The following is a 144,179-nucleotide window of genomic DNA, read 5'->3' on the forward strand; positions in this document are numbered from 1 at the left end:
GGGAGCCTGGTTTCTGTTTAACTCCCATATAGAAGCTCTTCATGTAGAGTTTTTAAATCACAGCAAAGGGCTATAATGATTTCCAAAATAGCATAACTGTTGCAAATTACAGTAAGAGCATAATTTACATAGCCAGAAAGTTAGGGGCATAGCTAGACAGCAACCAGAAATACTCACTCGAAAATATTGGTAAGGCTAGAATATTTATTTATTTATTTATTTCCAGTATTTATATCCCGCCCTTCTCACCCAAAGGGACTCAGGGCGGCTTACAACAATGGCAACAATTCAATGCCTACATAAAGTTGATATCAAACAATACATAAAATCAGTTAAGACTATTAAATACAATATAAAATACAATGTATAAATTTAAAAATATATGATCAGATCATATATTATTATGATAGAATAAAGTGAAAGTATTGCCGAAGGCTTTCATGGCCGGAATCACAGGTTGCTGTGAGTCTTTCAGACTGTATGGCCATGTTCCAGAACTGAAGACTGAAAGGGTTTTTTTTATCATGTCAGAAGCGACTTGAGAATGTACTGCAAGTTGCTTCTGGTGTGAGAGAACTGGCCATCTACAGAGACGTCGCCCAGGGGACGCCTTGATGTGTTAGCCAGGAGGTTTCTCTGGTGTCCCAGTAAGCTAGAGCTCATCCCATCTCGCAGATTCAAGCAGGTAAGCAACTCAACCTTCAGGTCAGCAGTTCAGCCTGCACAAGAGTTTCACCCATTGCTCTGCCGTGGCTCTGACTGAAAGGTGAAGGTTGTCTTTGAGACCCTCTCCTTCTGTCGGAAAGTTGCCTTTAAGAATAAAATCTTAGCTTTTCTGCCCAACAACAGTGGTCTTGCTATGTGGTAGTGAAGAAGCCACATTGACCAGGCGGAAGAGGATTTCTCAAACAAGCTGGAAAAGGAAGTGCGGAACTTCAGTTTCAAGAGTGAAACCTTCTAGGCTGGATCTACACTGCCCTATTTGGGCAGGATTTGATCTCAGATTATCTGCTTTGAACTGGATTATATGAGTCTACACTGCCAGATAATCTGGGATAAGCAGATAATCTGGGATCAGATCCTGGGATATAGGGCACTATAAATCCAGCCGTAGAGGAGGGAGGAAAAGGGTAAGTTAAAGGAGAGGTGACTGGAGGAGGATCAAGACAAGGAAAAGGATAAATATATCCCTTCCTGCCTTCTTTCTTTTTCCTGTAAATCTGTATGGAGACATCATGCTTCCTGACATCTACCGATATGCAAAGGAAAATGCAAAATGCCCATTGCCCCACAGCTCTGAACTTCCGAAGAAAGGGTGTAGGCAATAGTAGAGTAATTGTTGTGAAATTGTCTACAATGGTATTGAACAATCCTTGCTCAGCTGATTTCCCTTCCTGCCAAATTCCCCTGCTGCTGACTTTCCTGAGGACTTAAGATTGCTCCCTTCAATACATATTTTAATACATATATTACATATTCATGTTATGCATATAAATGTGTATTTGAATACTTTATACAAATGTAAGTTAATTGTAAGTTAAATGTAAACTCCATTCAGTCATGACCTTGGAGGTGTCTACGGACAACGCTGGCTCTTTGGCTTATTTATTTATTTATTTATTTACAGTATTTATATTCCGCCCTTCTCACCCCGAAGTGGACTCAGGGCAGATTACAATGAACACATATATGGCAAACATTCAATGCCAACAGACAAACAACATACATTAGACAGACTCAGAGGCATTTTTAACATTTTTCCAGCTTCACGATTCCGGCCACAGGTGGAGCTGTTGTTTCACCGTCCAGTAGTGACTGTACTTCCTCATTCCTTTCCTCGTGTTTTGCTGGCAGTTTTATGGTGTTGTAAATTAGCCTCCCGCATAAAGCGTCCCTAAATTTCCCTAATTGACAGGTGCAACTGTCTTTCGGGGCTGCATAGGTCAACAGCAAGCCGGGGCTATTAATGGTCGGAGGCTTAACCCGACCTGGGCTTCGAACTCATGACCTCTCGGTCAGTAGTGATTTATAGCAGCTGGTTACTAGCCAGCTGCGCCACAGCCCGGCTCCGACTTAGTAATGGATATGAGCACCAACCCCTAGAGTCGGACACAACTAGACTTAATGTCGGGGGAAAGCCTTTACCTTTACCTAAGTCAATTGTGGATGGGATAGAACTGATTGGTATTAAGTGGAGAAGGTATGCAATTGTGATATGAACAAAAACTGACAGGTTAGCCCTTTCAAAGGGAGACGAAAACATCAAGTTTGTCCAACACACCTAAATTTAAGTCTGTGTAACAGCACATCATTTTTTAGAAATAGGATTTAAACATATTTTTGAACTATGAACAGAACGTGTATCAAGTCATCCCCATTCCTACCACCAGGTGGTGTACAGACAACACCTTCTTATACCTTATTTATCATGTCAGAAGCGAACCGAGGGTACAAATTGTAAAGTATTTGAAAACACAAACAAAGATTAAAAAAACTTGACATTATACTAAATGTCCTTTGACCCATAGATGGTCACTTGGAGCGCCTCTAGTGTTGCTATAGGAAGGTCCTCCATTGTGCAGGTGGCAAGGCTCAGACTGCATTGTAGTACATTGGTCTGTGGTTTGCTCTTCTCCACACTCGCATGTCGTGGACTCCACTTTGTAGCCCCATTTCTTAATGTTCGCTCTGCATCTCATGGTGCCAGAGCACAGTCCATTCAGCGCCTTCCAAGTTGCCCAGTCTTCTCTCCCATAAAAGTGAATAAGACTTCAAGCTCAGCCATCTACATTTTACTTGGAATCAGGGAATAAGGCAATTGAGTGGAGGAAGGATAACATATTCTTTAAGGAAATCTCAAAGAAAGAGATAAAACAAATTGGAAATATATCATTAAGAAATATAATGGAAATATGGAATAAATATAAAGGACAATTAATTAATAAGAATTCAGTTTTAACGCCAATAATAATGGAAAAAGATTTCCCAAAGGAACTAAAAGGAACGCTAGATAAAGAATTAGAAAAAAGGGAACTAAAAAGGGTAGGAAATTGGATAGAACAAAAAATGGAAAAGGTAAAAATGAGAGAAGAATTGAGAGGAATAAATATTTCTTGGATTCATTGGATTCAATTAGAAAAATGGAATGAAAACTGGTGGGCCCGAAATAAAACTGGAAAACAAATAACGCAATTTGAGGAATTAATAATAAAAGCATTAAAAAGAGGAAATAGTGAGCCATTAAAAGGAACAACAAGTAAAATATATAAAATACTAATTAAAGACATAGAAAAAAAGAAAAGACTAACATTAAGAGAATCATGGGAGGAGGAATTAGGAACAAAGATAACGGAAAAAGAATGGGAGGAGATATGGAAAACAAGACAATTAAAAAACATGTCAATTAGAATAAAAGAAAATTATTACAAACTAATTTGGAAGTGGTATTTAACACCAAGAAGGTTAAATATTATGAATAAGAATAATAATGAAAAATGCTGGCGAGGGTGCCAGGAAATTGGAACCTACATGCATATGTGGTGGGATTGTAAACATGTAAAAGGTTTTTGGGAATTGATCATAAGGGAAATATAAAATATTATGAATAAAAAATTAGAAGGAATCCAGTGGAAATATTACTTTTAATTAAAAAAGAGGATGAGAAAGATAAGAGGGAAAAAATTTTAATAGACATGCTATTAACAGCAGCTAGATTATTAATTGCAAAATATTGGAAAGGAGAAATGAAAATACAAATTAATGAATGGTATAAAGAAGTTTGGCGAATGGCACTGAATGACAAGCTAACATCAAATTTAAAAGTAAAGAAGGGATTATGGGAAAAAAATGATTTTTAAAGTATTTGGAGAAAATTTCTAGAAAAATTATTGGAAAAAGAAGATGGGAATTTACCTCCAAATGAAGAATTGAACTTTTGGTGGGACTACAGAAGAAGAGATGGCTCTGGGGAAGGGGAGCACAGGGGTGAATGTAAATAAAAGAGGGGGAAATGTATAGAATATGTTTATATAATTGTAACTTTTTCTCAATAATAACAATAAAAAATATTTAAAAAAAAAGAAGTTTATTCCATTGGTTTCCTTGGATCCTATTGACAAGAGACTGCATTCAATTGTGACATATAATTTGGCATAGATCTTGTCCAGGGTAACAATATATACATTTAGGCAATGTACCGTATATACTCGAGTATAAACCGACCAGAATATAAGCCGAGACACCTAATTTTACCACAAAAAACTGGGAAAACTTATTGACTCGAGTATCAGATGATTGTGGGGAATGCAGTAGCTACTGATAAATTTAAAAAATAAAAATAGATACAGTAGAGTCTCACTTATCCAACATAAACGGGCCGGCAGAACGTTGGATAAGCGAATATGTTGGATAATAAGGAGGCATTAAGGAAAAGCCTATTAAACATCAAATTAGGTTATGATTTATAAAATGAAGCACCAGAGCATCATGTTAGACAACAAATTTGGCAGAAAAAGTAGTTCAATATGCAGTAATGCTATGTAGTAATTACTGTATTTATGAATTTAGCACCAAAATATCACGATATATTGAAAACATTGACTACAAAAATGCGTTGGATAATCCAGAACATTGGATAAGCGAGTGTTGGATAAGTGAGACTCTACTGTACCAATAAAATTATATTGAGACATCAGTAGGTTAAATGTTTTTGAATATTTACATAAAACTGTAATTTAAGAAAATAATAAGACTTTAATAAGATAAGACTATCCAACTCTTATTACCTATATATTCGAGCATAAGCTGACCTGAATATAAACCATCCAGGACCCTCACTTGTGTATAAGCCGAGGGGGGGGGGGGGCTTTTTCAGCCCTTAAAAAGGGCTGAATATTTGGCTTATACAGTATTCCTCCTACAACATGAGTGCCAGTAGACCCATTCTAAAGTTTTATTTACTTATTACACTTTGTGTCTATTCCAAGGTTTCATACCACTTGCAGAATATTTTATTGATTTGAAATAAAACAGTATCTTGATAAAACAGGCTGTGATTTGCACCCTAGTTTTGAACAAATGGACAGGAACACAAATGCAATGAGATGTAATTATATAGAATACTATGACTAAGGTATGGTATGAGCCATGTCTTGACATCTTTCTTCGTGTGTTTCAGAAAAAGGATGTTTGCATTTCTCTTACTCTTGTTATTATTGTTGGTCATTCCAACTTCAACTTTCAAACAGATTTTCTGCAATTTTTCTTTAATTCTGTAGGATTGCAGGAGCAGAATGAGTTTTATAAATTTTCAGACAGAACTTATTGTGCATTAACTGAGCAATTTCTGGTGCAAGCAAACAACAGGCTTCTGCACTTTCCCTTCCCTACCGTCTCACTATATCCATCCATTGCAATTTGTCCTCTTAGCTCTTTCTGCCTCCGTTTTTCCTCCCCTGCCCCTTCGTTCTATCTAATGATGCAATTTTCTACTTACTTTCCTCTGGAGCTTTGCCTCATCATTAGGCCACTTCCCCAGTTCAATTAAAGCGATATTAAAATCATAGACTTCTGTACTATTGGGTAACTTTCATGCCTTTTACAAAAGGGATGTTTTTCCTAACTGAGGGGCACAAAAAGAAGAAAGCAGAGGAGGAGGAGAAAAAGAAGATAAACTTGCACAAAGGAACAGCAAAAAGATAATAAGGAATCCAAGGAAGTATTTTGAGAACTATATTGTTCGACTGACTATGGGACGAGAGCAGGATTAAGAGAGCACTGAAGGAGATAAGGAAATTGTGGAGAATGTGAATTTTCATCTGTCTTTGCGGTAGCGCAGCAGGGTTAGACCACTAGCTGCACAAAATCTGTTGACCAGAGGGTTGGCAATTGGAAGTCATGAGTCATGGTGAGCTCCCAACTGTCAGCCCTAGCTTCTGCCAACCAAGCAGTTTGAAAGCATGCAATGCAAGTAGATCAATAGCTACTGTCTTGGCAGAAAGATAAAAGAGCACCCCATGCAGATATACATACATGCCAGCAGCGCGATCAGAGAGGTCTACAGACAACAGGTTCCTTGGCATGGAAAAATGAAATAAGAGCACCTTCCCATGGCCGGAGTTGAACATTGCTTCCAAAAGCCAGAGATGAAAAGGGGAAGGCCTTTACCTTTGTCTGTGTATTGTATGTCGTTGTTCTCTCTGTAAAATTCATTGAATGTTTGCCTCATATGTGTAGACAGTAATATGCTCTAAGTGCCTCTGGGGAGATAAAGCAGAATATAAATAAAGTGAATTATTATTATTATTATTATTATTATTATTATTATTATTATTATTATTATTGAAGATGTAGGGCAGATACTCATCTGACACCTTTATAAAGGGATTCTGAGGAACTCAGGCAAATAATGCTGGCAGAAGAAGATGACATTTAGATGGCCATATGTATCCTGTGATATCCCTAAATGCAACCTATGAAGATTCATTGAAGCCCCGCCATAGGCCAAGATCTCCGCAAATCTTTTTAAGGCTATTTGGAAGGGGGCATTTTATGCCAGAAACCACCCAAAAATCCCCAAACAAGTTGCACAGTTTGTTTTTCTCAGTATTCCAGAACTCCCAACTCTTCCCAAAATTGGCTGAAAATTGACCAAAATTGTGGCCAAATGTTCATTTCTTTGTGTGGGGTGATCCCTGGGGTGATCCAATCGGTGGGTATGAGAAGGGAAATGGCCCCCAGGTTTCTGCATTTCTTCATCCAGATACTATGCCTTATTGACTTGATAAAACCACTTGGTCCAAATGGAACCCATATGAGAACCATTAAGGAACTGAAATGTGGACTTGCTGATCCTGTGATAAAATCTGCACCATATCCCTAAAGATAGGACTCTTTTCCATAAAATTAAAAGTTGGTCAATATAACACCAATTTTTAAAAGTTGTTTTCAAGCGTTCCAGAAACTGCAAGCTTGTAAATGTAATGCCTTTTCTATAGACATGGGTGGAAAATGTTATTAGAGATGAAATTGTCAAGCATATAGGAAATCATCTCCAGCTAAAAAAAAATAAACAGCTTCTGCAAAGGTAAGTCCTATCTCAGGAACACAGCTGTGATCTCGTAGTCATTACCTACTTGAATTTCCAAAAAGCTTTCGACAAAGTCTCTCACCAAAGACTCTTGAAAAAAATGTACGAGTTACGGGATGAAAACAGAAATCCTCTTATGGATTGGTGACGGGTTAAAGAACAGATAGCAGAGAGCAGAAATAAACAGTCCTCACAGATGAGGGAAGTAAACACTTGGGCACCAAAGGATCTGTGCTGAGTTTGATGCTCTTTAACTTCCTCATAAATGTTCTGGAGTTGGGTGTGCTCAGTAAGGTGTACGAGTGGATAAAAGGCAATAATTTAAAGCAGTTAGAACAAAACCTGATTGCAAAGAGTACCAGAAGTATTTCTCCAAATGCAGGGCACCGGCAATAAAAATCCCAAGTTCACACACACACTGGCAAGAGTTGATCTGGGGGTGTCTACCCATAAAGGAGACTTTGGCTCAATAGCTTAGTCAAGGTTTAGTTTCAGCTGATGTAAACAAGTCAGAATTCATGCAGAGCAGATAAGAAAGGGTACTGAAAATAAAAGTGCAGATGTTGTTGTTGTGTACTTTCAAGTCATTTCTGATCTATGGCGACCCTTAGGCGAACCTATCATGGGGTTTTCCTGGCAACACTGTCCTTATGTAAATCTAGAGTGTTAACTGCATTTGGGACATTGTGTACAGCCGTCTCTTTCTCTAATCTCCCTTTGAAATTTCTTCCTTCCTTAAAGGAATTGTAATAAAGCAAAGAAATTTCAAAGGGAGATTAGAGGGAAAGAGAGCGAGCTATTGAATTATAATCCATTAGGACATTCTAGTCTCTCTTGAGTGGTTTGAATTTGGAAAACGAAGTCTTATACTTTTACTTGGGCTATAAATGATGAAAGCTCATATTGGAACAGCAATATTCCATGGCTACTGAGCATACGCCAAACTTTACTTTTTTATTGTAAGAAAAGGTTGACAATTCCTTTAAAACTTTTTGGGTACTGCACCTCCATGTTGATATATCTGTTTCTAGTTGCTTGGTGGTTTTGCTTTAGCTAAGAGAAATTGTCTCTCTGGAAATGACTTTGGCATTAGAAGAAGCAGAAAATGTATTGACTTGTTCCTTTGAAAAAGAATGTAGTATGAACTGTAGTTCAGCCCAGGGCATTAATGCAGTAATTAGGTCATCTGTGGCTGAGAACACACTGAGAGCTCCTTCCAATGCTCCCTACACATGGGATGACAGCTAATTTGGTGGCAAATGGAGATGCTTCAGATGATGTTGACTACATGATTCCTTGACAACACATGCAGATTTTCTATCCATGCACAATTGCATTGTGTATTAAATGGTACTTGAGTTGCTATGTTGTTGTCATAGGCTTCTGATCTTGGAGCACAACTCAATTACGTAGCTATTTTTATTTATTTGTTTATTTACAGTATTTATATTCCATCCTTCTCACCCTGAAGGGAACTCAGGGTAGATTACAGAACATATATACGGCAAACATTCAATGCTGATTATACACTGACAAGACAGACAACAGATAGAGGTATATATAGGCTTTCCCATCTTTTGGCATCTTTGGAGGTTGTGCTGAGTTCTGGCCACCAAGGGTTGGGGCGTTGTTGTAACTTCATTTCTCTTCCAAAGAGCTTTCTCTGTTCGTAAACTTCTTCCTTTTTCTGATTGAAATTCTGAACCTAAATATCTCCCCACTTTAATGTGGTTCCTATTTGTCTACTCACATTTGTTTTCAAACTGCTAGGTAGGCAGAAGCTGGGCTAAAGGTCAGAAGCTCACCCTGACCCGGGCTTCAAACTCTCAACCTTCCAGTTGGCAAGATTTATTGCAGCTTGGTGATTAACCTGCTGTGCTAAAGCCCAGCCTGGCTTATGGTCTGAAGATTCATATGTGTATTGTATAATAGTAATAGTAATAGAAATAATAATAATTTTACAGTCCCTCTAGATGATTAGGTTAAATTGGGCAGAATTAATGAATTAGTGATGTTTGGGTTAACTAGAACAGAATTACAAAGACATAGATTTTCTTCTTTGAGAAGAAGCAAAGAGAAAGATATGGGGATGTCATAGGACAGTGGCCCAGTTTTGTGTGACAATGGTGTAGCACTAGAAAATGTCCATTTCCGCTACCCGTGGTTTAGGGGGTTCAGAGAAGTGTGTTGGGGCCTGCCTACTGTCTTATTACTCCTATTTGCAGGGACTAAGCAACATGATTATTGAATTCTCCAAACATGAGAACTTTCTGTTGCCTAATTTCTCTCTCTCTCAGTTTTTGTTTAAGGTTTCTTTCTCTGGTTCACTTTCCAGCCCTAATGCAAAACACCCAATCCTCTGAACAAGGAAGTCTTTCATCCTGACTTCTGATTTCATAACAGGTATTGGCATTTTATCCTCAATTGAATGAAAGTGCTCTGGACAATAAGTAGTAAACGAATGAATGAAAGAAAGGGATAAAGTAAAGCAATAGCTTACCAAGAGGTGGTTCCTGGATGTTTCACTGGCACACCTCTCAATCTACACATGTGGACCAGTCTCCTCCTACTTAATCTGTCTTCCTACATGAAGTTTTATCTCAAGACTGGAATACTTGTTCAAGCTGTTTCTATCATAGAACCACTTCCCGGAAGGATTCTCCTAACACTTCGCTGAGGAGAGATCAGCTCTTTCTGATTCTAGATTGTATTGAGTCCTTTCTGGCTGCCGGTATGTTTTTCAACATTTCATTCCTTCAAATAGCTTTAATAAGGTGAACTCCAATAACTTTCCTGGGCCCAATGTTTTATTATACACAGTATAATTATAAGTAGGAAAGTCAACATAGGAGCCAAGGAGAATGTTAAGACTGCTTCAGCTAATATGAGTGCTTCTGTTTAAAGCAATTTATATATTAGATCTCCAAGATTTTGAAGGGTGGTTTCAGTTCATATCACTGGATGTTCAACTTCAACATGGAGAGTATGCATGTGATGACAGAAGAAAGACAGTTTCTTCTGGAGTGCTCTTTACTCCAGAAAGGTTGGGGGGAGCCACAGAATTGGGAGGAATGATCTGAATAATTCCCAAAACTGCAAATAGCTTCATAATTCTATTTCATAACAGGTAGACAGACATTATTTCTTGTGGCCATTTTTCTATTTTAGCCCCTCTGCCACGGCTTCCTGAAGCCTTGGCAGAGTTCTTTCAAATGTGGTTATATAGTATTGATATTTGATATTCAGACATGGAAATCAGGCTGGATTTAATTTCAAGTTATTGTAAAGGTGTTTAGCATTTGAGCACTTCTGTATGGCTTTTTTATTGCCAAGAATCCACACAAATCTGTCTCCTTTGGATGAAGTCAATTTATTAATTTTTGCTTTGCTATAATCCTTCCTATTTTCTATTAACTTATTGCATTGGCAAGTAACATAAAGATTACATCCCCCTATTACATAAATGTATCTTTATATACAGTCAGTGCTTGGTATCCACTGAGATTTAGTTTGTGGACCCCTGTGGATACCAAAATCTGTGGATATTCAAGTCCTGTCTATACATGAAACAGTAAAATGGCATTTCTTATAAAAATGACAAAATCAAGTTGTGCATTTTGGACTTTTTAAAAGCACATTTTAAGCTATGGTTGGTTGAATTTGTGCATATAGAGAGCTGGCTGTACTCCCACTTATACTACAGATCTCAAGACTAGAACATATTTTCTTGAGTTCATTAGAAACAGGAAAGAAATGCTGAACCACTGATTAAGTCTAGTTGAGACAGGAATCTCACCTTGTTTTCAACCCGAAAAACCACAAAAGACAAAAAGTAAGGAACAAGAAGCATGCCATAAGTTTGTAAGATAAATATATTTGTGATCCGAATGACTAGACGGAAGGCGAACAAGGATTAAACTAGAAAGGCAATACAGTAGAGTCTCCCTTATCCAATGTTCTGGATTATCCAATGCATTTTTGTAGTCAATGTTTTCAGTATATCGTGATATTTTGGTGCTAGATTCATAAATACAGTAATTACTACATAGCATTACTGCGTATTGAACTACTTTTTCTGTCAGATTTGTTGATTAACATAATGTTTTGGTGCTTAATTTGTAAAATCATAACCTAATTTGATGTTTAATAGGCTTTTCCTTAATCTTTCCTTATTATCCAACATATTAGCTTATCCAACGTTCTGCCGGCCCGTTTACGTTGGATAAGCGAGACTCTACTGTATATGTGATGATTCTGGGAATGAGAAAGTGCAGCTATCTATGTGCTAGCAAAGACACCTGCCATACAAACTTCTATACAGCTATAATGTTTTATTTTCTTACACCCTTTTTTTAACTGAAGTTTCATATGCTTCACCCCTTCAATATTTGGGACGCAAAAACCATGTTGTCCTAGTACAGCTCTAGAAAGACTGGCAATCCATTTGCAGAATGTGGAAGTTGATAAAAGCGGCATTCTAGATAGGTATCCAGTCCAACTGAATTAATGATTTTAGATTTTGTTCCCATGTTCCTCCCAAATTTGGGAGCCCTGAACCCCATTCTTGGTAGAAATGTGGGATCAAAAAGTAATAGGCAGGTGATTCAGGTACACATTGGACAGGAGAAAACACTGGGGATTGGTTTGTCATAGGTTTTGCCTTTCAATAGATGAAATAAGTAAAATAATCATCTAATCAGGACTAGACCAATATATTTAGCAGTCTGAGGGCAAGATAGCGTTCTCTTCATCCATGCACTGAAGCTAAGGGCACTTGAGTTAGAATCTAAGTTCAACCCTAGCGGTGGAACAGGATCCTGTATCCCTACTGAAGGTAACAGACTGGTTTAAGAAGTGGCAGAAAGGGCTATATGACGCAAACAGCTCTGTCGCCCACCCTTGCTGCACGATGGCAGAGCTGTTAGTATCATGTAGCCCTTTCGCTATATTTTTGCCCATATCCTGCATCAGGAATAGGCAACTGCTGAAGAGGTCAAGTTCAATGTTTGCCCGTCTTCATCTGTCACAGTCATTTTGTTATTATGATACCTCAAAACTAGTCAAAACTAATCAGAAAGGTCTGATTTGACCTAACAGCAGTTTTGTATCCTTGGCTCCAATATATATTTTTGAGTCCTTCCACACAGCCATATAACTCAGAATATCAAGGCAGATAATCCACAATATCTCCTTTGAACTGGATTATCTGAGTCCACACTGCCATACAACTCAGTTCAAAGCAGAAAATGTGGGATTTTATACAGCTGTGTGGAAGGGTCCACAATCTCTGAGGATGCCTGCCATAGATGTGGGTGAAACCTCAGGAGAGAATACTTCTGGAACATGGCCATACAGCCTGGAAAACATACAACAACCCAGGGTCCTAAGTTATTGACCATGTCTTTGTTTCCCAAAAGTTAAAGAGAAGGAAGTCCTGAGAATATAGCTCACAATAGTAAGTGAGTAAATATCCACAATAATAAAAGAAAGTGACATCTGGCAATATTTCAAACTCACTTTATTTGCATTTGTGATTACAACTAAGGAGTTTGAAACAAACACTGCTGTAATTTATATCATGTTTATTTAAGGAGAAATGAGGAAAAGCCTTACATGTCTATCATGAAGAAATGTTTGTCATTTTCTGTAATGCCTTCTCCAGATCATGGAAAGTACTTCCATATAATTGTTATGTTGTTGTCTTAAACAGGAAAATGGAGATAATAATTATGATAACTCTATGATAAATTTTAGAAGCAAAATACTGAGATGTTACAGGAGTTATTGGTTTCACTTTCTTGAGTGTCAGGTATAGTCCACATATGATTTAGATCAGTGGTTCTCAACCTGTGGGTCCCCAGGTGTTTGGGCTTACACTCCCAGAAATCCAAGCCAGTTCACCAGCTGTTAGGTTTCTGGGAGTTGAAGGCTGAAACATCTGAGGACCCAAAGTTTTAGAACCACTGATTTATATCATGGTTCTCGAACTGTGCTTCTCCAGGTGTTTTGGCTTACAACTCCCAGAAATCCAAGCCAGTTCACCAGCTGTTAGGTTTCTGGGAGTTGAAGGCTGAAACATCTGAGGACCCAAAGTTTTAGAACCACTGATTTATATCATGGTTCTTAAACTGTGCTTCTCCAGATATTTTGGACTTCAGCTCCCACAATTCCCAACAGCTGGTAAACTGGCTGGGATTTCTGGGAGATGAAGTTCAAAACACCTGGGAGAGCACAGTTTGAGCAACACCGATTTAGATACATGAAGCAAGAAGTCAACCAAAGGATATTGCCATCTTCATATAGACTCATAGAATAATAGAGTTGAGGAGACCAAACAAGCCATCTAGTCCAACCTCCTGCCATGCAAGAAAAGCACATTCAAGGTATCCCTGACAGATGGCTATCCAGCCTCTGTTTAAAAGTTTCCAAGGAAGGAGCTTCCACACACTCATATGCTATTTGCTTCTGCTTCCTACCTTTCCTTTAGATCTGACAATTGTCCTAATTACTGACTAGCTTTCAGGTTCTTATTTTTCAGAATTATCTCAGATAGCTGCACAGTGCACATGGTTCAACTTTCTGTAATTAAAATTTCCAGATCATTCTTAGAACAGAAGAAGTAAACAGCTGCATAAAGTAAGCACAGCTGTAGATAAGTTAGAAAGCATTACTTTTTTCGCTTATATTTCAGAAACCCCAGGTAGAATGGTTGCCATACTAGATACGAAAATTTGGAAGCTGCAGTCAATGTGAAAAATCCTCATTTTCTGAGTTTTTTTGCTACAGTCTCATGTGCAAGAACTTAATCAAAGACACCCCCCCCACACACACACACAACATATAGAAATGTGTTTCTGCTCCAAGGCTCACAGCAGCCATGAAATAGAATACAAAGTACATATGGTCTTCTTCTACTGCCATGGTTTTCTTTCCAAGTAATGCATTTGGCATCAGAGTGTTGAATATGATGCTTGACTCATTGCTAGCCTTCTGGATTTTTCACTGCCCACCAGAAAATACTTGCCAGATGCCCCACGTGGTTAACCCCCTAAGCCCAGCCGGTCGTTCAGACTTTGGTGCTGCTCGTTTGCTCCCAAATGCTTTAATGACTCACTGACCTTCATGCACCTCCTCCTTGTGTGAAAGCAGGTGGCAGAAAAGCAATCCTCTACAAGCTGAAACATAAACAATTATGTTAATAGTTTTGCCTACACTGCCTTCTATAATTTTTCCCCTTTTGGAGGAAGTTGGATGATCCAGTCATTTACTGTAGCCTAAGAGCTCAAGAGTATTTTGCTCCAAAGTCATGAGGGGATGCAGAACAAGGTGGCATAAGGGCCCTTTATATTCTCTTCATGCTGGAGAAAAGCTATTTAGGCAAATGGGAAAATAAAAGTCTTAAAGTATATATTGTGGTCTTTCAATCCTTGCCATAGTGACAGCACTGAGTACAAAGAATAGTGGATACAAAAGCAAGGCCTTGTTTTAAACAGAGTTCTTTGAAACATAAAACTCCTCTCCCATGTGGTCATTGCAGCTGTTTTAAACAGAGCTGGCATCCAGTCCTAAATACCTGTAAAAGGCAAAGCATATATTTAAAGGATTGAAATAAATACCACTTTTAGCTATAAGCAGTGGGAAGTATTGCTATGGAGTATAAGGGAATAGAGGATTGTGCTATTTCTTCCTCATTTGATTTGATGCTATGTATACTTCTTCTTAGGATTCTGACTAGGTGGCAGGTCATTCCTGTTGGTTTATTTCAAATAGGTAGCTGTGCCTTATAGCTCACTAAGGAGCCCCGGTGGCGAAGTGCGTTAAAGCGCTGAGCTGCTGAACTTGCAGACCGGAAGGTCCCAGGTTCAAATCCCAGGAACGGCTTGAGCGCCCGCTGTTAGCTCCAGCTCCTGCCAACCTAGCAGTTTGAAAACATGCAAATGTGAGTAGATCAATAGGTACCGCTCCGGCGGGAAGGTAACGGCGCTCCATGCAGTCATGCTGGCCACATGACTGTGTCTACGGACAACACCGGCTCTTCGGCTTAGAAATGGAGATGAGCACCAACCCCCAGAGTCAGACATGACTGGACTTAACGTCAGGAGAAACCTTTACCTTTACCTATACTTCTTCTTAGGATTCTGAATAGGTGGCAGGTCATTCCTGTTGGTTTATTTCAAATAGGTAGCTGTGTCTTAAAGCTCACTGTGATAGAAGACCTTATCACAAAGGCCTATGGATTTGCCACTCCATGCCCCGCATCGCCTGACTTACCTCTGCTCCCATCCCATGGTGGGGAAGTGTTGCCACTCGGCTTCCCTCTTTGCTCCAAAGGCAACACGGGAAGCCTCCCATACTGCTGCTGTGGCATATGTTGCTTCCTCGTGCCTTTTGCCACAGAGCCCAACTGGAATGAGCTCTGTGCAAAAGGGAAAAGGAAGCGGTGTACGATGGGTAAATCAGCCCATCTGATGAGGTCGTAAGTCAGAATTCTAGTCCGAGGGGCTTCACAGCATGTCAGGCTCCTTCTCCTCAGCTACTGTATAGATTTGGAAGTAGTTTAGCAACCCTCTGGTTGTAAAATAAATAGAAGAATGTTTATATATTGGGAAGGGTTGACTGTTTTTGCGCTAAAAACAGAGTCCTGCAAGCCCAGAACATTGTATCTTAGACAAGCCTAAAACATGGTCTCTTAGTATGCCTGTTTCAGAGATTTAGAAAGTTACTTTTTTGAAAACTAAATCAAGAACCCTACCCCCATCCCCCCACCTCCAATATACAGTTATGTTGGTTTGGCTAGAGTATTTTTTGATCTGTTGTCGAAAAAGTAACTTTTTTCAGGCTCCTGCCTGGGGTTGGTAAAATTTCAAAAAAAATGTGTTCCCTGGAACTACAAAGACAAGTATCTACTATTACAGTAATAAAGAAATCATTAAACCTAAATTTAGTCCAATACATCAATATGAAAACAGATACAAAAGGCGTGGCTAAACAATCAAACAAAGGTCTGTTACATTCACAGTAAAAACAATGTTTTTCTCTTGAAGGATGAATTTACAACTCTTCTCATAAACAATAAATGTTCTTTAGTTCTTTAATTGTTCCACATACACAAATTGAGTCCTCTTCTTATATATAATGATTGTTCTTGTTTCTTTATTATGGATAGTAGACTCCAAAACCACAACTGGTTTCAACTCGAAAGAGTCTTCATCAGGTGGATTGCAGTCCTTTTTTTTCAGTTGGTTTTTTTTTTAGTTGTTTTTAAAAAGTAAATGATATATGTGGTTGTGAAAGCTGGAAAGTGAAGAAATTTGATAAAGGAAATCAACACCTTTGGAATGTGATACTGTGCAAGGGTTCTATAGATACCATCTACCGCTAAAGCCACAAATAAATGAGTATGAAAGCAACAAAGCTGAATTCCTCCTAGAAGCCAAGATGACTAAACTGAGACTGCTCTATTTCGGCATATTATAAGATAATAATGCTTCATAACATAGAAGGCAGTAGGAATAGAAAACTGCATTACAGATGCACAGCCGTGCATTTGCATGACCTGTGCAGGACTGCTGATGATCGTGTGACTTGAGGGTATGACATTCATAGGGTTGCCACAAGTCAATGTCAACTGGATGACAGTTAGCAACAGTAAGGATCAATCCCATGAGAAAACACATCAAAGGAGTAGCAGCTGATGAGAATAGATACCGAAGCCTCCATGACAGTCCCCTCCGTTTGAAGGTCATGCTATTTAATGCCAGATCCGTCAATGGTAAATCAGCTATCATCCAGGATTTGATCCTGGATGAAGCGGCGGATCTGGCTTGCATCACCGAGACCTGGTTGGATGAGCCCGGCGGGGTAAATCTCGCCCAGCTGTGTCCTCCAGGTTTCGGGGTGCAACAGCAGGCCAGAGCCAGGGGGCGGGGAGGTGGGGTTGCGGTGGTCTTTCGGCAGACAATCTCCCTGGTCAGGTGCGCCATCCCGCAATCTGCAGGTTTTGAGTGTGTCCATCTTAAGGTGGGTACCCGGGACAGTTTGGGGATTCTGCTGGTGTACCGTCCACCCCGCGACACGGCAGTCTCCCTGCCCAAGCTGGCAGAGGTGATCTCTGGTGCGGCGTTGGTCTCTCAGCAGCTGGTAGTGCTGGGGGACTTTAACATTCATGCCGAGGCCACATTAACTGGTGCAGCTGAAGACTTCATGGCCGCCATGACGACCATGGGACTGTCCCAAGTGATATCTGGTCCCACTCATCAAGCTGGACACACGCTTGACCTGGTTTTTGTTGCGGCAGATGGTGAGGTTGGAGTGGAAGAGCAAAATATTCTTCCGTTGTCATGGTCCGATCACCACCTGATCAGTTTAAGACTCACTGTGACTTCAAACCTCCGCAGGGGTGGTGGACCCATTAAGATGGTCCGCCCCAGGAGACTGATGGATCCAGATGGATTCTTGAGGTCTCTTGGGGATCTTCCTGTCATGGAGGCTGACGATCCTGTCGATGCCTTGGTAGATCGCTACAATAGCGAGATGTCCAGGGCAATTGACATGATCGCCCCCGAACGTCCTCTCTCATTGCGAAGAGTCACTTCGGCTCCCTGGTTCACGGAGGAGCTGGCAGTGATGAAGCGCTCGTGGAGGGGACTAGAGTGCCACTGGCGGAAAACTTGTAGCGTTTCTGACCGAGCACGGGCTAGAGCCGCTATTAGGGCCTACTCCGCGGCTTTGCGGGCAGCCAGGAAGACCTTCACGACTGCCCGCATAGCGTCTGCAACTAACAGACCATCGGAGTTGTTCCGGGTCGTAGGGGAGCTCCTTCACCCTCCTGAGGGGGGAGGGACACCCGAAGACTCTGCAACTCGGTGCAGCGAGTTCGCGCACCACTTTGCAGACAAAGTCGCTCAGATTCGCTTCGACTTGGATGCTAGTTTTGTTGCAATGCCAAAAGAGGTAACTGAGGCACCTGTCTGTTCGAACTTGTGGGATTTGTTTCAGCTTGTTCGCCCGGATGACGTGGAAGGGATCCTTGGGGCGGTGAGAGCGACCACTTGCTCTGCAGACCCTTGCCCCTCGTGGCTAATTAAATCGGCCAGAGGAGGGTTGGTAGAGTGGTTTGTGATGATAATTAATGCCTCTTTGGATCAAGGCAAATTTCCATCTGTCCTCAAACAGGCCATAGTGAGGCCTATATTGAAGAAGGCCTCCCTTGATTCGGCCATTCTAAACAACTACAGACCAATCTCGAACCTCCCTTTCTTGGGCAAGGTCCTGGAGCGGGTGGTTGCCTCGCAGCTCCAGGGTTTCCTGGATGACACCGATTTTCTGGACCCATCGCAGTCTGGCTTTAGACCTGGTCACAGTACTGAGACGGCTTTGGTCGCCTTGGTGGATGACCTCCGCAGGGAGCTGGACAGGGGGAGTGTGACCCTGCTGGTTCTCTTGGACATCTCAGCGGCTTTCGATACCATCGACCATGGTATCCTTCTGGGTAGGCTCTCCGGGATGGGCCTTGGGGGCATGGCTCTGTCGTGGCTTCAGTCCTTCCTGGAGGGCCGTTCCCAGTTGGTGAAGCTGGGGAACACCTGCTCGGACCCCTGGCCTTTGACCTGTGGGGTCCCGCAAGGTTCCATTCTGTCCCCCATGCTTTTTAACATCTACATGAAACCGCTGGGAGAGGTCATCCGGAGTTTTGGAGTTCGGTGCCATCTCTACGCAGATGACACTCAACTCTACTACTCCTTTCCACCGAACTCCAAGGAAGCCCCCCAGATACTGAACCAGTGCTTGGCAGCTGTGATGGGCTGGATGAGGGCGAATAAGCTGAAGCTTAATCCCGACAAGACAGAGGTCCTCCAGGTCAGTCGTATGTCCGATCGGGGTATTGGGTGGCTACCTGTGCTTGACGGGGTCGCACTCCCCCTGAAGGCGCAGGTCCGCAGTTTGGGGGTCCTCCTGGACTCAGCACTGACGCTTGATGCTCAGGTGTCGGCGGTGGCCGGGAGGGCCTTTGCACAATTAAAACTTGTGCGCCAACTGCGACCTTACCTCGTGAAGTCTGATCTGGCCACGGTGGTCCATGCCTTAGTTGCCTCTAGACTGGACTATTGCAGTGCACTCTACGTGGGGCTGCCCTTGAAGACGGCCCGGAAACTCCAACTAGTTCAACGTTCGGCAGCCTTGCTTCTAACTGGAGCAAATTATAGGGAGCGGTCAACCCTCCTGCTTAAGGAGCTCCACTGGCTGCCGTTCACCTTCCGGACCCAATTCAAGGTGCACGTGATCACCTACAAAGCCCTGAACGGTTTGGGACCCTCCTACCTTAGTGATCGCCTCTCCCCCTACGAACCTGCACGATCTCTTCGTTCGTCGGGGGAGGCCCTCCTCTCGCTCCCACCTCCGTCACAAGCACGGTTGGTGGGGACGAGAGAGAGAGCCTTCTCCGTGGTGGCCCCCCGGCTCTGGAACTCGCTCCCCAGGGAAATCAGGCAAGCCCCCACCCTGGTAGCATTCAGAAAGAGCTTGAAAACCTGGCTCTTTACTCAAGCCTTTAGATAAAGATTGCTAATCCAGAAGCAATCTGTATCTGTGACCATTCTTGTACCGGTTTGCACTTTTTACCTTTGTCAACTCGATATAGACACAGGGTCTATTCCCATCCCAATTTGCACTTCCCAGAATTTGCAGCACTTTATCAGTCACCTCGTGTTTACAATATTTATATGGTGCACCTTACCCAGTCTACTTTTACAATCTCTCAGTTTTAATCCGTGTTTTTATTAGTTCTTGTTTTTTATTGGCTAATGTTTAATTTTTTATTATTATTATTGTGCAAGTTGTTGTCTATTGCTGTGTTTTATACTGCTACTGTTTTTATTCGGGCTTGGCCCCATGTAAGCCGCCCTGAGTCCCCTCCGGGGAGATAGAGGCGGGGTATAAAAATAAAGTTATTATTATTATTATTATTATTATTATTATTATTATTATTATTATTAACCTCAGCTCCCATATCAGTACCTACTCTTTGTTCTTATTATGACATAGATGTGCCAGAAAGTCTATTGCCTTTTCAGGGCTTGGAAAGGTAGCAAGAGCAAGCATTTTCAATAGAGGATAACTCTTTTGTTGGGTATTGAAAAATAATTTGACTGCTGCTCCGACAGCAGAGACAGTTTCTCCGTCATAAAAGTTATTTAAGGTTCATGTGGTGTGTCAAATCTTTCTTTGCTGTTGGGTTGTTGTATGTTTTTCAGGCTGTATGGCCATGTTCCAGAAGTATTCTCTCCTGACATTTTGCCCACATCTATGGCAAGCATCCTCAGAGGATGCCTGCTATAGCTGTGGGTGAAACACCAGGAGAGAATACTTCTGGAACATGGCCATACATCCCGGAAAACATACAACCACCCTGTGATCCCGGCCATGAAAGCCTTCGACAACACATTTTTTTGCTGTTCTTTGCTATTCATTCAGCTTTGACATATGATTATCATATATCTAAGAGACTTCCCAAACCTTGGTCATCAGCATGATTGATGGTTCAGGTCTTCCATGCCTGATGTAGTCTTCTTCTTTTCCTGCTATCTTCCACTTTACAAAGGGCCTCATCATAAAGGCTAGATGAAGTGTCCCACTTTGCCGGACATTCAGGAGAAAAGAGAGAGAGAGAGTTTGTCACCCCACATGCAGCTCCCTCTCAGCGATGCTTTCCCCATCACATAGGGAAAACATCACCCTCTTGTTGAGGCCCCATGCTGGCTCCATTGCAGCCAGCACAACATGGCAAGCCTACCGTCTCGGGGGGAAGTGTCCAGTGATGCCTCCACTAGAAGTCACACAATGTTGTATTATGTCTAACGTGGAGCTCCATCCATTAAATGGGGTGAAAGCATCCTAGGATGCTAAATGCACCCCGTCTGATGAGGTCACAAGTATTATCCAGTTTTTCAATTATTTGTGTTGTGTCTTGCTATGTCCATAGTACAATAGTCTCATTTAGTCATTTTGACCTGTAGTGAGTGTTCAAGTTTGATTAGTTCTCAGACCCGTTTATTTATCTTTTTGGCAGTCCACAGTATTCCTAGAACGCTCCTCCAGTGGCCCATTTCAAATGAATGGACCTTCATATCAGTTTTCTTCGCTGTACAGCTTTCCCAATCATATATAGAGAACAGAATTATTTGGCATACATAATTTTGACTCTGATAGTTAATAATATCTGTTTACACTGGAGAGTCTTATCTACTTCCTTCATAGTTGACTTTCCAAGTCTTAGATTTCTGATTTCCTGACTACAATTTCCATTTTGATTAATGGGTGAGCCAAGGTCTCTACAATTTAATATGGTGCAGGGAAAAGCGGAATTAAGCTGTTATAACATAAACAAGTCATAAAGTCCACTTTATGTACCACCACACTTTATGAATAAGCAAGACCTGGCAGAGTCTATACAACTGTTCCAATCAAAAATGACTACATTCTTATACAGCACATTTGGTTTTATTAAACATTCAAAGTACACTTTAGTCATGGACATTGCACCATGTGGTGTTTAAACTTTTACATTTTCATTTGATGCACATCTGTTTCTAAATCTGCAGGCAGGTGTTTGGTAAAGACAGGTTCAGAATCATTCTGTCAATTCATAAAAACTGAAAGTAAATCTCTCAGACAGTTTGCTGGATTGATTGTCTTGCCTCTTTGATTTGCTGCCAGTTTCAAGAAAGCTATGCCTGGGAAACATCTCCAATAGTTAAAATGCATAACAAGTTATTCAGAATTGTGTCTTTGAGTGTTGTTTGTTTTCCATTACCCATAATAGTAGGATTAGGATCACGCAGGCACCCAAATGAAGATCAATTTTGTGGGGGGGTTTTTGCTATTTGCTTCTGATTTCCAGCGTGTGCAGTAACCTTCTGAGGCTGAATGAATGAAAAAGGAATGCAATTCAGATCAGCCTATGATGAAAACTCTACAGGGTCCAGAGATCAATCTTCTTCTAACCATGATTGCTACAATCTGAAATTGTCAGTGGACAAACATGCTGATATTTTCAGAAATAATTCTAGAATCTCACAGAGCATGTATGCCCATACTTCAGGTGGTAGAAACACCTTTTACACTGATCTCTTTAAATCAGGATAGGCAATCTGTGCTTTCCCCCTGAAGATATTGTTGGCTGGGAAAAAACAATTCTTTGCCATTACCTATACTGGTTGGGGATGATGAGAGCTGCAGAACTAGTGACCTCATCACAAAGGATAGATTTTGATGGCATACTCCTGTTCCTCCCTACACTTACTTAGGCGATCCCTCGTAGGTCGAGGACGATGGTCTTCCAGTTGTGGGGTCTTGGGGGTGTGTCCATAGATTGCTGAAGAGACCTATACTTGATCTGCATGTTCTCCCGCAGTGAGGACATTGGTTTCCAGGTGGAAGGCGGTCCCGGTCAGGGTTGTCTTGACACACCTTCCTCTTGGCACATTTCTCCCTTAATCCCTCCATTTGTGCCTCTTCGAACTCCGCAGCACTGCTGTTCACAGCTGACCTCCAGTTAGAGCACTCAAGGGCCAGGGCTTCCCAGTTCTCAGTGTCTATGCCACAGTTTCTAAGGTTGGCTTTAACCCATTTTTAAATCTCTTTTCCTGACCACCAACATTATGTTTCCCGTTCTTGAGTTCAGAGTAGAGTAACTGCTTTGGGAGACGGTGATCGGGCATTCGGACAACGTGGCCAGTCCAATGGAGTTGATGGCGTAGGAACATCGCTTCAATGCTGGTGGTCTTTGCTTCTTCCAGCACGCTGGCATTTGTCCGCCTGTCTTCCCAAGAGATTTGCAGGATTTTTCTGAGGCAGCGCTGATGGAAACGCTCCAGGAGTTGAGTGTGACGTTTGTAGACTGTCCATGTTTCGCAGGTGTAGAGCAGGGTTGGGAGGACAATGGCTTTATAAACAAGCACCTTGGTATCTCTACGGATGTCCTGATCATCAAACACTCTCTGCTTCATTCAGGAAAATGCTGCACTCACAGAGCTCAAGCAGTGTTGTATTTCAGTGTCGATGTTGACTTTTGTAGAGAAGTGGCTGCCAAAGTAGCAGAAATGGTCAACATTTTCTAATGTTACACCATTAAGCTGTATTCCTGGCATTGCAGAGGGGTTAGCTGGTGCCTCCCTACAACACAAACAGAGCTCGCCAGCTCCCATCAAACAATGCCGGCGCACCTCCATGGGTGATGTAGGGTGGAGCTGGTGCATGATATTGCTGCAGCAACACAGAAGCTTTATGTGTTGTCATAAGAAGCAATGGAGGGAAGCCACATGGTTCATGCTTCCCCCCATGGGATCATCAAATTCTGGGTTCCCCATGCTCCCCGACAACGCAAGGCGATTCTAGCGGCTGTGTGACAAGGTCGTAAGAATATCTGAGAGTCCACAAATTTCCAGCTTCTTGTTTCTAAGCTTTTTTCATGCTACGTGTGTTCAATCTGCCTGTCAATTTATAGTGGCTTCATAAATTTCATAGGGGTTTCATAAGCAAGGAATATTCAAAGGCATTCTTGCCAGTTGCTTTTCTGAAATATATGCTACAGTACCTGGTATTCATCATTGGCACTCTCCCATCTTAATACTACTAACAGAGCTGATTCTCCTCAGTTTCCAAAAACAGTTGGGTTCTGGTATCTTTAGGGTTTTTAGGTTGATCATTATTCTTTAATCTAACCCTGAAGGTAGGGGATTATGGTTGCTGAGGGTTCCTATTCATACATTAAGGATTTCCTAGCCTAGGGTATAGTTATCTTTGCTTTGCACATTTATTAGTCAAATTCTTTCCCTTTTTCCCTGTAATGCTTCTGCTAGCTGCCAGGAAAGCTCCTTTTAGTGTCACATCCTGGACCATTAACACATTGCCAATCAATTATCTCGAACTACATCAGAATTAAGAGCATCAAAATGCATTTTAACTTCTGCTAAAGGGTTCTATTGCTTATTTTATCTCTGTTTGACGAAAGCTCTAGTTAACACCCTTACCGCATGTTGTCTATCCAGCAAAGTTTAATCCTGTTTGCTACTGCTTCACTTTCATTAAAGCATACTGTTGCTATTTTATCAGATGTGTCCTTTGACATGGCACTCCCATTGTTACTGCTTTGCCCCATTTAAGTATGGATATACTGGCATATTAACAGTGCAATTCTATATATAGTAGAATCTCACTTATCCAAGCTAAACGGGCCGGCAGAAGCTTGGATAAGCGAATATCTTGGATAATAAGGAGGGATTAAGGAAAAGCCTATTAAACATCAAATTAGGTTATGATTTTACAAATTAAGCACCAAAACATCATGTTATACAACAAAATTGACAGAAAAAGTAGTACAATATGCAATAATGTTATGTTGTAATTACTGTATTTACGAATTTAGCACCAAAATATCACGATATATTGAAAACATTGACTACAAAAATGGCTTGGATAATCCAGAGGCTTGGATAAGCGAGGCTTGGATAAGTGAGACTCTACTGTATTTCTGCTCAGGCAAGGATAGCCAACAAGGTTTAGTTGTTTGAATGCTGAACTGCAGCTTTGGAGAACAAGGTTTGATTCCCTGCTTGGCCACAGAAACTTGCTGGGTGACTCGACATAAACATACCTTAAAAACACAAATATAGAATTAAGTCTTTCTAACAGTTATGTCCATGTTTACTCAAATAATCTATGACTGAATAACATTCTAAATTCAATCCCAAGACTTGTTTTCATGTACGCTTGATCATACAACACACACATAAATATAGTATTGTACTGCCAGACAGGCCAAACAGGTCAGCCTTTATGCAACATCATAATAGTATAAATGGACAAAAGTACTAACTGACAATTTTAGAAATATGGAAATGTTATGCTTCCTCGTGTCATTACAGTACAATAAAAAAGTTTCAAAGATTGTGAGGTTGCCTCTTGTGTGAAGCCACAAAACTGGAACTCATGCATACATTTGAAATTAACATTAAGAAAAGCCTGCTGTTAACACTCCTAAAACAATTCACTTTAATTGATGTGATATTTATCTTGATAGTGGCTATTTTCCACTAGCTGTGAGTAGATTACACAGGTTTCAGATGGAAATTGTATTCAATTTCCTGTTATGTCTTGGATTCCTTGAATTCTTGTTTATTTTGTTGTCATTATTGATAGGAGTAGACCAACAGAGTATATATTCTCAGAAGCAAGTTCTGTTGGGTTTAATAAGATTTCCAACTTTAACATATCTAACATATCCCAGTTGTATTCCTGTTGAGATTTTCGGAAAAAGATAGATAAAGGAGAACAAATTTGGGAGGCTAAAAGAGAGGGCAGCAGAAGAATGCAAGCAGAAGAAGAAAAAAGATGACGGGAGAGAGGGAGGGAGAAGAAGAAAATGAAAGATAGATATAGCCAGGAGACTTGAGGGAGGGTAAAGAGATAAGGAATGAGAAAGGAAAAGTGGAGCCCTGGAAAGAGGGCAAAGATAAATTTGACTAGAAGAGGACAGTGAGAGATGGAGAAAGAGAGGAGAGAGAAGGAAGGTGAGGATAGTGCTTAGTGCTGAAGCTGTGAATGGAAGATGGAGGAAGAGAGAAGGAAAGAAAGGATAAGATATTAATCCAGGAATTGGGCAGGAAAAAAGAAAAGAAAATGTGAGTCTGTGTTTGATGTATGTTGTTAGGGATTCCTCTTCTTCAGAAGAGGAAGGGGAGCAGGAAAGAGTTAATGAATCTGAGGGTGAGTTGGAATCTGAGGAAATTTTTCAAGTACCCACTTTTCAGGAAAGGCAAAAGGAAACAGAGCAGAGATGTCATTCAGTTAGATAAGCTGCCAGAGATGCAGCTGAGTAATTAGGAACTTCCCTAGCAGCTGTGTGGGGACTCAGAGCTATAAAGCAGAAGCAGGTGCAGCCAACTCTTGCTGGTAACAAACTGACACTAATGCCTTCACTCTCTGTGTGCCTGATCCGAGACTTCACCTGGATTTATTGCTATTTCTTTGTCTGAAGTAAGACTGCTATTTGATTTGGGACTGTATCAGAGACTAAGAACTGCATTTGCCCGAAGACTTCCTTGCTTTCTTTTGCATTATTACACTGAGTGTGTTGTACTTTATGTTTTGCTGAAGTAAAGCAGTTTTCATTTACTCACCACAGTGTCTTAAGGCTGTTCTTGCAAGACAAGGCAGGACAATTTCTGAGGAAAAAATGGTGGGAAAAAGAGAAATAAATTAAAAGAATTAAAAAAGAGAGATATCAATTGCTATTAAAAAGACAATGAAGAAAGATATTGAGGAAGTTTAGAAGAAAACTGTTGAAGAAAATCCACCAAGTACCGTGTTTCCCCGAAAATAAGATATACCCATAAAATAAGCCATAGCAGGATTTCTAAGCATTTGCGCAATATAAGCCATACTCTGAAAATAAGAGGGTTAGGCGTGGCAATGCAGTGTACAAGGTTGGCTCCCCTTGTCAGGTCCTGGTTGTTCTGTGCATGCTGCAAGACCATTTGCATATGGAAATTAATAACTACATTGAAAATAAAATGACAAGAAATCAGTGTGGAAACTTTGTAAAACCTAGCCTGCAAGAGACCGTGATTTGGGTCAAGAATTCATGGGGAAAAAATGACTGACAGTGTTGTTGCCAATGCACTCCAAGCAGGTTACATGGATAACAGCTGCTCATTTAATAAGAGCTCTATTGCTCGACATGAAAAATTGGGGCCAATGGTTCTAAAGGAAATGGAGCTGTGAGAAATTCAGAATGGAATTCCAGGTTTGGAGAGTTATGGCGATTTTCCAGAAGACTTAACTATATTTGAATGAATGCAGATTGTTGTACCATGCTTAATAAAAAATAAGACATTCCCTGAAAATAAACCATAGTGTGTCTTCTTGAGGAAAAATAAATATAAGACAGTGTCTTATTTTCGGGGAAATACAGTAGCAGCACATCACATTCAATGACTCCCGAAGCAGCAAATAAGTCAGCTCAGTATGTTTATTCACTGACTGCTCCACAGGTAAAAAAGAGAGCCAGGGCATAAGGAGGCCATGCAGAGTCTGAAGCAGCCTAAATCTTTCTTTTGTGTGTGTGTTTCTGTGTGTGTGTGTCGGGGGGGGGGGGGGGAGGACGACCAGGCCATTAGAAATAAACTCTTTTCAGCTCAGCATGCTTGCCTTGAGATTTCTCCTTTTGCCCTGAGGCTGGGAGATAGCATCCACACCATAGGACCCAGATTTCCCATCCAAACAAACTCCCTTTCATACTTAACACCAGCCACAGTATTTCTCCACTTCCATAGCATATGTTGAACATTTCCATCCACATATATATTGTATATACAAAATAAAGAGGAGCTCTTTATCCTTTTTGAAGACAACTCTGGGTGTCTAGTTTCTATGACAGCTTACAAGAAGACAAAATCCTGGCCCTATTTTCATATTTCTGAGGAAGGAAAGGCTTCATTAAGATGGATCATTTTCAAATGGTGGGAGACTTGGAATTTGCATGGCTAAATTATCTCTTCCAGAACAATTATTGAGCTAATTAAAATTCCAGCACCGAAACAATAAACATATCAGATGAAAGCTAGATCGGGACCTTACTTATATATGGTAAAATTGTATTTCTATCTAGAAGCATTGAGAAATGTGGTAAAATCTGAAACGCAGATTTTCAAGCCACACTTCAAGGATAAGGCAGAACTGTGGGCAGCTATTTTGATTCCTATCAACAAACTAGTTTTAGAAGTGTTTTTTTTTTCTTCCCCACTTGAAATCAAGCCATATACTTGGCATACATTTCGCAGATAAAAGTTGAAAAAATTGTTTTCAATCAACATCAGATTGTGATCAAGATGGCAAAGGTTCTTAATAAAGAATAGACAAGCTATCAGAGATTACAGTAGCTTGCTTTTATGAATTCTATTGGGAAGTGCAAGATTCTGCCTTTCCTCTCCCCCTGCTACGTGCAAACTACTTTTTCATTTGGAACTCAGTTTGCAGCAGTGGAAGTAAGATGAAGACAAACAGAGAATGCGAGAGAAGGAGAAATAAAAGGGACAACTTGAAAACAGTTGAAAAAAATGGGATAACAAATTAATCAGTGACCCTACCCAGTTTTGGTTCAGGTGCAATTCCTTATTTTAGCAGTGTCTCCTAAAGCATGCAAGCTTTTATGGAGATGGTCTCCCTCAAAGAACTCATTCCTAGACAAAAGAAGAGTCTTATTCTATTTTTGGTATATTAAATGTACAATCCTTGGTGGGTGGGGGAAATAAAAGTAATCACAATCACATAATATAGAGGTACTGTATAAATATACCTGCTTTGAGGATTGAGCACTGTGGGAATAGCCTTCCACCAATGGAGTCATCACACTATAATAATAGTAATAATAATAATAATAATAATAATAATAATAATAATAATAATAATAAATCGCACAGACAGACTACAAACAGAGGCACAACCATGTGGCCCAAATAATCCATTGGAACTTATGCCTCAAGTACCACCTCCCAGCAGTAAAGAACTGGTGGGATCACAAACCTGCAAAAGTATTTGAAAATGAGCACGCAAAGATACTGTGGGACTTCCAAACCCAGACTGACGAAGTTCTGGAACACAACACACCAGACATCACAGTTGTGGAAAAGAAAAAGGTTTGGATCATTGATGTCACCATCCCAGGTGACAGTCGCATTGACGAAAAACAACAGGAAAAATTCAGCAGCTATCAGGACCTCAAGATTGAACTTCAGACTCTGACAAAAACCAGTGCAGGTGGTCCCGGTGGTGATCGGCACATTGGGTGCCATGCCAAAAGATCTCAGCCGGCATTTGGAAAAAACAGACATTGACAAAATCACGATCTGCCAGCTGCAAAAGGCCACCCTACTGGGATCTGCACGCATCATCCGAAAATACATCACACAGTCCTAGACACTTGGGAAGTGTTCGACTTGTGATTTTGTGATACGAAATCCAGCATATCTATCTTGTTTGCTGTGTCATAATAAAATAATAATAATAATACACTTTTAGTTATATTCCACTTTATCTCCTGGAGAGACTCAGAGCGGATTACAGTATAAACGTATAAGACAAACATTCAGTGCCTTTTTACACAGTTAACAATGACATACAACACACAAACAAAGGTAAAGGCCTTCCTCTTTATCATCTCCAGTACCTAGAGGCGATGCTCAACTCCGACCCTGGGGCTGTGCTCTTGTTCCATTTTTCCATGCCAATGAGCCTTTTGTCCATAGACATCTCAGATCCTGTTGCCGGCATGTCTGCATATTTGCATGGGGCACTGTTTTATCTTTTTGCCAACGCAGTACCGATTGATCTACTTGCATTTCATGCTTCCACTTTATCTCCTGGAGAGACTCGGAGCGGATTACAGTATAAACGTATAAGACAAACATTCAGTGCCTTTTTACACAGTTAACAATGACATACAACACACAAACAAAGGTAAAGGCCTTCCTCTTTATCATCTCCAGTACCTAGAGGCGATGCTCAACTCCGACCCTGGGGCTGTGCTCTTGTTCCATTTTTCCATGCCAATGAGCCTTTTGTCCATAGACATCTCAGATCCTGTTGCCGGCATGTCTGCATATTTGCATGGGGCACTGTTTTATCTTTTTGCCAACGCAGTACCGATTGATCTACTTGCATTTCATGCTTTCAAACTTTCATCATGGCCCCACTATGGCAGGTCATAGGCAAGCGTTTTATCACCTGTGTCACCCTGGATGTGAAATCTCCCGTTTTAGAAATACAATTGGCATCTGTGCTAGTTTTCAGGAGCAAATACAAGCACCTGCTTTAATGTAATACAGTTTTGAGTTTCAAAAACCTTTTTAAAAACTGTGGGGAACATCTGAACTTGACAAATTGTTTAGTATGCTGTTGCTGTTGTGTGCCTTCAAGATGTTTCTGACGTATGATGATCTTGAAATAAACTGGTCACAGGGTTTTTTTTTTTTTTTTGGGGGGGGGGGGGGTTGCAAGAATTGTTCAGAGGGGGTTTGCTTTGCCTCCCCCTGAAGCTGAAAAACTATGACTTTCCCAGGCTCTCCCAGTTTTCTATGGCTGAGCAGAGATTTGAGCCATGGTCTCCAGAGCTATAGTCCAATGCTCAAATCAGTTACACCACAGGTCTGTCAAAATTATTTTTATTCTTTCACGCACTTATGCATTGCCCTGAGTTCTTATGATACAGTGTGAAATATAAATATTTTACTAAGCAATAAATAATAAATATAACTTGTGCTTCATATCCAGAGCAATTGCACTTTTCCTAACCTCATAGTAGGATCTTGACCCTGTTGCTGCCGATGGTGGTTCCTCATATTCTTCTGTAAGTTTCTGGTTGATAACTTTCAAAGCCTCAAACAGCTTGGGACATAAATTTCCAAGTTAACACCTCTCCCTATCTCAATCTGCCCAGATATGAAGATCTGCTGAAAGGGTTGTTCTCTCTTCTATTCCTGGGAACACTACACTATATTGCAAGGAGACAGAAAAGACCTTCATAGACGTATACCTTGGAGGCCTTATTGGCAACAATACTGACCGCATTTCAGCACCAAGTTAAATTCTGCTGTTTGCCCATATGTTTTGGGTCAAATGGTCACAACTTTGGTTGGGATGGGCATCTCTTACATTGTAGGTTTGATTTTATTGGGTAAATCAATCAGTGTCTTATCTGTCTGATCTGTAATAAAGTTTATTTATCATGTCAATATTTATCGTGTCAGTGTAATAAAACGGACTAATAATTATAAATTTGATCACTGATTGCTTTTATTGCATTATTTTAAATTGCTTTAAATTGTCATACAGTGGTATTGTTTGCTTTACTCTGCCTGTTCAGATGCAGGGCAGAATGGAAATATAATTAACAAATAAACATAAATAACTTAGCCTTCTCTACAGTAGTAGCATTGAACCTAGAGGTATTGAGAAGATCCGTTTTTTTTTTCCTGCTCTCAAATTTGGGACTGCGGCCAAAATAAAGTCTGTTATAGTGTCATGAGTCTTAGTTATTGTTAGGATATTTGTTTGTTCGTTTTACAAGTTCTACTGTGTTGATTTCCTATAGTCATGTTTTATATCTGGTATTTCTTGTAACTGATGTACTTTTTTATTTTAGACACGTATTTGAGAGAGAGAGAAAGAGAGGAGCAGAGATTGTATAATGCATAATTAGCTAAAGGCATATGGTTGATAAAGAGATTTGGCTGTGATCTTCTAAACTGGGGCAATTTGAATGTGTTCAAAGCAGAACAACTGGAAGTCAAGACCTGCCACACAATATGACAAAACTTTTAAAATAGGCGTGGTTTCCAGGAAGAAAAAAAAACATAATTAGAGAGGTCAATATAATTCCAAATTAGTTTCAGTTCTCTTGAATACAGATACTTGTTATCAGTGATTTGGTGCTTGTTTTGTTTACTTAATCCTTTTAGACTGCCTGATAACCACATCACTTTGAATAATGCATAGGCACATTAGAAATGAGAAATGCAAAGAAAAAGAGTGGAAATAAAACAATACATAATGAAAATACCAGCAGAAAGCAGGAATAAAACCACCAGCAGCACAGACCATATGCAGAAGAAGGGAAAAAAGAACAGGCAGGAGGTTGCCCAGAAGTTTGTATCCCATGCTTGTTCTGGGAAGTGAGTCATATGGAAACCTATATATTTGCATCCCATCCCTGATTGGATGGCCGAGATTGCCAGTTTCACTGCCATTGTTCATGGGTGAATAATGATTGCAAAAGCCATGTGATGCAAAAACTAGGGTTCCTGATTGTGTCTGCACAACTGCACATGCAGATTTTACTGCTCAAAGTGAAAGTAAGATGTAGAATCATTGAATCATAGAATCATAGAATAGTAGAGTTGGAAGAGACCTCATGGGCCATCCAGTCCAACCCTCTGCTAAGAAGCAGGAAATTGCATTCAAAGCACCCCCGACAGATGGCCATCCAGCCTCTGCTTAAAAGCCTCCAAAGAAAGAGCCTCCACCACAGTCCGGGGCAGAGAGTTCCACTGTCGAACAGCCCTCACAGTGAGGAAGTTCTTCCTGATGTTCAGGTGGAATCTCCTTTCCTGTAGTTTGAAGCCATTGTTCCGGGTCCTAGTCTGCAGGGCAGCAGAAAACAAGCTTGCTCCCTCCTCCCTGTGACTTCCCTTCATGTATTTGTACATGGCTATCATGTCTCCTCTCAGCCTTCTCTTCTGCAGGCTAAACATGCCCAGCTCTTTAAGCCGTTCCTCATAGGGCTTGTTCTCCAGACCCTTAATCATTTTAGTCGCCCTCCTCTGGACGCTTTCCAGCTTGTCAACATCTCCCTTCAACTGCGGTGCCCAAAATTGGACACAGTATTCCAGGTGTGGTCACCATCTTTATTCCATTTACTGAAGCTGCTGGGCCTGGCAGTTGGAACCTCAGCAGCGAAAGAAACCCAACTTCAAATCACAAGAGAGACAATGCTAGTTTAGGAGACTCATGAGAGATTGTGTGGTATACTCCTTCCACCAGCAGAAGACAAAGGCAGGAAGTCAGTAGTGACCTCATCAAATGGGAGCAGAATAGGCGACATGCTCCACTTCATCTTACCTTTAAGCATGGAGCCTGCTGGCTCCTATTATATTTCCCACAGGTACAGGAAAGGCAAAGTGGAGTTCACCGCCACTGCAGCAACATGGGAGGTTCCCCGTGTTCTGTCAGGAACAATGGGGGGAAGCCAGGTAGTTACGTTTCCCCATGGGTTTGTGACTTGAGTGAGTTGGGTGATGTGGGGCATGGGGCAACTGTTTCCCCATGCTCCAAATGTGCACTGCCAGAATCGCCACACTTTGTGGCAATTTCAGTTATCTTTGTTATGACCCCTCCCTAGTATGAACTGCCTAAGGCAATTTTCTCACTCTATTCATGATTGAATCACATGAGGTGTAGCATAAGATCATTTATTTGAGTGAATACACAAAGATCAGGTACATCGAGACTGAGACTATGATCTTTGCTTGCACAGGCATCATTTAACCTTAGTCCTAGGATGCAACATGTCTGCAGTATGATACCCATGTCAGAACCAATCTATGAAATCTTTATTTGCAACCTTTTGCACAGTTCCCCCTTTTTATTCCTTGGTTGTAGTCCCCATGATCACAGATCATATAATAATAAATAATCCTCCCCAGGTTTCAAGGACTGAGACACAGTAAAGAAAGGAATCCATTTGTTTTCCTTCCCATGTTGACATTCCAAATGAATAGTACTATATCAAAATTATGCAGAGAGGCCTGTTATACAATATAGTGCTGAGTTCATTTATTTTGACAGCAAGTAAAAACAGCTCTACAGGGAGGAAGGGTGCAGCATGAACAAAAACACCATCTCTGATTTGTATAAGCAAGATTTTCCCCTTTCACTGCTTACTCGTTTGCACAATAGCTTGAATTGTAACAGACAGCCCATTAGATTTTTCATATCACCAGTCTAATAGGAATCTAACTTTAGAAGCAAACCTAAAATCTCATGGGGCAGAAGCATTGTTTAGTGCTTCAGTGAAGATATTTTCATTACCTGTTGGTAACTTTTGGTACCCAGAGGATAAGTCTGATGATTTAATAAAATTAGTTTGAAGTCAATGATGTCTTTATTTTCAGATATTTTGTTCACCTGACTGCATGTACAAAATGATACAGTTTAGGACAAATATTCTTCTCTTGGAACACTAGAATACTAGCCTGAATTCTAGTGTGAGTAGAGTACCAGTGGGATTTGTTTACATGTTGATTTAAAGTCAACAACTGAACTGATGATGAGTCAGCTTAATTGGAACTAACCAAGAGAAGGATAGAATTTTCAATGGTTACTAGTTATAAAGGCTAGTGCTCAGTGAAATATGAATGGAAATGGGCCTCTGAATCAGAGCTTGGGAAAATCACTTGTTTGGACCACCACTCCCCAACTCCTTCAGCCAACATGGCCTAGCTTTGTTCTGAATAAGAGTCATTGTAGAAAGTTGATATTATTCTAATAATCCTGCCAAGTGGATCTTCCCATCTTGTTGGCCACTGTGTGAATAGAATGCTGGAATAAGGAGATAAATCAGATCCTCACAAACAACACTTGCAAACATTAAGTATTGAATTTACTCAAGAATAATGTGCCATCAAATGTAATGCACACCTTAATTATCAAGGTGGACATTGCAAACAATGGATTTCCCCTCAAATGCAATGCACCCAATTGCACAAACATAACATGTCAAGGAGGCAGACAGCATAAATGAGATCATTGGAGAAATCACATCCTTCCATCAGACCGAGGTTGGCAAACTTGTCAGCCTTGCATGATTCCCAACTTGCCTCACTCATGAGGCCTTCAAAACTGAGGTTAGCACATGAGGAAGCCATATCATGAGGAAAGGGGCGATGTGGGGAATGGAGCAACGGTTTCCTCCGCTGCCCCACGGATTCCCCCACTGTCACCCGGCTTTAGGACCTCAATGTGATAAAGTCCTAATAGAGGAAAATGGCATAGCTCACACAAGCAACAATTGTTTTAAGAGGTATCAATTTTCAAGGTCTTCTTGAATGCCTTGGGGGCCAAGCAAATCTTGATTTGTTCCACATTTGAGTGGCTACTACTGAGAAAACATGTTTCCTGCTTTCCAAACTAAATAATATGACTTGTAGGCTCAAAAGCAGAGTTTCAAATTTTGCAGGGAAGCTATGGTGGCTTAGCAGACTAGCTTCTGCAAATATTTGCCCTCCAACATGTGTCTTCTGGTAAGGCAACAAAGAGATTGAAGTCAGCAAACATTTCCCTGATTCCCCCTCACACTATTCTAAGTGGACAAAGAGAAGAATGATTTACAATGTTATATTAGTATTGTTATACTTATATTCAAATAAAATAATGAACCAAGTGATCATCACCTGTGCTATTGGTATGAAATATTCAGTAACTATCTGGCTCATGTTTGAATATTCAGAGAACATCTGGAGAGTGCCTAATGTTCTAATTCACAGCTGAGAGAATTTTGGAAAGAAGATTAATTACAACTATTGGTAGGGAAATCAGTCTGTGAGACATGACTATAAGTGTCATATCAGCTCCAGAAAGTCAAGGTGCCACCCCATATCCTACAATCCCCCACAACATTTCTATGACAACCTCCGATTTGTTCAAATCTGAAAGTGGCCTTTAGAACTATTCTGTTTATGAAAGATGCCGACTGAGGTTCTAAATACATGAAAATGTTATTTGAGGAGCTTTAAAACGAAGACCTATTCCTTGAGAAGGATACTAGGGACACAATTTTCTATTTTATGAACTATATTTATGGGTGGTGATGGGGGCTTGGGAAGTATAGGGAGCTTGGGAGCTGAACCAAGAGAAATAGCGATCCACAGAGCTGCCCAATTGCCCACATCAATCTCATTTTCAAGCTGTGAAGACCCATCTCTTCTAATTGGCCTTCAAAACTGTTTTGATGCTTATTAATTAGTAGATGTTGACAGTTTTATTATTTAAATTATTTTGATGATCTTTTGAATTATCTGTATTGCTAAGTTTGTAGTGCCTTGAGTGCCTTTTTAAAATATGTATATATCTATAAATGGGATAGAAATGCAATACAAGTACAACTAAATAGTTCTGCCATAAAATGAATCTTTGGGTATGACTTGTGATACAGTTCTTGGGCTTTTGTATATTGCTTATCTGTGCAGACATAAAACTCAACAATATATATATAGAGTCTCACTTATCCAACGTTCTGGATTATCCAACGCATTTTTGTAATCAATGTTTTCAATACATCATGATATTTTGGTGCTAAATTAGCAAATACAGTAATTACTACATAGCATTACTGTGTATTGAACTACTTTTTCTGTCAAATTTGTTGTATAACATGATGTTTTGGTGCTTAATTTGTAAAATCATAACCTAATTTAATGTTTAATAGGCTTTTCCTTAATCTCTTCTTATTATTGAACATATTCACTTATCCAACGTTCTGCCGGCCCGGATAAGCGAGACACTACTGTGTGTGTGTGTGTGTGTGCGTGTGCGTGTGCGTGTGTGTGTGCGTGTGTGTGTGTGTGTGTATATATATATATATATATATATATATATATATATATATATATATCCACACACACACACACTTTAAACCCCATTAAGAATTTGGGATGAGTAAAAAGATAGTTACAGATGTATTGTGAAATGTTGATTTTTGTCCTTGATTATTCAATGCCAATCAGGTCAACAACATTTTTTTTATTAATCTTACAGACACTGGCGGAAAGGGGAACTATTGCATTGCAGGTAAATGGTCATACTGGATGAAATGGTCAATTAATCCGATTAATTAATTCTTTTTTAAAACCCACTGTTTCATAGTCCCTCAGTGGAGTACATTTTCTTCTCAGAGATGAGGAGCATGGGACGTTCAGCAGTAAACAAGAGAATTATGGCAGCTGCTATGGCTGGCAAAGAGCAACAGGCACCTGGGTCAATGAGGGTACATGGCTGTAGAGTAATTAAAATCTGAGTTACTGGCAGGCTGAGCCAAAGTTTGATGACTGCAACAAAGCTGATTCTGCAATATATGATCGCAGTGAGGAGAATTGCTCAAACAAGAAACACAGACTGGCAAGCTGAAGCAAGCTAACTCAGTAGGGTGGCATTTGAAAACAACTTTCAGTTCTTCAAGATTTGCCAGTTCGGGTTTAAAGGTTGCTGGGAAATTTACATGTAATATGAGGTCAGGCACAGTTTTTGCACATGGAATTTCTAAGGTGTGTCCTCTTCTCTCCACTTCCTGAAACTCCTCCTGCACTTTCAGAGGAGAGGCCGGAACTGAAATGGAAAATCAATATTCTATTGGTCAGAATAACTATGCTATGCTGGTACAGGGAGTTGTAACAATGTGAAGAGAAAAATTGCAGCAGGCATAGTAGTAACAAGGAAGAATGCTGGGGAAGCTATAGCAGTAAAGGTGTTGCTAAATGCTCATGACATGGTGGGACATATGTTTCTCCTGAAGGAAATAATTTACTCCGGGGCCAAATAAATCAGTGCAGGGGGAAATGGACTCTATATTATCCATATGATGCTCAGGGTCCATTCACCTCATTGAGACCTTGACTTGCATTTTAAAAAGTTGTGGTCTACTTTGTGACAGTGTGAACGTTTGTGCTGCTTTATATTCAGAAGTGTCCACTGCTGTTCACATAGCAATCCAACTTTCCCTGTGCTTGGGCAGCCCAGGGACAGGGGATGGCACTTACCCTCTCCTTGTCATCCTGGGCTTAGTGATGACCATTGGACATGAAACTGGCAGTGGGCATTGTTTGTTGCACATAGTGATGCTAAGTCAAAGAATGAAGCAATCAGAGAAGGGAGCAGGGAAAGCAAGGAGCAATTCCTCCTTTTCCCAATCCCTTGTCTCTCATTGCTTCATTGCTTCAGCTAGCAACACTACATGCAATGAGCAACCACCACTACCAGTTTTGTGCTTGATGGTAATAATAATAATAATAATAATAATAATAATAATAATAATAATAATAATAATAATAACAACAACTTCTTTATTTTTCTATCCTGCCACCATCTCCCCGAAGGGACTCGGGGAGGCTAACATGGGGCGATGCCCAAAACAAAACAGAATAAAGCAATTACAACGAATATCAAAACAAAAACAGTAATAAACATTTATAAACATAAATCAAATAAAATAAACAATTTAAACATTTTAAAAATACAATAAAACACATAAAATCAGAACAAATGAGTAATAATACAGCATCAGCCACTGGAGATAAAAGTGGTTGGGCATATAAAACACAATATCCAAAACTTTAATAAAGTGCATAAACAAGTGTCAGAGAGTCAACTGGGATAATATGGGATAAGGTAAGGTAGGAAGGGATTAAAGTGCTAAGAAGTAATGTCTCGATGAAAGGATCTATCATATTGGCGAACTAATCAAACGCACACTGAAATAGCCATGTCTTCAGCTGTTTCACAATGGCAGACAGGGTAAGCCAAGAATGATAGAAGGAAGGTAATGGTGAAGTCTGGTAGTGCCAAATAGCTCCAGTACCATTGTGCTGTGTGAATGTCATCCAGTTACCAACCCAGCTCACTGCCATGCAGTATGGAAACCCACCAGCCCAGCAAACTGCAGCAGCATGAATCTAGAGTACCCCACTTTGGATCAGCACTGCCGTTTTTGGCACATGATACCCCCCCCCCCCCAGGACCTTTTCACCTTAAGTGATGGATTCAACATGCATCGTGGCAAATCGATTGGGTCCCGGTGGGGGGACAGAGCCCCATACCCTGCATTGCCTGACTTACTACTGGCCTCATCCCATGGGGGAAGCATCTGCCACTTGCTGTCCTCCCATTCTAGCAAAGGCAACACAGAAAGCTTCCTGTGTTGCCACTGTGGTGGCATACACCACTAGCACTCCCCTTTCACCATGGAACCTGGCCAGAAGTAGATGTGCATCATGGTCTCCATGGCAAAAGGAGAGAGTAAGAGATGTACGACAGGCAAATTTGCCCTGTCTGATGAGGTCACCCGTCTCATCCCCAGAACTGCTACGATTCAGAAAATAAAGACTGCTCTAGTATAAAGCAGTACTTCTTAAACTGTGGGTCCCAACTCCAAATGGGGTCCTCTTAGCTTAATGTTGGGGTCACAAAACATTGGCAACAGTAAAATATTTCTGAACACCTCCCATTTACACAAATCTGTTAACAACAACATGAAGTGTTTACAGTGGACCTTACATAAAATGCTTCAGCTGTACTCCATAACAAAGAAAATCAGCTTGTTTAGCAATCTTTGCAAATAATGATTTATTATCAGTAATGTTTGTTTTTATACCTATTATTTATACCTCTGGTCAAGTAAAAAAATCTTAGTCTAAAAGGGGTTATAAGTGGAAAGGTTCACCCTATAAAAATGGCTAGTTACTCTGCTGGCTGGCAGATTCTGGGGGCTCTGGCATCCGAAAGTAACTTTTCCAAACTTTGCAGATGAATCAACATTGCAATCATTTCAGGAAGGAGACCCAAGTGGAAGAATATTCTCATCCTTTACAAACAAAAACTGATTACACAGTTACCCTTTAGAATTATGCCTGCTTTCCAAGTGAGCATTTTTAGAAATCAGCTCTGGCAAACATGGTTGGCATGTTTCACATTCCCTGCACAGTAAACAGATCAGGTTAGAAAAGTGAATTATAGACGTTATTGGTACCTCTGGACTTTCTCAGCCTATGCCTGAAACTCTAGAACAAATTATTATGGAAAGCCTAAGGACCTTAAAATCCATTAGGTTAGGGACTTGGACAGTGTTTAAGAATTTAGCAGATAAAGGGTTTCCACTTAGAAATGCTGAATGTGCTTGTATAGTTGAATAGTCTTCTCAGCAGTGTAGAAATGAGCATAGAAAATTCATTTTTCATGGTTTCCAGAACAGCTTCTCTCAAGCCTCTCTCTTAAGACTTGTTTACACCGTTCTAGCTCTGCATAGGCATTTCTGTCCCACTTGTGTGCAGAACTGGACTGATGTGGCATAGGAATGCAATGATGTTTCCTTAAATTATTTAAAACTGTTCTAAACTTAATTTTCTTTTCTTTTCTTTGTCTTATTTTTGATTGATTCTCCTTATTAGGCAGTTACTCTTTCTGTGTCAGTTTGTCTTGAAAACAAAACAAGCTCCCCTTCTATAAAACAGATTTCAAGGTTTAAGAGATTATTTTTCAAGTGTGTATGGGTGGCTGGGTTTCTTTTTTTGCTGAGGGGAGAACACCAGAGGACATTCTGAAAAAATGTGATTAAAACCATATGAAATTGAATTTCTAGCAGCCTAGGCACAGAGATGTGTATGACTGAGTGGCAGAGCGGTTTCATAGTATCATACACAACTCACCGAAACTACAGCTGCCGTTGGCTATCTTGACAGTTATGTCCAGCATAGCTGTCAAGATAGCCAACAACAGTTTTAGATCAGATTGTGTATGATACACAAGTCAGCCAAATACAGTAGTTACTTTCAATTTATTGTTGAAATTTAATAGACCTTTCCTGATCTTGTTTTTCCCCATGTAGAAATAGAACCATCAATTGATTCTAAACACACACACAAGATCTCTTAAAGTACAACGGGTCAGTCATGACCATATTATTTTCAATCAACCCAAATGTTGGCTGCTAACTTCCATGCTAAAGCCTAACATGTGTTTAAATATTACTGCTACTACTACTACACATAATGATTCTGCACAAATACTATGCTAGACAAGTGGATAACAGAAATCCTTTGGATAAAACTGTCCATAATGTAATTTTAAGAAAACAACCTTTGACTTAGGGCCAGCTTAGGGCATTGCTGCTTCATACTGACTTGAAGATGTTCAAGAGTGACGTCTAAACCAATACATGGCCCATGTAGACTTGTCCTCACACAGTATACTATACAACCTCTTTTGTCCCCTCTTCCAGTTCAAATAATAATTATGTTGATGTTTTATTGTGGTTGTGTTCTATGTTTTATGTTGGCAATTGAATACTTTACCTATGTTGGAAACTGTCTTGAGTCCCGTTGTGGAGATAGAGTGGTATATAAATAAAGTTATTATTATTTTATTATTTGCCTCTTCTTACTTAATCATGAATTTCTCTCCTGTCTTCATCACACGTTTAGCGCAATTTGATATCACTTTAAGTGCCATGTGATTTGCAGTTTGATTCACTTTACTAAAATCCTCTAGCAGTGAAATCTCTTCCTGAATTACACATGTCATAGAATAGAGCCATTATATTTAGCAAGCACACTCCAAATTCACTTTCATTTACAATGCAATTATTTGTGTGTCTACTCATAAAGAGGCCCCGTTAAGGTCACTGTCATTTAATTCTAGTTAAGTGAGTGCATGATTTCAGCTAAGGACACAGTTTAAAAGTCTACACATAGTAAATCATAACTATCAGCATTAATCCTGAGTAGTTTGTTGGAGGCTATTGGAACACTTTCCATTCTAAGGACATTGTATTTCCCAGAGTTTCAATGGCATTTTCTTCCTGAGTTTGTTTGGTGTTGGAATAATGCCTATTGGATATAGATAGATGATAGGTAGATAGATTTCATATGCAATTTTTGCAATGTATACAATTTTAATGCACATTACTAAAGATGAGTTGTTTACATTTTCATAGACATGCATTTTAATTCTGTATATGTATGTGCCAGGAAACCAAAATCTTTTTTTTCAAAACTTTACAAGAAAGTAATGTGTCTCTTGAAATATCCACCCAAGAGGTAGCTCAACTGCAATTATTTGCTTTTCAAGGATGTGTCCAGAGCAGGTATGCTACAAAATATAGTCAGTCTTCCATATCCACGTATTCTACATCTCAAACATCCATGGCGTGAAAATATTCTTAAACAACAACACAATTCATAATCAAACTTTGATTTTTTCCATTTTTATAAGCGATACCATTTTACAATATACAAATGGACTTGAGTATTCATGGATTTTGTTATCCATGGATTATTCAGAAATTAAATCTCAATGAATACCAAGGTCCAACTTCATAGATGAAAAAGCCACAGAGGCACATTGCTTCCATGTGAATCTGTAAGTTAACAAAAATGTGAAAAGGCCACTGGTTCCACTGTACAGAATCCATACCCAACTTTCACATAAATCAGATTTAGAAGAAACCCAGTTTCAAGCCATTGCACTATGCTCTGCAGCTCAATAGGTTCTTTCTTGCAAATCCTAGAAGTTACAACGTTTATTGCTGATTCAGCATCAAGTTATATCAGGCAACACAACACTAAATTATCCATTTCACAGCTTGAGCTAATGTACTCAAGGACACACTTAAACTTTAAAGGTTCAATGTAAAAAAGATTTGGGGTTTTTTTTTACATTTGTATTTTACTTAATTTTCATTTTGGTTTAGTTCAGTTTATTTCTCCTTTTGATACAAGTATTAAGTCATAGTTGTTTAAATAAATAAATCTGAATAAAGTATCAGAGCAACAACGCTCCAGACTTAGTTATGGACAGGTTGAAGAAGCCTTGATTTCTCAAGAACCTAGTTTGTGTGCAAAGAAAACCTAGATGAACATAATAATAAAATGAGCTCCATAAGGACAGAAAATATCTTATCTTAAAGGAAGAACAAATGCAGAGGCTTCGATTGCTGTTGAACATGCTTCTTATCTCACATGTTAATGTAGATATACTAAAACAATAAAAGACAAGATTTATTTTTAACTCAGTTTGACTTGAGCCTCTGTTGCAATGGCTAAAGGTGATAGTTTGGAGAAATATTAATCAGACACATCTATTTAAGGGCCAAGGTAAAAAAGATGTTGCTCACTCTTTCCACAGATAAACTAAGCCACCATCCTAGGGCAATGACGATCCTTAGAAAACTCTTGGTCTATCGCCGGTTCCTGCTCATTCTTTTTACTCCCATTCTGCTACTTCCATTGCCACTCATCATCAGAACCAAAGTAAGTGACTCATTGGGGATTTGCATGATTATGATCCCAAATGTTTCATCTGCCCCTATCCCCTGTTTCCAGTTTTTTTTTTTTTTGCTGTATTGATCTCCTGTTTAAATCATATGATATAAAATGAATAAACATTATTGAGGTGTGTGTGTGTGTGTTCTTGATAAAACTGATAGACTCTGCCTATTGGTCTTTGCTGTTCAAGTCAGATATATGGGTCAGATCAATGATCCAGCCATCTAATCATAAGTTCAAGGACTTGGAGCGATGGGTTCAAATTACAGGAAAGGCTATTCCCCTTAGAATCTGGATCATTTGAAATCTAAAAAGAAATAACCGTCTACAAATCACAGCCACAAATCACACTCTGGACAGATCCTATATGGCAGTATGAATGTATCAACCAGAGTTGGGCATTTATGACTGTTTTGTATTCATGATCCCTATACAGCCAGTAGTACAGGGCTGTGTAGGAGGTGTGAAAGTCCACTGATCTACCTTATTGGGAAGCAGCCACTGCAGTTGACAGGATCTTTTCCACTGTCACTTGGGAAGCAGCTGATTACTGTTTCCACACACAAACAATCACCAGATTGATTTCCAGTTCCTGTTACACTGGAAATCACTCACGGGGGAGATGGAAACTCTAGTCCTCTGCCTCCAAGTGACAGGAGAACAGACCCTAATCAAAGGCAATGACTGCTTCCCAGTAAGTGAGGATGAGAGCATGAGGCAGGTTGAGTCTTAATTTACTGTGTAGCTTTGTAACCATGATGCTTACACACAAATAAAGACCATACAGTCTTGAACTTCCTGAAAGCTGATGGGAGTTTTAAAGAAGTTCTAGATTATTACATCTTCAGTTAGGAGCCCTCCAAGATTCTGCTCAGGTTCAGTGTTTTTTATTCCAGAAAAATCTGGATCTCTTTTACCAAAACATAATTATGGCACTCCACTTAATTGACATGGCTGTGTCCTATAAAATTATATGGTTTGTACTTTGGTGAGGCACTAGAGCTCTGTGGCTGAGAATGCCAAGTACCTCTTAAAACTACAAATTCCAGGATTCCTATAGGGTGAGGTAATTAAAGTGCTTCCTTTAAGATGGAATTCAACTTACCACCTGTATGCAAAGGGTCTTCTAAGAATATAATCAAATCATTTGCAAATGCTTTTAGTTTATAACATTGACCTTTTATATTTACTCCTTTAATATCAGTTTCAGCTCTTATTGCTCTATTTGATACATCTTTCACCAATACAAATAACATTGTTGAAAGAGGGCATCCTTTTCTGATTCCTTTCCATATTTTACATGATTTTGTTGGTTTTCCATCAATCTGCATTTGTGTTCTTTGCTTGTTGTAGATCTGTTTAATCCCTCCTTGAAAATTCGGTCCAAAATTCATCTCTATAACATTTGCTCCCAATAATGTATATGTCTTTTATTTGACATAAATATTGCTGGCGGAGCTTGCTTCCAAAGGGTATTAAATTTATTGGAACAAATTTCACAGGAACTGAAAAAAAGTGTTTACAATATGCATTCTTTTGCTATAAAATGCAATTGTTCAAGCCCAATGAAAAAGTGATGAGATATGTTTTGATAGTTTTGATCTGCACATAATATTCTACTTCTAGACAAAAATGTGCTGCCACTTATAACTCATTTTTCAATTTTATTTGGTACCTTTTGGAAACAAACTCGACATTTAGCACATATAGAACCCTCATGTCTTAGAATTTATCATAATCTATGCTCTGGATGAGAATTGTTGGATATGAAATTTCATTTCATTGCTGAATCAACATTGGATTTAATTATCAACTCTAGAAAAGCCAACTCTCAATCTTATTTGCATCAACTTTAAAATGGGCATAATAGTAACAAACTATAGTGGGGATGTGAATATGGAATGGGATAAAAAGAAATATTAATTTACTGTCTGGTCATAACTGGAACAGACTCATTGAATTAATCTGATGTACGTAAATCTTCACTTACCATTCAGAACTTGATTCAATGCTTCTATTCTGTTTGGGACTAGCAAATGAATTTAGACCAGTTTAGAAATGGTAGGACAGAAATTGTGGAGAGTTGGACTGCAATATTTATCACCATTGGCTGTACTGGATAAGGCAGTTAGAAATTGGGGTTCAACATTATTGGAAGGCTGCATTGTTCCCACCCTATTTAGGCCTTAACATTATCACACCATCACCACCAAAAGATTATATGTACGATCATTCCACTAGCACAAATAGTATTTGTGATCCGATAATTTCTCACTAAACAGCTGATTGTCTTTGTCTTGTGTATAAGCTTGGATAATTTTTCCAATTGGTATATTAGAGCCGGCATACATAATCATTTGATTTTTTTAAGACTACAACTCTGGATAACATGTTTCGAAACCCAATCAGACATGAAAACCTACTGGGTGGCTCTGGGCAAGTCATAGACTCTCAGTCTCAAAAAAAAATTCTGTGATAAGTTGGCCTTAGAAGAGACTGAAGTATGGAGTGAAAACCATAAAGATGATTTTTATTCTCAGTATCAGCTATGATTAAAGTCATCAATAAATCTCTGGGAAGCCAAAAAGGAAACACATTATCTATGTATGAAAGCTTTTTCAGCCAGTATTCCACCCCGCACCATTTGATCAACGTCTCAAATGATCATATTGCACAGACGCTATATAACAGAGGCAAGCGTAGCCAGAAGGATTACTCATTAGAATAACAGATTGAGCATAGTTCGTTCTCTGTGCCTGAAACTATATTATCCGTCTCTTACACAGGGATACATTTCAATAAGATTGTAAACAAGAAAAACGTATTAGTCTCACAGTTTTATTGCTTGTAATTCTTTTTTTAAAAAAATATGCAAAACAGCCATGTTCATATACAATTACATTGCCTAAGAAGAAAAGAGAAACAAGTAGTGTCATTTGAAGAAATGTCTTAGATAAGATGCTAACGCTTGTTATGGATATCATCTGTATTGTCAGAACATCTTGCATTTTGACATTCTCTTTTTCTTTTGTAATCATTCACTCATGATTATATGAAATAGGTAAATAATTGCTAATTGTAATCCCAAACTCATCTAGAACATTTTTGAGATTCCTGTGTACTACAGCTTTGGGAACAAGTATTGGCATATCAAGCATAATGCTATGAATCAATTTGCTCGAATGTCATACATTGTACAAAGTTGTAGAGTATAGATTGATGACATGGATCTTTGTGGGTCACATGCAGATTCTAGGGTCATTTTTATCGCCTTGCTAATTTTCCCATAAACCAAGTTGCTTTTTTATAAGCTAGTTGGAAAAGCAGAGTGGTAAACTAGGAAATACCCTTTCCAAACAATTGTCCCTTATTTCTTTCAAGGGCTTTTTCTATGGCTGTTGAATTTGACAGTGTGAGGTAGCTTCTGGAGGCTTACCTAAAGTGGCAAAAAGATTCATTGTGCCAAATCATATGCTCTGGCCAAGAATGGACCTGCACACTTTTTAACCAAGGACCACATCAAAAAGGCCCATGGATTCGCCCCATATTGGGGTGAATCCATGGGCTCCGGTGGGGGGGCTTGGAGAAGCTACCACTCCATGCTCCGCATTGCCCACCTTACCTTGACCCTCATCCCATGGGAGGAAGTGTCACTGCCCGGCTTCCCTGCATTGCTGAGAAGGCAACATGGGAAGGCTCCCGTGTTGCCACAGTAGCGGTGTGCACTATTTCCTCTCCCTTTTTGGCATGGAGCCCAAATGGAAGTGACTGTACATCGTATGAAGGGCTCCATGCAAAAATGAAAGGAAAGCAGCATACAACAAGCAAATCAGTGCCTCTGATGAGGTAGCAAGAGTGACCAGTGGATCTGTTGCCATGGGATGGTGAATCCACTCTTGGGACTTCATCACACTAGAGCATCTATCCACTTTAAATCCGGTTACTACCTCCTGCAGAATTCTTGGGCTTGTAGTCTAGTGAGGCTGAGCAGTTTAAAGGCTCCTCCCTAAACTACAAACCCCTGAATTCTGCAGGAAGCAGCAACTGGATTTAAAGTGAACAGATGCTCTAGTGCAGTGGTTCTCAACCCATGGGTGCCCGGGTGTTTTGGCCTACAACTCCCAGAAATCCCAGCCAGTTTACCAGCTGTTAGGATTTCTGGGAGTTGAAGGCCAAAACATCTGGGGACCCACAGGCTGAGAACCACTGTTCTAGGGCCTGGTTTCTACTCATACCTCTTGCAAGTGTGCAACATTGTACATATGCTACCTGGGACGTATTCCTGAGAGCAGGCATGTAGCCGGGGGGAGGGGGAGGAGAGGGGGTCTTGAGGGGCTTCAGCCCTCCCTCCCCCCGAAATTCTCAGGGTGGTCCACGAGAAGGCCTTACATTTATTATTTAAACTGTTATGTTTATTCATATCATGATCTGATCACCATGCTCAATATATCCCATATGCATGGGGGTATTGGGATAATGATACCAAAGGTTTGCTAGGGTAGATCCTCTCTCACCCAGACTCAGCCCTCCCGAACCAAAATCCCAACCCCCCCCCCCCCTCCAAATCAAAATCTTGGCTACGGGCCTGCCTGAGAGAGTCTTGGTACCATACAATACACAGGAGCTATGAGAGGATTGGGCATAAAGCCGAGCATGGGTTCATCACCTTCACAGCAATGGAACCGCTAGAGGCCACTCCTTTAATGGTGCATAATATTGTATCAATATTTCCCCTTTTATATCCTAAGGGCCAGAAATACTGAACTCAGATACATAAGATGTTGGAAGAAATTGTTAAGGTTAAAATCAGGATGAAACTAGAAGGTTTTTTCATTTAGGGATGATGGATGATCAACTGGAAAGAAAACATGGAAAATTATTACAATATATGCACAGAACCAGTCATTCCAACACAAGAAGAATGGCTGATGAATATTTGTGAACTAGCTAAGATGGACATACTGATGATGGTGATTAAAGAGAAATCCCTGACTAACTCGAAGAAAGATCGGGGCTTATCTTGTAGTTTTCTACAGCAAAGATGGGACAAACTTCAACTATTGGATGAATTAGAGGAGTGTTACTAAAAGTAGGAACATTATCTAAAGGGAGTAAAAAAAGAGTGTTTATTAGTGTAGGTATGCTTTATGTTAGTGGCTGTCTTAGAGATAGTTGTGTTAGACATAGTAGTTGTAGTTTTACATACTATGGGAAAAAACTTGTATTATTTTTGTTTTTTCCATTTCCCCCCTTATCTCTGAATAAAAATTAATTTGAAAACAAGATAGGAATTTTCCACTGACATTTCATGACATCTCAGCTAGACACTCACATGCTCAAAATGTGATCCAGTGAAAATTACATCTCTGCCAAGTGCATAGATCTAGAAGAGTGTCTGCTGGATGTGGATTTTCCATTAACGGATATATTACATTAATTCCAAATCAGCACAGTAATGTCAAAGTTACTGAACCTGCACAGACCTTACTCATCTCTTTAAGGAAGGGTGGAACACTTGTAGTGACTTTGGCCTTCAACCAGATTGATTTAGTGTACTGACAATGATTCCAAAGAAAAGTAGCAGTGAAAGCAATAGCAACTTCAACAATATGCTTTGGAACCATAGAAGCGAGTGTTGAATGTGCAGGAGTCAGAACAGTTCTAGTTCCATGTCTGCCAACATTGTGAAATTGAATATTGCTTCATTGTATGATATGAAACATTGCTTCATTGTATGATATATGTTGTGTTTCTTTTCTTAAGTGTGATACTAATAGAGAGTTATATCCTAGGAACTCTTATTAAACATAATGAGCAAATATGCATAAGATCAGCCAGTAGATGCTTGTTTTAATCTCTTGGATGGATTTGGACCTGTCTCACAACATTTTGCAGAATCAAATTGTACCATGCACACATCTCCTTCCAAAAACTCTCATGAGATAACAATAAATATTTGGTAATCAATTTTGGGTATCAAATCATAACACTGGCAAAAACATATTTTGATGCCTTGAATATTAGACCTGTTTCTGGGTATATTTGAGCTGCTGATTCTAAAAATGGGATCAGTTTTCCCCTATCAGCTTTAATGTTTGAGATACAGAACATATGTACAGACTTGATCCGCATATTCTCCCGCAGTGAGGACATCGGTTTCCAGGTGGAAGGCGGTCCCGGTCGGGGTTAGCTTGACGCTCCTTCCTCTTGGCACGTTTCTCCCTTAAGCCCTCCATTCGTGCCTTGTCGAACTCTGCAGCACTGCTGGTTACAGCTGACCTCCAATTAGAGTGCTCAAGGGCCAGGGCTTCCCAGTTCTCAGTGTCTATGCCACAGTTTTTAAGGTTGGCTTTGAGCCCATCTTTAAATCTCTTTTCCTGCCCACCAACATTCCGTTTCCCATTCTTGAGTTCGGAGTAGAGTAACTGCTTTGGGAGATGGTGATCGGGCATTCGGACAATGTGGCCAGTTCAGCGGAGTTGATGGCGTAGAAGCATCGCTTCAATGCTGATGGTCTTTGCTTCTTCCAGCACTCTGACATTTCTCCGCCTGTCTTCCCAAGAGATTTGCAGGATTTTCCTGAGGCAACGCTGATGGAAACGCTCCAGGAGTTTGGTGTGACGTCTGTAGACAGTCCACGTTTCGCAGGCGTAGAGCAGGGTTGAAAGGACAATGGCTTTGTAAACAATCACTTTGGTATCTCTATGGATGTCCCGGTCATCAAACACTCTCTGCTTCATACGGAAAAATGCTGCACTCGCAGAGCTCAGGCAGTGTTGTATTTCAGTGTCGATGTTATATACCAGTCTTCATCAGCTCATCCATAAAAAAATCAAGATAACCATATCTAAGAAAGTAGAGCTGATGTGGTCTATCCAATGCAATTTTTTGAATCAGTGCCACAAATAACCCCATAAACAGACCAAAAAACCAAGACCCCAAAATTTTAAAAACATTTTTAGTATCTAAGCAAATTAACAGATTTCCCAGTAAATGCTATTACTATTCCATCAGGGTTTATAATATCAGTTTTTTTATTTTTCTATTTTTCTCATGTGGTGATTGCCATTGTGTTATATAATTCTGTTTTAGTTTTTAATTGCATCTGTTTGTTCTAGGAAGCAGAATGTGCATACACATTGTTTGTGGTGGCCATATTTTGGCTGACCGAGGCTTTGCCCCTGGCCGTTTCAGCACTACTTCCTGCCTTGATGTTTCCATTGTTTGGGATTATGGCTTCCAAACAGGTACGTTGTATTTTTTTTAAAAAATCTCCTTCCACAACCCCAATAATTATAAATGTATTTCCATTATTTAATCATGCATGTATGCCACTCCTGTTTCATTGATGTTACCAATCCATTTTCATTATATGCTATGGATTTTTACCAATCCCCACCAAGGGTGAATTTACACTATAGAGTTAATGCAGTTTGACATCACTGTCAGCGCCATGGATTCATGGGAGTTGCAATTTTGCAAAGTTTTGAGCCTTCTCTGTCAAATTGTGCTGATGCCTCACCAAACTGCAATTCCCATGATTTCCTAGTATTGAACCATAGCAGTCTATGGTGCCAAACTGCATTATAATTACAATGTAGGTGCACTCTAAGTGCATTCAAAGAGAGGGGGTGATAGCTGCCTCTTGGTTTCTAGGAATTATGGGGAGAACTGCTCCCGGTGGTGCAGCAGATTAAACCGAGCTGCTGAACTTGCTGGCCAAAAGGCCAGCGGTTCGAATCCTGGGAGTGGGGTGAGCTCCCATTGTTAGCTCTAGCTTCTGCCAACCTAGCAGTTCGAAAAGATGCAAATGTGAGTAGATCAATAGGTACCACTCTGGTGGGAAGGTAACAGCAATCCATTCAGTCATGCTGGCCACATGACCTTGGAGGTGTCTACGGACAACGCCAGCTCTTCGGCTTAGTAATGCAGATGAGAACCAACCCCCAGAGTCAGACATAACCAGTCTTAATGTGAGGGAAAAACCTTTACCGTTACTGTCTTTTCAAAAGTGAACTTGTGAATCTGCACCAATTTTTCAGTCTATGAAGCTGAGATCATTGACCATAAGACCAGACATGAGCAAGAGTCAATTCAATAATGCCTTGCAGTAAAAGCAAACATTTGCAAATGATTCCACAAACCTATTATCTCAGTTCCCCCAAACAATCCTCTGACTTTCACTAGTTTAGTTTTTGTTTCAAAAATGTAACTTTTAACTTATTATCTGGATTGTTTTAAGAGGCCATCATGAGGCTATCATCTGCTTTCGCTTTGTGGATTTTCTATTTCTCTAAAAGAACACTTAGCTAACAAATTGAATCTTGTTTTTAGGTGGCATCTGCTTATTTCAAAGATTTTCATCTGCTATTAACTGGAGTGATTTGCTTGGCGACATCCATAGAAAAATGGAATTTGCACAAAAGAATAGCCTTGAAAATGGTGATGTTGGTGGGAGTTAACCCTGCATGGTATGTAGATGAAGGAAATGGCACTGAAAAGCCCTCTGGCCCAGGAACACCTTTCCTGTTAAATTGAAGCTATCCACTTTGTTCTTGGAAAATGTTTTTTGCCCTTACCAAGGAAAGAAATTGAATAGGTTATCCTCAACCCTGCAGTTTCACGGCCGTAGCAGCTTTGCTAGTTGGGTTTTTTTTTCTTTGCCATGCAACTGCTATGAAAGCAGAAGAATTGAATGTGAAGTAGTGCTTGCTTATTAGAGATGTGTGTGGTATTTGTCTCATTTGTTTCATTCATGTTTCTGTTTCATATCGTCCATTCAAATGTCACAAAACAGAAAGACCCACAACGAAACAAAAACTGACTCGAAATGAAAGGTAGGCAGGAGCTGATATCATCTCCAAGCCTGCCTTTCAGATCGATCAGCTGTAGGCAGAGCCAGCCCTAGGTATTTTTCAAGTGTAGGCGAACAGAATTTTGGCGCCCCCCCCCCCCCAAAAACCCAATCACTGAAAAATAAAAGCGTTGGATAAGTGAAAATGTTTGATAATAAGGAGGGATTAAGGAAAAGCCTATTAAACATCAAATTACATTAAGATTTTACAAATTAAGCACTAAAACATCATGTTTTACAACAAATCAACAGAAAAAGCAGCTCAATACCTTGCGGAGGCAGGCCGCAGGAGACAGGAATTGCGTCGATGGCGCTCCCAACAAGATGGCACCACAGGCAACTGCCTAGTTGGCCTGGTAGTTGAACTGCCTCTGGCTGTAGGCCCTGTAAGGCCCGGGTGTGTAGGCCCAAAGTCTCCACATATAAGCCCAAACCTCCTGGGCCTATGGGTACAGGCTTTGGGCCTAGACACCCAGGACCTTGCAGAACTTACAGTCAAGTGCTGAGTAAGGATTGGTCCTTATTCAGCAATCAGCTGCAGGCCCTGCAAGGCCTGGGTGTCTAGGCCCAAAGCCTGCACCCATAGGCCCAGAAGCTTTGGGCCTATGGGAGCAGGCTTTGGGCCTAGACACCCAAGCCTTACAGGACTTACAGTTGAGTGCCAAGTAAGGATTGGTCCTTATTCAGCAATCAGCTGCAGGCCCTGCAAGGCCTGGGTGACTAGGCCCAAAGCCTGCACCCATAGGCCCAGGAGCTTTGGGCCTGTGGGAGCAGGCTTTGGGCCTAGACACCCAGGGCCTCGCAGAACTTACAGTTGAGTGCCGAGTAAGGATCGCTCCTTATTTAGCAATCAGCTGTCGGCCCTGCGAGGCCTAGCAAGGCATGGTTGAAAGCCTGCACCTGTAGGCCCGTGTGCCCAGGCCTATAGATGCAGGCTTTGGGCCTACGTGCACAGGCCTGGCCACGGGGGTGTGAGTGTGGCTGGGTTGTCCTGCGCCTCCCTCCCTCCCTCTCCCTTTTCCCAGCTTCTTACCTGGCATTTGAGTGGGGCTGCCTGGTCCTGTGGCCTTGGCCAGTGCATTCCCCTCCCCCCCCCCTCAAAAAAAATCACAAAACAAAACAAATGTCTGACCTCCCAATTTCGGGAGGTCAGACGAAAATGGATCAGGGCCTCAACGAAAGCTGAGACATGAAACAGAACAAGGTAAGTCCTGAAAGCCCGTCTCTATTGCTTATAAGCCCAAAACTATATCTCTGGCTGCTGCCTAAAATGTGCTAAGATCAGCCTTTTGATAAACTGAATTATCCATATATTTGGGGTGAGAAGATGAGTCTTCCATGAAAGGCTTCTGTTTTTGGCAATCATGGTGCATGGCTCACAACAAAACAGCAGATGAACTGGTGAACAACTGACTCATCATTCTTAATGACTGATATTAAGCAACTGGAGAGATATTTCATACATTAGGTTGCTATTATTCAATTTCTGGTTGGAGTAATTTTAGCAGTATGTCTCACTTAGGACGGCCCCTCCTTTTCACTAAGTTGTTGACAGTACAAATAGAAAGGCAGAGGTAAATGGAAACCACGTTGTGTTCTTTTGTGTTGTTCACATGGGTTCACAACAGAGGTCCAACTATCTTCTTTCAATCGAATCAGCAAGACAAAAGGAACTCCTCAGCATTGCTAGCTTCACGATTCTGAATTGTCAGATGCTGTGAGGATGGGAAACAAATAATATGTCACTTGCTGTTTGACAAAAGCATATTAGCAGTTAGATAAGACAGCAACTCCTTCAAAGTTTTATGCAACAGTTGTATATCCCTGTGTATAATGCACAATACTTAAAGTCTCATTATTCCTCTTCCAAATGAGAGCTGCATCCACGTAATATAATTATAGCACTTGGCTTCATAATAGGGAATCCTGGGATTTGTACTTTTTGTGGAGTGTTTAGACTTGTCTGCTGGAGAGCTCTAGGCATCAACATCTCAAAAATGTATGTATCTATTGATTCTGTAAGATGGAGCCATGGCAATTAAAGTGCTATAATAATACAATGTGTACATCTAGGGTCTGTACATGATAATAAGAAGGAACAGTAAAAGCCAAATGCATGCCTCTACAGAAGTAAAAACAATTACTTGGGAATATTGTTAAGATTTGTGATAGTTAAAAAGTGATGGCTACTCAGCTGACAGTGGCTAGATACAGAATGAGTTTTTCTATTACCCCTTACAACCAATTAGAAGCCATTTGGGTCAAGGAGAAGAGCTTCATCCAGCATCCACCCCTTTGCTGTTTACTCAACCAGGAAAGAAACCACTGTGGAAGGAGGTACTGGTGTCTGCTGCAATAACATAAAAAGCACTTGTGCATAATCTCCAGTTATGCAAGTGTAAATCACCAAGAAGATTCTGGCTTTGGGTTTCAATGATATGCCAACTATTTGAAAGGAATGCCAATGAACCCAGCAAATATTGCCTCTGAACAAATATTTATAAGATTCTACTATAAGCTACCTTTGTGTAGCCTAAAGAACTAAGCATTACAAGTCAGTTGAAAGCTAAGAAAGAAGATAGAAAAGGGTTGTTGTATGTTTTCCGGGCTGTATGGCCATGTTCTAGAAGTATTCTCTCCTGATGTTTCGCCAACATCTATGGCAGGAATCCTCAGAGGTTGTGAGGTATGGAAAAACTAAGCAAGGAATGTTTATATATATCTGTGGGAAGTCCAGGGTGAGGGAAGAACTCTTGTCAGTTGGAGGCCAGGGTGAATGTTGCAGTTAATCACCCTAATTTGCATTGAATGGCTTATTCTACTGGCTACTTTCTGCCTGGGAGCATCCTTTGTTAGCTGCCCCTAGTTCCCATGTCTCAGAGTGTTGCTTCTTATTTACTGTTTTGATTTTTGGGTTTTTTTTAATACTGGTAGCCAGATTTTGTTCATTTTCATGGTTTCCTCCTTTCTGTTGAAGTTGTCCACATGCTTGTGGATTTCAATGGCTTCTCTGTGTAGTCTGACATGATAGTTATTGGAGTGCTCAAGCATTTCTGTGTTCTCAAATAATATACTGTGTCCAGGTTGGTTCATCAGGTGCTCTGCTATGGCTGATTTCTCTGGTTGAGTTAGTCTGCAGTGCCTTTCATGTTCTTTGACTCGTGTTTGGGCACTGCGTTTGGTGGTCCCTATGTAGATGTGGCCACAGCTGCATGGTATACAGTAGACTCCTGCAGAGGTGAGAGGATCCCTCTTGTCCTTCGCTGACCGTAGCATTTGTTGGATTTTCTTTGTGGGCCTGTAGATAGTTTGTAGGTTGTGTTTCTTCATCAGTTTGCCTATGCGGTCAGTGGTTCCCTTGATGTATGGTAAGAACACCTTTCCTCTGGGTGGATCTTTGTCTTTACTCTCCTGGCTTGCTCCTGGCCTTACAGCTCTTCTGATAGAAAAGACTAGCTGATTCTATTATTTTTTTCATTTTTATTCTTCTTAGTCAAAGCACTGGATATCTTAATAACAAGAAGAGAAATAGGTAAAAAATCAACACAGGAATTGATCAAGTTTGAACCAATAGTGGACATTTTTTAATATGGGCCTGGGGTTACAAGGATTTGGTATGGCCTGCAGAGGACCTAAGACTAAAATTCCATCTACACAACTGTATAACAATTTCTGAATCCAGTTTATCGCCTTTGAATTGGACTATGGCTGGATCTACACTGCCCTACATCCCATGATATGATCCAAGATTATCTTCTTATCCCAGATTATCTGGCAGTGTAGCCTCATATAATCCATTTTAAATCAGATAATCTAGGACTGGATCCTAGGATATAGGACAGTGTAGATCCAGCCTACATGGCAATGTAGACTCATATAATCAGTTCAAAGAAGATAATCTGGATTCAGAAACTGGATTATTATATGATAGCATAGATCCACCTTAGCTTTAGCGAGGTAGGTTACATGCAACACTACAACCTCATAGCAATCGAAACCCATAATTCTCTCCTCTACAAGCAGGCATGTAGCCGGGGGGGGGGGGGTTGAGGGGCTTCAGGGTGGTTCTCAAGAAGGCCTTACATTTATTATTTAAACTGTTATGTTTATTCATATCATGATCTGATCTCCATGCTCAATATATCCATATGCATAGGGGTATTGGGATAACGATACAAAAGGTTTGTTAGGGTAGATCCTCTCTCACTCAGACTCAGCCCCCCCCCCCCCAAATCAAAATCCCATCCCCCCAAATCAAAATCCCACCCACCCCAATCAAAATCCTGGCTACGGGCCTGTCTACAAGTGTTTTACCTCTACACATTACCTTTCTATATGCAAAGTTACCAAACTAAACTGTGATAAATGGGGTACCACTGATAGATCCAGTCAGGAAGCTGGAAGTGCTGGTCTCAGTAGGAAGCAGCCTGGGAAAGTTGTTGGACTCAGGGAGGAGTAGTGGGGATGAAATTTTAAGAGGAATTGGACCTTTATTCGGGGAGATAGGAATCTTGGGCTCCAGATTATGTTGAAATTTAGCATTAGATTGACCATTTTAGAGGGAGAAGGGGGCAGTAAAGAAGAAGGGCCTCAGTTCTTTCCTTTGCTGCTCTTCCTTTCTCTTTGCCTTTGTTGCCTCTTTCTCATTCAGCGGCAAAAATGCCAACTACATCATTTGCGTATGTGGGAAAAACATGGCTATGCTGCTCTTTCTTTCTCATTGCCTCAGGTTGCCTGTGTCATTTCCTCCTCCTCCTCTGGTGAATAAAACACCAACTCCCCACCATTCATTTCCCTCACTTGTGAGGGTGAAACGTGCCTTCTCCATGTAGCTGTTGTGGGGTCTTCATTGTGAAGCTAAGTTTCTCCTTCACAAGTGAGGGAAAGGAACAGCTCAGAGGTGGTGTAGGAGATAGAGACAACTGAGGCAATCCAAAGGCAAAGAGAAAGGAAGTGAAGACAAGAGCTGAGATGCATCTTCTTTCTCTCTGACAAAGACTGCATCTCACCACCACACTGAGGGGAGATAGGGAAGTTGAGGTTAAGCTGCTTTGCTGTTTGCTCTGAGAGAAAAACATCTTCTCACAAACCCTAAGTGAGTCCCAAAGAGGTTTAGCCTATTTAATTTTGGCCGCTTACTACTGTCAAGTTGTACAAGCCTGTTATAATACTAAGGACCTCATCACAAAGGTCCATGGATTCACCTCACATCGTGGCAAATCCATGAGGTCCCGGCAGAGGCTGTGGAGAATCCGTCACTCCATGCCCCACATCACCTGGCTTCCCCCTCCCTCAATTACACTGAAGGCAGCACGGGAAGCCTCCCGTATTGCCATAGTGCAGTGGTTCCCAACCTGTGGGTCCCCAGATGTTCTGGCCTTCAACTCCTAGAAATCCTAACAGCAGGTAAGCTGGCTGGGATTTCTGGGAGTTGTAGGCCAAAACACCTGGGGACCCACAGGTTGAGAACCACTGCCGTAGTAGCAACATACGCTGCTTTCTCTCCCTTTTCTCAATGAAGCCCGGGCGGAAGTACACATCCATCATCTATTGGACTCTGTCCTGAAAGGGAAGAGCAAGCGGCGTACAACAGGGAAGATGGAGGCTAGGAGTGGGAGTGATGTGGCACTCAATTTATTGTTGAACTGCAGTTTCCAGCAGCCCTTGAAAGCATAGAGAATGTAAAATTCTGGAAGGTGAAGTTCAACAAAACCTAGAAAATCCCATCTTTCTTTCTGTATAAGTCAGGGGTTGAAAGTTCGTTCGTTTTTGTTCAGTGAACTCACCAGTCAGAATTCCTTGGCTTCATTTTGATATTTTATTAGTTCCTTCATTCTTCCTTCTGATTATCATAGAAGCTTTGTAAAATTAATTTCACAACTGGCACACACATGCATAGTTGTTCAGGCATTTGTCTCTCCCTTTGTTGTTAATCCTTTGTTCCTACTAAAGGAGATCCGTTGAATACGTGGTAATCCAGTAAATAAACATTGGCATTCTGTGCTGAATCCAACTGCTTGTCCCATAACTTACTATTGGATTCAGCACAGAATGCCAAGCAGATTATCAAACTAAGGGTTTATCTGCAATGCACAACTGTAGTTGTTTGATTAACTACATTTCTTTATCTTATGCAATCATTGGATTTGCAGTTGGTGGACATACAGAATTATTTACTACATTCTCTTATACTATAGGCTTCAAATGTTTTTCCAGTTTGTTCTATTATTTAAAACATCTTGTGCTCCCTTTAGTGCAATATTTGATCAATATTGATTGATTGAACTCCCACCTTTTCACCAAAATGGCACCAGTTTATCTGGGCCCAAGATATAGACACCTTTCAAAGCCACTGTAAGTATATATTTCAAACTGATGTAGGCAGAGCAGATGAATGAAAAATGAAATGAAATAGGTGGGTTGTTTTTTCAAAATCAGCTTTCCACTGAGAATCATCCATCCTCAATCTGCAAAACTAATAGGAATAATTTAATACTCTTGTGCACAGAATGATCATTTGAACACTAGTCTATCTAATGTTTGCTATCAAGGAGAAATTGTAATGAAGCAGTTCCTTTATTTCTCCCTCTTCTCTTCTCTGAAACTCTTTAAAGAGCCCCCTGTCTCTTTTTAGAGCATACTAGCTATAAAATACAGAACTTTAAAAATATGGCTTAAAAGAAATCATGCCAGGATTGTTTTGCTGCTTTCTGCCACAATGCCATTGAACTGTCCAAGAAAGAGTTTTGGCGACCCATAGAATATCACAAAGTATCCAGCGTTGATTCGAGATGCTGCATACATTTGTTTCTTTTATTTATTTTATAACCTTCCCCCTCCTCCCCTTCATGTAGTGAAAAAAAAGAAAAACAATTCAATTTGTCTTTCTAGAGCTCATTTTGAACAATTATGTAATCTACTTATTAAAAAGTTGACATTATAGATGGAGAAATACTACGAAAACTTAAATGTCTTCGTTTGGTGCCTTGTAATGCTAAAGTACATCATTTTGTTTTATTCCAAACAAGCTCTCTTTAGCCAGTACAGGGAAAGTAGGTAAAGGTAAAGGTTTCCCCCTGGCATTAAGTCTAGTCATGTCCAACTCTGGGGGTTGGTGCTCATCTCCATTTCTAAGCCAAAGAGGTGGCATTGTCCATAGACAATGTCCAAGGTCATGTGGCCAGCATGACTGTATGGAGTGCAGTTACCTTCCCACCAGAGCAGTAGCTATTGATCTTCTCACGTTCACATGCTTTTGAACTGCTAGGTTGTGGGAAAGTACTGCAAGAATAATATGTGAATCCATTTTACATTTTGTAAAGAAGCCTGCTCTTTCTTTGTCAAACAATCATTAACATTTATGCAGCTTTTTTCATCTATGTAGATTCCAAAGGTCTATGTAGATCCTTGTAAATATTATCCATGCTGGGATCACTTGTCAAGTTTTTAAAAAGCCAAATGCAATGCATTTGCATTGTAGCAATTGATTATCTAGGCAAGGCTGTGATTTCATCAATTGAACATCATGCTATGTGTTCATTCATATGAGAACAGAGTGTCAACAAAACGATTTTCTTCCTACCAAGAGCAGAATAGTTCTGTGAATCTCTAGACCCTAGACCAGTGGTTCTCAACCTATGGGTCCCCAGGCATTTTGTCCTACAACTCCCAGAAATCCCAGCCAGTTTACCAGCTCTTAGGATTTCTGGGAGTTGAAGGCCAAAACATCTGGGAACCCACAGGTTGAGAACCATTGCTCTGGACAGTGACACTGCGCTACCTCTTCTGTGCTTTCCTGAATGTTCTCTGAAATCCAGCAGAGCTTCAAATCTTTTAGAAATTGAACCACAGAAGTTAGTTGTACTAAACTCAGGTGATAGGATGATTTTGTTCTAGTAGTTGCAGTTGTTTTCAGTTGTTTTTGACTTATGGCAACCTTGAAGCAAACCTACCATGTATTTGTCCAAGGTCACCCAGCTGGGTTTCCATGACGGAGGCCTTATATACACTGCTATATAATACAGTTTCAAATGGGCAATGTAGACTCATATAATGCAGTTCAAAGTGGTTAAATTGCATTATGTTTTTTAAAAGATGTTTTAAAGATGTTTTTAAGATGTTTTTAAATTGTTGATTTTAGCCAGTTCTTGTAAGCCGCCCCGAGCCCTAGGGGAGTGGCGGCATATAAGTTTGAAAAATAAATAAATAAAAAATAAATTATATGGCAGTATAGATGGGACCTGATTGATGATCTGGGGAGCTTCTGCACAGGCCAAAATGTAATATCTGTACTTCCAACGATCTGCAAGCATTCTAGGTTGCTGAAAATTGTCAATGTGATGAGGTCCTTAAAATGGTTTTGAGAGATTTCAATGCAGGCAAAGGGCATTCACCATATTGATCTTGATGGGAATAACAACAAAGAGCTATGAAATACAGATTACATTTCAGCTTCCATTGACAACAGGAAAGTAATTTCTCTTGAGATCTAGTTGTCTTTATCCTAGCAAAGTGTTCTCTTTGACAGAGAACACTGAATTGTATTGTTACTTGGGAGGTGGCTTTTAGGTGCTGTATAGGTAAAAGATGACAAATTGTAATCCAATTAAAGAATCCAATTTTGCTGATGTAAAACTTCAGTGACATAATCCGCCATTTTATGGGTGGGGTGAGCAGTACAAAGGAAGATGGTAGATGAAGGTTCTACAGAGTTTTGGGGTTACACAAAGAACTGCCTGCTAACTAAGCAAGGAAACTGAGATGGAAGTTCTAAGAAACTATTCTGAAAAGCAGTGCCTGTTAATAAGGCAAGAGGTGAGAAATGAGACAGGAATTCTAAGAACTAGCTGATCTAAAATGTGATGAACTCTGGTAATTTAGAATGGTTCAATGAAAATGGTTCACCTAGGCATGAATTTCACACATCATAAACCTTGATGATGTAACTCTGGCTTTGGTCTGCCAAATGTACACAAGAGTCAATTGTGTACTTCCCATTCCTGGGCATGCTTTTTCACACCGAAAATATCCATTACCAAAGTATCTGCTTTCATTTCTTTTTTTAAACGCTGCCTCTTATCAGAATGTGTATCAGCCACAGATCCTTCGTTATGCAGCGCTTAGGGACCTTATCACAATAAGCCCCTGATTTATCATGGATTGTGGTGAATCTGGCATGGCCTAGCAGCAGGTGTATGGAACCTGTCACCCCACACCCCTCATCACCTGCCTTCCCTCTCACATCATCCCATGGAAGATTCACTACCCAACTTCCCTCCATTGTTTTCAACTCAACACAGGAAACCTCCCATGTTGCCACTGCTGCAGCCTACACCAATTTCACCCCTCTTCGGTCACAGAGCCCTGTTGGAAGTAGATCAACATCGTGTGATTTTCAAGACTCCATGCTTGAAAAAGCATGAAATCAGCATAGGATGGGCAATTTTGCCCATCTGAGGAGGTGGTGGGTGTCCAGGCTATATAGCACAGTATTCATTGAGCTTTCTTGATGATATTCTAAAAAGTGTTTTAAGTCTAAGCAACTTTACAAAATGAAAAAAGTATGAAGAATTAGCACTCTTGTTGTTTTATTACATTTGGCATTAATCACAGATATACATGGAGGTGTTTCTTGTTTCAGGCTCACCCTTGGTTTCATGATCAGCTCTGCCTTCTTGTCTATGTGGCTTAGCAACACCTCCTGTGCTGCCATGGTGATGCCAGTCGTAGAGGCCGTAGCTCAGCAAATCATTAGTGCTAAAGCAGAAGCTGATGCTCTAGAAATGACTTATGCAAATGGATCCACCAATCATGCATTGGAACTTGATGGTATGAACAGAGAGCAAACTTTTCCCAGTCTTCATTTATGCTTTAGCTGGGGCAAAGACCAGCTAAACTGAAGACATTGTTTTGAGGTCTTCTTTTCACTAATCTCAATCTGTGTCTTTTACCTTTTGCAGAAAATATTAATGATTGTGAAGGAGTTGATGGGAAAGAGAAAACAAAGCAAGCTAATGGGTAAAATGTATAGATTTGATTCCTGTCATCATTATCAGTTTGCTCTAGTTCAGCGGATTAGTAACAACAGCAATTTTCTTTTCCCCCCCAGATACAGCAATGGATCTGTTCATACTGCTCATGCTGTGTGCCACGTTGAAAAAGAAACGGTATTTTAAAAAAATCATTCTCAGCACATATTTTCACAAAGCATTGTCTCTTAGTGAATAATATAGAACATAAGCTTACAGTCCCTTACATGGGAATAGACTCCATTGAACTCACTGGGGCTTAATTCTGAGAAGACATGTATAGGATTGCCACCTTATTTTGCATCCAAGTTCTCCAGTTAAGAGAGCGAAACTTCTGTATAGAGTTTTCACCCTAAGATATGCCGTCTAAATCAGCTTTAGAAGTTGGCAGACACCATATCTTGGGGAAACAAATCAATAGCAGATACAGAGATCACTGACTATCATCTGTCAACTTGACCCAGGGTCTATTTATGCTTTACAATTATAGCACGATGATTCCTTTTTAATGGCCATGTTTCATTCCTACAGAATCCTGGGACTTGCAGTTCAGATTCTCAGCCAACAATCCCTACTGACTCATCAGGCTACAAATTCCAGGACTCCATAATATTCAGCTATGCTAGTTGAAGTGGAATCATAATGCTATAGTTATAGTGTGAAAGCCCCCCCTGGATTGACGAATTTCTGGACCTTGGTAATGCTAACTTAAGTAGACATATTGAATCAATAAAAACATAAGTAAATCTCATAGATTCAATAGTTTTATTATAAATTGAACTGCCAATGTTTGTGAAGCAAACCTGAAAGTGCAGAAGAACCCTCTTTGCCCACAACCTCTTTGATCATTAAGCGGAGAATGTACTTGTCTGAGCATGAGGATGGAAGAAAAGCTAGGTCTGTTGACTTCTGTTTTCCAACCAATATCAGCAGAAGCTTATCGGCGCGGAAACATAATCCCTTAGGCCTCTCGCTTTTCTCCGGCTGAATCTGTTGAATGTTGGGCAAATGAGAAGATGTTAAAGAGTAAACTAAAATTAGATGACAAGCGTTGGAGATACTGGATTGTAGCAAATGATTATCTTAATGCTTCTAGAAAAAAATAACATGAAGAAGAATCATTCATATACCCCTTTTGGTATGTAACAACAGAAAGTAAATCAGCCAAGTGGCTTGGTAGTCACACAGGTCCATGGATTAAAAAGCCAGTGCAATTATAGCAATTTAATATTGTTTTAACTGCCTTGGCCCCATCCTATGGAATCCAGAGATTTGTCATTTTGTGAGATACATAGATGTTTCTACAAGACTTACCTATCCTGTTGCACTAGAACTTTTTGGCAGAAAAATCTAAGTGCCTCACCAAATTACAATTCCCAGGATTGCAGAAGATTGACTCTTGGTAGTTAAAGTGGTCTCAGTGCAATAATTTTGTTATTTGGATATACTGCTGTCTAGCAGTCTATAACACTAACAAAAATGTCACAAAATCTTATGCAAGCTTCTGATTTCTCTAAATCCAATTTTAGGGGGAAAACCCCTATTCATATTGGTTCATTGGAAAAAAAACTATAGCATGGCAAAACCTTTCTTGCACATCTTTTGTTGAGAGTCTTCTCTTCTGTAATTTTCTTGTGACAATGCAAAGTATCAGAAAGTAGGAGCAAACTTTGGAACATACTGTATGGGATTTGTGATTTTTTAATAAAAAAAAGCTCTGCCTTTTGAACTCTGTTTGCCAACTTTTAATTCTTCTCACTAATTGTTTCGGCACAGTATTGGCTTTCACTCAAGAATTTCTGCAGTGTGTTTTCTTCCTTGTCTTACTCCTTGAACTCAATTCAACTCTGTATCAGGTCTGAATGTGGAATCGCTAGCTAGTCTCTAACAAGGCCTGCTATTCCAAATCTAACCCTGATTTTGCTTTATAATGATGACTCATGAATCTCTATCTTGATCAGCTCTATTAACCCGTGGCTCCAAGCCATTCCTATGCAATGGAAGAACGGCATATGAATTGTGGAGCATGAGATTATACCCTGCCAATTATAGTTTCTCTCCAAAAGGAAAGCTGAATGAGCCCAGCTGAAAAAAACAAAAACAAATACAATCTCAGAAACCCAACATTTGGTTTACATGGCCACAATAACTTTTTTCATCAAGGCCACATACTTAACCACACTGTTGTGGTTAAGATCTAATGAGAGAACCATAAAATAGAAGTTCTACTTTTCCTTTTCCTCCAGGCTCCTCCAGAGCTGTTTTGAAAGCTCTGCTTGAACAGACAATGAGGATATCATACAAATGACAAATGGTAGGGCCATGTGAATCTGTCATTAGAAATTCATGTCAAGAAGTCTAGCGCAGATACGGGCCTCTTCAGGTCACACCTTGTGAAAATCAAACCTGGACTACCATTAGCTTAATGCTCAATCCCACCCAAACTGATAGATGTTGAAGATTTCTGCCTTGCCCTGAAAAACCATACGGTGTCATTTTCCACATAACTGTCCAAGGAATTTCCTTACATCTGTCCCCCCGCCCTCAAAAAGTAAGATATTGCTATTAGTTATCTTACTTGTAGAGAATTACTTCCAAACCCGGGAAAGAGCAGAGTGTTAAAAGAAAATGAACAGTGGGTGAGGGGTACTTTTGTTTTTGCCATATAATCTCTTCTTGAGAAAATCTGAAATAAACCATGACTTTGAGACCATGTGAACAGCTGAGTCATTTCCTATATGCTGTTTATAACAGCATCCCACTTTCCCTGGGCTCAGATAGCTTAAAAACAAGATATGGAACCTAACTTTGCCCCAGTCATGTTGGCCTTTGTGATACCCACTAGGCACAAAGATGGCACTGGTCAGCACTCAGCACCAGTAGTGACAATATCAAAGCAACAATGCGATTTGAGAGGGGATAGGGAGAAGGACAGCATGGTTCCTCCTTTTCTCCCTCCTTTCCTCCCTTCCCTATTTCATGTCACAGAAAGACCAAACAATAAAAAGATGAACAAGGTTATGATGGAAGTGGACTCCCTCCTCCAGTCTACATTTTAGAGAATTCTCAGGAAAAGACTGAGTATTTATGATATATTTTATGATAATTTTCTAAAATCTATTATGTTCCCAATGGTGATGGGCACGATTTGCTTATAAATAGTTTATAAACATGAAAACATTTTGAGTTTTTTCCCCTTCCGGTTTCCCATTTACACAGAAGCCAGAAGCCAGTGAAGGAGGAGGAAAATACCAAAACCAAAGGGACCACAATATATGTAAAATCATGTGCCTGTGTATTGCCTATTCGTCTACCATTGGAGGACTAACAACCCTCACTGGAACTTCAACCAACTTAATATTTGCTGAGCAATTCAATACGTAAGTAAAGACACTAATTTTGTTCCTCTATTTTGTAATGCTGAATTTTATTTCTAATTCATTTGTTTTATATTATTCTAATCTTAGTAGAGCCAGCCAGGTGTAATGGTTTGAGACCAAGTTTTGAAATTCCATTCAGCCATAGAAACCTTGGGCCAGTCACACACTCTCAGTCAAAGAGGAAGGCTAGTACAAGCTTCCTCTGAATAAATATTGCCAAGTTAACCTTCCAATAGGGTCATCATAAATTGGACTCAGTTAGGCATGTGACAAAAACAATAACAACCAAAAAAGCCTCACAGTTTTAATTACGGCCATGTTGGTGTCCCCATCTAATGAACAATAATTCCCACCCACTTATTTGGGCCTCATAAACTGCACAATACGAATTCATTTTGCTTTTTCCCATGACAACAATTTTTGTATTGTTACAATGGACAGGATTTCAGGATAGCTGGTAGCTTCTGTGTCACCGGGGTGGTGCTTCTGCTTGAATTTTAATCCGAATTTTAAAGCAGTGACACTCAAGACAATCTGGTGTAGGGATCTGTAATTTTTTCTTAGTGTGCTACAGGCTGCAACCATATGATGCCCATTTGTTCCTCTCTTTCCTCTTTCTAGAATAGCATCACTCAAAGGACCACAATTTAGAGTAGAACTGTTTAAAAGGATCTGTCCAACCTCAATCCTCCATGATAGGGTTCAGAACTTTAGAGAGCTTCTTCAAAATGTCAGCTACAACCAGCAAGGGTTGATTCTCAAAGGAATAATTTACATATGTCAAAATGTCCTATTTGAGATAATGGTCAAACTCTGCATTACATTGATGGATCATAAAAATTCTGCCAGATGTGGCTATGGCTCAGTCTCACATTCATTTTACCTACCTGTCATCTGGGTATACTTCCATGGCTATTCAGCAGCCAAGGGAGGATGGGCACAGCCACCTATAGGAAGATGATACCAGCACCACTCATGGGGAGATGTTATCCTCACTGGTTTTGGAGGTTCAGGAGAATGCTTTTTTCTTCCAGCAGGTGGTTGCATAAATGAGGCTGGCTGCCTGGCTGCCTCTTGTCTCTCCTTGGTCACAAAGAGGCCACATGGAGGAGATTTCAGCCTCAAGATACATATATAGCTTGGGTAGGGAATCATTGTCAAGAGTGATGCTGGATTTATTCCTCCATCATGACCAGAAAAGTAACACATTGCATTATATACATATACAACTTAAGAGGATGAGATTTAAAATGGAATCCTGCCAATGAAGCTTATAATTGTAATTCCAGGTTATCCAAAGTTCTCACCTATCCAAGGTTCTGGTGGGATGGAACTGGACCCTTTGAATAGCTTGTTTAAAGTTCAGACTAAAATTCTAACAAAGAGTATTATAAACTTTTGAAACCATACCTCCTTATAAGCATTTAACTAATTGCAAACAGTCTTGGTATTTACAATCAGGAATTTGAAAGCAAGGGGAAATAGATTTAAAATGAGAATCCACAAGATTCGCATCCAGCTGTTTATCTACTGGACCTCAATGAACTCGTGCTACAAGAATGATATTTATAGAGACACAATAGTTGGAACACATTATCCTGATCAGAATGACAGTATAACAAACATATAATTAAGGCTAGAACCATGACTATGTGAATAAGCTGTCGTTTTCTCCCATTTAGCAATCCCATTGCATCCCCAGGGCTGTTTTAGGAACATATAATAAATGATAGTGACACAGTTTGGCCCCAATAAACTTTACCCATGGCTAAAGACATTTATGGGGCTTCATTTGATGATATTTCTGGGGAAACTGCAATTGTTACATTTGATGGTAATTGATGACAATCACAGCATCAATAAACATCGTGTCAGTATCATTCTGCACCCCAATTATTTCTAATCCAGTAAAATGATTTCTAGTTACCAGGGATATTGTCTGTCTGCCACCTGGAATTTGATAAAAGTAGCATCATGACAAACTGAATTTTAGACACCAAAATATATCATGGTTGCTTTAAAACAATGAAATAAAAGCATGCACATAATCAAATCAGCAAGGACATGTTAAAGCTTTCAAACTTCATTATAAGCAAAGCATAGCAGGGAATATCTACATCTCCTCTGTTTTCTTTCTGATTCCATCCTGAGCAATTTCCTGTGCAGTCCTAAGGTCCACTAGGTTCAGCAGGATGTGAATTATCAAACCTTTTCCAATTTTCCTGGGAATGCCAAAGGATTGGAGGGAAGAAGGTGTCATATCCCTTACTCTAAAGCTATTCTTCTGAGTGAAAACTGTAAGATATCTTTATGTCCCACAAAAGGATTACTTCAGAGATGTGTACTGAAGCAATCAGATTTACACATTACTTTCCAATGACAAATCACAAAATGAAACATGATAGATTGAAAAATACATAGGTGAGGACAATCGTGTAATATGCAACCAGATATCTTTCACTACTTGAGGGGACACCTCATTTAAAACATGCAAGAAAAGTAATGTTTGGTAAAGTAGAAAGCAATAGATAAAATAATTAATAATAAGAATAATGTTATTATCCCGTCTCTTCTCACAGTTCAAGGCAGAGTACAACACAGTTTAAATATCCAAATAAAACACATTGAAGATCTTGTTCTAGACCAGTGGTTCTCAACCTGGGGTCCCCAGATGGTTTTGGCCTACAATTCCCAGAAATCCCAGCCAGTTTACCAGCTGTTAGGCTTCCTGGGAGTTGAAGGCCAAAAACATCTGGGACCCCAGGTTGAGAACCACTGTTCTAGACAGATAGATACAATCAAGGAAGCCACAATTCAGAGTCTGGAAGACCTTAGGAGGACCATTGAGGATAGGATGATTTGGAAGTCTCACATTCATGGGGTCACCCTAAGTCCAAATCGACTCAATGGCAGTTTAGAAAAAAAAAAGTATTTTCTAGTTAGTGAAAGTTAACTAAGGACCTAATCACATTTAACTTTTTCAGTATCCTAGGACACTTCCAGGATGCTGGGAGGACGGAGCTTGCCAGAGCCCATCACATGATATAGGGCTACTTCCAGAAGGGCTCCATCCTCTCAGTGTCCTAGGATGGGTCCCTGAGAACACAGGAGACTTTTCATGTTCTCATAGGACATGCCCGGAAAAACACAGAGGGAAGGCGGGTGGTAATGCTTCCTCCCATGGGATGGAGAAGGAGGCAATGTGGGGCATGGGGCAATGGGTTTCTCCGCTGCCTGTTGGATTTGCCTCACTGTCCTATGGATTCCCTCACTGTTCCCCAACTCGAGGTCCTCAATGTGATGAGGTCCAAAGTAGTAATCTGAGATTGTCACATCTGTTTTTGACAGTGCATTTGAGGTTTTTGAAAAAAATACCATCACATGAAACTGTCAAATATATAGAACCAAATTAATATGAATAAATTAGCTAAAGAATTCAGGTTTTCATAAAACCAAGACCAAAAGAAAAAAAGTCTGATGAAATTAAAAGTAATTGGGAGCAGATTTCTTTCTTTCACACACCACAACTCAGATTGCAAAGGTTGCATTATGAGGCCAAGTGCATCACAATATGTTATTGAAATATCAGTCTAAAATATAGTAAGCAGTGAGTGAATTATTTGTAGTACCAGGGAGAGGGAGGTGAGGTGGATTTGTAGTAAAATCATTACAGAATTTTGCTGAAAGATTAACATATAGTAAACAGGTGGTAGCAACCACAGGTGAACTACCTCTTTTTCCTCTTTAGAGAACATGCACGTTCTTGGAGTTAAAACAAGCCATGGAGGATATATTTCAGATTCTAATAAACAGCTTGAGGGAGATTAAAAGATCCCCAGAAAGGAAAAAAATATAGAAAATGTAGGTGGTACAATGAACTAGAGTCAGAAGAGATAATATACGACTATCATGTAGAAAAGAAATGAACTGAGAAACAATAAATCAAAGAAGAAATGATAATGCCCTGGATTAAAACACATGCAGACACAAACACAAATTATAACAAATAGTCACGAACAATATCAAAGCTTGTAGCCCTTCCTGCTGTAATTGCTTCCTTGTGTTCCATTTGACTGTGATTTATTTTTGCTCTTATTTTGATAGTTTTCTGGGTTCTTTTTAAAAATGTAGTGATACAAAATTTTACCACTGTTAAGATAGTAACTCTATTGCACAGCCAATTATCTCTAGACTTGTTCTGAAAGATCATGTTTTGCCATTATCAGTATTGCAGGTATAAATCAATTTCACTACAGAAACATATTCATGCAAATTACATAGCAACAGCCATTAGAGAAGGAGGAGATAGGAGGAAATGATGAGAAGAGCAAGTTACCCATTCTTGTCTCTATAAGATCATATCAGCAGGTGTGAGAGTCCAGGCCTCTAGGATCAAGAGATGGATATCTTTTATTTTGAAATGCTAGTTGGGCAAAGTATCTACTTTAGCAATGATCATTTCTATGTAATCTTTCATCCTTTGAAATATAATCTCCCTGTTTATTAACAGCAACCTTCACTCAGCAACAAGACAGCGCATTTTCTAACATACATATGCAGGTTAATCCTGATTCCAAGATGTGTTACTTCTGTGGACTACTACTCGCAGAATCCATTAGACAATATGGTCAAAACAAGCTCCACATTAACTCCACTGTAGCTGCACTCACATGACAGTTTAAGTCATGCATCCTGGCTTAATAAACCACAGTGTGGATTTATGCATGCTTTTCATTTACCCCTTCTATCATATGATTGGGTAAACAAACAAGGAACAAATAACTTTGTGCCATATCTGGAACTGCTGTATGTCCAAACAGGATGTATTGCTGACTTACAAAGCCCAGACTGTTTAAGACTCCTTTAATCATATTCCCAATTTCAGAACCCATGCTTTATTATTATTATTATTATTATTATTATTATTATTATTATTATTATATTTTATGACACAGCAAACAAGATAGATATGCTGGATTTCGTATCACAAAATCACAAGTTGAACACTTCCCAAGTGTCTAGGACTGTGTGATGTATTTTTGGATGATGCGCGCAGATCCCAGTAGGATGGCCTTTTGCAGTTGGCAGATCGTAATTTTGTCAATGGCTATTGTTTCCAAATGCCGGCTGAGATCTTTTGACACGGTACCCAGTGTGCCGATCACCACCTTGACCACCTGCACTGGTTTCTGCCAGAGTTTTTGCCGTTCAATCTTGAGGTCCTGATAGCAGCTGAGTTTTTCCTGTTGTTTTTCATCAATGCGACTGTCACCTGGGATGGCAACATCAATGATCCAAACCTTTTTCTTTTCCACAAACTGTGATGTCTGGTGTGTTGTGTTCCAGAACTTTGTCAGTCTGGATTTGGAAGTCCCAGAGTATCTTTGCGTGCTCATTTTCCAATACTTTTGCAGGTTTGTGATCCCACCAGTTCTTTACTGCTGGGAGGTGGTACTTGAGGCATAAGTTCCAATGAATCATTTGGGCCACATAGTTGTGCCTCTGTTTGTAGTCTGTCTGTGCGATTTTCTTACAGCAGCTGAGGACATGATCAGTGGTTTCATCGGTTTCCTTGCACAGTCTGCATTTTGGGTCATCAGCTGATTTTTCGATCTTGGCCTTAATTGCATTTGTTCTGATGGCTTGCTCCTGGGCTGCAAGGATCAGGGCTTCTGTCTCCTTCTTCAGGGTCCCATTCGTGAGTAATAGCCAGGTCTTCTCCTTATCAGCTTTTCCTTCAATTTTGTCAAGGAACTTTCCATGCAATGTTTTGTTGTGCCAGCTGTCAGCTCTAGTTTGTAGTCTGGTTTTCTTGTACTGGTTTTTTGTCTGCTCTGCTTTGAGGAGTTTCTGATTTTTGACTTCAATTTCTGATTTTTGACTTCATTTCTATCCCACTTTTCTCCCATGGGTGGGACTCAAAGTGGCTTACAAAATATGAAACCAATACAAATACATCCGCACACAATACATAATCAGCTGAACATCATATACTAATATAAAAACCCAATTTAACATATCATATAAAACAGTTAAAACTTACAGCAGGCACCATTTAATGGTATCCATAATCTCTGGCCACTGAGGTTATTTGTCAAATATTATCAGACTATTATCAGACTGGCAGTCTTATTATCATTCGTCTGGGAAGGCCTGGCTCCACAGAAAGGTTTTAATTTGTGAACAAAAGGTCAGTAAAGAGGGGGCGTCCATTAGGGAGGGAGTTCCAGAGCCGCAGGGCCACTACTGAAAAGGCCCTCTTTCTCGTTTCCACCAAACATGCCTGCAATTATGCTGGGACTGAGAGAAAGGCCTCTCCTGAGGATCTCAGGGCTCAAGTGGATTGGTAGAAGGAGATACGATCCCTCAAGTAGGCTGCACCTGAGCCATTTAGGGCTTTGAAGGCTAAAGCCAGCACCTTGAATTGTGCCTGGAAACAAGCCAGTATAGCTGCTTCAGGAGCGGAGTAGTTCTTCCTCTATATCCCGTTCCCGTAACAGTCTAGCAGTTGGCCTTTGAACCAGTTGAAGTTTCTGAATACTCTTCTGGGGCAGGTCCACATAGAGTGTATTACAGTAATCTAACCTGGATGTGACTAAGCCGTGTACTACTATGGCCAGATCAGGCCTTTCAAGGTATGGGCGCAGCTGGTGCACAAGTTTTAACATCCACCTCCGACACCTGGGACTCCAGGGTCAATGCTGAGTCCAGGAGGACTCCTAGACTGTAAACCTTTGCTTTCAAGGAGAGTGTGACCCCATCCAGCACAGGTTGCAACCCAATACCCTGAACAGCCCTACGACTGACCAGGAGTACCTCTGTCTTGTCTGGATTCAATTGCAATTTGTTCAACCTCATCCAGTTCATCACAGCTGACAGGCACTAGTTCAGGGTCAGGACAGCATCCTTGGCATCAGGTGGAAATGAGTAGTAGAGTTGGGTGTCATCTGCGTACTGTAGTACAGATGATCCAAAACTCCAAAACTGCATCCAAAACTCCAGATGATATTTCCCAGCAGTTTCATGTAGATGTTAAATAGCATGGGGGACATAATTGAACCCTGAGGGACCCCACAAAACAAAAGCCATGAGGTCGAGCAGGAGTCCCCCACCACCACCTTCTGGACCCGACCCTCTAGGAAGGACCAGAACTACTGCAGAACAGTGCCTCCAAATCTCATTTCCATGAGGTGGTCCAGAAGGATACCATGGTTAATGGTATTGAATTCCACTGAGAGGTCTAAGAGAACCAGAAGGGACACACTTCTCGTATCTAGCTCTCTACATAGATCATCTACCAAAGTAACCAATGCTGTCTCCATCCCATAGCCAGGCCTGAAACCAAACTGCGATGGATCTAGATAATCCATGTCATCCAGGAATCCCTGGAGTTGTGAGGTCAAGCAATAGCTTCTTTAATATGGGCCTCACTATGACCTCTTTTGGGCTAGTTGGAATTATGCCTTAGGCCAATGAGGCATTAACCACCATTTTGACCCACCCAACCAGTCAACCAGGGCTTCGACAGAATCACCTATCGCTGTGGCAGAAAAATCTGCAAGAGCCATCAAGAACCTATCAGGTTCCATAAGCCTCCTGGGGAGGACCCCCCCCCCCCCACACACACACACACACTCTTTCATAGTTTGCTTATGGAGCAGCCTGCCACGCATTCACCTCTTGGCTTAATTAAGACTAGATTCCTCACTTCAGGTAATGTAACAAATTGGGTAATATGGCACTGTCATTTTTCACATATTAAGAATATTTCTTTATCATGCCTGAGAGAATGTTCGATCTCAAGGACATACTAAGTCTCTGATGTCACAGTGTGGAAATGCGTTACAGAGGAAATCATGTTGGAGAAGAGTTACTACTTTCGAAAATGAAATGGTGAGAAATGAGAGCAAAGAACAGATAACCCTTTTTGTCTCAGTAGATGTTACTTGCCATAGATTGGCCTCCAAGGTGTCTGCACATTTCTTGATCAGACATAAAAGATGGGTTTTCTAAAAAAGAAAGAAAAAAAATAGCCAAATTTGGCAGTTTCACTCCCTTTCACAGATGTGAATATATGTGAATTCTCATCAAATCCTGATTTTTAAAAAATTAATTAAAAAAAAGAGTCTTCACCAATCTCTAGTTGCTATGAAAGATAGATATAGAAAGGTGAATCTGTTCATCTCAGAGGCAAAGTAGACTATACAGTTAATGTGTACTTAGACAGGTGCTCCCTCAAGTGGTGAAAGATGTTTGTCATACAATCATAGTCTTAAGAGCTGGAAGGGCCCACAGGGGCCATCTACTTCAACCCCCTTCCATACAGGAATACACATTTAAAACACCCCTGAAAGATACTAATCTTCTGCTTAAAGATTATTGAAATGGAGTATCATCCTCAGTCTATTCTACCATTGGACAGTTTTCACAGTTTTAAAAAAAATCTTATTTCTTCCTCTTCCTGCATGACATTCTCCAATGGAAAGGAACAATGAAAGAACAACCTGTGCCCCAAGGTCCTTTAGCTTCCTCCCTAGAGCCTCATAGTCCCTTGCAATGTGTTGAAGGTTAAAGCTTGTTATATCATGCATTCCAACAGAATGAAGGAGTAATGTTCAGTGAACTTAACCAATCTTGTCAGTTGTTTTGTTGGATCACAAAATGGCATACCTCTTGAGACATCTTATCAAGCCCACACACCACTGCTTCTGTTCCACTCAGCAGGGAATCACCTATTGCCATTATATTTTTCTTCTTCCTTGCCCAGAATATCTTCCATCCTCAAAAACTCAAAGGTCACATCATTTCCTTCAGAGATGTGAAGTTCTTGTCTCTGTGCCTGTGCCTTATAATCACCAATTAATGGGACAGATTGGAATTGATTGTTTAGCTCCAAGACTGACGCAAAGTTCTTGATAGTTCTGCTTCTCTATGTGTCATTCCTCCAAACATCATCTTGCTGTGTTTTGGAACTGCTGCCCACCCTAAGAGACATCCCTAATATCTTACCCTTTTAAAAGAGCCTGTTCCATTCTTTCTAAAAGAAAAAGAAAAAGCTTCACCCTCCCATATAATTTGAAGTATAGATACGCAAACCTCTGGCTGCTGCATTTTCTCTCTAACAGGGCAACCACTTTGCTTTAGGTACAGATCTTCTGAGAAGAAAGCAAACAGAACACAGATGTTTCAGGTCACTGCAGCAATTCTGTCACCATCCACTTCTATCATATATATGTAGCAGCCTTAAAGTCCCTCACAAAATGCCCACAAAGAGGCTAACTTTTCTCTTCCCAACCCCTTAGACCAGGGCTTCTCACATGATCCCAGGTATAAAAGTCAATAATTTAAATCAGTATTTACAAGGCTTGCAGAACAGGCTGATTTTCCTTTTTACAAAGTACAGCTGAAGCTTCTTCTGCAAAGTCCACTGTAAACACTGCACAACAGATTTATGTAAATGTCTATGGACCTCTTCACATGGGTGAGGCCCCATGGGGCGATTCACCACCTCTCATGGCAAATCAGCAGGGCAGTGGGGCAATCCTGGCAGCCCGCAGCCAGGGCCAGCCCTAGGTAATTTTCATGTGTAGGCGAACAGAATTTTGGTGCCCCCCCAGCCGACCCCGCCCCCTCCTCCTCCTCCTCCTATGGAGCGCGGTGCAGACAATGGCAAGGTAGGGACGTAGGGCTTAGGGGCCTGGTGCTGCCCACTTCCAGCCAGCCCCGCCCCATCCTCCTCCTCCTTGCGCCGGCGGCGTCCCTACCTTGCCATTAACCACACCAGTGAAGGTCTCTCTTGTTGTCCCTCGAGGCGCGCCTCCCTCCTCGCCTGCCTACCTTCGGCAGCGAGTCTGGGAGGAGGAGGAGGGGGTGTGCGTGCATGCATGTATTTATGCGCGCACACGGGAGGGTGTGCCCCCTCCCAGCGGGGAGGAGGAAAAAGAAAAAAAAGACAAGAAGCTGCTCAACTTGGAGGCACCTCAAGAGGTGCCTCAAGTGCGCCCCCCCAGAGCATGGTCCCTTCAGCAACCACCTAGTTGGCCTAACGGGTGAACCGCCTTTGCCTGCAGCCCTCCTCACCTGCAGCTGATTCTTCCCCATCCCATATGGGGAAGCATCGCCACTGCAGCTGGACCCTGTAGTTTTCTACGGAACACAGGAAGCCTCCCAAGTTCCGCAGGAAGCTTCCTGCTCCACCAGTACACTTCCTCCATGGGGCCTTGCCGGGAGTCACCATGCATTATGTGATGATGTCTGGGAAGGAGGAAATGTCCCAAAAGTGTCCTAGGATGCTTACCTTACCTCATGTGATGAGGCTGTAAAACAGCCACTAGATAAAGTTTAGAATACTTTTACTGCAACCAATTTTTGGGACTCAAACAGTGAGCTAAGGGGACCCCATTTGAGGTCAGCAGTGCCTTAGACCCTGTACTTAGGGAGATTGCACAACCAAAAACAAACAAGATTACTCACCCAAGCTCCAAATAGCACAAGTAGTCAATGCTAAACTCCTGAAACATGTCCTCAAAGGCCTCTCTATAGATAGCAAGTAGAAAGTTCTCCCTCTTTCCCTAAACAACAAGACATTTCCTTGCTTTTGTGCTCTTTTGAATTGGCCTCCCAATGGGTTGACTCCAGCATTTATTCTTCTACCTCTTCTAACTTCTTTAGTTTGGATGAGAGGAGTTTACAGACATCTGAGCCAAAGTGAATAATTTTCCTGACATACATATCTCTTAATCACTAGAAGATAAACATGGGTTTAATTTCCGAGTCTGATTGCTAAGGTGCATATCTCTGATGAAAAGCCGTTGTGTGAGAGAAAATGTTTTAATTGCAGGGAGTACACATTCACTTTAACATGTAGTTTAATACCAAGATGAGGAAAAGTTTGAAGCAGAGAGTTTCCTCTTAGTAGGTTTTTGGACCATCTGAGAATCTGTGGTGGCCAAGGCTGACTACATCTGAGGAGAAATTGGTTAGCTATGGGACTTCAGAAATATTTTAGAGCTGTGAGAGGGTTTATAAGAGATTGTAAAACCTTCTTCATACATATTTATAAATTCCCCCAAGCTTTTCACAAATGAAATCTGTCAGAAAATGAGAAATGGAGGAGGAAGATATAGTTTTGCAACTAAAAAACTAACTTGCCATCAGTTTCTAAACTTTTCCCTGTTTCTTTTTTATTCCAGCCTCATTTCCTTTGAGAATGATGTAGAAAGTATACATCAAAAACTGTAACAGGTGCAGACTGAATAGAAAAGGAAATAATAACATTTAAAGTCTAATTTAAAATGCTATTTTATTTTCATAATTCCTTAACCTCAACACCTACCCTTCTAGAAGTTTGCAAAGAACCTCCCTAGAGGTATATCTACATTGCAACTCGTGTTGACGCAAATTGTTTGCAGAACCATTTAAAAAACCACCAGTTTTTAAAGATATCTACTGCAGATATAATCTTCCAGAAGCTATGCCAGTTTGGTCTCTAAATAAAAAGGGATATGCATTTATTAATTTTTCATGGAGTAAGATGGAAAAACTCTGGAAAATAAGACAAAATAAAGTTATTTTGCTTTGGATAGAGAGGAAATTTGCAGTTAACATCTGCCATCAAGTCAAATTCCTATATTTCCCCCCTCTTCGCAGCCTTTAAAATAAAACAAATCAATAGCATACCTTATTTTTTTTATTCGTTCTCACCATTTGGTAAAAGCTGTGATACAACCTTTCACATTACCCTAGTGTGCCAAAATATTTTCACATTTTCTTACCAGCCTGTACAGTTATGGATCTTTGATACCACATGAACTATCATAGTTTCATTTTATACAATACTAGCTGTGCCCGGCCACGCGTTGCTGTGGCGAAGTCTGGTGGTCTGGGAAATAAAGTATTGAGGAATTGGTGGTAGTTAAGGTCAAGGGTAAAGGTTTTCCCCAGACATTAAGTCCAGTCGTGTCTGACTCTGGAGGTTGGTGCTCATCTCCATTTCTAAGCCGAAGAGCCGGCGTTGTCCGTAGACTCCTCCAAGGTCATGTGGGATGACTACATGGAGCGGCGTTACCTTCCCGCCGGAGCAGTACCTATTGATGCACTCACATTTGCATGTTTTCAAACTTCTGGGTTGGCAGAAGCTGGGGCTAACAGTGGGGGCTCTCTCCGCTCCCCCAATTCAAACCTGTGGCCTTTCAGTCCAGAAGTTCAGCAGCTCAGCGCTTTAACACGCTGCGCCATCAGGGGATATTATTTCCTAAAGGTTGTGAATATACAATATTTCTGATTGGTTTTTTTTGTTTGTTGGAGGCAAGTATGAATGCTGCAATTAGGAAAAATGATTAGGATGTAATGGCCTTGCAGCTTTAAAGCCTGGCTGTTTCCTCCCTGAGTGAATTTTTTGTTGGGAGGTGTTAGCTGGCCCTGATTGTTTCCTGTGTGGAATTCCCCTGTTTATTTACTGTCCTGGTTTTAGAGATTATATTGTTCTGCATTATTCTATCCCAGCAATTATTTCATATTAAAGAAGAATCTCACTTATCCAACATTCACTTATACAATGTTCTGGATTATCCAACGCAGTCTGCCTTTTCATAATCAATGTTTTTGTAGTCAGTGTTTTAAATTCATTGTGATATTTTAGTGGTAAATTTGTAAATACAGTACAGTAGAGTCTCACTTATCCAACATAGATGGGCCAGCAGAACGTTGGATAAGCGAATATGTTGGATAATGAGGAATTAAGGTTAACCCTATTAAACATCAAATTAAGTTATGATTTTACAAATTAAGCACCAAAACATCATGTTAGACAACAAATTTGTCAGAAAAAGTAGTTCAATACGCAGTAATGCTATATAGTAATTACTGTATTTATGAATTTAGCACCAAAATATCACGATATATTGAAAGCATTGACTACAAAAATGCGTTGGATAATCCAGAACGTTGGATAAGCGAGTGTTGGATAAGTGAGACTCTACTGTAAATACTACATAGCATTACTGTGCATGGAACTACTTTTTCTGTCAAATTTGTTGTATAATATGATGTTTTGGTGCTTAATTTCTATAACGATTACCTAATTTGATGTTTAATTGGCTTTTCTTGAATCCCTTCTTATTATCCAACATATTCACTTATCCTGCCGGCCTGTTTACGTTGGATAAGTGAGACTCTACTGTATATTTCTAATCTTATATTATCTGCTCAGAACTGGATTATATGAGGCTCCTTCTTCACAGCTGTATAAAATGCACACTGAAGTGGATTATATGGCAGTGTGGAGTCAAGATAATCCAGTGCAAAGCAGATAATATAAGATTATAAATGGGTTATATAGCTGTGTGGAAGGGCCTTGAGTCTACACTGCCATATAATCCAGTGCAAATTAGATAATCTGTGGAAGAAGCCTAAGTGAGGCCTAAATCTGCCTGTCCCCTAACTGAAACCTGGCTGTCCCTTGGTTGCTAGGCAACCAAGTGGGCAGAGATTAGCCCTCTAAACTGGCAGCAATTGGATAAAAAAAATTATTGCTCTCCCTCTAATTAGGACTTTATTTTTCTTTTCTTTTTGTTGTATCAACCTTGAGGCGTGGATGATGGGTTGTGTTGTCAAATTTTGAGGTTGGGAGGCCTGTACTTTTGTTGTTTTGTGAATTGCCGTGATGCCATCACTCTTTTATATATATAGATTAGGATTTGTAATTTCAGAGCATTCTCTGCCATAGAAGTCTTATGATATTATTCACAGGGCTCTCTATCAAATAATAGAATGCTGTGTCAAACTACACATTCCAAAATTCTGTTGGTATGGAGCTACAGCAGCAGAAATGGTATTAAATCATTATAATGCTATGGAAACATTCTAGCTAACATTAATTTTGCCATCGGGATCAATAAAATAACACACAGTTTCTCCAAAGGAGCTGGTCCGATAAAACATAATTGAGTATCCTGTTGAGCAGTTGTAAATGCATAAACTCAACTTCTGCACTTGTAACTGCTCGGTATTCGTGTTTATGGCCAAACAAACATATTTTAATAGATAGCAGCTGCGCTAAGAAATGAAGGTCTGTTTTGCTAGTGATTGTCCTGCTTCAGGGTAAAAAGGTAGTCCCTCTACACAGCGATCTCCAGTGTATCAATTGTAAGCAAGATCTTTCTTGTCACTCCTCATATCACTACAGATTGCTAATGCAAGAAGACTGCCAACATCATCCTCCTTTTCGCAGACCACTGGCAAAACCTACCTCTATTACTTGGAGTGGTTGATGGCTATATGCTTTTATTTGTTTTTATTTATTATTTAATTTATTTATAATATTTATAAATTAAATTTTTATATTTATATGTTTCTGCTAAGGTGGGACCAAAGATGGCTTCCAAAAACAAGGAGCACACAAAGTATGAAACAATTAATATTGTATAATACAATTAAAAATAAATTAAAACAAACCAAAGTTAAAAGATATATAAAACATGCCCAATAGAAAGTCATCCTAGCAGATACAATAAAAGTTTACTTAAATAAAAATGTCTTCACTTGTTGATGAAAGGTAAGCACAGAGAGGGCCAGTCTAGCCTTCTGTAGAGGAATATCTAGAGATTAGAAGCAACCACTGAGGCTGGATCTACACTTCCCTATATCTTAGGATCTGATCCCAAATTATCTGCTTTGAACTGGATTATATGAATCTACTGGCAGATAATCTAAGATAAGCAGATAATCTGTGATCAGGTCTTGGGATATAGGGCAGCGTAGATCCAGCCTGAGAAGGTTCTCTCTCATGTCCTCACCGAGAGATCCTGCAGTGGTCGCAGAACTGAACGAAAGCCTTCCACTGTAGATCGCAAGGTTCTGGAAAGTTGGTATAGACCAGTGATTCTCAACTTGTGAGTCTCCAGGTGTTTTGGCCTATGGCTTCCAGAAATCCCAGCCAGTTTACCAGCTGTTAGGATTTCTGGGAGTTGAAGGCCAAAACATCTGGGGACCCACAAGTTGAGACCACTGGTATAGACTATCTTTCTGATAGCCTGGACCTAAAACACTGATAAGGAAGTTTTGTGGAGTTGGGTCAGGAGATTATATATTCATCTATGTCTGTGATGTAGGATTTTCATGAAGGTCTTCCTTTTTTTTTCTCTAGAAAGCTCTAATAAAGTCTGAAATCATTTTCCCCAGAGAGATATGAACAAATTCAAGCTAAGCCTTTCTCTTAATGAAACCTGTTCTAATTATAGAAAATCTCTCAGTTAAGCTGTTGATCTGTGTCTGACTTTGAGCTGTGTTGAGATCAGGCTATTGAGATGCAGAAGGGTTTGCATCTCTCAAAGGAACAGGTGATGCAGAAGAAACATTCCCAGAGGCATCGCTTGTGTGTCCCTGTCTCAGAAGGTTGTTGTATGTCACACATATAAAAGACCATGGTGGCTTGTTTTATGTTTTCCTCCCTCAGGCAGATGGCAATCCTGAAATCAATTACTTAGAAATATTTGATTAGTGGCAAATACATGGTTTACCATGATCTGCATTTTCTATAGCACCACCTGCAATTATTTTGTAAAGTGGTTATTTATTGAAGTGGTTATTCATTGATAAAAAAAATTTATCTGTCAATTTTGATGCTGGGGGATAGGCAGCTTGATCCTGTACATATCTGAAAAGAATGGTTGCATCATGAGTAGAATAATTATATTCCAATTCTTGCATGATTGATTAGTTCTGATGCAGGGAGGCTTCAGTATACCTTACATATTGTACAACAACAATTCTTTATTGATTAGTCACTTTTGACCATATCATAACGTGTAAAACATACAATACGTACACACTTACGCATACATACAATAAAACCATGTAAAGATACAAAACATCCCGACCTGCGGCCTAATAACCCGCTCCTAGACAAATACAGAGTAAAAAGGTTAAAATTAGTAATTTCCTAATTATTCAATCATTGTATAGTTCTTTAAGCTTATATTGTCTCTGAAATTCAAAGGGTAGTCTTACTTTATACCCATAATATTCAAACACATATAAAACTAAAATTTCAGGAAAAATAAAATGTGATATTTGAGAGAGCCAGGGTTGGTTATTGGGGGTTAGTTTGAAGTGTGTTTTTTCTTAACCGACTCATATTAGTTTTATATATCTAAATCATGGGTGATCACTTGTGGTCGAGTATGATTGTCTTTCAGAGGTGGTCAATGGATCCATAAATGACTGTGAAGACCTATTCTGATTCCACATGGTCTTTCACATGGAGGACATAGATTTCCAGATGGAAGATATTCATGACAAGATTTTGCTTGATGTGTCTTCCTCTTGGCATGTTTCTTACCTTTTATCTGTAGTTGTGTTTCTTCAGAATCCATAGCACTGTTGGTAATAGCTGACTTCCAGAGTCTATCCCTGAATAAAAGGTAGACAACTGCCAGGTTGGGTGTCATGGACAGTTTACATCTCTCTTGCTTTCCAGCACTCCCCTCTTCCCATTAAAACGGATGGGGACAATAAAAATACTGTATATACTCATGTATAGGTTTACAAATTCTAGTCAAATTTTAACCCAAAAAGCCTGTTTCAACCTATCAACAGGTCACTGAAAGTACTGTACCTTTTATTCTTATCTACAAAGGGACCATCCCTTTCATCGAGTAGAGTAGCAAAAGCTGAGAGCATAGTCCACCTTGAGATACCTTAAAAGAACACCCCTACTCTCTCCACTATAGTAGTACTTCTGGCCTTTTTGAATTCCTTTTTGAATGCTTGGGCAGGAAAATGGCATGGGTGGCCTGGTGCTTTCTCATGTCAATAGAATGACCCTTGATTTACCCATGGGTCAAATCAAAATCCATAATTTTGACCCTCAAACCTGCCCACAACTTATACATGACATTGATTTATACACGAGTATATATGTTATTTGCATGCCTTTTAGGCATGTTACAATTTGTAATCCTTTTTGAGACCTGCACAATACTTCCTTTTCAAACTTAGAACCAATATGGGGAAAAATGTCTGTCTACTCTAGCCACTTAAAGTTTTTAAAAGATCTGGACAGAATCCAAAAAGAAGGGGGGAAGAATATGTTATGAAACATGGGGAAATAGCAAACACCATGTGTTTTTATGCATGTACCCACACACATCCACACATCAAGCCTTGATAACCTTTTGTTAACTAAAATCACTCTCAAAATATTTTGTAGGCATGGGATCATGATCCATGAGTTGGAGTTTATTTACTCCTGCCATAAATAGAGGAGCATGTGGCTTTATCTGCTATAACATAGAACTGACCCCAATTCTCATAATGTATAAATAGCTGTTAAGAAACATGAACATGTTTTAAAACAAGCCTTAAAAAAACAAGAAAGTCGCAATCTCTGTATATTGATATTGATTACTCTTAGATGCCGCAATAATGGGTTTTCCCTCTCCCTGAAAGGTAAACAAGGCTAAGGATGAAATCATATTTGTGATTTTTTTTTTAAATGATGTCAGAAGCAAATAGAGGCAAGTTGCTTCTGGTGTAAAAGAATTGGCCATCTTCAAGGACGCTGCCCAGGGAATGCCCAGATGTGTTACCACCCTGCAGGGGACTTCTTTCATGTCCCCACATGGGAAGCTAGGGCTAACAGATGGGAACTCATCCAATCTCGTAGATTCAAACCACCAACCTTCAAGTCAGAAGTTCAGCCGACATTGTGCCACCATATTTTTGACTATTTATTATGAAGTTGAAAAATGGAAAACATGTCCAGAGAAGTAATAGAACTGGGGAATTTGCATGATTTTTTCATGATAATCTAATAATCTTAAATAATACAATGGAATTATTGAGCAGGAAAAAAGGATGTGATTTTTTACAAAAACCTGTTTTCTGCACACACAAAAATGGTTTTTCTGCCCTGACTACATGATGAAAAAGTGTGTCCTGACACAATGAGATATCCTATGAAGAAAATGACCAAGCACTGAGATTTTTCATAATTCAGGATGTTTTTTTTATAAAAAAAACAATTGTGGAAAAATAAAAATGCACATGTCTAATGCTTTTTTTTCCTGTAGAAATCCACCAGATTTCTTTATCAAAAATTCCTGATATTAAAAAAGCCATCAATAAAGCTAGGAAAGAAATCCTCTCTTTAATCTCAACCAATAGGGAGAAAACATTTACAGTCTATTGTTACGTTATACAATAATGAAACAAGGGAAGATTTACATTCCTATTTCTTGCATGCAGCACTAACATCTTAAGTTTCTTTTTTTTTCTTTTTCATTTTCATACAGATGGTACCCTGATTGCCAGTGCATTAATTTTGGATCCTGGTTTATTCTTTGCATCCCCATCACTATCATTATTTTGCTACTGTCTTGGATTTGGCTACAGTGGCTGTTCTTGGGTTTTAAGTAAGAATTGTTGTTCTCTTTGTCATGCACTTTCTAAATATATGGTACTTTAAATAAAAATAAGATAGTCTAAGGAGCTTATAGAGTGAAAAGGACACTTCCACGCAGTCATATAACCCAGAATATCAAGGCAGATAATCCACAATATCTGCTTTTAACTGGGTCTGAGTCTACACTGCCATATAATCCAGTTCAATGTGGATTTTATACAGCTGTGTGGAAGCGGCTTGGGAAACAGCAAAGGAAAGTAAATTGAGTTGGGAAGGAGAATTTGCATATTTTTTGGATTAACTTGAAGAAATAAGGCTCGATCGGCACTACCATATAATGCAGTTTGGACCTGTATTATTTAGTCAGTCTAGACTAGTAGTTCCCAATCTTTGGGCTTCCAGGTGTTTTGGACTTCAGCTCCCACCATTCTCAACAGCTTGTAAGCTGGCTGGGATTCCTGGGAGTTGAAGTCCAAAAAACCTGGAGGCCCAAAGGTTGGGAACCATTGGTCTAGGCCCATATAATGCAATTGAACTGCATTATATGGGACTATATTGACCATATTATGCAGTTCAAACTGCATTATATGGCAATGTAGCCATCTGCGGAAAGGTGGAAGACCCAAGCAACCCTCTCCCTTCTTAGGAAGCACAGGGAAAAGTGTAGGTCCTCAATGCAATTTACATCCCTACAGGTAAATTCACTGTGGTTGCGAGGTTTTTGGCTCATATAGACAAGCTCCAAAAAGTCATAACTTTCTCCTATTCAAAATTTGCCGCTTAAGTGGACCTATACTATGATAATAATATTTTTTTCAACAATTATGGCAAGATTTTCTCACAGAAAACCCTAATAGTACAGCTGCATTTGATAAGACCCTTTCCCTTTCATAGTCTAATGATATGGAGTCTCTGCCAAATGGGAGAGATAAAGATAGAGCTAATCTGTAACCTCAAAGAGAAATTCTTATTCCAAGTAAGACATGAGAGCTTTGAACTGTGTTTTTCAGAACCGAGGCTAATATGTCAAGTCTCTTTCGAAATAGAGGTGTATTTCCAAAGCAGTTTGTGACACAGAATGGAGAGATGGGGGAGGGTCTCTTATTTAAAGAGAAAATGTCAAATAAAACCAGAGAAGCTCAAGGCTTGAAGTAGAGTTTTGGACCCAATCACGGGAAATGCACCTTATGGATTTCTTTAGTATTTTTTCTAATTGGATTTTCCATTTCCATTTCAGTTTCAAAGAACTGTTCCAGTGTGGCAAGGCAAAGTCAGCTAGTGAACGGTCTTCAGCCCAAGTGATAAAAGATGAATACAAGAAACTTGGACCAATAAGGTAGGCAGAAGGCTAAACCTGAAATGGGGGTGGGGGTGGAGTGCAATGTCAAAACAAGGAATTTCAGCTGGTGACAGTAATACATATTGTGTTTTTCTTGCAGCTATCCAGAGATTGTCACCCTGGTGCTGTTCTTTCTAATGGCCCTGTTATGGTTTACTCGAGATCCTGGATTTGTTTCTGGCTGGGCTTCCCTTTTTCCAGAGTAAGCTAACTAGCAATTACTTAAAAACAATTCTGAATTGATGTTGGTGCAACACCCCCACCCGAGTTCTTTAGACATTTAACTGAGTACAAGGAAGTGCGGATACTATAAATATATAGTACATGATAAAATAGTCATTGCACAGAATATATGCAACCACATGCTAGTTGTTCTTAACATTTCCACAAGTGAGTAAAAATGGATAGGAAGGTATAAAAAGAATTCAGGCATGACAAATTATTATTATGGTTGCAATTTTTTTTTAAAAAAAGCAATCTTATAATCCACATTTTGCAATGGGAAATTAGACACAGGGATACTCCTTACATGCCCCATGTGCGGAGATGGACAGGGGGAAATGTGTCTTAGGAATAGCAAGATAAATTTGTAGGAGGACATTGGGTAGGCTCCCCAGTTATGGCATTCCCTCCCCCCTGGAAATCCAACTGGCACCAACACAGCATATCAAAAGATAGTTTTTTATTAAAATCTTCAGTCCTTACCAATTATATTCTGGCTATACATTTCTTATGGTTGTGAGTTGGCATTGTTTTAACCAGTCTGAAATCATCAGGTTTTAATTGATAGACTACTTATTATATTTTTATATTCGTTTAAAAAAAAACTACAGTAGAGTCTCACTTATCCAACACTCACTTATCCAACGTTCTGGATTATCCAACGCATTTTTGTAGTCAATGTTTTCAATATATCGTGATATTTTGGTGCTAAATTCGTAAAACAGTAATTACAACATAACATTATTACGTATTGAACTACTTTTTCTGCCAAATTTGTTGTGTAACATCATGTTTTGGTGCTTCATTTGTAAAATCATAACCTAATTTGATGTTTAATAGGCTTTTCCTTAATGCCTCCTTATTATCCAACATATTCGCTTATCCAACATTCTGCCGGCCCGTTTACGTTGGATAAGTGAGACTCTACTGTATTGTTAATATTTATTCATGGTTTCAAGTTGGTTTTATTGTAAGCTGCCCTGGGAATAATAATAGTAATAATAATAATAATAATAATAATAATAATAATAATAATAATAATAATAATAACCACAACAACAACAACAACAACCAGGATATAAGCATTCAAATACGTAAGTGTGAATGTACTCCAAGGGCATTTCTGAATGAGAAATTTAGGGTGGTCTCAGACAGTGGTAAAGTCCAATTCGACCCAAGTTTTAAAAATCCAGGTCGGGGTGGACTGTAGTCCACACACTCCCAAATAAGCCCGTACTTTCTATGGATGTTGCCTACATGTTCTCTCGGTACCTACCAGGCAGCAGCCATAATGGGTTTGCCCTGTGCCTTCTTGGAAGCCGCAAAACAAACCCACTAACAAATAATCTCACCACAAAGCAGATTTTTCTTGCTTTGTGGTGAATGAAATCGCTTTTCTGTGGGAAGTCACCTGGATGCCACACTTTAAAATGTGGGAGCTCCCACTTTTAAAGGGCTGTCTGGATGCACTCTAAGACTTTGGGAAGATGCAGATTATATAGGCTGCATTAATATGGTTTCCTTTGTCTATTTGTTAATAATTGGTAAAACTGCCAAAGATTATAGTGGTTAACTATAACAGCATTCACTCACTAAAAAGCATTGTAACTGCCCAGTTTCATTCCTGTGTGACTGAAAAAAAAATTGGGGAAGAGCAATGAGATTTTTTTTTAATTTTTCCATACCTCACTCATCCAACTATCCTTGCTGATTCCTCTGAGGGCAAACCATACCAGGAAGGTGTTGGATTCATTCTGGATTTTGGTCCTGATTTTAAAGGAACAATCCAAGGTTCTAGGGCGATTTCAGTAACTCCAATAAGCAATGGATTTAAGGAACTTTCATGTTACTTGAAAGACAGAAGATAAATTACAATCATTAGTTATATTGTAAATACAATGTCATTCCAGTAGGAACTGAGAAGTGTGTTACAGCATGATCTTATTGTTGCGCACTGTTCTGAAAAAAATTGCAAATTATATTCAGAGTGCAATATTAATCTATTGTAGGAGAAACAATGAAGTGTGTTACAGCATCTTAAAACCAACTGGTTTTGTTAGGCACCAACCTCTGCCCAGGTGCATCTAGTGTAGTGATAAATGCCTATGTGAGATTAGCTTTAAGGTGGCACAAGACTTGTTAGTCTTGAAAGATGCTCAATAAGACCCTCTGTTGTTTTTGTAAGTGATGTTTCCATCCTGACATCATGGTTTACACGACTGTCACCCTTAATTAAAACAGTAAGAAAGGTAAGAACATTCCTCAGGGGGCAAGTAGAAGTGCCAACTTATTGTGAGACAGATTTCATCCAAAAGAACATCAGGTGCCAGTTCCTATTATATTGTGTCCTCCAGTTCACAAAGATAGCAAACTCAATTCCTTCTTTATGATTAAAAGTCATTGTGATGTTTATGCATTGTTTCTGGGAACCTTGAAAGAGACAGGACATCTAAACTTGTGACTTTCATTGCATTCCCTCACTAGGCAAATTCATCTTCTTTTCCTATGGTAATTGTTACTTCTTTGGCCTAAAATCAGCACCTTTGTAGGCAACCATATCCACCCCCAAATCTGATTTTTAATTACTTTGTGAGATAAAGCATGTGAGAATTCAAAAGTTCCCCAAAATTATTTTCTCCTCTAGACTTCTCCAAGAGCAAAATATAAGCAAGGATACAAAGACAACCTTCTAACACTTCAACAAGAATTGACAGTACTGTTTCTGCACAAAACTATCACTTGCAAATTTTATTCAGAATGAGTCCTGAGTTATGAATAGCTATTACAAACTACATGGCTTGCAAAGATTTTCTTGTAGGGAGAAGAAAATTGTTGACATTACTCATTTCTACCTTCAAGAAGAAACGTAGACTGTATCTACATTATAAAATTAATGTACTTTGATACCATTTTAACTGCCATGGCTCAATGCTACAGAATCCTTGGAGCTGATGTTTGGTAAGACGCTAACATTCTTTGGCAGAGAAGGATAAAGACTTTGTAAAAGCACAGCTCCCATAGCATTGAATCATGACAAAGTGGTGTCAACCTGTAATATTTTACAGGGTAGATGTTCCCCTTGTGAAGAATTATATCCCTACTCTTGAAAAAAGTCCACTTCTGATCATATAGGGGGCAATCTTTTTACATTCCATGTACATTCTAGTCTTGAACAGGTTCAGTAATAGGGAGGGTTGACCCACACTGGTATTTGAAAAATGCGGTAACTCTATGGCCCCTTCCATACAGCTGAATAAAATCCCACATTTTCTGCTTTGAACTGGAATATATGGCAGTGTGGACTCAGATAACCCTATTCAAAGCAGATATTGTGGGTTTTTCTGCTTTGATAATCTGGGTAATATGGCTGTGTGGAAGGGCCCTATGTGGGGTTAAATTCCATTTATCATATCTTTATGTTAGTTTTGTCCTATCAATGAAAGAGCACACACAGGTTATTTCCAATCTATTCATACAGTCTAGTTCAGTAGCTTCTCTTGCTTTCATTTTCAACACTTTCAGAAGCAGGCGGTGTTTGTGTTTGTAAAACAGGAACTTCATTTCAGATAGTAAAAAGAAAATGTGTAATCCTTTCAATTTTGCCATAACATTCCCCTGCAGTCCATTTTAATTCAGAACAAAATGTGAGACTATGTCACTCTACATTACAGTAAATTGTTTTTATAGCATAATATATCCACTGAAATCTAATAGGATCAGAAGTCTGCAGTTCTTTACAATACCAAAATGAAAGGAAAACATATTTCCTATGGGTTTTTTTAAGTCTTACAAGCAGTAGTGTCCTCTGAATATCCCTGTTATTCTGCTTGCAATGTGAACTTTTGTGCCAAACCTGAGTTCACTCAGGTGTATGGTTCATTTCCATGTATTGATAAGTATAATTATGAATATATAAATGCCTGTGCTGAATTCATTTTGGAACATTATTTATATTTACTCTCATGAAGTGTGGAGTTACCATAGCAACACTTGTGATTATAAGAACTTGAGCAGATAAAAGTTTAGGTGATGTTTGCCATGATTTTCCCTTCTTATAGGAATTCTGTATTATCTTATTAGTCACAAAATATTTTTAGCTATTTTATACTACAACACCCCAAGCATTGCTTTTTAGCAAATTCCTGAGAGAGTAAGCAGGGAGGATCCCTACTATTTATTCCTCTGAGTATTTCAAAGAGACTCTCATTTTAATAGAGAAAATAAAAGAAATATGATAAAATTCCATTAGTGAACCAATAGTAGTGTCAGAAAATTGCTGGTTCCACAGTGGAGCCTGTATTTTCAATTTGACGCCAGGCAGGAAAGGGAAGAAGATTCACACACATTTAATTATTCTCCTATGCTGAATGCAAAAGTAAAATTAGTGGGAAAGCGTCTTAATTGTTTCCCACCAACCTTTTTGAAGTAGATTGACACTGCAGAACTCCCTGGTTCTCCGAGAGCCAATAATAGCAGTGTGGCATCTTGGCAAAGGATGAACTTCTGTTATCTGAATATGTATTCTGAAGTCACCTGGCAACTTATGACATCCCTATGAGTTTCATAGGGTTTTCCTAGGCAAGAAATATTCAGAGTTAGTTTTGCAGGTTCTTTCCTCAGAAATATAGGTAAAGCATCTAGTAGTCATTGGGCTCTTCTGGACATGATGTAAAACTCAGAACTAACTGGGTTAAAAGGGAGGCTGGCTAAGCAATGTTTAGCCAAAGTACAAAAGGCATTGGGTTAAGAGGTAGAAAGCATGTGTTTAAATGGTGCACCTTAAATCTAACTCAGCCTGAAAGCACATCTTTGCAAGACTGTATATCCCTGCAGTCACGCAAAACACGTGCTTTCCTTCCCTCTCCCCTGTGTAGATTCTCCAGCACTCATGTGCTTTTAAAAAGCCTGAAACAGCTTATCAGATGATCAGGCTGTCAAATAGACACACAGCTGGTTCAAAGGAAGCACAAACAGAGAGCAATTAGAACGCTCTGAACTCTTTAGTTTACATTTTATAATCTTAAACAGAGATTGAGTTAAGAATTGTGAGGAGAGAGAGATCCGACTGAAGTTTTTAAAAAAATCCCTCCGTTATGTGCTGTACTTTATATGCACACATTCGAATCTGCTTGTGCTTGTATAAAGATATTTGCATGTGTGTCTGTGTGGTCATAGAGTGATTTAAAAAAAAACTTCCGCCAGATGTCTTCCATCTACCATCCATCTTGATCCGTGACAGAGGAAGACTGTGAGGATAGCAGGGACCATATCCCACGACTGACAGGTCTGTGTGTGGACTACTGTCACATCCCGGGATTTTTTGTCTTAGATTTAAAACACAGATTTTGGCGCTGTCTGGAAATGCCCATTGATAATCCCCCCACTGAAGCACTAATAAGGGGTAGCCTTGCTTAGCTTCCATGATCCAACAGGATCTGATGCTTTTAGGGTATTTTCAATAATTTAAAACCTCAATAAAATTTGAAACAGTTAATGCAAAAGTTAAAACATGATTTAAATCACGCTTCTGTTCTAAATACTAAAGTTAAAAACAGTTTGAAGAACACATTTAAAGTATAATCCAATAGGAAGACGACACCCTGCTCCCATGAAAAACTCCACTTGGCACACAAGTCAAAAACCAAATGCTCTGTAAATGATAATAATAATAATAATAATAATAATAATAATAATAATAATAATAATAATAATAATAATAATAATAAATATAGGTGGTCCTGGTGGTGATCGGCGCATTAGGTGCCATGCCAAAAGATCTCAGCCGGCATTTGGAAACAATAGACATTGACAAAATCACGATCTGGCAACTGCAAAAGGCCACCCTACTGGGATCTGCACGTATCATCCGAAAATACATCACACAGTCCTAGATACTTGGGAAGTGTTCGACTTGTGATTTTGTGATACGAAATCCAGCATATCTATCTTGTTTGCTGTGTCATAATAAAATAATAATAATAAAAAACACGTTTTGCTTACTGGTAGAAATATAACAAAGATGGGGCAGTTTGGCCTCCTGTAGAAGAGAGTTACATGATGGAGAAGCAGCCCTGGAGAAAGTTCTCTCCCCTGTCCTCACCAAACATGCTTATATTTGTGGCAGAACTGAGAGGAAGCCCGCACAAATCTTAAAGCTTCCGCAGGCAATTAGATGTTTGTATGCAATATTCACTCTTCACTATTACGGACAAGAGGAATAGGAAAATTGTCATTATCTTGGGCAAATCTACACAGACCACTTATTGCAAAGGGCAGGAAAATCAACCCCATGGTGGCTGAACACAGAGCTGATATGGGTTAACACAGGCCAAGGTCACCGTAACATAGACTTGAACCATGTTAACCAAAGTTATAGGTTTCTCGAAATTCTTCCTGAGAATCTGGAACAAACTGCAACTTTGTTCCTGTATAAACAGTTGGAACACGGGCTCTAGTTGTTGTGGTGGCCAGCAAGAGTGTCACATCTAGTGCCTGTTGCCCTGGAGTGACATTGACCAGCTTGATAATATGACTGGAGAAGGGGCAATGCCTCCTCTCCACTCTTCCCCTCATCACTCTGGCACCCCAGCCAACATCACTCCAGGCAACCAACATGAGCCATGCCATCCCCGCTGGACACTGCAATGATGAGAATGGCACCACTCATTGTTCAGGACTCCCTCCCACCTCTGAAGTGGCCAGTGTGTGACAGTCTAAGCTGTCCTGAGGCCAATCTGGCATTTAGCGCTTCAGATAAACTCTGGGATGTGGCCAGTGTAGAGCTGCCTTTTGTCTGCTTCTTCTCCACCCACCTCTTTGCCTTTCTGCTAAAGAAAAGCCATGTTGTGATCCCATGCCTTAGAGAAAAACAATTCCATTAGATACAAGTCTCCTTCTTTTCCAACAAAAACAGGAGAAAGAGCTCAACTGTAATAGGGCCAGAGGGTGGCACAAAAGCTCTTAAATAATAGAGGAGTATATTGAGCATTTGGAGCCCCGGTGACGAAGTGTGTTAAAGCACTGAGCTGCTGAACTTGCAGACCAAAAGGTCGCAGGTTCAAATCCCGGGAGCGGAGTGAGTATCCGCTGTTAGCTCCAGCTTCTGCCAACCTAGCAGTTCGAAAACATGCCAACGTGAGTAGACCAATAGGTACCGCTCCGGCGGGAAGGTAACGCCGCTCCATGCAGTCATGCCAGCCACATGACCTTGGAGGTGTCTACGGACAACGCCGGCTCTTCAGCTTAGAAATGGAGATGAGCACCAACCCCCAGAGTCAGACATGATTGGACTTAACGTCAGGGGAAACCTTTACCTTTTATATCGAGCATTCCTTTCCTTGGCCCAATTTGCATACTGACATAAAGGTCTCAAGCATGCTACTTTTATCAATTTATGCCTCCCTAATAAGTAAGATACAACTTTCACTGGTTTTAGAGCAAGTGGGATAGGAAATGAATGGAATATATTTTCAGGTTAAAAGATGAGCCCCTTAACAATGTGCTTTGGTTGGAATATAGGAAATTTGATTTCTTTTCATCCTCTCTTTAAAGTATTTATTGCTAGCTAAACTCCTGCAATCTAGTCTTAACACATGCCAACCTTCTAGATTTAACACAGCCTCCTCACTATAAATCAGCAGCATTTCTTCTCACATCAAAATAGATTTATAAGTTTTCTGAAATATCAGGAAATTGTAATAAATCTATCTGAACAGTATTAAACAATGTGTTTTTGTAATGCTTTGATGTTTAAAATCAGTGTGTTTTTCCCTAGATACCGAGGTTTTGCGACGGATTCTACAGTTGCCTTAATCATTGGCCTGCTCTTCTTCATTATCCCAGCAAAAACCTTGTCAAGAACATCAAATGGAGAAAATAGTTGAGTATATAGATTTTCACTTAAGCAGTATACATTACCGAAAGGTAATGCAGACAGAAAGGTCCCAGGTTCAAATCCGAGGAGTGGAGCGAGCGCCTGCTGTTAGCTCCAGCTTCTGCCAACCAAGCAGTTCGAAAACGTGCAAATGTGAGTAGATCAATAGGTACTGCTCCAGCGGGAAGGTAATGGCGTTCCATGCAGTCATGCCGGCCACGTGACCTTGGAGGTGTCTATGGACAACGCCGCTCTTTGGCTTAGAAATGGAGATGAGCACCAACCCCCAGAGTTGGACACGACTAGACTTAACATCAGGGGAAAACCTATACCTAGTATACATTAAAACTATGTGAGATAATCAGTGGCTGAGTTATACAATAATATCATCTACCTTCAGATTCATTTTTACTTGACAATGTATAGTCTAAAGCAGTGGTTCTCAACCTGGGGTCTCCAGATGTTTTTGGCCCACAACTCTCAGAAATCCCAGTCAGTTTACCAGCTGTTAGGATTTCTGGGAGTTGAAGACCAAAAACATCTGGGGACCCCAGGCTGAAAACCACTGATCTAAGTGTGGCATTGTTGGTGATATACATGCAGGCTCCATTTCTAAAGTGCCTTCTTCCTCAGTAGAACTTTGCACATGGAGTAGAAAGTGTGGGAAGGAAGCTGTAACCATGTTCAGTTGAACATACAACTTTCTCCCCCTATAAAAAACTGATAAGGTAGTGTTTCTAATTGGAGATGGGAGTCTAAATATATACCTTATCCTATATTATCCCAGTTGACTCTCTGACACTTGTTTATGCACTTTATTAAAGCTTTGGATATTGTGTTTTATATGCCAACCCCTTTTATCTCCAGTGGCTGATGCTGTATTATTACACATTTGTTCTGATTTTATGTGTTTTATTGTACTTTTAAAATGTTTAAATTGTTTATTTTATTTGATTTATGTTATTACTGTTTTTGTTTTGATATTCATTGTAATTGCTTTATTCTGTTTTGTTTTGGGCATCACCCCATGTTAGCCGCCCCAAGTCCCTTCAGGGAGATGGCGGCAGGATAGAAAAATAAAGTATTATTATTATATTATTATTATTATTATTATACCATGGCCTTACTTGCAAGCATCCTAAAAATAATCCTTTTACATGCATGCACCCATAACTGGGCACAGGACATTGATCATGCCCTTTGTATCCACCTTTATTTCTGCAGAATGGATTCCTGTTCTGTCCATACTGTGACCTCAGGACTAATTTTATATTTTTAGGGAGTCTAATATTGGTAAGCAGATGATTTGGCCTGCTGGAAGATACATGTCAAACTACATTGATTCTCAAGTATAGATGCACTCCACGGAAGATTAAGACAGATTTGCCATTGAACCCTCTCAGAACTAATCATTATTATCATCATAAGCAATGATTTGTGACCGAGTATAACTGTCTTCCAATGGTAGTGTCATTGCTCCATATCTAGTGTATTCAAAACACCAAAACACCTTCATGCCATGAGTTTCATAGCCAAAGTCAAGGAATGAAAACAACAGGAAGCCCTGAGTGGGAAGGAGCCTGATAACCTTCGAATTTGTAGTTTGGTGAGGCACCAGTATTTTTTGGTAGCCAAGTTGTACGATCTTGTAAAATTACAACTCCCAGGATTCCATAGCATTGAACCATGGCAGTTAAAATGCTGTCAAGTTACATTAATTCCACAATGTAGGTGTACCCTTAATGTAATACAGTTCTAAGGCAGACTTTAACTTTAACCAATTTTACCAGGTTGTTTCAAGGAACTCAGTGAGGACTTGTTTTAGGGAGAGCTTGAGCCAAGTCCCCCATTCTAGGGTCCATGTGTTTATAAATATGTCACAGGGCTTTGCCAAATTTATTTATTTATTTATTTATTGCAACATTTTTATCCTGCCCTTCTCACCCCCGTGGGGAGACTCAGGGCGGCTTACAACTTTAGCTATTCTATATGTGCTTTAAATGGCATATTGCTCATTGTAAGGAATATCCTGTGTGCAGAGCCGGCCCTAGATATTTTTCAAGTGTAGGCGAACAGAATTTTGGTGCCCCCCCCCAAACCAATCACTGAAAAATAAAAGTGTTGGATAAGCGAAAATGTTGGATAATAAGGAAAGATAAAGGAAAAGCCTATTAAACATCAAATTACATTATGATTTTACAAATTAAGCACCAAAACATCATGTTTTACAACAAATCAATAGAAAAAGCAGTTCAATACATGGTAATGTTATGTAGGAATTACTATATTTGTGAATTTAGCACTAAACATTGAACAAGGATATAGGGCAGTGTGGACTTAGATAACCCAGATAGCCCTCAGTATTAAAAAAAAACACTCTAAAATCAGGACAATAAATAAAGAACAACACTCTGAAAACAGAAGAAATCCAGACAGTAAACAATCAGGGACAGCTAACTCCTCCCAAAAAAAGATTCTCCCAGGCAAGAAGAAGCCAGGCCTTGAAGCCACAGGGCCATTAAATGCTAATCAAGGTGATTAATTACAACATTCACACCTGCTTCAAAAAAAAGTTCTTTCTCCCACCCTGGACCTTCTACAGATATATAAACCCCACATACCTAGCTTCCAAGTTCCCACAGACCTCACAATTTCTTTCTTTTTTTAAAATAATTTTTATTAAGTATTTTTGCATACAGGTTTAAAATAGTGGGGTTCCAAAATGGGAGAGGGAAGTAGGGGATAGGGAGGAGGGGGTGGGGCTGGGAGAGAGGTTATAGAAGAGGGGGGAGGAAAAAGGGGAAAGGAGGAGAAACGAAAGCAAAGGGGGTGGGTTTTAGGAGGGTGGGAGGGGGGAGGGGGCTAGAGACTGGCCCGGGAGAGTCGGTTGAGTCTTTGGATGTCAGAGAGTAGTCCCCTTGTGGTGTCGGCTAGTCCATGGGTAACTGTCCATTTGGGTGGGGGGGGGGGGTCCGTTTGCCTCCTGAAGCGACATGTTGTGTTGTTAGATTTGTATATTTCTGGTTGTTCTTGTGGAATTTCTTCGAGGTATGTCCGTCTTTTCCTTATGTATTCTTCAAATATTGACCAGTCGGTTTCTTTTATTGGTTGTCCATGGTGTTTCTTCATCAGGAAGGTTAGTCTGTCCATGGTCTTTATTTCCCATACTTTTAATAGCCATTGATTGATTGAAGGGATCTGGTTTGTTCTCCATAGTTTGGCGAAGGCAATCCTGGCTCCTATAACCAGATAGTTTAGAATTTTTTCCTCATCTGTGTTCAATTTCTAATTTTTAAGGCCCAATAGGTATAGTTCTGGTCTCATATGTAGTTTCTTTCCCATTATGTTTACACATTCTTCATGGATTTTTTTCCAGTACCTCTTTGTTTCGGGACAGGACCACCACATGTGGTAGAAACTGCCCTCATTCACCTGGCACTTCCAACATTTTATTTGAATATTTTTGTTGTAATGGCTTTTTTTTTGGAGTGATGTACCATCTGTAAATCATTTTGCATTAATTTTCTTTTAAGTCGGTTGCATATGTGTGTTTTATATTTTTCTTCCAGATTGATTCCCATTCCTCATATCTTATAGGCCTTCCTATGTCTTTGGACCATTGCACCATGCTTCCCTTAATTTGTTCTTCCTCGGTATTCCACTCCAAGAGTTTCTTATATATCTTTGTAATTAATTTGTTTTCAGACTCTAGAATTTTGTCCCATTCTGAGTCTTTCTTCATGAAGCCATCTTGTTTATCCTTAATATATTCTTCCTTTATTTGCCTGTAGTGGATCCATGATAAGTGACCGAATGATTTCAATACTTCTTCTTGTGATTTTAGTACGTATTCATTTTCTTGACTTGTGAGGACATCTCTGTATGTGGGCCAGTTTATGTTGCTTTGGATACTCTTCTGAGTTATTGCTAGTGGCGATAGCCACATTGGAGTTTTGGTGAACATTCTTATTTTATATTTCTCCCATATGTTGTTTAGTGAAGTTCTTATTATATGGTTTCTGAATATTTTCTTATTGTTTTTGTCTGCTTTGTGCCATATATATAAATGCCAGTCGGCTTTTAGGTCGAAACCTTCTAGATTTAAGATTTTCTTGTTCTTTAGAAATAGCCAATCTTTGATCCAAGTTAAGGCACAAGATTCGTAGACCTCACAATTTCTGAAGGCCCCGAAGGTGGGCTCCCGTGGTGCAAAGGTGGGTCTGCGCCGGCCGGAAAGCCCAGCACGGGCACCGGGAGGCCCAGTGTGGCTATAGGAAGGCCCAAAAGAGAAGAAGGTGGAGAGTGGTGCCCTCCTCCCAGGACGATGGCGCCCCTGGGACGATGGCACCACAGGCAAGTGCCTAGTTCGCCTTATGGTTGGACCGCCTCTGCCTGTGTGTGTGTGTGTGTGTGTGTGTAAAAGCTTGAAGAATATTAATTGAAAGTTAATACAATAAGCGTTTTCATGTGTGTGTGTGCAATAATAATATTAATGGAAGGATAATGTAATAAGCTTTCTTCCCTGTTTTCTTTTAAATCTTCATCTCTCTAGTTGTTTTTGATTATACCCCACTGATAACTTGGAAAGAATTTCAGGCCTGCATGCCCTGGGAAATTGCCATGCTGGTTGGTGGAGGGTTTGCACTGGCAGATGGCTGTGAGGTAATGCAAGTGTTTACACCATATTCTATTAGTAATAATATTAATATGCTGCAGTGTTTCTCTGCAAAACAGAGAAAGAAGTATTTCCCAAGTTATTCCATGCACAGTGATTTCTCTAGAAGTGTAACAGCAATTAAATCAGATGCCAAATTGCTACAAATATTATGTGTAACTACTTCCACTTTGAAAAAAAAACCCTAATGCATAAGGTAATGCATAAATAATATATATTGTACTTGCAGTATAATAAGGTATAACTTTGCTCTTTCTTGTAACAGTTCTGTAACTATTTTATTTAATATTATATTTACAGGACACTGAAATCTCACTAATTATATCTCATGACAGTAGTTTGTAACATTTTGATTTTTTAAAGAAATCAAAAGTAATATTTTATTTTGATTTCATGGAATTAAAAGTAGAGAGCATCTACAGTTATAATTTTTATAGTTTTAAAACAGTAACTAACTACATTTGAAAGCCTTTGCACTTTACAACAAAGTCACATTTTAAGGTGTTGTCGAAGGCTTTCATGGCTGGGATCACAGGGTTGTTGTGTGTTTTCCGGGCTGTATAGCCATGTTCTAGAAGTATTCTCTCCTGATGTTTTGCCCACATCTATGGTAGGCATCCTCAGAGGTTGCCTGCCATAGAAGTGGGCAAAATGTCAGATGAGAATACTTCTGGAACATGGCTATACAGCCTGGAAAACACACAACAACTCTCACATTTTAAGCCTTGTGACTTGAAGGTTGGGTTGCTGACCTGAAGGCTGCCAGGTTCGAATCCCACCCGGAGAGAGCACGGATGAGCTCCCTCTATCAGCTCCAGCTCCATGCGGGGACATAAGAGAAGCCTCCCACAAGGATGGTAAAACCTCAAAACATCCGGGCGTTCCCTGGGCAACATCCTTGCAGACGGCCAATTCTCTCACTCCAGAAGCAACTCTGGTTGTTCCTGACATGAAAAAAAAGCTTTGATTTAAATAATATTGTGAAGAAAAGTATCATTCTGGAATGCATAGGAAGGTGAAAGATTGTAATCGATTTCTTCTTCTTCTTCTTCTCTTCTTCTTCTTCTTCTTCTTCTTCTTCTTCTTCTTCTTCTTCTTCTTCTTCTTCTTCTTGTATTTGTACATGCTTTTCTCTCTTGTGGCTCTCCCAGTGTGGCTCACAACATTAAAAACTATGCAAGGAAACCTAGACACAGAAACTTGATATTTGAATTGGTAAAATATTACCTAAGTTGGTTGTATTGAGATCTTTATACATAAAATCATGGTACTCTAAGCAGTAGTCATGGAAGACACTCAGATGGTTTGGGCAAAATAGGTTCTATTACGACCTCATCAGACAGGCAAAATTGCCTGTCCTACGACACTTTGACTTCACTTATTGAGGCACAGATCCTGCCGGCTCCCATCACATGGCGTTGACCTACTTCCGGCGGGGCACCAGGCCTCAAGCGAAGTTGAAGTGTCACAGGAGGCAGTGACGACAACAAGTGAGCTTCCTGTGTTACATAGGAAACAATGGTGGGAAGCTGGGTGGTGAAGCTTCCCCCATGGGATGAGGTGAGGGGGAAGGTGGGCAATGTGGCCCGTGGGGCAACAGGTTCCCCATGCCCCATGCTAGGCTCCATCAGATTCGCCATGATGTATGGCAAATCCCAGCTGCAATGTGATGAGGACTTTAATGCTGCACTGAAAAAAAAGATATTGAATAACAAGGCAACATTTCATTTTTGCAGGTCTCGGGACTCTCACACTGGATTGGAAGCAAATTAACTCCTCTGGGCTCACTACCCGTATGGCTGATTATCCTAATTTCATCCTTGATTGTCACCTCAGTCACCGAAGTAGCCAGCAATCCTGCTACAATCACAATTTTCTTGCCTATCCTAGCCCCTTTGGTGAGTAATGATGTTTGTAAAATACTTTGGTGAGTAACGATGTTTATAAAATGTTCAATCAGTCTGGTTAAATTGGATGATAAAAAGATACATTTCCCATAATTTTCAAAACATGCTAAGAGGAGGGCTACGAGCCTAGAATAACTATCATAAATACAAAACTAAAGATGTGTAGTATCTGCAATTAAAAAAAACCCCCAGAATTAACCATTTTGAATATAAAACAATGTGGGCTTGGAAATCTAGCATGATGAATTTCCATCTTACATTTGGTCTAATAATACTATCACAACAACATGGATATTTGTAGGTGTATAGGCTCCTAAATTCTGGATCAATAAAATAGGGTTCTATATATAGGTTGATGTTGTCTGACGTTTTACAAAAAAAGTGGAAATATTAGATAAATATTTATGGCAAGGAGTCTAATACAAAACATTAGTCATTCTGTTCAATTGCATTCAGGGGAGCATGACTTGAATATATAGTCTGTGAAACTGTGCCTGGTTTGAGTTAGAAATATGTTTCCTTTTCTAGGTGTCCGTATGCATTTTATTTTGGTAATTCACATTTCCCATCCCAATAATTAAGGCAGACATATGAATTCTGTCTGTAGACCCCCAAACCTAGTAGAAGAATTATAAGTATCTGCATAAGATAACATAATATATATATTTGATGGTGTTTATTTCAGGTATGTGGTATTGAGTAACTGGTGACCATATAGTCATACTTTAGAAATTGCAATAATGAGAGTCATTAAGCTGTAATCTTAAGAAAGAACTACATTCAAATGTGTTAAACTAAACTTGAAACACACCATTGACATATGGAGGTTTCTTCCCCTTCCTTACTTTCATTGTGAAATTGTATATTTGTTATGTAATTGTTTAATTTTTGATAATGTGTTACTACTTTTTATGTAGATGTGGTTATGTTCTGAGTCTGGGTGAGTTGGGTTATTTGTTCTGGTCTAGTTTTTACAGCCAATATTTGTTGTTAACTGCTCTGAGTCCCCTTGGGGAGATAGGGTGGAATATAAATCAATTATTGTTGTTGTTGTTGTTGTTGTTGTTGTTGTTGTTGTTGTTGTTGTTGTTGTTATCAGTCAATATGAAGTATTTCTGGTAATGGAGGGGGTTTTTTTTCATGTCTAACAGGCTGAAGCGATCCATGTGAACCCACTGTATATCTTGATACCAACAACCCTCTGCACTTCATTTGCATTCCTGCTACCCGTAGCAAATCCACCCAATGCTATTGTATTTTCATATGGTCACCTACGAGTTACTGATATGGTAAGTTATCAGCAAATGGTGCAGTTTATGGGCAACTGTTGCAATATTATCATTGGGGTTAGAAACATACCAATATTCCTTTCCCAAGTGCTCAAAGCACTTATCAAAGATAATTGCAGTTATTTTTAGGAACATAAAAACACCTCCAGTAGCAGAAATCCAAATTCCTCTCTAGTCCTGAATTCTACTTCCTAGATATCCATTTCCCACATTTCTGGGAAGACTGCATTTAACAGTTTTCTCACATTGTTGCCTCATTGGGAGAAAATAAATGAAATTTCACATTCCTCAAATGAACCTGCCTAAGCTTTGAAATCTTCAGCAGGCATTTGTTTATGTCATCATAGTCAGAATCTTCACCTTTTTTTTTGCACACACAAAAAATGAAACAGAATTCAACATTTTCTTTCTACTGAGTGAGATGATGAATTTCTGCACCTTTTTTTGAAAATTTCAAACATGTTTCAAAACTTGGCCCCAAGACGTGTTAGTGCAAAATAGACACATATTTTATTTTATTAGTTGTTATGGAGCCATTGGCAGCAAATATAATATGTCTTGCCCCCTTTTATGCTTACAACAGCACTGTGGGATAGATTAAGTTGAGAACAAATGATTGGCCCAAGGATCATGAAGATCATTTATATCTGAGTTTCCCGTCATATGATCTATCTACATGAGCCACAAAATCCAGGGCTGACCCAAAGCATTCTGCCATAGTGTTTTTAAACCATTTTGCTCCTGAACTACAGCAGCAGCGGGAGTGGATCCTCACTGTTCAATCATTCCAAATCAGGTTCAGCCCTACTGCATAGTCATCCTTTCTTTTGTTGTTTTTTGTCACCATAGTAGTGGCCATGAAGCTCCAGGAAGCTCGTGGCCATAACGTGGTGCTTTCGCTGATATTGGCAAATGCATTCACATGACTTATAGAGGAGAAAGGGGGAAAGGAGGCCAGTGATCCCTTTCCCCTTTCTGAGTCACACAGGTTCCTTTGCTAACATCAGCAAAGGTGTCAAGCAACATCCAGGAGCTCTCTGGAGTTTTGTGGCCCTCACTATACTGACAAAGAAAAAAGACAGAGATAGTACTCTCTCATTTTTCCTACATGACAGAATGCGGGAAAAGTGTGGTGATGGCACTGGACCATGTATATAGTGGGGCCAATTCTGTATCGAAATCAGCCTAGCTGTTCACCCCTCCCCTTGACGTACAGAGCTCTAGAACATTCCCCAATTTGACCTAACACAGCTTTGCATCTCTTTGATGGTGAGGTGGCCTCATGTGCCACATAAACATCATGCATTTCAGGGTATGTAATCCATACAGATGGGCCCATAGTTTGAATATGCTAACCAGTACATTAAACTGGCCTTTAGCCTGTTGCTTTCAATTCCTCATGCTAATCCCTAAATCAGTAACAAATTTGAGCAGACCCCTTACAGAAACTGGATTCATTGTTTCTTTAGCATTTGAGCCAAATACTTCCAATCCATACATTGTATTGTATTTATTTACAGTATTAGTATTCCACTCTTCTCACCCTGAAAGGGGACTCAGGGCGGATCACAGAACAAACATTCAATGCCATATATTTTTGATATTCACACTTCACAGATTATTTGGTTAGCAGAATTTCTTTAGAAAAAATGGACAACCTGTCAACTTTCTGTTTATAAGATTCTCTCCCTTTTTTCCTCCTGTCCCCCTTTTTTTAAAGGTCAAAGCAGGGCTGGGTGTCAATATCATTGGAGTTGTCGTTGTCATGTTTGCTGTCATGACATGGGCCGTGCCTCTGTACGATCTCCATACATATCCATCCTGGGCACCCGTTCCATCTGTCAACAAAACTGGACTTTAAAGATTGACCACCTAGTTCCATGTTCCTCCTTCTTAAGCATGCAAGCTGAGAGACCTGTATGGTACAACTGTGTAAAACTGTGTTGAAAGGGTATTATGCTTTATGTACTTGGTTCCAAAGACTAGATATTTGGACAGTCATAAAGCAAGAGTCTGAATACTGTAGTAGGAAATAAATCTGTACAAGTGTCCCATCAGTACTGGGTTCAGCTTATTAGCAGAATTAGCATCTGCAGTTATGAACATTCATTGTGAATGGTAATTTGCCTCTGTTCTGAGGGTCATAAAATGATGTTGCACTTAATATTTGCCTGTTGAAATGCCAATGTAACCTTTCTAGAAATATTAAGGAGTCGATCCTTCTAAGTTAATGGCCAGTGTCTTACAGTCCTAACTTGTAAAATATTCTGTGAATGCATTAATTCACATATTTGTGCATATGGAATATATCATGCCATAAACGCCAGTGAAATTTTTCTTCCCAAATGGTAGTTACTTTTGGCATGTAATCAAAATACCTTGTTAACATAACATGTGGAAGAATTTGATGGTGTCCACATGATATCATTGAAACAATCAGATAGATCAGATAAACATTACAACTAGAATATTCTGTACCACAGCTTTATGCTATATCAAATCACGATGGTTCCTCATTGTAAATTCCCATAGGCCCTTATAAAACCAGAAACGCTCACCAGGTCATATTGATTATGATACTGATGCTGAAATAAATGTCACTGTGTCACTGTAGGATTTTTGTCACAACCCTTTTTCAATAGAATTTCCCCCATAATATCCCATTATATTGTATTTCACATGCTATAGATTTCATTTTATTTATTTTTAAAAAAATAAGTATCAAAAAGATTTTACTCATTTACTTTGTTTCAAAATATATCATTATATACCTTCATCTTAATTTGAAATCTTAGTCAAAACATTAACATATAGTTACATGTAATAATACCAAATAGCAGTCCTATTTATTATTTAATATTGGAATAAATTGTAAACATATATGATAATCATATTGCAGAAAATCCATTTTTAAAAGCTAATTCCATATTAGAAGTTTCAAAAGCACTTGTCTATGTAGGGAAATATTGTGTGGTTGTTTATTTATTTATCTTGTAGTTTTTTTTCCATTCAGAATATGTCTTACAAAAATGACTGTTGACTGTATATGTTCAGCCAGTGTTAAGCATTGTAAATCAGAATTTCATGAAACAGTAAACCACCTATTTAAAAAAGAGCACCAGACAAACATAGGAAATGGCAATGATTGTTAATGAAATATTGCACTCATTTTAGTTTTATTAGCATAGGGAAGGATTAACACCCCTGAAACATTTGTTTTGCCGTCTGTGCCCCTGTTCAGAAGATTTGACTTTCTGTCATGGTGACAATTGGATTTTGAAATTTTTTAATTATTCTGGTAACACGGATTGGTGATAAAGCTTCAGCAGAGATACCTTTTCCCCATGATATCTCTTACAGGAGTGAATTCCCCTTCTTAGGGGTAGATTTCCTCTTCCTTCTTGTTGTCATACATCCATAACTAGGAGTTGGATGTAAGTTGGATGTTTGTAACTTGGGCTCTGCCTATATTTATACTTGTGGTGTAGCACTTCTCATAACCAATGGCCTTGCAAGTTAAAAAGGTTTTTCTCAAGATCCCAATCACTTCTTCATATAAAGTAGTATAGCTACCCCCCTCAAAATATGTATTAACATACATATAAAATACATGTATTAAGATAAATGTACATTGAAATTTATATTTAATATAAATGTTGGACCATGACTCTAGAGTCCAGCATTCAATTCCGTGCTTGGACATAGAAATCCACTTGGTAATCTTGAGTGAGTCACACACTCTGAATCCTAGAATATATAGTGATAAACTTACATTAGAGTCATCATAAGTATGAAACTGTTTGAAGACACACAACAAATTGACATTGATGGGAATGTGTGCTGTGTATGTAATTAAAAACATATTGTACTATATAACTTTGTACATGTTTTTATTTTATTTTAATGTTTTTGATTAAGTGAGACATAATGGACTCATGATTGGACACATGCATTATTGCTATAGTCCAGAAATTGCTGGATACCTTCACTCCTACAAGATGCCACATTGGTACAATTCAGATACTATACATTGGCAGAATGTGCACCGCTAAGGGTATAGTGGTAATAACTCGTTACATTGCATGGTCAACAACAGCAACTCTCCAACTCCTGGCTTCTAGTCAGACCATAAAATATTATTCCAATATTTTTATACTTTTATTAATTTTTAAACAACTCATTGTCTTGATAAAAACTATTTATATCATCTTCACACAAGGGAACTATGTCAAAGTATTTTAAAGGTTTTAATTTACAACCACTATACATATTAAGCAATGCAAAGATCACTCTCTCTAAGGCTTACAGCCAAATCCTAACACAGAAGCAGACAATAATTGACATGCTAGAGTTTTGGTCAATATCGGCCCCATTTTTTGTATCATGGGTTTATTGTCTGGGAATTGTTTTAAACCAGTGGTTCCCAACCTTTGGGCCTCCAGGTGTTTTGGACTTCAGCTCCCATTTTTTGTATCATGGGTTTATTGTCTGGGGTTTTTGGGAATTGTTCTAAACCAGTGGTTCCCAACCTTTGGGCCTCCAGGTGTTTTGGACTTCAGCTCCCACAGTTGCTAACATCTGGTAAGCTGGCTGGGATTTCTGGGAGTAGAAGTCCAAGTCCAACACCTGGAGGCCCAAAGGTTGGGAACCATTGGTCTAAACTATGGTGAGAGGGCAAAAATGACCCATTTCCATTCTCACATATGAAAGTTAATCCCAGTGAGTTCTTCCAAGCACTTCACATTGACATCTGTTCTTAATAATGACAATGTGAATTAGGATCCACTTGTAAATCTTTCACTCACTTGATTTTTGAAGCTGCTTTTCATGTCCCATACTGTGACATAGTACACATAGTATATTGTATACAGTATATTGTATATTATTGTATCATGTTGTAATTATTTTTTTCATGGAAATATTGGGAAAAACATGAATTAAGGTTGAGCATCCTTTATCTGGAATTCTGAAATCCAAAATTGTCCACATGAGTGGCTGCGGTAGTGACATCTTTGCTTTCTGATAATTCAATGTAAACAAGCTTTGCACAAAATTACTAAAGATACTATATATAATTACCTCCGGGGCATATGCATAAGTTGTATATAAAACATAAATCAATTTTGTGTTTAGACCTGGGTCCCATCTCCAAGATATCTCATTATAAAATAAAATGAAAATTTTTAAAATCCCAAACACGTCTGGCCCAAGAATTTTAGATAAGGGAAACTCAACCTGTAGTACCTCTATAAGAGAATTAAGAAAAAGTCATTTTTCTTTTATACAGGAATGCACCAAGTATATTTTTGTATCTCAAATGTGAACCAAAGTAGAAGCAAATATGTGTTTGCCACTGTACTTATAGTAATGTATATGATACAGTAGGTTTGCACCTATGTAAGATCAATAAATCTATCTTTAAGATACAACAGTCGTTTTCAACAGTATGAATATCTTGTTAACTTTCTGTAATATAGCAATAACACTCTGTGTGTGTCTGTATATCTTTGCGTGCACATACAAATATTAAATGGGTGCATTATTGAGCATCTAACTATGCCATCTTTCGATGAGCTATGAAATGATACAGTAATAAAAGTTTATTATGGTCAAAGGACCAGCATTGTCTTATAGACAAGAAAACTACTATATATTGAATAATATCCAGCAAGAGATTATTCTAGAGAAAAAGCACATAGCTAAAACAAAACACACATACCTATACACTAGGGTTGTGCAAAATTTATATTAACGTCGTACGTTGCGAGTGAGTGAGTAGAGCAGCAGGCTAGGCTAAACCAAGGCACACAGTTGGTTAGGCTACATGGAGAGAAGCTAGGACTGAGTGACTGGCTGCTATTAGGAGGAATCCGGATTGCTGGGAGTCTTCTATATTTATTTTATTTTACTTCTATAATTTAATTTATTATTGATTCTGCTAAGGAGTGACTACAGGGAACAGACATTGTTAATTTGTATTTTTCCAAAACCATTCTGTGGGTGAGAAATTCTTCTCAGTTATTTTATCTGATACCTCATCTGCTGGGCTGACTGGGGAAACAGCCCCCAAAATTTTATCAGTTTTCCAAAACTATTATGTGTATGGGAAACCTAGTTCAATTAAAGTACACCAGTTTAAAGAAAAAAAGTATCTTCTCAGTTATTGCATCTGCTACTATCTGTGCTGGAGTGATTGGGACAATAGTCCCAAAGCTTTAGTTTTCCAAAACCATTTTGTGTTTGAAAAACCTAGTTCAATTAAAGTACACCAGTTTAAGGAAATGAAATCTCTTCTCTCTATTTTTGAATCCACGGAGTGTGAAACTGCAACTGAAGTAGTACCAAAATTAAACTAGTCAATTCTAGTACTATAAGTCCTTCAGTATGAAATGTCCCATGGCTGTGGAATTCAAGAAGACAGCTCTTGTAGTTTTTCAAAAAGTTGTTTTTAAAGAGTTTTAAAATTCCCCAAAAAATCAGTGGATGAGTAAAACATTCTGAAACTGGGGGTAGGGATAACAATGGTAATTGTGTTCTACAGTTTCATCCCAATAGTTCTAAAAATGAGGGAGAAATTAGTCCCAGAAGCTTCCCCACTTCTGCAATTACATAACGAAAAAGTAACAACAATTTAGCTACATCATAGTTATGATACAGAGACCCCTTATCATATTTTAGACACACTTTAGAAATGATTCACACACACCCCAATTTAGTAATGAGTATTGAAACTTTTTTGTTGATCGCACAACCCTACTATCCACTATAACGATTAAAAGAAACTTTCAATTTATTTCCATTCCATCTACTTATTATTAATAATTTTTTTCTCAACAAATACAACATTTTGCCAATTTTATGTAATTTGAACATTCAGATTTGATAACTGAAAACTACAAAGGTTGTCAGACTTTCCTGTGGCCTAGTCTCCTTTACTTTCACAAAAAGAATACACTGCATCCAGTATTGAACATGCAAATTGGAAGAAAGCTCAATATCTACATCAAAGTTTTTCAAACTGTATCATGACACACTGGTGTGTCAGCTGTTGTCCACTGGTGTGTTGCATAAAAATCCTCTCCCCGCCCCAAGCCAAGGCATTCATTGGCTGCCCCAGCAGGACAGCAGCAGCATCAGCCCAAACCCCTACATTAGCTAACTCAGGATGGGTGAGGAGAAGGGAGGAGAAAGAGGAGGGAAGAGGAGGAGGTACTAGCGGGAGCAGTGGCAGCAAAAGCCCAAGGCCCTGTGTTGGCCACCCTCCTCCTCCTTGTCCTTAGTTCTCTGCCTCACCCGAAACAGTGGTCTCAGTCACATGGGGTGAGGGAGAAGAGACCCTCCCAAAAGACAGCCATCTAGCCTTTGTATTCAAATCTGCAACCCCCCCCCCCCCGGGCATCCAGCCCAATCCCATTCAATCAGGCAGGCAAACACAGTCAAAGCCCCCCGAAAGCCCTTTAGTATATAAAGACAACTAGAAGCATAATTACTACATTCCTCATTGTCTCCTCTTCTACCTTTCATAGCGGGGATTGGAGGTGCAAGGCATGTTGTTTCTAACAACCCGCTCAAAAATTTGGTACTCCCTGCTATCTGTGTAAACCAGTGGTTCCCAAACTTATTTGGCCTACCGCCCCCTTTCCAGAAAAAAAAATTACTCAGCGCCCCCTGGAAAGAGGGGCGTGGCTTAGAGGGGTGGGTGTGGCTCCTGCTCAAGAGGGTGGGGCTGAGCCTCTCCCCTAGTCCAAGATGCAGGGCTGGGAGGGGGAGGTGGGCAGGGCCACAGATGGGCGGCCAGGACTGGGATGGGCGGAGTTACGAGCTCTGAGGCAGGGCTGAGCTATCCCTGTCCTGCGGTGCCTGCCAGGACACAGGGGGCAGGGCTAGAGAAGGGGGTGGGGCATCTTCCCAAGTGCCTGACAGGGCTGAGCCTCTATACCCCGCCCCTGTGTTCTAACAAGTGCCTCAGGGGAGGTATACAAAGGCTCAGCCCTGTCTCGTGCTCTTGGGAAGAGGCCCTGCCCCCACCCCTAGCCCCGCCCTTTAGTCCTAAAAGGCCTCTCAGGAGAGGCATAGAGGCTCAGCCCTGTCTCAGGCTCTTGAATGGAGGCCCTGTCCTTTCCCTAGCCCCACCCTCTGTGTCCTAACAGGTGCCTCAGGAGAGGTATAGAAGATTCTCAGCCCTGTCTTGGGCTCTTGGGAAGAAGCCACACCCACTCCCCTGGCCCCACCCCATCTTCTAATAAGTGCCATTACCGCCCCCCCCCCCGATTCGCTGCAGTGCCCACCAGAGGGCAGTAGCGCCCACTTTGGGAATCACTGGTGTAAACCATCTGGAAACAACCCACCCTTCCTTAGGACTGCTGTTGTAAATTTGGGGTGTCTGCAGAAATCTTTAAAGCTGGTCCTGTGCTCAACATCTAAATTAAGTCAATATAAATATTACAAAGTGTCACTAAAGCATTATGATGTGAACTTTCATTCAAAGAAAACCAAATCAGGTTGATTTCTGGAACTTCTCACATAACTGATAAATTGGTGTGGGGAATGACAATAGATAGTGTTGAAAATCCAATGGTTTTACATTCATATCTCCAGTTTGTCTTAGGGCGCTTTCAGGCATAAGTAAAACATGGATGAAAATGGGTTAAGCTAACCAATTTTTGCCCACGTTGTAGTCCCACCCCCTCCCACAACCCTGGGATTTTTCTCCTAGGATATCTACATGCCTTTTTGGGTCAACTAAAGATTGTCCTTGAAGGGCATCCAGCCAATCCTCCAGCCCCCCATTCACTCCCCCAAAGCTTACCCACTGGGTTTGCCAGGCACAGAGGGCCTCTCCAGAGAGCTGTGGAGTCATGTCAGAATGACACCGGAAGAGAGGGGGACAGGAGGAGGAATTTTCTCTCTCCCTGCCCCCTCCTCCATTGTGTCTAAAAATTAATACATTTTTGGACAACAGCTCCCAGAACCCCAAACTGACACGATTGTTGGCCATGTGTGATGCAGTATTTTATAAAGTAACTTTCCCAAGCATTTTCCCCAACTACTTTCTTTGAAAAACCTACTGTGGTTTGTTCTTCTCAATCTTTATTTCTGCTGCCCCCTTTCCCGTTTTGGCTCCATGGTCACTTTTTCTTGCATCCTTATATTTTCACAAAGGAAATGAATCCTTCATGTCAAAATTGTTGGCATAAACAAACTTTCAAAAGTATAGAAAAACTGTCACCACCTGAGTTTTAAAATGCTTAGGATTGGCAGAGGGGACACTTAGGAATGACAGAATCACATATTGTTTGATTCTAATGTGTGAATTCCTATTGTAGCTTCAAAAACACTCAACTTAAATAGCAAGTGGAAATGGTTTAGTCGTAGGGGTTGCACAATCAGATCTTAAGTAAAAAGATTCCACTCTGCACATAATTGCACTGGAGGCATATTGAACTCCTCATTCAAGCTGTCATGAAACTGTTGTTTAATAAGATACCAAGGTAAATACATGCAAGTGTCACTTAGGGAGGGAGGGAACTTCTTATGGAGCAGCAGGGTGTTTCAGCTTGTCTATTTGAATGACGGTTTTATTTGTGGATAACAATTATGCCAAAGAAGAGCAAAGATCAGGAAAGACTGAGCAGGGCTGACTCCAAAATGTTTTGTTCCTTGAGCAGAAAAAAGAAGGCATATATTCCTGTTCTGTCTTCAAAAGCCAATTGCATTGACAATTGAATCATGTTAAGATTCTTCATATATAGTTAGGGGCACAGGACACCTAGGAAAGTGGAAAAACTCTGAATAGAGCATTATTTATAAAATCTAAGAAAAAACACCTGTTAAGGAATTTCTAGGTCTTCCAACACAAGTCCATGGCCAACTTTTTCTGGAAACCGACCACAGAATCATATTGGAGGACTAAGACTTCGTCTATACTGCCATAAAATGCAGATTATCTGATCTGAACTGGATTATATGGCAGTGTAGATTCATATAATCCAGTTCAAAGCAGATAATGTGGATTATCTGCTTTGATAATCTGAATTATATGGAAGTTGAAGGGGCCTTATAAAGGTGTTCTCTCTGGAAACCTCTATGTTCTCCAGCCTGACAGGAGGAAGTGGGCCATAGAATCACATTGGAGCACCTAGAGATTCCTAGAAAGAACATTGCAAATCAAATCTGTGAATAAATCAAAACCACACATGTAGAGGGATGACTGAACAATAAAAAATAAACCAGACAACAAAGGTGGAAAAAGAGAGAATAAAAAATAGAAAAGATATAAATGAATAGAATAGAAAGAAAACAAATGTAAAAATTACTCCCAATCTTCTCTTCAGCACTTGTTAAAATATACAATAAATCTATACCTCCCTCATCACATCATAATAATTCAGCATCACCCTTTCTGTAACATATACCTACTTAAAACCAAGCTTATAAAATTGAAGTCACAACAGTGTATCCAGTGGGTTCAGCAAGGTTCTGCCAGGGAGATGTTTCTAGCAAAACGGGGGAAAAAAGGAAAGTATGGTATATAATATACTATAAAGTAAGTTATAGTTCTATATTTCCTCAAGTGATATAATCACTTATATATTATGATTGTAGTATCAGTTTATATATTCCAACTGTTCAGATAAGTACATATTTCAATTTCCAATTTTAACAAATATAATCTTGATAATATTCTCAAGGTTTGTAATACTCTTCTTCAAAATTGATCATTCAAAGTAAATCAAAGTTCCATGTCAATAGTAACTCATTCAAAGTAAATCAAAGTTCCATGTCAATAGCAACGACTGGTCTCCCGGGTATGCATCCAGTTTCGGCGACCTTCTTCAGGTAGACCTTCTTCAGGTAATCCTGGAGTTCCCTCTGTTTGCTTTAGGTAGTATATCTTGATGCTCTGCTGTCTTATTTCGTCTTATAGAAATAAATAGAAAAGAACTATCTAGTGCTCTCTTTGTAAATTGAGTCAAAATAATACAAACCATACTAAAAATAGACATGTATAATACACCCCAATAAGATTATCAAGATTATATTTGTTAAAATTGGACATTGAAATATGTACTTATCTGTACAATTGGAATATATAAACTGATACTACAATCATAATATATAAGTGATTATATCACTTGAGGAAATATAGAACTATAACTTACTTTATAGTATATTATATACTATATTTTTTCATTTTTTTCCGTTTTGCTGTATATAATAGACATCTGTGCATATAGCAGGGAGATGTTTCTAGCCAGTAATAAAGCAATTTTGAACTGGATTATATGGCAATGTAGAGTCATATAATCAATTTCAAAGCAGATAATGTGGATTATCTACTTTGATAATCTGAATTATATGGCAGTGAAGAAGGGGTCTTAGAGGGATAAAGGAATCGTTATATTCTCCTCTGTTGGGTGCTTTTTATTTATTTCTTAAAGGTATTTAATGACATCACACTGATGAGGCCTGCTTTTCTATCCAGTTTCACTAGTAATCACCAGCGAAACAGAAGGTGCATGTGGCGACTCAGGGTGAGCCATGCACTCTCCCTCCTTTCCCTGTCACATGGGGGAAGGATGGCAGAATCGGGGCAAGGTGTGTTGGCACCCTGTCACTTCCGCCATCAGACAGGAGAAAACATAAAAACCACATGCTAACTGTTAGGGTTCCTCTTCTTCAGAAGAGAAAGGGGAGCAGGAAAGGGTTCATGAATCTGAAGCTGAGTTGGAATCTGAGGAGGAGATTTTGCAAGTACCCACATTTCAGGAGAGGTGAAAGGAAACAGAGCAGATCTGTCGTTCAGCTAGAATAGCTGCCAGAAATGCAGCTGAGCAATTAGGAACTGCCCTAGCAGCTGGGAGGGGACTCAGGGCCATAAAGCAGAAGCAGGTGCAGCCAGCTCTTGCTGGTAACAAACTGACTCTTCGCTCCCCTTGTGCCTGCTTCAAGTCTGCATCTGGGAAACTGCTCCTAAGGATTTATTGCTGTTTCTTTGTCTGAAGTAAGACTGCTATTTGATTTGGGAATTTAACAGAGACTAAGAACTGTGTTTACCTTAAGACTTCCTTGCTTCCTTTTGCATTATTCCACTGAGGGTGCTGTACTTTATGTTTTGCTGAGGTAAAGCAGTTTTCATTTACGTACCACAGTGTTTTAAGGCTGTTCTTGAAAGACAAAACAGGACACTAGCTCTGTTGGAGCTAGGCAAAAGACGGGAGACTCACCACGTCTCCTACTGATGGAGTGGGGCCATGGCCTGTGTCACCTGATGGGATATGTCTGAATCTGTGGCCAAAAAGTGGTCAGGGTAAGGGACTAAAAAAAACTTCCCATGTGATGAGGTGATATATCTGTTTTGTAACTGCGTTGTTAGATCCACCAGAGCCTGGTCAAGTGCTTCTTGTCTGCAAAAGCAAAATACTGCATTATTTAAAGGAGAACATCTTTGAAGTTATAAGATATAAACTGATCTTTAAGAACAAATGCCAGCAAACATATTAGGATCTCTGTGTGTTATCCTGCTGACATTTTTAAATGCCCCATGCTTTTCTGAGAAACATACTAAAACACAAACATTAATTTAATGGCCAGGTTTGCCACTGGCTGTCCTGCTGGTGTCATGTGGAGAGAATTCAAAACAACTGTTTCTCCTTATTAGAAGACATAATGGAGCAGAGTTAAGCTGTAGAGAGTTAAATTATTTATTACTAGCTATTTCACACCATGCTAGCAAATGAGGTTCAGCAGTTGAAAGCCCTGCCAGTTTCTGACCAGACTTAAGGCTATCTCATCATCAATCAGTCTAGAAGGCCAGCAAATGGAAAACAAAAGTTGAAGCCTTAACAAATACCCATGATTGGGAAGGAGAGTGTATAATGCCACAATTTGGCAGCATTATACACCATATATGCATATTTGCTTATCCCTGATGTATGCAAATTTTCCTTGGTCTTTTATGTACATATCTGGATAGGGATGATGGACTGCCTAGAATCAACAATAATTCCTCATGTTGTCTAGTCCAATATTACCTTATGAGGTATATAATATTATATATGATATTCAGCTAGAGGTGTCCTTGTCTACAACTACATATACCAGAATATTTCAGAATATTGTGTTTTGTGGTATACAGATGGTCAGCTGAGCTGAGAGCACACTGGGACCACCACCAATAGGACTGTTTTTCCAGCCAAAAGCAACCTCCAGGCAGAGCTTTGCCTGTGACATTGCTTCTAATGAAGTCACAGCAGTGTTCCAGGATTATATGGTAAATCCAGGATTAAATTCTTGAAAGTAAAAATAAATATATAAACGGATATCCTATGGGGAACTGGGTCTCGAAATAGAAAAAACCGATAGGAAGGGAAATGGAAAATACGAGGAACTAAATCAGATCATCTCCATGATCCAACAAATAGAATAAAAGTTGAAATTTAATCACAACTGTTTCTGGAAAGAGGGGGCCAGGGAGGGGTGAAATAAGAGGATAGGTATAAGTAGGAGACTAACAACCTTGTCACATGGCCGCTGGAGTTGTTCCGCTTCGTCGGAGGGGGGGGGGAGATGGGTTCCCCTTGGGTCCCCTCGGGTGAGAAAGCGGGGTAGAAATATTGTAAATAAATAAATGGGGAATTTGGCACCCCACATCTTGCATCGCCCAGCTTCAGCTGAGGGTGATCCCATGGGGGGAAGCATGGGGCAAGCAGCTTCCCCCATGGATCCCAATGGCAACACGCGTAGCCTCTCATGTTGTCATGGCAGTAGCATGCACCAACTCCACTCTCTTTCACCCACGGAGCCACGCTGACATCGTTTGATGGGATCTGGTGGGCTCTGTGGGTGACTTGGGCTTGACCAGGCCATGCCGCCAATTTTAGCCCCGTGTGAAGAGGTCATAAGATGGAATTAGAAAGGAGTAGAAAATTATTAATACCAGAAGTGTATGTAATCTCTTTTCCTTGTATTGGTTGATTTAGTTTCTTTAATACTTCTGTAATAAAATGGCAACAAGTTATATTTTACTTATACTATCCAATTTTTTTTAAAAAAAAATTAAAGTCACAGCAGTGTATCCAGCCATGTGATCAACAGTACCAACATCTTCGGCAAGGCTCTGCCAGGGAGATGTTTCTAGCCAGTAATACAGCAGCAGGCTTGTTGGATGTGTGGAAACTGGATTAGTTTGCATTCAAACCAATCCAGCTGTCCATGTCCCCAAAAGGCTCAATCCACATCTTCCTGGAAGCGCCAGAGTAAATTGCAGTTCCCCTTGCACTAGAGTAAAGGCTGGAAATAATGTTTCAGCTGCAAAATCAACTGTACATCATGTGGCCTCCTTATGTGGCCTAAAGTAAGTCTGCTTTATCTGACCCATGTAGACAAATAGTGGATGCTAATAGCTAACAGCTCTGGTATCAGTGGGTGAGAAGAAGAAAAATCTATTATTATTTTTAGCCTGAACTTTAAAGGAGTTAATCAAGATATTGATCTTTTATCCCAAAATACCTTAGCTCATTTAAATTTTGTATTAAATCTGATTACTGCCTCACAGACATCAGAACCAGCAACTTCTACAGCAGGGCTGGACAACTATAGCTGGCTCAGGCATCTGGGATTCTCCTTGGGCCACATGGAATGATAAAAGGAATCCCACTGAAATCCCATCCAGACATTTATATAAGAGGCATGGTTCCAGGAATGCTCTGGAACTAAAAGCCCAGCAGATGCCAAAGGCCCACTGTATTCCAGCCAGTGATTTAATACTAAATAGGTACCAGTGTGGTATAGTGGTTTCAGTATTGGACTAGAACTCTAGGAGACCAAGGTTGAGATTCCTGCTCAGTTTGACTAAGTCACTCTCACTCAGCCTAAGAGGAAGACATTCCTTTTCTGAATACATCTTTCCAAGAAAACTACAGCTTAATTGTCCCAAGTCAGAGACATCTTGAAGACATATCAACAACAAAATAACAGAAAATAAGAAGTGGTCCCTGGTAACTTAGAACTGCATGTGTACGTGTCCTTAGCACTAATTTTGTTTTAATCCACAGGGAGATGGGTAAGAGATGATAGTGATGGTGGTGGTGATGATGAAATTTGAAACACCAAAATTCTCCATTAAATTTGAAGGAAAGACTTACAGAATGATGCTGTCCCCTTGAAACCTGTTTGATGAGCATCACAGCTCCACAACATCCATTTGCTCATATTTTATTTTCTATATTTTACCATGGAATCTATAAGTTAAAGATTTCTGAACTCTGACATACTTAGAAGATGAAGAGCATGTTTTGAATGGCCTGTTGCTGAGTCTTTAAATGCCACTGTTATTAATCAAGAACTGACCAAGTATGAGACCAGAGACAGATAATTAATGTGCTTGTCAGCACAACCTATCAGAGCCTTTTAACAGTCTAATCATTTAAACAAGTTTACAATAAAACTGTTACATGGGCTGTTTGATCCCACTAAAGGGCCATGTTTGAATGGTAAAGTGACATTAATCCCTGATTCTCTAGGTTAGTGAGGCTAACAAAAACAGCAAACGTTAGTATGTTCATGCAGCAGAAGAGATGGTAGCACAGGGGTTTGAAAACTTTTGCCCTTGAGATTGTTTTGGATTATTGTATCTTCAGTTCCCTGCCACTGCCATGTTGACCAGAGTTTCTGGGGGCTGAAGTCTAAAAAATCTGTGGCCATTTCATGGTAGAATCTGAGCTGGATATGCATAGGTGAGGGCAGATTTTTCTTTCCTTAGCTGTTGCAATTTTTCTTGGTTGTCTATTTCTCTCCTCTCTTCCAGCTGGCATGCAGTCACCGCAGCACCACACAGGGCTTGACAGTTACTTCAAGGATTACTTACAGATTACAAACTCAAATTTACACCAGATGTGTAGAAGATATCTGTGCAAAAAAAGAGAAAGTATTTCAGGTTGGAGTCAAATGAAGGAAACAGATGGATGACTGTTGCTATTTCAGTCATTAATGGTCATAACAGCCATCTCCATCTTCTGAAACAACTATGATTTGGTGGGATCAAGCTCACAAGGCTCAATTTGTTATGTTAAAATCCCACTGCAGTTTTACTATCACACGTCTAAGATCCAAATAATGATGTTATTGCATTTCACCAGAATTTCTGAAGAGAAGACATCTTGATGTAGACTTGAGCACTGGGAGAGTAAGGCTCAAATTCTATTGATGGAATATGGTGGTATAATTTCAGTTATAATGATCTAAACACTTATAAAAGATATTGCAGAAGAAGATAGCCTGATCTCATTCTGCAATAATGTTGAACCAGTTGCCTAAGAGCAGTTGGAGGTTTTCACACCCAGGTTTTCTCTCTGGTGAAGATTGGCCGCAATTTATATTTAGAAGCTCTCTGGTTATTCTTTTGCACTCAAAAAGGAAGAAGAAGCTTCTGACCTTGTCAGGAGTTTTGTGAAAGCTACAAGTGCATTAGGAAAACTACAAACACCGCTATGGACTATCAAAGGGGGCAAAAGCCCTTAAGCAGCTGGGAAACAGGATTTAATCCAAAAGCCCTACCACACTTCTGCTAATAGATTTATACTCCACCAGCCATCCTATTGAATCTTGACCTAAGACTCTAATCTGGAATTCTTTTCTTTTCTCTTGCCTTATTCACAGAAACCTTTAGAAGATTTCCTACTTTACCTCTCTAGGTTCTATGTAAATGAATACTTCAAACAAACACAATCAATTTTCACCAAAATACAATAAATTATCTGCAAATTGAATGGTTAAAATAAAATTCCTGATCCATGTGAGATATGGCCTCTGCCTTAATTCATTCTTATGGCTCCCACTGGATGGATCCGACCAGTTCACTCCCATATCCTCTACACTGTATATACGGTGTATCCTATACACTGGATAGAGAGATCTGCTGCCCAGTGACACTCAAAGGGACTTCATTCTTCAAACATGTTAAATTATTTTAAATTTATTAATACATCAAAATGTAAAGGAAAAAGACCCAGCAGCAGATATTTAACATGCATATCAGGTTTCTGTTATCAAGATTCGATGGCCTTAGAACTATGGCTCTGAAAGATTCCCTTTTACTATTATTGATTAGAAGATAAAAGAACTTCTATCTTTAATTTAAAATAAAATTCCAGTATGCCAGGCTTCTTTGGTCTAGATTTGATGGCCTTAGAACTAAAACTCTGATAGATTCTCTTTTATTATTATTGATTAGAAGATAAAGGGATGTCTATTCTTGATTTAAAATAAAATTCCAGTAAAGTACGGTACCATTTTTTAAAAAACCAACAAAAGGGGACATAGCTTTCTCTCTCTTCTTTTACAACATAAAATAATTATTGTTTTATTAGACTGATGGGTAAAAATTTGGTGAAGCTAGAATGCAAGAACAAGTTTACTAACTAGAATCATGATAGATGTTCACTGTATTTTATAACAGATATATCATTATCTTGGGAAATGAACCAGCATGGGTAAAGGTTTTCCCCTGACATTAAGTCTAGTCATATCCGACTCTGGGGGTTGGTGTTCATCTCCATTTCTAAGCCAAAGAGCCAGCGTTGTCTATAGAAGGTCATGTGGCCGGCATAACTGCATGGAGTGCCATTTCCTTCCCACTGGAGCGGTACCTATTGATCTACTCACATTTGCATGTTTTCGAACTGCTAGGTTGGCAGAAACTGGAGCTTACAGTGGGAGCTTACTCTGCTCCTCGGATTCAAACTGCTGACCTTTTGGTCGGCAAGTTCAGCAGCTCAGCAGTTTAACTCACTGTGCCACCGGGGGTCCCCAATGAAACAGCATATATGTTAACAAATGATTTGAGCTGCACTTATATATTTACTTCCTGTAAACCCTACTGAATAGAGTAGGATCAGTTTCCAAAAAAATATGCTAAACATGATTTGCTTATCATCCAGGGCCAAAGCCAGAAACAAATTTCAGGGGGGTGGATATTGAAACGTTTTGAGAGAATCATGAAGAGTAGTTCCATAATGCAAAATAATTTAGAAATAAGGCGCCATCGATAAACTTCAGTGGACACTTATCGGGATCATGAGCAAACCGGGGTTTTTTTAAACCTGAAAAATTTGGCTGTGGGTGGGTTGAACCCCTAACTCCCCCCTTGATTACAGCCCTGTTTATATCATTCTTCCATCAAATGCAAAAAGTCACTGAACCATCCTTAATGACTGAACTGTAACCCTTAAAAATATGTCCCCCTCCCCACTATAGTGGCTTACACAGATGAAATCTAAAGAGCAATTAAAGCCATGTACTCCTGCCAACCTAGCAGTTTGAAAACATGCCAATGTGAGTAGATCAATAGGTACCATTCCGGCGGGAAGGTAACGGCGCTCCATGCAGTCATGCCGGCCACATGACCTTGGAGGTGTCTACGGACAATGCCGACTCTTCGGCTTAGAAATGGAGATGAGCACCAACCCCCAGATTCGGTCACGACTGGACTTAACGTCAGGGGAAAACCTTTACCTTTTTTTAGATATAGGAGATACTCAATTGAGCCAGAGCTTGGGTACTATTCTGTTTTCGTACATTGTAAACATATCCCTGAAGTTTTCTCAAACATCAGTTGTAGCAGCCACTTTCCAGTGTTCTAGCAATCTTACATACTGAATTAGGAAATATCTTTGAGTAGGAGTGAAGCACCCATTCACCAGAAAGTACTAAAAGACACAATCTTGAAACTGATTAGGTCATGCACCACTACTGATTATTTCCTGTTTACATCCCCAGGGATTCTGTCTGGATGATGGATCACCAGGAGGCTGAAGTTCAAAAAACTACAGCTTTTGAACAAGGTCACAACTGCAGGTAGGTAATGAGTATGTGACTAAACATGACAGTGCCTCAGATTATATTTTTCTGTTCAAACTCATAGAACTGCAAGGATGTGTTTACTTATGTGGAGTTTACTTGTGTGGAGACCAGCAAATGATAAGACCAGTTTGCATGACATTTGCCAGCTATGGGTACAGATCTTGATTTGGGGGGGGGGGGGACTATAGTTTCCAGAAACCTTGTATAGGGGTATGTTATCTATAGGTAAAGGTAAAGGTTTCCCCTGATGTTAAGTCCATTCATGTCTGACTCTGGGGGTTGGTGCTCATCTCAATTTCTAAGCCAAAGAGCCGGCGTTGTCCGTAGACACCTCCAAGATCATGTGGATGGCTGACTGCATGGAGCGCGGTTATCTATACATAAGAGTAATGTCCAGACTTAGGGTGTATCTTCACTGTAGAAATAATACAGTGCCCATCTACACTACCAGAAAATGCGAACTAGATGACAAATTAGTCTGGGGCATCCAAACAACTCACCCAGGCTAATGCGGAGTAACCAGGGTAAACCGTTTTCTCCTGTGTGGAGAAGAACTTCTAGGATCACAATCCACAATCCCAATCCCCACATCTTGAAAAGGTGGGATGGCAGAGTCAATCTTCTCTCCATGCCCCCCTTTTGCCCCCAAAATAAAGAGAATACCAGCTTACCATTGCAGGAGGCTTCCCTGTAGCTCAGTGGTTCACAATCCGTGGGCCGCAGCCCAACAGTGGGCAGCGAGAATGAAAATCTGGTTCGCAAACTTCTTTCCTCTTTATTTTATGATTTTATTTTATTTTATTATTTCCGTTCCTTTGTGAATCAGCATTCCAAATAACCAAACAGAATCTAAAGTTGACCAAAAACTGATTTGTAACCCTTTTGGTACTAATATTGGAAAGTGGTCCCTGGTCAAAGTGGTCCCTGGCCAAAGTGATCCTATTCAAGTGGTCCCTGGTCAAGTGCTCCCTAGTCAAAGTGGTCCCTGGTCAAGTGGGTCCTGGTCATAAAAAGGTTGGGAACCACTGCTATAGCTCCATTGCACTCAGTAATGACAGGTTGGAGCATTGGAGAGGAATGCCTCGCACCCCTCTCCAAAGCTCTGTAGTGTCACCACTGAGCATGGTGAAGCTACAGGGAAGTCTCTTGCAATAGTAAGCAAGCATTCCTCTTTCGGGTTTTTTTGAAGGGGATGGGGGATGAATGGGGAGCAAGTGAAGGGTGTCACTGGCCACGACCAGCCATGCTGAGACTGCATTGGCACGGCTGAGAAGTATAGCCACAAACACATCTGTTTTCTCCCCACATGTGGTCTCAAAATATGACATGAACCAAAAAAAATTAATGCCAGTTTGGTCCACATTTTGGGCAGTGTGGGAGTGCTCACAGTTTGTCACAGCTTTAACTGCCATGGCTCAATGCTATGGAATAGGTAAAGGTAAAGGTTTCCCTTGACGTTAAGTCGTGTCCGACTCTGGGGGTTGGTGCTCATCTCCATTTCTAAGCCGAAGAGCCAGCGTTGTCCATAGAGACCTCCAAGGTCATGTGGCCGGCATGACTGCATGGAGTGCCGTTATCTTCCCGCTGGAGCAGTACCTATTGATCTATTGATCACATTTGCGTGTTTTCAAACTGCTAAGTTGGCAGAAGTAGTTGTCATTTTTCACGATCTTTAGCTTCTCTGACAAAGCATGCAGGTGCCTCACCAAACTACATCTCCCATGATTTCATAACATTTAATCATGGCAGTTAAAGTGGTGCAAAACTACATTAATTCTACAGTGTAGATGCACCTCAACTTTCTGTTCCTGGTGATGCTATATCTCTCTTTCACCATTTGTGTTGCCCACTAATGATTAAGGAAGAAGCACACAGATCCAGATCAAAGGTGTGTGTGTGATGAAGCCAATTTAAGACAAAAGGAATATATTACAGATACACACTTGTAAATAAGACCCCTTTTTGTAATTAAGCCATAATTGTAAGTAGCTTATTATATTCTTATTAAAAATACAATTATAATATCCATTTCAGTCCAAAATTGTGGCATGGCAGATTCTACAAAAGTAAATTGAAAAAAAAACTCCTAACATCCCAGTTCAACATTTTTAAAAAAAAGAAATCAATTCTTCCTATGAGTCATTTGATTACCTCAGCTGATAATACCGACATTTAGATAATTATGTGCTATTCTTAAAGGTTATAGGTTCATTTAAGCAATATTGTTAGCTACAACCACCACTTCCAGAATGGATAATGCCTCTAGGCATTTCTCTGATGTGCACCTGGACACATTTTGTACAGCAGGAAAATAAAATGTGTAGCAGGAAATAGACTCCTTTGCAAACTTGTAACATGAGTTTTTAAAGTATGAAGTTATTTATTTTTAAAAAAACATAAGAGGAAAATTATGATGAAAAAATGATTTCTGCTTCTTTTTGTTCTTTATAAGTTTTATATTAATAGTATATTAATATGATCAACTACCAGGCTGCTTCCTCTATGATCAGGAAAAAGATATGCACCAGCCATTTCTTATACTCTATATTAGTGATTCCCAAAGTGGGCGCTACTGCCCCCACGGTGGGTGCTGGAGCAATCCAGGGGGGCAGTGATGGCACCTATTAGGACACGGAGGCGGGGCCAGAGGAAGGGCGGGGCCTCTTCCCAAGTGCCGGAGACAGGGCTGAGCACCTGAGGCGCCTGTTAGGACACACAGGGGGTGGAGCTAGAGGAGTGGGCGTGGCTTCTTCACAAGAGCCCGAGACAGGGCTGAGAATCTTCTATACCTCTCCTGAGGCGCTTGTTGGGACACAGAGGGCGGAGCTAGGGAGCGAGGAGGGCCTCCTTCCCAGAGCCCGAGACAGGGCTGAGCCTCTATACTTCTCCTGAGAGACCTTTTAGGACTAAAGGGCAGGGGTAGGGGTGGGGGTGGGGCCTCTTCCCAAGAGTGCAAGACAAGGCTGAGCCTCCGTATACCTCCCCTGAAGCACTTGTTAGAACACGGGGGTGGGGTATAGAGGTTCAGCCCTGTCAGGCACTTGGGAAGAGGCCTCGCCCCCTCCTCTAGCCCCGCCTCCTGTGTCCTGGAAGGCACCGCAGGACAGGGATAGAAGCTCAGCCCTGCCTCAGAGCTCGTAACTCCGCCCATCCCAGTCCTGGCCGCCCATTTGTGGCCCCGCCCACCTCCCCTCGCTGCCTTGCATCTTGGACTAGGGGAGAGGCTCAGCCCCGCCCTCTTGAGCAGGAGCTACACCCACCCCTCTAAGCCACACCCCCTTTCCAGGGGGCGCTGAGTCATATTTTTTCTGGAAAGGTGGCGGCAGGCCAAATAAGTTTGGGAACTACTGCTCTATAGTTATAAGGTATATTATAAGGTAAAGGTTTCCCCTGACGTTAAGTCCAGTCATGTCTGACTCTGAGGGTTTGGTGCTCATTTCTATTTCTAAGCCGAAGAGCCGGCGTTGTCCGTAGACATCTCCACTGTTATGTGGCTGGCATGACTGTATGGAGCGCCGTTACCTTCCCGCCAGAGCGGTACCTATTGATCTACTCACATTGGCATGTTTTCGAACTGCTAGGTTGGCAGGAGCTGGAGCTAACAGTGGCCGCTCCCGCCGCTCCCAGGGTTTGAACATGGGACCTTTCGGTCTCCAGCTCAGTGCTTTAACACACTTCGCCACCGGGGCTCCTTATAATATAAGGTATATTAGTACCAAGAAAATTCTGTTTTTCATCACCAGTTTTGTTTTCAATACTAATTTGGCCTAATTTGCCACAACATCCCAGGAACAGTGTCAATATATCTTTGGTCAGTAACTTTGTGAAGCTATCTATTATTATTACGAATGTGGAGAAGAGCAAACCACAGACCACTTACTACAATGCAGCCTGAGTCCTGCCACATGTACAATGGAGAACCTTCTCACAATGACACCAGAGACACTCCAAGTGGCCAGCTTCTGGTCAAAGGAAATCTAGTATAAAGTCAAGTTTTTAACTTTGTTTATGTTTTTTTAAAAAATACATTATAACTGTACCCTCAATTCGCTTCTGACATGATAAATAAAAAAATGGCTAATGCCATTATTCATTCTGGTGAATCCTCTACAAATGCTATTTTTAGAAAAATCCCAGTGCATCTAGGGTTGTGGTAGAGTTACTGGACAGAGGCAGAATAAGCATCTCCTTGGTACTCTTCTCTTGAAGTAAGAACAAACAGCCTAGAAAAAATTTGGACACATCTACACTATAATCATATAATATATTTATGTGTTAGCTTCCAGTAATCCATCACAGACAGAGAGAGATCTTGCAAAGATACAAGGGGCAGTGTAGGTCCAGTGCCCAGCACACCATGCTGCCTTGAAAGCCAGGAAAAACGTGGCCGGATTTGAAGGCAATAACAGAAGTTTATTCAATCTGGCCAGATGGATGTCAGAACAGCATAATCGCTCAAAAGAACCGACATAAGCATGCAGTACAGTACATCCACTTTTATCCACTTTGACAGCTATTTAAAAGACCCACTCCTTCCCTTGTTTGGCTAAGGAAGGACCAGGCATCTGATCACCCATTTTTCTTTTCTTTATGCAATTTTGATGCAGCTAGTGAAAGGAAACTTCATCTTTGTACAGTTACCATCCCTGTCACAACACAGAGTATACACCTCTTGTATTTTGATAGGTTTCAGATGAGTCGTTGACTGTGATGCATTATTGGTTCCCCTTTCATTGCTTTGTTTGCCCTCTAAGGTGATGTCATAATCTCTATTTGGAAATTTTGCTGTGCTAGGCAATTATATAACACAGAAAGCTGTCGTTGTTGCCTTTAATAATCCCACGTAATTACAACTTGTCTGCTCTTAAGCATGGCATTTTGATCACAAAGATGTGTTTTGTATGATTTGTTCTATCTTTGTTGTTTAATTAACCACTTGCTTTATATTTAGTGTTTTAGTAAATTGCCCATCTCTACTTCTGATTGTAAGACCTTTTAAAACTGGCATTTGGGAATTAACTCATTGTACAGAACGATTTTAATGGTTGCTGCACTTCGATTGTTATAGTTATTTTTAGACTGTTTTGATAATGTTTTACTAGTTTTTTAAAGGTTTTTATTGTTATTACTATTTGAGAAAAAGTTACAATTATATAAACATATTCTATACATTTCCCCCTCTTTTATTTACATTCACCCCCTGTGCTCCCCTTCCCCAGAGCCATCTCTTCTTCTGTAGTCCTACCAAAAGTTCAATTCTTCATTTGGAGGTAAATTCCCATCTTCTTTTTCCAATAATTTTTCTAGAAATTTTCTCCAAATACTTTCAAAATTATTTTTTCCCCATAATCTTTACTTTTAAATTTGATGTTAGATTATCATTCAATGCCATTCGCCCAACTTCTTTATGCCATTCATTAAATTCTATTTTCATTTCTCCTTTCCAATATTTTGCAATTAGTAATCTATCTGCTGTTAATAGCATGTCTATTAAATTTTTTCCCCTCTTATCTTTCTCATCCTCTTTTTTAATTAAAAGTAATATTTCCACTGGATTCCTTTTAATTTTTATATTCATAATATTTTCTATTTCCCTTATGACCAATTCCCAAAAACCTTTTACGTGTTTACAATCCCACCACATATGTATGTAGGTTCCAATTTCTTGGCACCCTCACCAGCATTTTTCATTATTATTCTTATTCATAATATTTAACCTTCTTGGTGTTAAATACCACTTCCAAATTAATTTGTAATAATTTTCTTTTATTCTGATTGACATGTTTTTAATTGTCTTGTTTTCCATATCTCCTCCCATTCTTTTTTCCATTATCTTTGTTCCTAATTCCTCCTCCCATGATTCTCTTAATGTTAATCTTTTCTCTATGTCTCTATGTCTTTAATTAGTATTTTATATATTTTACTTGTTGTTCCTTTTAATGGCTCACTAATGTTTTACTAGTTTTAATAAGATAGTTTATTTAGGGATTTCTTAAACTCATCATCGGGGTTTTAGCTGTACTGTTTTACGTTTTGCTGTAAAGTGCCCTGGGTTGGAAGAAAGGCAGACAAGAAATTCAAATTTAAAAATTGATTAGACATTTGCTTAATATGTATTATTTCCTGTGTCAGCATTTGTTCCTTCAATGTTTATCTGTGTACTTGGCTTATCAAGTTACAAACCAGTTTTGTAATCCATTGTGTTTGCTTCCATAAAGAAGCAATAATAAGAACAGGATATGGTTTAACCATTTCCACAAATCTTTACATTCAATCACGATGTAGTAGCTTTTCTAATTCATTTTAGGGAAATTAGGAACTTTTATTTTCCTTTTCAAATGATGTAAGTAGAAAATTATAAACAATTGACATTTATACTGTACATTGTAAACCTGAAGAGCATAGGGATATTTGTCCTACATCGTGAGGATGTATAATTGAGGCCAATATTAGTAAGATAACAAGTGCTACATATAGAATTCAAGCCAGTATATTTACAAGAGTATTTTAAAGAACACTACAAGTAGATTTACAATGTATACTACGCTTCTCATTGGTATTCTGCCCTTTATTTTGCAGTATGAAGATGCCTCATGAAGTACTGTGATGTTGTTTTTACTGTTGGTTTGTTTTTTCTCCTTCCCTCCCATTGTATACTGATGTACTCCATACTTAGATCACGGAATTGAAAAAAAATCCTTTCATCTTTATTTCATATTCCCCTGACTAATCCCCTTATTCTGCATTTCTAGGATTTCCGAATTTTATTTCAGAGAAAGAAACTGACATTTTATTTCTCTCCCCCACCCACCATGGAAAAAACCCCAAAGAAATAGTTTTCAAAATCTCTAAATTGACAGAATGCAACAGTAGGAGGGAAGGCTTCATCTGGTAGCTTGCTTCCTGGCATGCAATTTTAATTAAAGAGTCAGCGTGCTTACCACACAAGCCCACAGGAGTTAATAGCTAGGAATGAATGAGAGGCCATCCATGGCTAGGCAGTATACAAGAAAGGACCACACTGAAGCTGTAGTTTGAGTGCCTAAGAGAATTTATACTTTGGTTCAAACAACCCCTATTTATGATGACAATAATCTGTCATGGTGGTAGAGGAGGATCAAGATAAATTGCTAGAGTCAAAGGCTAGAGAGACATGCATGATTTCACAAGCCGAAAATGAAAAGATGATGGATTATCAGCCTAAAGACATCATCTGAGAGTCAGAGCAATAGAGCAAGGGGTTGGTCTGGTCAAGGGAAAAGCACTGTTCAGATCCTACTCAGACCTCAGGATTATTATTGAATGGCATTGACTAAATCATCTTAACTGTACAGGATGTTTGGAGGGGAAAATGGAAGAAAATGGTGGGTTCTGGTCTGGTATTTCTGAGACATCAGAGTATCTCCATGCCATGAGTTCAGCCTAAGTCAGTGGTTCTCAACCTGTGGGTCCCCAAATGTTTTGGCCTTCAACTTCCAGAAATCCTAACAGTTGGTAAACTGACTGGGATTTTTGGGAATTGTAAGTCAAAACACCTGGGGACCCACAGGTTGAGAACCACTGGCCTAAGTGGAAGAATGCTAAATACATGGAGGCCCAGCATAGGAAAAAGCCTGATAAACTGGGTCTAACTTGGGAAGTGGTTACCAACCAGAACTGGCTTAGACTTGATCTGGAGAAGCCTGCTTGAAAGAATTTTCATGAACTGAAGGGGTGGGGTTTCAGGTGGGTTTTGAACTGAATGTTTGCCCGTGTTTTCTTTTATATGTAACTTTGCTGTAGTATAGTAACCTGACATTAGAGGTATTTCCAAGATTCTTTTGTGAGTGCCTTTGACTGCCAGGAAGGTTTCGCCATCATCATCGCAGTGGCTGGTGAACTACACTATAATGCTGTTTTGATATCTGTATAATTTAAATTGTATGCTGATGTTTTTATGTTAAGCCACTTTGAGTCCCCTTTGGGAGAGATAAAGTGGGGTATAAATAAATAAATAATTATTATTATCATCATCATCATTATTATTATCATCATCATCTGTTTTTGGTTTTTATCAACCAAAGAACTCTCTTGAGACTACATACCCAAGAATTCCACAAGATTTATTTACAGTATTTATATTCCACCCTTCTCACCCCGAAGGGGACTCAGGGCGGATCACAATGTACACATATATGGCAAACATTCAATGCCATATGAACATAGAGACAAAGACAAAGACAGAGACTCAAAAGCAATTTAACCTTCTCCAGCTTCCAGCTTCCTGAGGGTATGCTCAATTCCGGCCACAGGGGGAGCAGCTGCTTCATTATCCACTGTGACGTCAAGTCCTTGGATACTTCCTCCTTCCAAACGCTGCTGAATTATTTTTTATGGTGTCGTAAATTAGTTAAATTAGCCTCCCCACATAAGTGGTACCGAAATTTCCTATTTGATAGATACAATTATCTTTCGGGTTGCTTAGGTCAACAAAGAGCAGGCCTATTTTTTTTATTTTAATGGTTGAGTGCTCACTCCAACACGGGCTGGCCTTGAACTCATGACCTCTTGGTCAGAGTGATTTATTGCAGCTGACTATTAACCAGCCTGCGCCACAGCCCGGACCCTAAACATGCACCTAAAGTACCTAAAGTGGAATCATAGCACTATTATTGTGTGGTGTGAAAAGGCCCTGGAAGACAAGGCATTTCAAAATCAAGCAAAAATTTAAAAGTATTTTAGGCCCCTTCTATGCAGCTGTTTAAAATCCGCATTATCTGCTTTGAACTGGATTATACAGCAATGTAGACTATAATAATCCCGTTCAAATCAGATAATGTGGATTTTCTGCTTTGATAACCTGGATTATCTGGAAGTGTTGAAGGGGCCTTAGATATGGGTGGGAATTGTGCAGCTTTCCTGATGTTGCTATGTTGCAACTCCCAGAAGTCACAGACATTTTTGTCAGTGTTGAAGAATGCTGGAAATTGCAGTTCAGCTACATCTGGAAACCAATTTGATCCCTGCATAGTTTACAACAATACCTTAAAACCATGGTGTAGAATTTCAATTTTTGACCCTTCAGATGGTTTTTTTTTTAGTAGAAATACCATTGACTAGAGTTGATGATGGGGAGGGGATGGAAATTCAACATACCCTGTTTCCCCGAAAATAAGACCTAGTAGAGGTTCTGCTGAATTGCTAAATATAAGGCCTCCCCCGAAAGTAAGACCTAGCAAAGTTTTTGTTTGGAAGCATGCCCACCAAACAGAACACAAGAGCATATCAGATAGGTAAATGTACGTACTATAGATTGTTGTACATAGAAATAATGGTAGTAATAAGAAATTCTTGATAGGATTCACAGTTTGTCTGGTTATTATATATATATATATATATATATATATATATATATATATATGTAAATGTTCATTTTTTTGTTCAACAATAAATGTGAATTCTTCTTCATGGAAAAATAAGACATCACCTTAAAATAAGACCTAGCGTATCTTTGGGAGCAAAAATTAATATAAGACACTGTCTTATTTTCGGGGAAACAGGGTATGGGTGGCCAAAGCCAGGATTTCCATACTTCCTAAATCTTCCCTAATCACTATTAAATCCAGACACTTCAAACTTAAATTGCTGCCAATTCAACAGAACAGCCATAAGATGACTAAACCATCCACAGTATTTTTTTTCTCAAAAATATACCAAATAGATTTGTCTCCCCTGCTGTAATTAATCCTTCCTTCCCCAGAGCCAAACAACAGGTCAGAGAGAAGGGGCTGATTCATGTGCTGAATTTTCCTCAGCCACTATGAATCATTAGCTTTTTCCAAAATATATATTTTAAAAATCCCTCCCAAATCTTCAGAAATAGTATATTTCCTGTAATTTTTACCATTTGTAGCATGGTTGGATGTCACACTACAATGGAGGTACAAAGGGCTCATACACCTGTCTTTCTTTGTATCTGTAGACATCAGTCTCAAAGACCTTGAGCTAAAAATACTTTGTGAACAAAAAACAAATTAATCTGATGTGACTTTAAAGATGAGAATTCCTTGTTCTAACAAAGGGGGGGGGGGGAGAAAGGGGAGACCCACAAAGTAATTTCCATGTTGCTTCCTTCCCATTCTTTTGTTAAAAGCCCTCTAACTAGGGAGCAGAACTGAGATTAGAATATTATAGTTAAACAAATGAAAATAACAAGAAGTAATACAATGAGATCAAGGAGGGGTGAATAGAGAACTGTTTACACTAATTCCAGATCAATTTTTTTACTTCTCCAAATCATGTAAATGAATGTATAAGATCAAAAATTTATATTGAAGTATCTCTGGGTAAAGGCAAATACTGTAAAAACTCTATTGGTGTCAGTATTTAGAGCCAAGGAACTTCTCCATTGGGTTCCATCAATAAGTAGCTTCCTGATGTCGCTACATACCTGACATGCTACTTATTACGGTGTGTGATGAAGCAAAAAATATGGCCACTCTGTGCTGTCACAATGTACCAGGTGCACCAAGCCCTGATGCCAACTTGCATCTTAGCAGGAAGGAAAGATTTTGTCAATTTGCTAGCTATTTGCTTAAATAGGGATGGGGAGAAGAGAGAAAGTCTCGATGTGTTGAAAAAAATGGTTTTATTCTTGTAAGAAGCACAACACATTTTGGCTTAGTAATACCTTTTTAATATTCTTCTTCAGGGGCTGTTAAAAGATAAGAGAAAGAAAAGGGACAAGACATGAACAGCAAAAATTTTAACAGGAGACAAGTTACAATTCACAATACCAAATTTAGGCATGCATAACTTGCATGTAAAATGTCTCAGTTTTACAAATGCTCATTAACCAAAATATAAATGTACATAAAATATTACTTGCTGTGCAACTTTAAAACCATCTCCAGGGATTCCAAATAGAGTGTTTCCAACATATGACTGGCAACTGATAGTTTGAGAAGTAAGAGACAGCATTACACTGTTCAGTTTTCTTCAGAATATACCATGGTCATCCTTATCATACTAATTCTAGAGTACATAGAATGGAAAGTTAGGGGATACGTGAAAACCGGTTTTCTATTAGGTGATTAATAAGCTTTTTTTTTTACAAAATATATATGTTGAGGTATCCAGCACTGGCTTGCACAACACCTTTGTTCCAGATTGAAGGCAGCCCAAACCGCAAATCCAGCTCCTCCTGCCCCACCCAAGCACAGATTGGCATTGTTGATATGTTAAGGTGCCATTTGACCGGAAAAAAGAAGCCTCTACCCTTGTCAAAAGGTCAGTCTCTTCTTTGGGGGTCCAAGGTCAAGTGGATATTTCCCAGCAACACCCTCGCAGTTAGTCAGCAAGCATGGAGGTGAAAAGCTGCTGCTCAGGAGCCTACATCCGTTCTCATGAATTCAGAGGAGAAGTAGGTGCCATGAATATAGTACAAAATTTAAATGTCAACAGCAAATAACCTAAAGGCACCAGATCTCACGGTTAATATTGGGATGGGAGAACACCAAAAAAACACAAGGTGCAAAGAACAATCACCAAGAAAGGTCTCCCTTACTTTCCCACCAAATGCTCTGATACTATTGCTTTGTATCAAGAGCAGACATTATGAAGTGTTAAATTAATCCTTACTTGGTGGCATCAAAATGTTGTTCATTATTCATATTATGATCTTCCTCAGAGATCTTCCTCAGAGATAGCCTTGACCAAATCAGATGTTTTGTCCATTCAGTCCCTCACTGTGAATTCTAACTGGCGGAAAGTCTCTAGCATCTGAGATAAAGATTGTGTACAGTTTTTCCTCCACATCCACTGGGATTAGGGGCATAGGTAAAGGTAAAGGTTTCCCCTGACATTAAGTCTAGTCGTGTCTGACTCTGGGGGTTGGTGCCCACCTCCATTTCTAAGCCAAAGAGCCAGCATTGTCCATAGATACCTCCAAGGTCATGTGGCCGACATGACTGCATGGAGCACCGTTACCTTCCCGCCGGAGCGGTACCTATTGATCTACTCACATTTGCATGTTTTTGAACTGCTAGGTTGGCAGAAGCTGGGGCTAACAGCAGGCACTCATTCCGCTTCCTGGATTTGAACCTGGGACCTTTTGGTCCACAAGTTCAGCAGCTCAGCGCTTTGACACACTGTGCCATCAGGAGTCCCTAGGGGCATAGGATCCCTGTGAAAATGAAAAATTGAACATAAAAAAATTGAAATGGAAATTTTTTAACCCTTCCTCTGGGAATTTCTGAGAATTTCATACCACGCAGTAAAATCAGCATTTCTGCACATTTAAGAAACAGGAACCCATTGTGCCCTTCACAGGACACAAGCTTCAACCATGCGGCTGAGGTATTTTGCCATTTCTAAAGTGTTGGTTCCCCCAATGTTCCTAAACCAGTTGGCAATCGGCTTACTTTTAATTTTCCTATGTAGAGACAGGCAAAATGGCCAGTTTCCTTGTGTGATGTTAATCCCTGTTTCCCCTTTGTAAATAAAACATAGATGCTGTGTGTGAGAAGAGTTGAAATGGCCATTTCCCCAATTTTAAGGTATCCTATGATTGTGGAGCCTCTGGTGGCTCAGTGTGTAAAAGCGCTGAGCTGCTGAACTTGCGGACCAAAAGGTCCCAGGTTCAAATCCCGGGAGCAGAATGAGCGCCCGCTGTTGCTCCAGCTTCTGCCAACCTAGCAGTTCGAAAACATGCCAACGTGAGTAGATCAATAGGTACCGCTCTGGCGGGAAGGTAACGGCGCTCCATGCAGTCACGCTGGCCACATGACCTTGGAGGTGTCTACGGACAACGCCAGCTCTTTGGCTTAGAAATGGAGATGAGAACCAACCCCCAGAGTCAGACATGACTGGTCTTAACGTCACCCTGGACTTCCCACAGATATATATAAACAGTCCTTGCTTAGTTTTTCCATACCTCACAACCTCTGAGGATGCCTGCCATAGATGTGGGTGAAATGTTGGGAGAGAATACTTTTGGAACATGGCCACACAGCCCGAAAGACATACAACAACCCTGTGATCCCGGCCATGAAAGCCTTCGACAACTCATCCATTTAATTTCCAGATGGCATGTTGCAAAGTGTAAGGAGAAACCAAAGATCCCAAATGCTTTACTTATCCCATGGGATGAAGTCATAGGTCTTCCAGCACTATTCTATGGTTATTGTGCCGTCCGCCAGACAATAAAAAAAAAGAAAACTATAAAGCTGAAACGTGCCGTCCTTTGTCCGGGCGAACTGCAAATCCCTATAAGCTGTCCTAAAAATATTGAAAGACTGAGTCTGGAAAACTTCAAAAAAAAAAGGATGTTTATTCATACAAGGTTGTAAACCTGGCACAGATCTTAAAGTTACAGAAAATGAAACAAATTTCTATAGGTTTTAGCTACAGAATTATCCTTGGTTCCAGAAGGCAAAGGTGATTATAAAACCACTATACCCTAATCACGCTGTCTATATTAGAAGGAGAAACTCTTTCCTTCCCTATCTTTACAGCAAAGATTAGTTCTAGAAGCGACGGAATAACCCTGCTCCTCTAACTAGATTTCCTATTCCAGATCAGTATAATTCAATACTTATCTAATATGGATAGGCTTAGATTGGCCTGGTTTTGAGGATGATTTGTCCCAGTTAGCTTTGCACAGCTGCAGCACGTTGGAAGACTATAGCCAAAATGAGGCTCCAAAATGGAGACTAGACCCTGGTAAAAAAGGGCGGTCCTAAGATGTTGTACTCTTTGACCAATCATTGCAAAGAAAACTGCAGCCAGCTCTTGCAGACTCCAAGCCACTTTTCCTGGGCTTTTGCAGCCAGAGGCTGAAACAAAATGCAAAGGAGGGAAAACAAACAAACGACCAATAGGTAAGGCAAACCATCGTCCTGGGGGACGGAACACTCCCCGCTTAAATTCCCAGGATGTGGGAATTTACCACCCCAAAATACAAACACATTTGCACATATGACAATACAAACACTAGAACTTTAAACATCTCCAATAAGCAACACGAGGTCACTAATTGGTCTGTCCAAAATGGACACTTTGTCTCTGTTGCAAGTCTTTAATTGAACTTTCCTGACCTTACCGTCCGGGCAAGGAAAGGTCTTTAATACAATGCCCATGGGCCACGCATGGCGGGGCAAGTCTTTGTCCTTTAACAACACAACGTTGTTAACCTCAATGTTGTCCTGTGGGCTTTGCCAGATTCTTCTAGCTTGAAGCTGGCTTAAGTACTCAGCTTTCCACCTTTTCCAAAAGTGGTTGGCCAAGGACTGCACCTGTTTCCACAGGGCACGGTGAGTTCCGTCCGGAACTGGCAACATGATGTCCTTCCATCCTGGCACCTTTTGTGTCAAAATAAGTGCAGGAGTCAGTGGTTGTAAGTTCTCAGGGTCACTGGTAAGGGGAACCAGCGGCCGGTTGTTGATAATTGCGGTAACTTCCGCCATAAGTGTCACCAAAACATCATGCGTCAATGACCTATGACTCAAAAACATGGCATTAAGGATTTTGCGACTAATACCAATCATCCTCTCCCAAACACCACCCATATGGGAGGCGTGGGGAACATTGAAAGTCCACATAATTTGTTCAGTATTCGTAAAGTTCTGAACCTTTGGGTCTCTCCCAAACCTAGACACACAATTGAGTTCTTTGGTCACACCTACAAAATTGGTGCCACAGTCCGACCGAATTGACTTAATTGGCCCTCTGAGGGCTATGAACCTTTTCAATGCGTTTAAAAATGATGAAGTGTCCATTCCTTCTATGACTTCTATATGGACAGCTCGTATTACTAAACAAGTAAACAAACTGCCCACCTCTTGTTATTTACAACACCACCCCTAGTTTTTCTGGTAACAATTTCCCAAGGACCAAACACATCGATTCCCACATGGGAAAAGGGTGGGTCTGTCAAAGTCCTATCCTGAGGTAGTTCTGCCATTAACTGACTTTGACAGTTTCGCCTAAGGCGCCTGCATTTAACACATTTGAAAATACAACTGTTGACCAACCTTTTGGCATTAACTACCCACAGACCTTCATTTCTAAGGGCTGCCTCAGTTAGAGTTCTACCCTGATGATGGATCCTTTCATGGTGATGCCGAACGAGCAGCAATGCAGTGTGACTATTAGGGGGTATGATGATGGGGTTTTTTATGCACACCTTGAGTTTAGCCTTGGCTAACCTTCCTCCAACTCTCAAAATACCCTCCTTGTCTAGAAATGGGTTTAACTCATTTAGAAGACTTTGATTAGGGATGTTGAGCCCTTGCTCTAGCCTAGCTATTTCCTGCTTGAAAACAGATCTCTGCACTGACTTGAATATGACGCTCTTAGCCTTTATCATATCCTGGACCTGTAAAGGCTCACTATCTTTGCAAGCTAAACGATGTATAAGCCTAGCAACTGCTCTAAGAAGACTGCGCCACTCCGAAAAACGTTCAAAACGGTGTGGTTCCAGGCAAGATCTTTGGCCCATCTTGATTTCTGTGGTCATCTTGCAAACTTTCACCTCTGGAATGGACTCGGGGTTTTCTTCATTGACCTCACTTTGATCAGAGACCTCGGCGTAGTTACTTTGGAACATGTCTTCCATAAAGCCAACGATTTGCTCTTTTACCTTGGGGTCTTTCTGCATCTTCTTCTTTAGTGACCAGAGTCTATTTTCTGCCACATGCCTGTTGTTTGGCAAAGTGGGTTTTTCTGCTTTAAAAGGCAGAGGGGCTATCCAATTTCCCTCTGGACTCCGGGAAACTTGAGAGTTCATGATCTCTAAAAACCTCTGTTCATCTTTGGAAAGCGCTGTAGTTTCATCCCTTTCGGAGACTTCAAAGATGGAAGAATACTCTGGTGTTATCCCCTGACAATAGACCGAGATATGACTCAAACAGCTATGCATTAGTGTGGGGCGACTGCCTTGAAGCACGTGCGCTTGACGAGTGCCCACCGACGATGGAGGGTGCATCCTATTTATGCACACTGGGCCTGTAACTGTCCAGCCTAGTGGTAGCAGCTGAGCAATGGGCGCCCCTGGAGGTCCCTTAACTTGGTCGTTCACATAGAACAAGTTCGGACAGTCCGCACCAAGCAGAAGGGCAATGTCCACATCTGGACGGAAAGCAGGTAAGGCGTTCTTCAGCCTTCGCAAGTGAGGATGGGCTTCCACGACTTCTCTGGTGACAATCTGCCTTTTGTTCCGGGGAATAGAGGAACACTCAATGAGGTCTGGTAACTCGAACAGTCTCTTCTGGTCACAAGAGGAGACAACAAAGCCGGATGCTATGCAACCCTGCAACTTCTTCTTCCCTACACAGGTGGACATGGTGTAGTCGACCGTCTGGGTTTTTATGTCAAACAGTTGGAAAAACTCTGGAGTCGCCAGGGAGGCGTCGCTTTGTGAATCCAAAGCCACGTAAAGTCTCTTTTTAAGCCAAGGTCTTCTGGCTGGATATACATCTGCTAGGCAGATGGGATGGCAGACTCTAAGCTGGTGCGCGTCAGAGCATAGTTTAGTGCAGGCGACCGATGGAGCATCCTCCTGCATCCGTGACGCGGCCTGCGTGTTGGTGGCTTCAGTAGATGACCCTTTTTTGGAAAACGTGTCCCCTTTGGCGTGGGAGACAGCGTCAGAGTTGTGCATCGCGGTGCAATGCTTAAGGCTGTTACACCTTGCGCATTTGACGTCCTCTTTGCAGTTGGATGCAAAGTGAAGAGTTGCTCCACAGCACCTAAAACATATGCCCAGCTTCTGAACAATCTGTTGTCTTTCTTTATAAGGCTTCTTGCCAAATTCCCGGCAGTTGGCCAAACTGTGAGGCTTTTGGTGAATGGGGCAGAGCACCTCCTTCACCTCTGACTTGGATTCGTTGGCCCTGTGCTGAGTTTCAACAGCCTTAACACTAACCGGTCTTTTGGCCTCTCTGGATGGTTTTTTCTCCACTTTAGGTGCCTTCTCTGGCTGGGTCCCTTGGTATAAGGTGGGGAGGCCCGTCTGCGGATCATTCCTTTCTCTGGCCGCCCTGGTGATGAACTGGACCAAATGAGAAAATGGAGGGTATGCCTGGGAGTGGGCCTCCTTGTAGTTGAAGACCTCCTGTCCCCAGCGTTCTTGCAAAGTGAAGGGCAGCTTGGTCAAGATCTGCCTCTGGGACAGGTGCTGATCGAGGCACCTCAAACCGGGCAGTTCTGGATTCTCCTTGGCCGACTCTAATTCCATAAGGAGATCGCTGAGGTCCCACAAGAGTTTGAAGTCTTTGAGTTTTAAAGCTGGGAACCTTTGGAGCTTGTCCATAAGAGATGCTTCAATCTCTGTGCTGGCCCCATACCTCTGCTGCAACCTGGCCCAGGCCTTTTCCAGGGCTTTGTCGGGATCGGCTACGTGGGCTGCGTAGATCTTCTTAACTTGTGAGGATGAGGCTGGGCCCAACCATGCAGCCAGAAGAGTCAGTTCTTCCTCAGGCAATAACTTTAAGTCTCTGATTGCTCTCTGGAAGGTGGCCTTCCAGAGAAGAAATTCCTCAGGCTTGTCCGAAAACTTTTCGACACCCTTGTCCTTAAGATCTCTTCTGGGGCTTCTGATGATGGAGACAAGCTGGGACTCTGGCGTCGAAGGGAACAATTGAGGAGTTTGCTGTTGTGGAGTGGACTCCCACCGTGCACCTTGCGTCAACCTTTGGCCTCTTGGAGGGATGACATCGACCACTGACGAATCGATGGCTCCCTGTGCAGCTGTCTGTAGGGGCCAACTAGCACTCGGCCTTGAGGCCCTGATTGACTGACCTAGGGTTTTAGCAGGAGGCACAGGTAGCTCGAGCAAGGGTGAGCTCCCCGCTATGACGCTCTGCTCTGCAGGAAACTCAAAAGTGACTTTGGGGCCCTGCTCTGGGTAAGGAGAGAAGTCTTCCTGTTCCTCATCCGAAAACTGGCTGTTCATGCTGCCAAGGTGCGCAAACACTTTGGCAGAAGGATCCTGTATTGGTAACTGGCTTACATTTTCTTCTGTGAGTGGCTCAATTAGGGCTTTGGCCAAAGTCTCAGCCCTTACCCTTTTGGCTGCGGCATCCATCTTTATTCTAAGCATCTCTATACGAGCCTGTTCTATTTGCATTTCGCTTTGTCTATGGGCCTGTTCTATTTGCATTTCGCTTCGTCTATGGGCCTGTTCTATTTGCAGTCGTTGCTCTTCTTCTTTAAAGGGAAGGGTGAGATCAGCTGCCTTAGCATCAGCCTCCGCCCCCGCCACTTTACTCTGCAGCTCCAGACGTGCAGCCTCCTTAATGTGCAAGGCAGCTAGGGAAGAGATGGCACTCCCAGCAGCAGAAGACTTGCTAGAGTGGCTGTGTTTAGACGATGCACGCTCCCTTAGTTTAGATACCTGGCTAGAGCGGTTGGACTTAAGACTAAGTGCCACAGCAGGTGATTTTAAAAGATTGGTCTCATGGCTGCATAAGGAAGCTAGGATTGCCCTCACCCTATTTTCTTTCTCATTAGTGTCAGCTAAAACACTCACTATTTCTAACTCTGAATCCTTGGCGTTAATGCGCTCGAGGACCTGGACTATCTTAGACACCAAACCCCTCCAAAGACCGAAGGTCTCTTCAAGGTCTGTCTGTAATATGGATGGCACCCTTGTAATACCCAAGCTCTCTATTCTGCCCATTAATGTTACAATGCGCTCCCATGCCGAACCTAACCTCACATGGAGGAGCTCCTTTTCATCTATTAGATGGGCTAGCATCTTGGCTGAAGGGTGCTTTATCCTTTGGGGCCTTTCATTCCTAATTTCAGCCTCAGAAGGAGATATACCATTTGTATCATCTTGAAATTGCATAGACATTATATATTCTTAATAGCAAGTAAATTTACAACAAAGGCAAATGCAATATACCTGCAAGTAAATTTACAATAAAAGCAAATGCAAAATATAATACAATGCACAGCACTTAACCATAGCAATATATATCACTAAGTAACTATACTTTACAAAGATTGTGACCTTTGGCGCCAGACTTTGGTGGGCAAGCTGCAAAATGCCAACTGACAGCAACTTGCCACTTGATACCTCCCTTGCCCGAGTGACGTAAACTGCCAAAATGGCGACTTCGCCAAATTTTCAAGCACCTTGTGCTCTGCGGCTCGAGGCCTGCCGCCGAAGGAGCACCGAGGCTGGCTTTGGAAAGGAGGAGAGAAGAGACGCCTCCTCCCCGCTGTGAAGGGAGGTCACCACCGCAGGACGATGAGACAGGTCACCGCCGCAGGTCGATGAAACAGGTCACCACCGCAGGACGATGAGGCAGGTCACCACCGCAGGATGATGAGGCAGGTCACCACTGCTGGACGATGAGGCAGGTCACCACCGCCAGGCGACTGTCCCGGCCGAGATCCTAGCCACTGTGAAGACTCAGCCAGAACTTTCTTTCGGAATTGCCAGGCTTATCTGGGTCCCGGCCTGGTGCTTCTGGACTCACCACCTCCGTGTGAGCCCAAGAACTACTGCTGGAGCTCCGCGGCTCGATGCCTGCCGCCGAAGGAGCTCAGGGTAGATTGCTGGGTTTTGCACAGCTGTGCAATTGCAGAAGCAGCCGCGGGGCTACTCGCACACACGCGAGCTGAAGAGCAGGATACTGCAGAGGCTGAAGGAATGGAGCTCCACTCTCTCACTTGCCTATCGGCCTGGCAGCAAGCTTCACTGCAACAGACCAACAAAAGCAAAGTCTCTATGGCCGTGCAGGCTAGCTCAAGCGGAAAAACCGCTGATCGTCCTCAAAACTGTGCCGTCCGCCAGACAATAAAAAAACTATAAAGCTGAAACGTGCCGTCCTTTATCCGGGCGAACTGCAAATCCCTATAAGCTGTCCTAAAAATATTGAACGACTGAGTCTGGAAAACTTCAAAAAAAAGGATGTTTATTCATACAAGGTTGTAAACCTGGCACAGATCTTAAAGTTACAGAAAATGAAACAAATTTCTATAGGTTTTAGTTACAGAATTATCCCTGGTTCCAGAAGGCAAAGGTGATTATAAAACCACTATACCCTAATCACGCTGTCTATATTAGAAGGAGAAACTCTTTCCTTCCCTATCTTTACAGCAAAGATTAGTTCTAGAAGCGACGGAATAACCCTGCTCCTCTAACTAGATTTCCTATTCCAGATCAGTATAATTCAATACTTATCTAATTTGGATAGGCTTAGATTGGCCTGGTTTTGAGGATGATTTGTCCCAGTTAGCTTTGCACAGCTGCAGCACGTTGGAAGACTATAGCCAAAATGAGGCTCCAAAATGGAGACTAGACCCTGATAAAAAAGGGCGGTCCTAAGATGTTGTACTCTTTGACCAATCATTGCAAAGAAAACTGCAGCCAGCTCTTGCAGACTCCAAGCCACTTTTCCTGGGCTTTTGCAGCCAGAGGCTGAAACAAAATGTAAAGGAGGGAAAACAAACAAACGACCAATAGGTAAGGCAAACCATCGTCCTGGGGGACGGAACAGTTATCCAGATGCCAATGACTCCACCACATTGAATGATCAAGAGATTCTTATAAAAGTGTTCCCTTTAGAAATTGCTACAGCATGACTGAAGGAAGTTGACCATAGGGTAACATTCAAGGACCTAGAGAGAACATTTTGAATCAATCCAGGAATGATCAAATCCACAAAAGTCAAAACTGCAAATGTGGAGGATGAGTGCACTTCTTTTTCAACTGTTACCAGATCCATTTTGACTAGCGCTGTCAAGGACTGAACCTAAGACCTTATGCATACAAAGCATGTGTTCTGCCACTGAGTGAAGGTCCCTTTCCTTCTGTTCTTTGCTGCTCTTTCAGCTTCAAAGCTCTATGGAGGACAACAAATATCTTCAAAGCCCCTTAACTCCTAATCTAACATTAATCTAATATTAAACAGATGAAGTGTGTTTTCAGCTGCACCTGCTTCTACAAGTAGAAACAGATGAGTTGCCCACACAGGGAAAAAATAAAATACATAATAAAAATCCTGTTTCTTCTCACTTAGATTGGTTTTGACACCAAAATTAAAATTAACGATGGAGTTTAAACACAGCTGAACTAATAAGACAGTGTATTTTTATGTGATATAGTAACCAATGTTGCCTGTATTCAAAACACATAATGCTATGTATCCTGTTAATAAAACTACAAAAATAAAACAAAAAAGGAATAAAAAAGATTTAATCAGGTTTTTGCAGATTGTTACCATTTCTGTCTTGGATATATCAGTGTCACATCTTCGGATGTGTCTTTGAAAGTAAGATAGAAATTTAATTCAGCATTGAATGGACTAGTAAAAGTATCTTAACCTCTTTTTTCTTCAGAGATATCCCAGAGGTGCCATTGAATTATTGGACAGGTGTCTTGGAAAGTCTTGAGATGGATGAAGGGCAAAAGTCTCAAAATCCAGATGAGATAATTTGGCATCTCTGGTGTACCTTAATGTGCTTTCTAAATGCAACTTTAATGACAGCGTCTTAAATGTGCTACCTAGAAATATACAGTAAGACTCCCCATATCTGCAGGTCCCATATCCATGGTTTTACTCAACAGCCTCCAGTTTCAGGATGGGGGTGAGAAGAATCAGGAAAAATTCCCTCTGTTGTTGCCAACTCCCTTCTGAAACCCCAAGTTTACTGTGTGCACATTCACACAATAGCCTTAGGTCCCAAAAGAATTGCCATGATAACCACTATTGTTTTATTACTGGGGAAAGGGCATGGGGAAGCTGCCCTGTCTTCCCCAGCTGACAAAAGAAAAAATCAGTTACTCTCCACTTCATAGGAAAACAGAGAGGGACAGAAAACACTTGTTTTCATTCAAAGTACAAGAATAAAGTGCTGCTATTACCTGTTTCATATATTCAAAGAAAATCCTGGAACATATCCCCCATGATATGGTGGACACACTTTAGTAAATGAATGAATGAATGGATGAATCTATGTATTTTCTTTCTGTGCATTAAAAGCGCCCGTCCAAGTATTTTGGTGCCTGAAGTAAATGACATAATGTCCCCCTCCCAATGGCATGTACAAAGGCCAGATAGACCAGTGCTTGAATCCTACCCTGTTACCTTATTCAGGTGTTATCCTGAATATGTTAACCTGTGATGACTCATGGGCCTTGTAGTCCTGTTCCTAGTACTATTGTGGCAGACGAAGAGGAAAACATGGGATTTTTGCCGGTTCAGCCAGAGCCGGAGCCTCCTCACCTGCAGGATGTTGATGTTTGCCCACAAGAATTCAGCCAAACAGGCCTTGGGCAGAACTCCCCCCCCCCCCCCGTTTTCCCGGAGGGAAAATTACTCTAAAGATAGAGGAGCCAGAGAGGCTAATCCCAGAAGCATGAGAATCGCTGCCAAACAAATGGCTGATTAGGTCTGCTTCCCTTGGGAAATTCTAAGGAGTCATGCATCTGGACAGAGTTGGGTTTGGCTTCTCGTTCTCTAGGGAAAGAGTTCTGTTGGCGGGAAAACGAGACCCAATATAGGTGCTTAGCGCCAGGGATACTTTGCGGAGTCAATTGTTCAGCTTGAGGAGAGAGATCGTGTGTGGACTTCGTAATCCCAGTTCCTTGCTTCCCGGATCAAGTTTCCAGCCTTGTCTTGTCTCACGGACTCACCACGGACTCTGTTCATGTTTCATGTTTGCCTCGTCTTCTAGTCACGGATCTAGCCAAGAATCAAGTTTATTTTCCAGCCTTGTCGTCAAGCTACATTGGACTTTAAAGACTCTGTTATTTCCCCACACTATTGCTTGGCAAAGTGTGTGTTTCGGTCAAGTGGATTAAAACTTTGAACTCTAATATCTTATATTGGACAATACATTTCTGGACTATATTTGACCTCATCTGAAAGGTCTGCTTCTGAACTATATTCTTCACTTGTTTTTATTGTTTTTATATATTTCTTTAATAAAGATATTAGATAGAGACTGGCCTCTGTGTAAGGTTATTGGTGCTCTGCAGCCTGGGTCCTGACATAACCTGAATATGCAGAGGAGAAAATAGATTATAGGGACGTGGGCATACATGGAATCCCCAACCTAAACATCATCATGCGCTGGGCAGTTTCCAAGTCTTTGTGTCTATATATATATTCCTGTAGAACTTTCCCTTTTGGGGTTTCAGAATATTAAACAATTCCGTCAAAATATCTGCTTTCTATCTCTGTGCACAATCCAAATCAGAACCATTCCATACTTTCAAATTTAATCTCACAAAGATCGAGGTACTTCTAACTGAAAGTCATAAAACAGATTATAGCCACTAAAGGAGCCTGTGTGTTATCATGGTTTGAGTGTTGGACTATGACTCTAGAGATCAGGGTTTGAGTCTCTGCTCAGTTATGACATCCACTGGGTGACCTTGGATAGGCCATGCTCTTTCAGCCTCACGGGTAATGAGAAATCTCAAAGGAAACCAATGACAACCTCTTGTTGAAAAATTGCCCCTATCTCCCAAAAGAAAGATTTGGATTTGACACAAGAGTATTATGAATTGTGTGCATATATATATATATATATATATATATATATATATATGAGCCCCCAATGGCGCAGTGTGTTAAAGCACTGAGCTGCTGAACTTACAGACCGAAAGTTCACAGATTCAAATTCGGGGAGCGGAGTGAGCGGCCACTGTTAGCCCCAGCTTCTGCCAACCTAGGAGATCAAAAACATGCAAATGTGAGTAGATCAATAGGTACAGCTCCGGAGGGAAGGTAACGGCATTCCATGCAGTCGTGCCAGCCACATGACCTTGGAGGTGTGTACGGACAACGCCAGTTTTTCAGCTTAGAAATGGAGATGAGCACCAAACCCCAGAGTCGGACATGACTGGACTTAATGTCAGGGGAAACCTTTACCTTTACTATATATCCATACAAGTTTCACAACTGTAAAACTCCTCTGTTCCAGTCTTTTGAAATGATTTGTATCTCCTGCAGCTGGCCAGAATTTGGACATTCGAAGAAGAGTTGATTATTCAGTTACCCAGTCCCAAACCCACAGGGAGGTGGAGGGGAAATGTGCTTAAATAATAGATTCATCCCAAATCCCCTTACAAAGGAGGTTTGTCCCAGTCCTCAGAACTATATATATCCTTGGTTTTCCCTTTAAATAAAGAAAGAAGAATCTCTCCATCTCTGATGTCGGCAGGATTCCCTAGCCAGAGAGAACCCGGATCCAAACTTGACTGCTTTTCAGCCAATCAGGGGATGGGTCAGGGACTTTGAATTGCTGTCAAGGGGGGTAAAATGTTTTGCATTGTTACATCTGATTCCTTTTGAGTGTAGACTCTGTATCAGACATCCTTTCAGCCCTGAAGTTAATAAACCTCTGTTTGTTGCCTTCAAACCCAGTCTGAATGTTTTCCATCTGGCTGCCAAAGTAACAAGGTGTGCCAGGCAATGGATTCTCACCTGCTTCTTGCCAGAAAACTGAATTTCTGCTTCAAAATCACTTCTAAACAAATACCAGCAAGAAAATCCTGTGATAGGTTCACCGTAGTTTTGAAACAACTTGAAGGCACACAATAGCCATTGAAGGCAATTCTCTCACACAAAATGACTTGTTATCACTGCTTCCTGTTTCTGTAATAATGATTGATCAAGGT

At 40.3% G+C, this 144,179-nt stretch overlaps 1 protein-coding gene across 1 annotated transcript; it reads left to right on the forward strand.

Moving 5' to 3' along the window:
- Positions 1-9,661: 9,661 nt before the first annotated feature.
- On the forward strand, positions 9,662-106,128 carry slc13a1 (solute carrier family 13 member 1). Its single transcript, XM_008111238.3, has 16 exons — positions 9,662-9,818; positions 42,590-42,714; positions 49,848-49,976; positions 51,064-51,200; positions 61,224-61,411; positions 61,543-61,600; positions 61,692-61,749; positions 64,831-64,991; positions 83,285-83,404; positions 84,632-84,730; positions 84,834-84,935; positions 92,730-92,833; positions 97,381-97,490; positions 99,240-99,401; positions 100,562-100,699; positions 102,420-106,128. The coding sequence occupies exons 2-16, from the start codon at positions 42,616-42,618 to the stop codon at positions 102,558-102,560; spliced, it is 1,806 nt and encodes a 601-aa protein (XP_008109445.3). The 5' UTR covers positions 9,662-9,818; positions 42,590-42,615; the 3' UTR covers positions 102,561-106,128.
- The last annotated feature ends 38,051 nt before the right edge of the window (positions 106,129-144,179 follow it).

Source organism: Anolis carolinensis, chromosome 5 (assembly GCF_035594765.1).
Source record: "Anolis carolinensis isolate JA03-04 chromosome 5, rAnoCar3.1.pri, whole genome shotgun sequence".
Lineage (NCBI taxonomy): Eukaryota > Metazoa > Chordata > Lepidosauria > Squamata > Dactyloidae > Anolis > Anolis carolinensis.

Coding starts and splice junctions, on each gene's coding strand:
- slc13a1 (XM_008111238.3), top strand. CDS start 42,616: ATGACGATCCTTAGAAAACTCTTGGTCTATCGCCGGTTCCTGCTCATT. Junction 51,201..61,223: donor GTGGGAGTTAACCCTGCATG/GTATGTAGATGA, acceptor TTCTTGTTTCAG/GCTCACCCTTGGTTTCATGA. Junction 99,402..100,561: donor TGCCTATCCTAGCCCCTTTG/GTGAGTAATGAT, acceptor CATGTCTAACAG/GCTGAAGCGATCCATGTGAA.